The 144,179-nt window shown below is 44.3% G+C and overlaps 1 non-coding gene across 1 annotated transcript; it reads left to right on the top strand.

The window, feature by feature from the left end:
• Positions 1–33,211: 33,211 nt before the first annotated feature.
• Positions 33,212–33,284, top strand: TRNAG-UCC (transfer RNA glycine (anticodon UCC)). Its single transcript has one exon. It is a non-coding gene; the product is annotated as a tRNA-Gly (tRNA).
• The last annotated feature ends 110,895 nt before the right edge of the window (positions 33,285–144,179 follow it).

Here is a 144,179-nt window from a genome sequence, read left to right as displayed (position 1 = left end):
CCTGTATAGTAGCCCACTGTATGAATAAACCATAATTTCCTTAGCAGTTAGGTATGACTGGCCATGCCATTTCTTTTTCGTCTTTATAACAAAGAGCATTACATATTCATTCTTTGCCCATGTGCATTCATGTGTGCATGCTAAGTCACTCTGTTGAGTCCGATTCATTGTGACCCCAGGGACTGTAGCCTGCCAGTCTCCTCTGTCCATGGGATTCTCCAAGCCAGAATACTGGAGTGGGTTGCCATGCCCTCCTCTAGGGGATCTTCCCGACCCAGGGATTGAACCCAAGTCTCCTGCGGCTCCTGTTGAGTAAACCTGGAGACAAATCGCTACGTACATGGCTACTTCTATGGATGTAAAGAGGACAGAGGTCCCACCAACATTGCAAGGGCATCCCACTTCATGCTTCTCTGTCATCCCTGTGCACTATAAACTTGGGGTTCCTGCCTCTGTTCCTTTGACTTCCTACGAACCCCCAGAATGGTGTACATTAGCCCACTGGGCAGGTGTGATTCCAAGCCAGCTGCCAAAAGCCAGGTTAAAGAAGAAGCCGCACATAGGAGTTTGTGAAGGGTGGTCAAGATAAAGGAATGCCACACACACATTTACACACACAAACACACACAGAGACAGCACATCCTTTCCTGGACATTAAGTGGCTACCTGGGCAAAAGCCTCCTTTCAGACAATTTAAAAACTGTGATTTGCTTAGCCCTGCATTGATACCTGCAAACGGAATGATCCTTCTTCCCTCCTTGGAGACTAGCTCCAAGCAGCCTCATAGTAAAAGGCCCCCTAGCCGTAGCCTCCTCTCAAGTCATGTTGATTCCCCAAGACAAGCTGTGTCTTGGGATCTTTTATAGAACGTCTCCTTTCCTGAGTGTCTTATCTATTATAAACCCACAAAAAAGAATATGCTTTTTGCAAAAAAAAAAAAAAAAAAAAAGAAGGATATTTTTTCTGTCTTCTGGCACAGGTAAACTCTCTCATCTATTTCCTGTGACTTATTAGAAATAAATATCAGCGTGATCTTGGAAGTCCTAAGAACAGGTGTGAGAATGGGCCCACTGGTGATCCGTCCTGCCCAACCCCGGCTGACAAGGATAAATCTTCTGTTCTTCTTAATCACCTTAATGAACTGATCGAGGAGATTTGCAGCAGCGCTGGTCCATTTGTAAGGCTGTAGTGCTGTAAAAAAAAGTTGCATTCTGACTTTGAAGTATTTATCATCTCTCTTCCTGTTTGTTCTGAGAAAGTTAGATGCAAACTTGGGTGTGAGATCGGTGTCCTCTCTCCTCCATGGCAGAAAACTGACCAAACACCACGGATAACACAGTGGATGTGGAACAACATGAGAATGCATGCTCCCCCTCTGAAGCTGCTGCAGAATTCCCTTAAAGATGGGGAAATACAGGGGGAAATATGTTCTGTGTGTGAAAGCACACCGCACTTGCTGAGGCCGCCAAGTCTGAAGTCTGGATTATGTGACCATGTCTCCAGGGACCCGGGGGGAGAGGCCAGGAACCACTGCCCCTGCCCACTCCCTCAAAACTTTCCAGAGAAGTCTGAAATCACAGGGGGGCATGTTTCGTGCCTTCATGTCATGTCTCTTTTGAGTGCCTACTATGTGTTTCATAGTGGTGGGAGATGGGGTCCCACTAGAGTTTCAGACCCTCATTGAGGACTGGGTGACAGAGATGCTCAAATCTTGGATACAACAGTCACGGGCTTCTTGTCTGTGCCAGGTGACACCACAGATTTAGGCTTCCGTTTTTTGACTGCCATGATGATATTAATAAAATATCCCTTCCCTGGGCTGCTAAGAGGTTAGTTGTGGTGATGTAGGCCACGCATCTGACACCCAGTAAGCCAAATTCCTCTACGGGCCTCATCGCATGAGCTGAGAGGAGCTGTTCAAGGGTTCTGATCAAGGCAGTATTCCTGCTAGCCAGCTAACCAGGTAGTATTGTCAAGAAGGGATCAGCCCCTGAAAGCTACCCATGTCTACCATGGGATAATCTCCTCTCAACCTGAAAATGCCTTGCATATTGATAAATAAAAGATAGAAGCAAGCAATGATACTGCTGCACACTCAGTCCTGTCTGACTCTTCGCAACCCCATGGACTGTAGTCCACCAGGCTCCTCTGCCCATCTGATTCTTCCTGCAAGAATACTGGAGGGAGGTGCCATTTCCTCCTCCAGGGGAGCTTCCCGATGCAGGGATAAAATCTGAGTCTCTTGCATCTCTCCATATTTACCACTAATGCAACTTAGGAAGGCCCAAAGCAGGCAAACCTGCAGTCAAATGTTGTCTTTGTGCTGTGTGTCCTTGGGCAGTTATTTAACCTCTCTGAGCCTCAGTGCCTTCAGATTCTCACTGTAATGGTTATAATTACAGAACACAAATGTCGGGCTTGAATCACAAGCTGGAATCAAGATTGCCAGAAGAAATATCAACAACCTCAAATATACTCTAATGGTAGAAAGCAAAGAGGAACTAAAGAGCCTCCTGGTGAAAGTGAAAGAGGAGAGTGAAAAAGTTGGCTTAAAGCTCAACATTCAAAAAATAAATATCATGACATCCAGTCCCTCCACTCCATGGCAAACAGATGGGAAAAAAGTGGAAACAGTGGCAGATTTTCTTTTCTTGCTCTCCAAAATCACTGTGAACAGTGACTGCAGCCATGAAATTAAAAAATGGTTGCTCCTTGCAAGAAAAGTTATGACAAATCTAGACAGCTTATTAAAAGGCAGAGACATCAGTTTGTCGTTGACAAAGGTCTATATAGTCAAAGCTATGGTTTTTCCAGTAGTCATCTATGGATGTGAGAGTTGGACCATAAAGAGGGCTGAGTGTTGAAGAATTGATGATTTTGAACTGTGGTTCTGGGGAAGACTCTTGAGAGTCCCTTGGACTGCAAGGAGATCAAACCAGTCTATCCTAAAAAAAAAATCAACACTGAATATTCATTGGAAGGACTGATGCTGAAGCTGAAGCTCCAATACTTTGGCCCCCTGATGCGAAGGACAGGGAAGTCTGGCACGCTGCAATCCATGGGGCTGCAAAGAGTCAAACACAGCTTAGCGACTAAGCAACAACAGAACACATTCCATAGGTTTGTGGCAAAGACTAAATTAAATGGGGAATTACACATACACACAAAATAGAGCTTGCCATATCACAAGAACTCAATCAGCCATCACTGTGTTTGTGCCATACAGTCCCTTTTCCAGTCACATATTTGACTCTAAGATACAAAACTGACACACAAGAAAGTACAGATGCATTTGCCTCCTTGATGGGAAGCTGAGAAGAAGAGAAGAACTTGGGGCTGAGTCAGAAAAAGTGAGTTGAAGTCCTGACGCTATTGCCACCTAGCTCTGTCACCTTAAACATCAAAGTTCTCCTCTCCTGAGTTAGCTTCCTTACTGACCACTTTAGCTTCCTTACTGACCACTAGTCTTAGGGTTCTGCAAGATGAAGACGTTCGTAAGGGACACAGCGTGGTTGAAACGTAAGGTGGTATAACTGATTACAGAAGGCAGACCCTGGACTTGAAGTCAGACATTCTCAAGTTAGCGTTCATGCTTTGCTACTCAGTGGCTATGTGACCTTGGACTGGTTGCATAACCTCTCTAGGGAACTTCTGTTTCTCTCCATATCTAGAAAATGCACATAATCATAACTATTCTGCTGATCTCAAGGGGCTGCTTAGTCTCAAACCTGAAAAATGACTGTCAAACAGCTTTGTCATTTAAAAGGCCACCTGGCTGTAATTTAAGATGATGGCTCATCACAAGGAAGGCTTTTCTTTGGGCACCTGCTCAGCCCAGCAAAGTAGAGCAGAAAGGCGATGCCAGTGCACCAGAGGAAGCAGCGGAAATATCAGGAGAACAGAAGTGATTTTTCACCCTGAGGTCTGAGCACAACCGAGGACCTGTAGATCTAGGGCAAGAGGAGTGAGTAGGGGGCTCCCTGTCAGTAAAGAAAAAGACTCCAGGTTGCTGCTGCTGTCTGGGATCCTGTTGGTGGGGGGCACCCAAGGAAGGACCCTAGGTGCTGTGCCCCCAAGGCCTCCTCCAAAGGCTCCGATGTTAGCATCCCACACTGCTTACCATGGAGGGGAGTCCAGCTCTGCAACCAGAAGCCTGTTAAAGCATGTAAACCTGTTGTTGTTCAGTCTATAAGTCGAGTCCAACTCTGCGACCCTGTGGGCTGCAGCACGCCAGGCTTCCCTGTCCTTCACTGTCTCCTGGAGTTTGCTCAGACTCATGTCCATTGAGTCAGTGATGCCATTGAACTATCTCATCCTCTGTTACCCTCTCCTCCTGCCCTGAATCTTTCCCAGCATCACGGTCTTTTGCAATGAGTCGACTTTGCATCAGAGACCAAAGTATTGGAGTGACCTACATCCAGGACTGTTTCATCAAGCCTCACACATCTTCCCATCCTAAGTGGACTCCTTCTGTTCCATGAATAATGCTGTCTTTAAATTTTGCTTCCAATGCCCTATCTTGTCTAATGCACAAATATTAATTATCCTATATTCCTGAATGTTTCTGTAAAGACATTCAGCATCATCCTTATTGACAACACAGGGGAGTAAAAAGGGGAAATCTCTGAAATCATCTGTGTTGCTCTGAAATAAATGCTTTGTTATTGTCTTCAGTCGCTAAGTCATGTCCAACTCTTTGCAACCCCATGGAATGTAGCCTGTCAGGCCCCTCTGCCAGTGGGATTTCCCAGGCAAAAACACTGGAGAGGGTTGCCATTTCCTTCTCCAGGGAAATAAATGCTTAATTCGTGTTAATTGCTGTGCTTTCTTTATCTCCTGATGTTATCTGGTGTCAACCTGACCCCACTGGGACAAAAGTCTGTGCAAAATAAAAGAATGTCAGAAAGCAAAGCTATTCACTCTTCAAATGCTTTTCGCCCTTCCTCTCTCCCGTAATGCTTACAAAACAAAGAAGGTGATGGTCAGGCTAAAGGTCCCTCCCATCAGGCTGGCTGCTCTGCTATTTGCAGCTGCAGGATGCTCCAAACCACGCAAGAAGCCCTACTTTCAGGACTATTTTCAGGGCCAACGAGAAAGCAAAGGGCCTGGAGGCCAACTCTTACTATCAAAATGATGGTTATTATTTGCCTCTGTTTGCTATAGCCATTATTTTTTTAATCCCAGAAAAAAGCCTGCTACGGGAACATGTGATGTCTTCCCACTGTGGTCCTCCTTCCTGATGTCCATTCTCCCTTCCTGCTCTGGGAGGGGCACCTGCCCCTTCGCCGAACAGCACGAACCAATCAGCTGTGAGAAGAGGAAACGAAATGCTACCTCACCTACAGCCTCCAATTCCTGGGACGATGGAGGGTCACCTCCTCCCCAGCATAGGTGGCTGAGCGTAGCAGAGACCCCAGCTCCTGGATTATGCTGCCCGCCTGGGTCCCAGGTCCGCTCTGACTCCCCGCCTCCTGCCTCGCTGTTCCACAGCATCCTTTGGGGAGCAGAGCAAACCCTTCATTAAAATAAACCTGGTCCCACAGGCTCTGTCCTGATTCAGAATGCGTATTGCAGTTTTTTCCGGAAAAGGATTTTAGATCTAGGATCTGGAGAGCTCTTGTTAGATTAGAAGATCCCTTCACCACTCAACATTCAGAAAACTAAGATCATGGCATCTGGTCCCATCACTTCATGGTAAACAGATGCGGAAACAGTGGAAACAGTGACAGATTTTATTTTGGGGGGCTCCAAAAATCACTGCAGATGGTGACTGCAGCCGTGAAATTAAAAGACGCTTACTCCTTAGAAGGAAAGTTATGACCAACCTAGACAGCATATTAAAAAGCAGAGACATTACTTTGCCAGCAAAGGTCCATCTAGTCAAGGCTATGGTTTTTCCAGTGGTCATGTGTGGATGTGAGAGTTGGACTATGAAGAAAGCTGAGCACCAAAGAATTGATGCTTTTGAATTGTGGTGTTGGAGAAGACTCTTGGGAGTCCCTTGGACTGCAAGGAGATCCAACCAGTCCATCCTAAAGGAGATCAGTCTTGGGTGTTCTTTGGAAGGACTGATGCTGAAGCTGAAACTCCAATACTTTGGCCACCTGATTCGAACAGCTGATTCATTGGAAAAGACCCTGATGCTGGGAGGGACTGGGGACAGGAGGAGAAGGGGACGACAGAGGATGAGGTGGCTGGATGGCATCACCAACTCGATGGACATAAGCTTGAGTAAACTCTGGGAGCTGATGATGGACAGGGAGGCCTGGCATCCCTGCAGTCCATGGGGTCTCAAAAAGTTGGACACGACTGAGCAACTGAACTGAACAGAACTGAACTCACAACTGACACTCATTTCCTAACAAGGATTAGCACCCTGGAGACTGAATGGCTGCCTCACCTTTTCCCACGAATCCCTTGGAGATCTGGGCAGAGACGCTTTTCCCTCTCCCAAACCTGATGGCTCAGAAGCAAAGGTTGGATTTCTCTGGTGGTCCAGTGGTTAAGAATCCTGCTGCTAAGGCAAGGTGCACAGGTTCGATCCCTAGTTCGGGAAGATCTCACAGGCCACGAGGCCAGTAAGCCCACACGGCACAACCACTGAGGCTGCGCTCTGGAGCCTGTGTTCTGCAACAAGAAAAGCCACGGTCGTGAGAAGCCTGAGAGCTGCCCAACAGAGAGCAGCCCAGACTCACTGCAGTTAGAGAAAGCCCATGCGAAGCAGTGAAGACCCAGTGCAGTCAAAAATAAACTTATTAAAAACGAAGCAAAGGTGGATGGCTGCAGCCTCACGCCAGGATGGGCCACGAAATGACCACGAGCCTCCTTCAAGTCTGTTTCCCCCTGTGCCTCAAAACTGAGAAAAGGGGAGTTAACTCAGCATTTCTCCTTGGAGTCCATGATCAAGAGTACCTAAAAATTTTTAAATAGGAGGAAAGACATTTCCGGCCACCCCAACGCAAGATCCAGCAGGGAGCCACTTAAAACACCTGCGCTGATTGCAGGGGCCCTGCAACAACACTTACCAACTGTTAATCCTTCCAAGAAAACCAGAAACATGCTCATCGTGTAAATATTTGAGCCTTTAAACACAAACTCTATTTTAATTAAGTTGTACTTCTTTGAAACATTGAAATATTGTCTTGCATGTATTTTCTAGTTATAAAAATTATACGTGCTTGTGAAAAGCAATTTAAACAGTGAAGCAATAAAGCAGAAAGAGAGCATTCTCCAAAATTCTTCACCTCCAAAGACAACCAGAGTGACGTTTTGGTGTATAGCCTTCTAGAATTTCTGCTAGGTATCTACATTGTTTTTAGATAAAGCAGCAAGAATGCCTACTGTCAACTAAAAATATAGTCAGAACCTGAAAGGAGAGAGTTATTTTATGTTAAATATTATTTATTTATTTTAATAAATTTATTTAGTTAGTTAAATATTTATTTGTTTTCTTTTCTTTTATTTATGTTTAGGACTGGGAGCTGGGGTCCGATACTGACAGCATCTTAGGGGCTCTGAGAAAACTGCTCCAAGGAGGCAGGAAGGGAAGTCAGGCAGTATACAAGTTTGCAGCAAAGGGAGCAGGCAGTCTGAGGAAGTCAAAGGTCCCATGTCAAGTTAAGGAACTTAGCGTTCTCTGTGCGGGAAGATGCAAGCCTCTGGGCTCACGGAATCCGTTCCTTTCGTATGCACCTCAGCTGCCTGGGGCCAGGCCCTCTTCCTTGTTCCCCGTGCTCCCTGCGTTCCCCCAGCTCCTCAGCAATCACTGCGGGGGCGGCAGCATTTACTAGACTGCAAGGTAGAAATCACTGATGGCTGGGACATTTCTTGTTTATTGATATGGCACCTGATATTTTCATTTCACACTATCCAAGCCTTTTTGTTTTTAATTCAGTGACAACTCTGAAACAACGTGCAAGTCTGTCAGTAAGACAATAGTAAATTAAATTACAGAGCATCTCTTAGTGGAATCCCTTGCAGCTACTAAGAGAAAGAGATGTTCTAGCCCCACTGACAATGAAGGATGGCGAGAACGTATTGGTAAATTAGAAAAGCAAGGTGCAGAGCAATACATGCTGCTTGTTTTAAAACGTATTTAAGCATTTGCCTGCCTGTGGCCTTAGTTCATTGCACATTCTCCACACTGCCACTCCGAGGCAAACCAAGCACTTTACCTCGGGTTTCATTATTTATATGTGGGCGAATGTGACCTATGGGCCAGAAGGTCAATCTATAGACCTGGGTTGCTCTTGTTACCAAGTCTAAGCTTGACAGCCAAGAAATCAAGAGATTAAATTTTGGGGCCAGGAATAGTGGCTTTATTCAGAAAGTCAGCAGACCAAGAAGGTGGTGAACTAGTGTCTCAAAGAACCATCCTCCCCCAGTTAGAATACAGGCTTCTTCAACACTACCAGGGGAGGGAGTAAAGTCCTGGTTCCAGGTAGACTCCGGAGCGGATGGGTCAGTTTCCACTTTCTCGAAGCCTTTCACAGGTGGGCCTGGTCAGGAGGTTACCTGTGAGCTAAACAAAGCTTAGTGGTGAAATATTCAGCCTCTCACATGGAGGAAAGTAAGAAAAGCAGAAATTAGGAGGAAAAGAAAGAAAATATAAAGGGCTAGAATCCTGATCAGACTCTTCCTCAAAAGCCTAAAAGATTGTTGTGAATAAAAGAATTATCAAATAAATAATACATACATAAAGCTATGACCAACCTAGACAGCATATTAAAAAGCAGAGACATTACTTTGCCAACAAAGGTCCATCTGGTCAAGGCTATAGTTTTTCCAATGGTCATGTATGGATGTGAGAGTTGGACTATGAAGAAAGCTGAGCGCCGAAGAATTGATGCTTTTGAACTGTGGTGTTGGGGAAGACTCTTGAGAGTCCCTTGGACTGCAAGGAGATCCAACCAGTCCATCCTAAAGGAGATCAGTCCTGGGTGTTCATTGGAAGGACTGATGCTGAAGCTGAAACTCCAATACTTTGGCCACCTGATGCGAAGAGCTGACTCATTGGAAAAGACCCTGATGCTGGGAGGGATTGGGGGCAGGAGGAGAAGGGGACGACAGAGGATGAGATGGCTGGATGGCATCACCGACTCAATGGGCATGAGTTTGGGTAAACTCCGGGAGTTGGTGATGGACAGGGAGGCCTGGCGTGCTGCAGTCCATGGGGTCACAAAGAGTCCGACACAACTGAGCAAGTGAACTGAGCTGAACTAAACATCCATAATGGAAATAGTATGGAGCAGTTATCTCAAATGAGTTAGGATATCATATAATAACACTGTATTTCCCTCTCATGGAAAGATGTTCAAGACATAATAACTAGAAAAATCAGTATAAACAGTGTGAATCTACTGCATATATTAAAAAGAATTTTATGTATATATACAAAATTTTATTTTATTTATATATCTTTTATATAAAATATATGCATATTTTATTTATACATATCTTTAAAAAGACATATATATAAATAGATGGGTTATACACATGGAACGAACTGATGCTTATGACAATCTCTGGAGGAGAAAGTGGGATCTGGTGGGTTCATGAAAGGAAACGTCCACTTTGCTTACAGACTTGGTAACTATTTGAATATTTGCACTATTATATTTTATATCACATACATATAGCAGTAAGTTTTTAAAATCACAGCAGTGCAAAGATTAAAGACATTCCCGATGAAGCAAAGTCTCCTTCCCTTCCCCTCTGACCCTCCTTCTCTGCAGCCTTCTTAGCTAGTCCTGGGCACCCTCAGGGATGCCTCAGTGAGCAAAGGCGCGGTCCCCTCCTGCCCGGACAAGAAGGATGGGAAGAGCAGATACAGGCGCAGGCGTTCTCTCCCCAGAAGTGAGTGCAGGCTTGCTTGGTTCTCTGGCAGCAATAAACCCATGGAGCAGAAGCTCCTTGGGATGCTCCATCCCCTGGCAGGGAGACTCAGAGCAAGCAGGCACCCTGCCCGCTGTCCCACCGGCCCGCCCTGTTCGCCGAGATGGCTTCCTCCTTTCCTATCCTGCTGCTGTCAGCTGAGCTTTAATTAGCAGCCAGTACATAACAACGGGCAAGCTCTAGAAATAGGCAGACAGTTGCCACAAGCAGCCCGCTTCCCTCTTATTATGCTAATAATAAAGATCCTCCCTGTAGTACCATGAGATGGCCGTAGCTGATAAAAGCCAGCAGGACTGCATGTTCCAGACCCTCATGCTGAATAAACGGAGCAAGCAGAGATGGAAACAGCTCTGACACAACCCTTCGCACGAATGCAAATTGGTGGAAACTGCAGTGTAAAATCCCCTTGTGTCTGCTGTGTTAACTGAGCACTCCCCCAAATGTCCAAGATGAAAATGACACCTGAATGGGGCCCAGGCTAGCTTATCCCTCTGCACAGAGAAGGCCAGAGGCCACGGAATTTGCTTCTCCGTGCCTCGACCTACCTCAGGGCTCATGGCACTGTTGACTTCACTGGCCCCTCCCCAAACCCACAACCAGGAGTCTGAACTGGCAGGTACATTTATGGAGCACCAGGGGATTAGCAGGTGTCAGTCAAACAATACATCTCAGGCCTCATCCTGCTGGTAGCGATCCAAGACCCCCTCTCAAGTCTGCAGACACATTACTAGATGAGCGAGCTATCACGGGCCACGGTAGGATAAAAGATCTATTTGTGGATTTTTAAAATATAGAATGGAAAAATCAATTCAGCTATTCTTTAAAATAAATTTGCATCTTGTAATCAAAACAGCGCATACTTGGATGAAGTCTCTTCAGTCGCGTCCGACTCTTTTGTGACCATAGGCACCGTAGCCCGCCAAGCCCCTCTGTTCGTGGAATTTCCCAGGCGAGAGTACTGGAGTGGGTTGCTATTTCCTACTCCAATAATCAAAACAGTATTTACATTTGAAAACGTTTGTGTACCTATTTTTGACACACTGTTACGGACTGAATGTTCTTGTTTCATGTCAAACATTTTTTTTTTTTTTTTTTTTTAGTTGGAGGCTAATCACTTCACATCATTTCAGTGGGTTTTGTCATACATTGACATGAATCAGCCATGGATCTACACGTATTCCCCATCCCGATCCCTGCTCCCACCTCCCTCTCCACCCGATTCCTCTGGGTCCTCCCAGTGCACCAGGCCCGAGCACTTGTCTCATGCATCCCACCTGGGCTGGCGATCTGTTTCACCATAGACAGTATACATGCTGTTCTTTTGAAATATCCCACCCTCACATTCTACAGAACAGACTTTTGAACTCATGTCAAACTTTTAATGTGGCCCCCAGCCCACAGTATGTGGGTATTCAGAGGTATTTGAGAGGTAACCAAGTCATGAGGATAGAGCCCCCATGAACAGGATTAATGTTTCAAAAGAGACTCCACCAAGCTCCCAAGCCCTTCAGACATCTGCAGTCTGGAAGAAGAGCCTTATTAGAACCCAGCCATGCCGGCTCTGTAACCTTGAACTTCGAGGCTTTTGAATGGCTTCTGTTGTTTATAAGCCACCCAGTCCACGGCACTTTGGTACAGCCATCTTCACAGATTAGAACGCATTATTCATCCAGTCCACAGACTACAGAAGCAAGCATCTCCAAGGATGCTGCAAGGAGTCCTCCATCCATAACTTAGTAATTGCTAAAAGTGCAGGGTGTGCTAAAGAGAAAGTGATCTGGTTTTAGCTCTTGAAGATCCTAACATTTAAAAACAACTAGACTCAAGAGCGTCAAGTGAAGTTGGTGGGGGACACACGGGAGAGAGCCACTGGGGGCCTAGAGGAGACAATGGCAGCGGAGCTGGAGAGGTGACGGGTGACAGGTGAGGAGGGAAGGGGCCAAAGCTGCAGGAGGAGGCGGCCCCTGGAGGCAGAGAGGGCGCGGACGGGGGCCTCAAGCAGACGTCCCATGCGGGGCTGAGCCCTGGTGCCCTTCACCTGCCCCAAGCCGAGGCCCAGGGCACAGGACCGGGTCCAGAGGTCTCCCCGCACAGTTCTGGGCTTTCCCGTGCAACCCCCCCTCACTTAGGGGATGTTATCCTGAGTGCCTTTATGCCACAAAAGAGGTCCCATTTCACTAGTATCCAGAAATGAGTCCGCTTCAACTCTCATCTATTTACACCCAGGGAATCACAGCAGATCCCAGAATCCCAGAAGGAAACGTCTCCACCTGAAGCCTCCCCTTAAGGATAATTCCAGTGTCCGCATTCAGTCCAGGCTCTGACCCCCTTCTCTGATTTCTAGCAAGGTCAATGTACAAGAAGAAGAATAAAGTTGTCTTCTCTAAGCACATTGCTTTATCATTTGCTCCATTACTTGGAAGCTGCAGAAAAGAGAATAATGGGGATAATTATAACCACCTTCAGGTTGCAAATTCCAATGAATGTAACAGAAGTAAATAATTACACTTCTTTTTGTTAGTATAACAGCATGTGCGGGGTTCTCACCTACGGCAAGACAGTGGGCTACACCAGTCATATTCATTCAGTTCCTCCTTGGAGGAGTCTTCCAGGCCACCCGGTGCAAAGTAAGCCCTCTCCCCATCATTACAGCCATGAATTTTATTTTCTTCATAGTACTTCCTATTATCTTATTTCCTGTTTGCTTTATGTATCATATGCATTCAACTGCTAGTCCATCACCCCCATAATTACAGGCAGAACTTAGCACATATATTCCCAATGCCTAGAAAAGTGCCTGACTTCCAACAGACACCTTCTTTTTTTTTTTTTTTAATTTAATTCATAAATGATTCCATTTCAACCTAGTCACTGTTTATGGGGTAAGAGGGCAGCAGAAGATGAGATGGTTGGATGGCATCAGATTCAATGGACATGAATTTGGGCGAACTCCCAAGATGGAGAAAGATGGGGAGCCTGGAGTGCTTCAGCCCTTGGGGTCACAGAATCAGGTACGACTTAGTGACTGAACAACCACACTGGTAGTAACCTGACTTTTCTGAATGTGGACCAAGTTCCTGCTCCACGAAAGGCAGTGTATCCAAGGCAGGCCCCACAGAGCCGTCTCTGAGAGTTACCTAGAAAGGCCTTCGGAACAGGGACAATAGCTCACAGTACACGTCTCTCTGCCCAAGTCAAACATCGATGACCCAGTGGACTTGGGTAGGAGTTGCAAACCCAGATGTCCAAAAGAGCATCCGGAAGGCCTTGTGTGAAGAAAGTGAGAGCTTTATTGGGAAGACAGGAAAGAAAGGAGATTCACTGGTTACTCTTGATCCTTAGGACACTTTGGTGTAGCTGGTGATCCTCTCCCACTGGCTGACTATTCGATTCTCCAGCCACCAACCCCACAAGGCTGATGGGAGGAGGAAGTCAACTGACAAATGAACCCACTGTGAGCCTGGTACACAGTCGGAACGCCCTGAATGACAGATGTCGTTATTACAACTCTCGTGGAGGCAGGGTCTTCTGATGCTCTGACGGGTCTCAGGGCAACCCAGCTGACTCGGGATACTTGTCTCATTTGGTTTCTGCAAACATAAAAAACACAAATACTCTTCATCTCAGTCAAAACCATCAGTGGGTTAAGGTTGATTTCCTCTGACAGTGAAGGTGCTGGTGAGGGGAGAAAGAGAGATCAGAAAATACATACATTATAGATTTATTTTTATATGTTACTGTGTATGTGTGTTCATATGCTCACTCGATAATGGTTTAAAGTGAAGCTGATACAGATACACAAGCTGAGCTTGGGAAATAAATTGCATCTGAATTGCTCACTGCCACCTATTTCATGCTGCTTTGAGATTGCTACCTTAGGCACAGGATGAGAGCATGAAATAAGGTTCCTGTTCTTAGAAGAAAAAAAAGCAGCCACTCTTTAACGGCCATGAACGGGATATCTCGTAAATGGGACATTCCCTTTATGCGGTCTGTTCAGCAAGAGTGAAACAGTATCTTAACCAGGCTTTTTTCTTTCTCCCTCATTCATCTCACCCCCAGCCAAACAAAAAACCTTTCCAATCAGATCTGCCACCAGATGACTTAACTTTGAATGAAAGGGGAAGTGTTAATAGCTCAGTCCTGTCCAACTCTTTGCAACCCCATGGACTGTAGCCCGCCAGGTTCCTCTGTCCATGAGGGTTCTCCAGGCAAGAATACTGGAGTGGGTTGCCACGCCCTCCTCCAGGGGATCTTCCTGACCCAGAGATGGAACCCAGGTCTCCTGCATTGCAAGTGGATTCTTTACTGTCTGAGCCACAAGGGATGCTCTAATCTGCAAGCAAATGCACAGAAAAGGGGAAGAGGAAGCAGAAGAGAAAGAGGAGAATGACAAAGTCCAAATTAAAAGGCAGTCTGTAAGTGATGATGATAGCTTTAGGCTGGGAGATAGATTATCCAGGGGAATGTAAATAAATTCAGCTGGACAATTTGCCATTACTCTGCCAAAGTCTCTGATATTTATCAACAGAATGTAGTCACAACTGGAATCTCAGAATGAATCGGCAGGTTTGCAGTGAAGGGTAATGGATCGCCCTGTGGATATGACAGTCTTCACTTCTGATGTTGTGACAGACGCGCGGCTGGCCCAGAAACCCTCAGCGGCCCCCTCCCCCTGCCACTAGTGCGACATTCCCAGTTTCGCCAACGCTGCAGGGCTGTTATCCTGCAGCCCCGGGCAGACAGGACCTGGTCCATCATAGGACGGAACACTGTTTGTAGGTGATCATAGCCAGTTGACTAATAAACCTCCGGTACCGAAACATCATGGGTGTGTGCGTGCTCAGCTGCTTCATGCCTCACTCTTTGTGACCCCATGGACTATAGCCCGCCAGGCTCCCGTCCATGGGATTCTCCAGGCAAAAATACTGGAGTGGGTTGCCATGCCCTCCTCCAGGGGATCTTCCCCACCCAGAGATCGAACTTGGGCCTCCTACATAGCAGACAGATTCTTTACCACTGAGTCACTGGGGAAGCCCATTGAAACTTAATACCCAATTTAAAAGGTGCTGCCCAAGGACAGTACAGGTATAAACATCACGATCTGCAGCTCTTCAGACAGCCCCTTATATTGCTCAGGTGTCACTGGGGTCATGATGGACAGATTATAAAAGCTTCACAAAGGCTGAAGTTGAGTGCATGATCTGTGAGGAAGGTGCTGGCCACTGTAGAGCTAAGCCAGGTGTCTGGAAACGTCATGTGTTTATAAAAATCAGGAAAAGATCTGGGGGCCCACCATCAGAGAACTCGAGCAGTAAGCAGATAGACCTCACCTTAAATTGGGAAGGCAGTTTCATTCTCCCAAGTTAAATTGAATTTGAGATTGGGGAAGGCATGTTCTTTTCCAAAGACTGGTTTTCCCTGCAAAACACCAAGTTTCATTAAGAAGGAGAGAAAAATGCTCTGGGAAGCCTCAGTCCTCTATGCTCTGGGTCACGTCAGCCTTCTGGGGCTGGGAGGGGGACCTTCATGGCATGGCGAGAGAGTAGGTGAGGAGAACATGAGTTTTTTAGTCTAGGTCAAGAAAATGCCTGTTTAGTGGAATGTGAAATTCATGAGGATAATTATCTGCTGTATTCATAAGAATGGCTAAAAAGCTGTTAAGTCTGCAACCATATTTAACTATGATGTCTTGCAAACGAGAAGCATTTTAAGCCCTTTGTGGATATTTTCATGTATAGCGTTTCAGACAGTCAAGGTTTTGTGTTAGTCGCCTAACCCATCAGTTTAAAAATAGATACACAAGAATACGAACCGAATCCTAAAGTCTGTCTTATTTATATACTACTGTAGCAGCTTAAACTAACAATAAACACTTAATATCTCATACAGTTTCTAAGGGTCAGGGGTTCAGGAGCAGCTTGGCTGGCTTGGAGTCTCTTATGAGGTCATAGGCAAGCTGCCAGCCAGGGTTTCCCTCCCACAGCTAACAAGTCAATGCTGGCCGTTGGCAGGACATCGTCATGCCTTACTGTGTGGACCTCCCCATAGGATACATCGATGTCTTCACATTGTGGAGACTGGCTTACCCAGGTGGACATAATAGCACATGGGTATACTTGCTTAAATAAAGTAGAAATGTGTTCTCTCACCTATAAAGTGTCCTAAGGTAGGTGGTGCTCAATTTGGCATAGTGGCCCCACTACATCATCAGGCATCCAGGATTCTTCTTTCATTCTCCCTACTCCCCTTATTACAGGAACTGAAAGTTGCCTCCTTTTCCAATATGGCTGCTAGAGATCCAGCCATCTGTCTAAAATCCAACAGATAGCAGAAGTTAGGGAAAGGGAAAAAAATGGACCTCTACCAATTTTCTGTCTCAGAGTTGTAGTTTTCAGAGGATCTACCCAATAATTTCTGTCTCCATGTCATTATCCAGAGTGGTCACATTAATTTATAATGGAGGCTGGAAAATTCATATCTCAGGCTAGCATATTGTCACTCCAAATAAAATCAGTTTTTATAACTAAATAAAAAAAGAAGAGGGACATTTGATCAGCAACCAATGGTTTCTGTCATATCTGTTTTGTAGAGATCCCCAGAAAGTTGTGTAATGCTAGAATTCTCACATATTTTCAGAGACAGGCATATATTTCTTAAAACTGGTGATAAGAAGTCAGAGAAGAGGGGAGTGGAAAAAATGGGTGGGTGCAGAGTAGCCATAGTTGAAGAGATGTCTCATCTTTGATAGAAAGCATAAATTATCCTGGAAATTATCTCATTGTAAGGGTAAGAAGGTTGACATGCTCCCTAAAGCGTTCTAACGGTTCCAAGAAAAGAAACAGAAAGGACATGTGCTTCGTAGCACTGGCCACCATAACTGGATTATCTCTTCCTAAGATGACTAGGGATGCATTAGAACCCTAGGCTGAAATCCAAAGTTGTGTTCCCCTTCTCTCTCCTAGACACTTACAGTAACAGGCTGAGTTCTCTGCCTAGCAAACTGTGAGACATTATCCACAGCGGGTGTTGGAAAACAGTGCAGAAACAAACAGAGCATTATTTATGCCAGTGGAAACAGTAAATCACCCTTCCTTTGCATCCAAATGACACAACTAGTACAAATCAAAAGTTCTCATGTCTCAGAAGGAAAATAATCCATGAGTTTCTCAGAGGGCAGAATTACCTACCTGCCTATACAGTGCAATAAATGTCCCTTTTAAAGTGAAATAATTTCTAAGCTCCTCAGCACAAAGCTTATGGTGAAAAAGACAGAGCCAATATTAAAATTGAATATGCCCAATATTGTCATGTACCAGTAAATCAACCAGTAAAAGGCAGCAAGAATTTTTTTTTCTTCTACTTCTAAAAAGAGTTACAGTGCTTTAATTTGAATGGATGTTGGGTTACGATTATGGGTTATGATGGTGAAAAGTATGAATTTGTGTCTCTATAGCAATCTGATGGGTTTGCACAGAGCAGTTTCTATAATATGCAGTGTACTTCTCTGTCAGTGTCAAGGAGTAGTCACTTCTCTTACTAATTCAGTAGACTATAAAGATGACATGTAGAAGCTGAAATAATGATCACGTGGATGCCTTGAATAGTTCAGTCTTTTTGGCTTCATGGTGCCTTGCAAAGGTTGTCTAGTTTTACTCTTAAGGGTGTGTGTGCGTGTATAGACAGATTTGCCTTTGCATTAGTCATAGAAGAAAACTATAAGGCTCAGAGGAAAAACCCTTCTCTCTGGCATCTTTCTCGTCCCTCTGTCTGCATAGAAGACTGACCTTTTCAGACCATCTCTACACACAATGAGAGCCTGCAGCCAGACAAACTTGATTTAAATCCTGGGCTTGCCCCTGTAGTAACCATGTGCAATCTTGGATGGGCTACTAAATCTTCTCGGATCTCAGTTTTCACCTGCAAAAATGTAGGTAAGAGGTGATCTGACTTGCAAGGTTGGTGAAAGGAATATCTTGCAGGAAAGGGCTGAATTAGTTTAAGTACTGGATAATGCTAACCCCACCCCTTCCCAGGTGGCACTAGGGAGAAAAAACCCGCCTGCCAATGCAAGAGATGTAAGAGACATGAGTTTGATCCCCGGGTCAGGAAGATCCCCTGGAGGAGGGCATGGCAACCCACTCCAGTCTTCTTGCCTGGAGAATCCCATGGACAGAGGAGCTTGGCGGACTACGGTCCACAGGGTGGCAGAGAGTTGGACACAACTGAGTGCCTGAGCACACCCACAGTACACCTTCGGAATCTCCCAGTCACAATCCTGTCTCTACAGTCTGCACGCACTCCCACCAGATCGGTCTTGGACCTGCTTTCCTCGCTCATTATTCCTGGAAGAATGAGTCCACCATAGGCAAAGTGATTAACAGAGCCGAGCACCTGGGAAGGTTTCATAAATGTTCGCGCTCATCACCAACATCAAGGTGAGGAGAGTTTGCTGGGTTCTGTCTACGGCGCTGCTGGAGGTCGTCCAAGAAACCCCAGCCCTGCAGACCTCTCCTTGTGGTGTGAAGGGGCAGGGAGGGAGGGGAACCTAACAGGGTGTGACTATTTTAACTGCTACCATACATTCGAAGACCCTTTTGCAATCCTTTTGTGATTATAATTAGTCACAAAAAGGCCAAGCTGAGACCCCGGGAAGCCCTGGCTTCCCGACCCCTGAGCTGTGCTGGCTTCTGGTCTCTGAGAGTTCCAGGACACAAAGGAAGCAGCCAGCCGGGAAGGCACAATCCATCTGGGCCCAGTCCCAGGGCAGATGAAAATGCTGCCACCTCTCTGGGAGAAGTGAGCCATGGCCGTGCCTGGGGTCTTTTCAACGGAGCCCAGCTTTGTGCAAAGAGGCCCTTCCAGCGCTCTCCCGGAGGCCGTCTCCCTGCAGTGACTTGCAGAGCGGCCAGCCACACCTTCCATCTGACAAGGAACAACAGGACAGCAGCCGCGCCGCCAGCCGAGCTGATTTGTTAGCGGAAGATCAATCATCTGGCAGACAGAAATACAGTGGAGATTAGCACACGCATGGTAAATGTGAGCGCCTTCCCAGCAAGGGAGGGGTGGGAGAGACACATGATGGATAGGGCTAAACAGATAAACTTTCTTTAGTGGCTATGTTACATCACCCTTAGATAGAAAATGTGACTATTTTCCCCAAGGTTCAGGGCAGGCAAGGCAGTGCTTTGGGGACCACTTTGCTGCTAAGACTGTGTTCAGTGAAACATTTTTTCAAGCCCTTGGGAAGTGAAAAGAAAAGCAGTCCATGATGATTGGAAGAGCTCCTGTTCATTGAGCACCAATCAGGGAACTTGGATGCATGCATTCCCTCAGCTCCTAAGAACAGGCTGAGAGTAATATCATCCTGATCATATACAGGATGAGGATACATTGAGAGCCAACATGTTGGAAAGTTCATGGCTTTCTTTCTTTTCTTGGCTGTACTGCACAGAACGTGGGATCTTATTTCCTCCACCAGGGATCAAACCTGTGAAAGCATTGTAAGCACGGAGTCTTAAGCACTGGGCCACCAGGAAGATCCCCATGGATGTCTTTTGAGAGTCCATCATGGGTCAAGCACTGACATTCTATGTGCTAAAGAAACAGTGGTGAATATGAAAAGACTTAGTCCCTCCCTGCAAGGAACTAAAGTCATGTAGGAAAAAATATATATAAACAAATAAATAGGCTATTTCAAGAACAGACAAACACCAGAAAGGGAATGGAGTAGTTAGGTTTCATACAGACTGATTTGTTAGGAGAGGGGCTGCCGCTGCAGCTCGAGGCTCTGGGGAAGAGGCAGTGATCCCAATCATCACGGTTTAGCCACGAGGACGCTGTGGAGAGGGCATTCAAGCAGGATGAAGAGGAAGTGCAAAGGCCCAGAGATGAAAGCGGAAGGATGCTGCAGAAACGAAGCGAGCGGGGCCGGGGCCGTGGGCACTGGGAAGGGACGGCTGAGGCTACCTGATGGATCCAAACCCAAGCCGTTAGGGAGGGTCACCCACAACTGTCTCGGAAAATCAGGCACAGTCTGCTTTTGCGCATTGAGATCAACACACAGAGACATCCATTGGACACAGTTCATGGGTTTGGAGTCAGCCCTTCCCAGGTATGACTTGGAGCTCCTCGTTTGGGGAAGCTACTTGACTTCTCTAAGGCCTGCTTCCTTATCTGCAAAAGAAAAAGGATCACAATATGAATTCCTTCCCCAGAGAGCGGTTGTGAGAATTAAGGATAGATGTGTAAATGACTGTGTAAGCATTGAACAAGTGTTATTTTTTCATACTCTTATTTTTATTCTGAAAAGAATGAACTTTTTTTTCTGCAAGGACATTTTTTTGCCCCAAGGTTAGACAGGTCTTGGTTCAGCTGATTTTCCTGGTGTGGGAGGGCTGGGAGACGCTATGGAGAAGCCCGATTCCCAAGAATTTTGATGCCCTAAATAAGACACTCCTTGCTCTATGAAGTCCTGGGTGCATTTGTCCCATACTACTTCTTCAGTGTGTGCATTTAAGGGCAGGGGGAAAACAATGCTGATTCCCACAGGCTCCTAGAGCCTACTGATGACCTTCGTAAGTCTGGAAACTGGAGCCTGTGTCCTCTTAGACTGTAACTTCCAGATTTTTCTCCCTCATTTTGTGAGATGGTCCAAAAGCAAGGCAGTATCCTTGGGCTGCCTGGATATCTCCCCGGCCTTCTCCATGTTTTCATATGTTTCAGGTAAACACATTTGTTATAGGATTCTACCCCAGATAAGGGAGTGTGGGAGGGTCCAGTAAAGAGGAGAAATAAAGAATGGACATGGGTGCTTATGAATGGACATGTCCATTAGGATCTTTCCTTTCTGTTTTGTTATTTATATAGGTACTACAGTAACACAGAAAATATTCCAAAATATAAGACAGCTATACAATAAAACATGGTCCACTTCCAGTCTTCACCATTTCTCAATTTATTTCCCCAACAGCACGCTGGGCTGAATGAAGCACAAAGCCGGAATCAAGATTACCGGGAGAAACATCAATAACCTCAGCTATGCAGATGACACTACCCTTATGGAAGAAAATGAAGAACTAAAGAGGTCTCTTGATGAAAGTGAAAGAGGGGAGTGAAAAAGTTGGCTTAAAACTCAACATTCAGAAAACTAAGATCATGGCATCCAGTCCCATCACTTCATGACAAATAGATGGGGAAACAGTGGCTGACTTTATTTTGGGGGGCTCCAAAATCACTGCAGATGGTGATTGCAGCCATGAAATTAAAAGACACTTATTCCTTGGAAGAAAAGCTATGACCAACTTAGCATATTAAAAAGCAGAGACATTACTTTGCCAATAAGGTCCGTCTGGTCAAGGCTATGATTTTTCCAGTGGTCATGTATGGATGTGAGAGTTGGACTGAGAAGAAAGCTGAGTGCTGAAGAATTGATACTTTTGAACTGTGGTGTTGGAGAAGACTCTTGAGAGTCCCTTGGACTGTAAGGAGATCCAACCAGTCCATCGTAAAGGAGATCAGTCCTGGGTGTTCACTGGAAGGACTGATGCTGAAGCTGAAACACCAGTACTTTGGCCACCTCATGCAAAGAGTTGACTCATTGGAAAAGACCCTGATGCTGGGAGGGATTGGGGGCAGGAGGAGAAGGGGACAACAGAGGATGAGATGATTGGATGGCATCACCGACTTGATGGACATGGGTTTGGATAAATTCCGGGAGTTGGTGATGGACAGGGAGGTCTGGTGTGCTGCAGTCAGACATGACTGAGCAACTGAACTGAGCTACTGTTACCAAGTTCTCAGGTAACCTTCCAGAGATGTCTGTCTACATAAGCATAAATCAAGGATCAGAGTCTTTCTATACACTGATCCATAACGCATGACTCATAGTGACCTTGATATGACAATGGAAACCACATCACATGAATCTGCCACATTCAGATGATGGCGTGACTGGCACCCTTCAGCTCCTCTGCACATGAACACAGAGAGACTGCTCCTCTGGGCACAGATGGGATGTTTTGGCGTTGGTTTACTGGACACCTACTCCGTGGCAGGTCCTGAGCTTGGCACTCGTGAACACAAGTGGAGAGACGGAGCGGTCCTTCTGAGCCAGTCTCTGGACACAGCAGCACGGGGGAGCAGCTCATGTTAGTATGTGAGACACATGTTGAAAATGACAAACGTCTGCCTACACCAATCAGGGAGTCGCTCTTGGTTTGAAATGGGAAACCAGTACAAAACGCCTGGCTCCCTCCATGAAATGACATACGCTTCTTCCTGCAATTCAGCTTTTTCTTTTTTACACTAAAACTTCAAGTGGTGCCCCGAAGGGTGGCAAGGTTTCTGGGTAGCAGGGATGGCCTGGGCCCAGGGCAGAGACAGCAGACAGCCCTGTTGTTAGGCTGCTGGCACCCTCTTGCATTGGAGAAGGAAGTGGTAACCCACTCCTGTATTCTTGCCTGGAGAATCCCCACAGACAGAGGAGCCTGGCGGGCTACAGTCCATGGGGTCGCAGAGTCGGACAGGACTGAGCGACCATGCCACCGTCACCGCTCTCTTGCATTTTCCCTGGCTCTTTTCAGTGTCTCAGCTCTCCACAGGTAACCTGATCTCACTGTTACTAATTACTGAAGAAGTGCTTTGGAATGGATACAGCACATTTATTAAAAGAAAGAAGAGCCCTTGATCAACACTTTGACAAATGTGCAGTCAGATGTGTAGTTAGAAGGGGAAAAAGACTCTTTCCCAAGAAGAGCTAATCAGAAGCAGGCATCATTAGGCAAAACATAAAGACTTCATAGCAACAGCATCAAGCCCAGGGCATCACAATCACATTCTCACTGGCTTTCAAAGAGATGGACTCCTCCACGCATCACTCTTTATCCCTGCAAAAAAATATATTTTTTAATTCACACAGATGGACTGGATTGGACAACTATGTCCTAAGACTCCCCTTTGCCTGAAAGGGAAAGGTGCTCAGTCGTGTCCAACTGTTTGCAACCCCACGAACTATACAGTCCATGGAATTCTCCAGGCCAGAATACTAGAGTGGGGAACCTTTCCATTCCCAAGGGGACCTTCCCAACCCAGGGATCGAACCCAGGTCTCCCGCATTGCAGGCAGATTCTTTACCAGCTGAGCCACAAGGGAAGCTCCAGAATACTGGAGTGGGTAGTCTATCCATTCTCCAGTGGATCTTCCTGACCCAGGAATCGAATCAGGGTCCCCTGCATTGCAGGCGGATTCTCTGCAGGCTGAGCTATCAGGGATGCCTAGAATTTTCCAATTCTATTATTTTAAGACAGGTGTTATTTCTAGTAGGTGTTCAGTAGACAAATGCTGAAACATTTCATCTTTGCCTGGAGGAGCAGTCTCTCTGCGTTCCCTGTGACATGCAGGGGGAAGCTCTTTTTGGTGAATGGTGCCAGTAGGTGATGTGGTTTCCACTGTCATATCAAGAGTTGCTTTTCGCGATACTATGGGTCATGCATTATGGATCAATGTATAGAAAGGCTCTGATCCTTATATCTGGTCTCTATGCCAAAGCAATCTTCCAAAAGAAATCAACTTTGGGAAGTTAATAAATAAATACATTGTAAATCTTTGAAGGAAGCATTTTCCTGTTTTGTTTTGTTTTAATTTTTAATCAATCCCCCCACCCTATTCTTCTTCCATGCCCACCAGCACCATCTTCTCTGACACAGCTGCTGGTCCAATCCTGGAGCAAATCAGAGCAAAGCGAAATACCCAACTCTACTTAGACACTCAATACCCAATAAAGAGAGCCAATGCCCTTGAGAAACCTTGAAACTAGAAGCACAAGAGTAAAACACAGCTTCTCCTCCTCTTTACCCACCATTCCTGAAGGCGGCTGCATCATCCTCACTGGTTTTAGGGAGATGGAGAAGTGCCTATTTACTTGAATGTTTTAATGATATCTAATGGGCTTTCATGGTGGCCCATTGGTAAAGAATCCACCTGCCAATGCAGTCAATACGTGTATAAATCCTTGAGTCAGGGTCATCCCCTGGAGAAAGAAATGGCAATACACTCCAGTATTCTTGCCTGGGAAATCCCATGAGCAGAGGAGCCTGGCAGTCTATAGCCCACGGGGTCTCAAAACAGTCAGACACGACTTAGCGACTAAGCAACAGCAAATGAAGAGCAGAAGGCAGATTTGGTCACCACCATCCCTAGGGCCATTCAGACCACCGTCCCATAAACAGTGACCATCCGCTCTGTGCCAGGTGTGTGCCATAAAACGGGACAAAAAAGTGACAAAGACCAAGTCCTCACCTTGAAAAGTTTCTGCCTAATGTCAGAATCAGCTCAGAAACAAACACACTGCCATGTGTGGTGCCTAAAACATTCACGGGGAGTGGATAGAATTCTGGGAACACAGAGGTTTCCGTGGATACTGCTAGGCCCTGGGAATCCGAAAGGATATAAAATAGAGTCACAAAGAATCACAGTAGTTCATGAAAAATAAAGACGGGTGGAGCAACATGTATTAAAGAAAAAAATGTTTGGAAGAGGAGGAAGAGATACAATGGTAAAAAGACCACAGAGAATAAAACCTGCATAGAGAAGAGAGAGTCACGTCAGAATGGCCACTGACTGAACAAGCATCTGAGAGAGATGATGTGAGAATACTAATGGATCCAGCTGCTGTAAAAGGAAGCTCAAGCTACAAGGTCTGGAGGCCCAGGATTGGGATCCCACGGTGTGAAGATGGGCCTGACCCCTCCAGTCAAGGGAAGAGGTGGGCCTCCTGAGAAAGTGGCTCCAGAGAGACCCCTCAGGCCCTGCTGAAGACACAAGGACCCACTGCAGTACTCAGGGGATCCCAGTGCTAATAAACGCGGAGCGAGCTGGTGTTGTGTTATAACTGGAGGCTGGATCCTGAGGCTGAGAAGCCTTGGGGTCACGGAAGACGATCTTTATGGCATCTTACAGCTCTCTCTTCCTTACCAAACCTGGGCCACTTAGGGCACAGACTGAGTCTTTACTAATCTCAGAACTGTCAGGACCGAGACCCTGTAGGTATAGGGTTTCCCTGGTTGCTCAGACAGTAAAGAGTCTGCCTGCAATTCAGGAGACCCAGGTTCGATCCCTGGGTCGGTAAGATCCCCTGGAGAAAGGAAGAGCTACCCACTCTAGCATTCTTGCCTGGAGAATTCCATGAACAAAGGAATTTTGTGGGCTACAGTCCATGGGGTCACAAAGAGTCGGACATGACTGAGCAACTAATACCCACACACAGACCCTGTAAGTATAGGATAATAATATTAAATGCTGAATATATGAATAGGTCCCTTGGTATTTTCCACAGGATTTTCATGCATATGTGCACATTTGGTGCCCTCATTTCCATTCCATAAGTTGGGTTTTAGAGATTCCATTTTAGAGTTGGAGAACTGGAGGCTTGGAGAGACTGAATGCCTTTGCTGAGACTATACGGCTGGGAAATTACATTCCCTGGCCACCCATCTTCCCCTCCGGCCACCATCAGCACGTCCACCCTGTGAAAGTCTGACCGTGGACTATGAGAAGCCTTCATGCTTGCGCCATCTCATCCCTCTCCATCGCCACACTCTCTAAGCAGGAGTGTGAGAAGCTTCCACGTGCCAGAGACCTGACATCGTGATGAATCAAAGTCCTTGCTTGCATGGAGTTTGCATTCCAGGAAGGAGACTGATCATGAGCAAGAAAGGACCTAGGAGACAGGAGCTACAAAGAAAACAAAACTCAAGCCTGTGATAGAGTGGGCTAGAGGACGCCAGCGCAACTTGGCAGGGTGGCCCAGGAGGAAGGCTCTCAGAGAGACAGCTGAGCTGAGAGCTGGTGAGAGGGGGAACCAGTCCTGCAAAAGCCGAGGGAGGAGTATTCCAGGGGGAGGACGGAGCACGTGCATGGCCTCTCAGGTGGGGCGAGCTGGACGCAGAGGAGAGGCAGGGTGTTACCCCAGCTGGGTCAGATGCTTCTCCCGTTCTCACCGGTGCCCTGTGCCAATGCCCACAGTAGGTCTTTTCAGGTTGTTCAGCCCTCACTGATTTTCTCAGCTCTCCACGGGCCTCTTTAACACGGGTCTCTTTCCCCTCTTCTTTCCTGATGTCTGGCATAACCCCGGCATGTGGTTGACATCCAACTTCCCCCGCTATTGGGTCAAGGAGGCGATCTGACTTCATTGGAACATACTCATAGGTACTCTGGAGCCAGTCAGCAATGGGTCTGAGGTCTTCAGGGATACTCAGAAGAATCAAAACAAAATCTGAAAGCAAGCGGCTACAGAGTTGAAAAGGAAAAAAAAAAAAATACCCGCATCTGTAGCTACCTTCTGACAGATGTTGTAAATGAGTAATTTATAAGTGCATAATTTACAGGATGTCTACGACAAAGCCCAGAGTGCTGATTCAGAGAAAGCATGGGTGAGTAATGAGATTTTTATGGGATGTTGTGTACAGGTTTGTTCAGAATTTGTAGTCCTGGTTTCTCAGGAATCACAAATGGCTTCTCTGTCCGTTCCCAACCCCTAGGCTGAAAAATACAGATTCAGACAGTAAACCAATAATACACTTTTAATAATTATAATGCATATTATAATTATTTATCATAATACAATTATAATTGCTATATTATAATATATAATATAACAATAATATGCATTTAAATAATTATATCATGCCTGACAAGGCCTCCTCTTTGGACATGATGCCATGATCTCTTTTTTCCTGGCAGCCTCAGTAAACCCAGGTGGGCAGACAATCCCTTTAGAAGCTGTGGTATGTAGGGAAATCTATTCAGCTTCCACAGCTTGGCCTTTTATCCACTTCTGCCTCCCATTCTTTATTTATGAGGCCACATTTGCATGAAAACAAGATCCTTGTTTCAGCCAGAGCCATTGATAGGCTTAGGTTTCCTGAAGACTTTTCTAATTATAGAGACGATCTTGGGATTCATGAAATGCTCAGAACAGAAATATAGCTCATCAAGTAAAGAAGTCAATAAGCTCAGGTTCCAGGGCCAGCTCCACCACTGAACTCACAGTGCAAATCACATTTCTGAATGTTCTCTCATGGGTAACGAAAGGATTGATCAAGACTAGTAGTTCCCAGCATAGAGTTCTAAGATGGTCAAACTCCTCAAAATATGCATTTTGATTTTTTTTTAATTTCATGGAAAGCACAAATATTCCCTAAAAAGCCCTCCTACATATGTAAAACAACGTTCCAAGTGACTTCTAATAGTCTAAACATATCCCAAACAAAATTCCTAATTTTTTTTCCCTCCAAATCCATTTTATCCCAGCCCACTCACCCTCATACACTCATTCACATAGTCACTCAAACTAAGAATCTACCGCAGCCTTTGACTTCTCTCTGGCCTTCACCCCCAACACGCGTGCATGCTGAGGCACTTCAGTCGTGGTGTCTGACTCTTTGTGACCCTGGGGACTGTAGCCTGCCTGGCCCCACCTCTCTCAGTAATTCTTCAGGAAGCCCTATCAGGCTGACTTTCAAAATGCATCCCAAAGGCATCCATCTGTCTCCACCCCTGCTGTCTCTGCACCAGCCTGAGTCACGACCGTCTCTCATCTGGCCCTGGCCATTCACCTCGAGACAGGCCCCCTGCTTCCTCAGCAGTGAATTACCCTGGTGACAATCCCTTCTCCAGTCTCAGCCTGTGACTGCACCGCGTCAAAGCCTGGGGTGGCTCCTCTGGCCTTGGACATGAAAGCCTGCTCCCTGGGTGGCCGTCCAGCCCTCCCTCCCAACCCCATCTTCTTCTAGACCCCCGCCCCTCTGTAGTCTTCCACGCTCATTGGTCTTCTTTCTATTTCTAGAAAATGCTAAGCTCTTTCCCTCCTCTAGGCTGTACGTTTTGTGACATCTTCCTGAATCTGTCCTCCGTATCTTAAACGGCTAGCCTCTTACTGTTTTGGGTCTCAGCTCAGAGGCAAATTTCTCTCTCTCACTCCTTCTCTCTGTTTGATCTCGTACTTTCTATCTAAAATTGATAGAGTCACTCTATTTGACATTGGCCACCACTGCTTTCTCATAGTGCTTATCTTCATTTCATTTATTCCTATCTGAAATTAATTAGATATTTTAAATTAAATGAACCTCTCTCTCTTTTTTTTTGTTACTTTTTATTTCCTTTGACTTTATGTAAGAACAATGTCTGGTCAAAAGTTCTTACAATTCAGTTATGAACACTGATTCTCTTGGGCTGCTCTAAACTCTAGCAATAATGTATGGCTTTGATATTTTAAAACGAGAAAAATATTTGATAATTAATAAGTGTCATGATGACAACTAAAATTTATTGACCACTTACCAAGTGCCAGGCATTGTGATAAGCATTTTATGGACAAATCTCATTTAATCTTCATAACAATCCTATTACATAAATACTTTTATTATATACTCACCTTGTAGATAAAACATCTTGAACACAGATAGAACACATTCAAGTGCCTATGGACATTACGAAAGAGGGTGAGTAGATAGGGCTTGAGCCCATGTTGTCTGAATCCTAAATCCATGCTCTTCACTATCATAGTATTCTGCCGATCTTAACAGTTACAAGTTAATCTTTTCCCCCCATAAAGTTTCCAGGCAATAAAAATAATGAGTACATATTATTATCATTACAGAGCTCAGAAAAACTTTAGGATTATTTAAAACAGGAGTCAAGCTGGCGCCGTGCTGGAGTTTCTTCATCTAACAGCAGACTAGTGAGTTGTCAGCCTCCCAGTTTCAGATATCAATCCATCATGTTCAGAGCTGCTATGCTGCTAATTAGGTCATTTCCAGGAGAAAATAGCTATCAGGCAGATATGCCGGGGATGCTTGAAGATCAAGCTATTGATCCTCTGTAGACAAATCCACATGGGGGAGCAAGATGAGAAAGAAAATTTGCTTGGTGAGGATGGAACAAAGACAGGAAGATGAGTGAAAGGATGCTTATGGCGGGTGCTCCTGATTCTCTGGGACAGGGTTGGGAGATGAAGTCCGTCCTGCAGAACAGATCTGGACAGGCCCTGCCTCTCCTCGCCGTCTTTCTCATAGGTACTTTCTTTGTCTACATCAATGCCGACAGTCCATTCATCACTATGTCTCAGCCTAGAAGATATTTTATTTCCAAGATGACATCGTACTTTCTCACACTGATCTAAGGCAGTTTTATAGCTTAACTCTCAGAGAACAATCTTACCTACCTCGAATTCTTGTGAGGCATTTAGAGGTCCCTGTATTCTATCCACAGAAGGGTACTGGCGGGTCCTGAAGCAGTAGGGAGGGACAGTGGAGGGCTGCCAACTGGTGAGCTGGGCCCCTTTGAACACTCCGTTCTGAGCCTTAAACGAGCAACAACAACAAAAAAATGTCATTCTCTTTTTCCCCTTTTCTCTTCAGAGGTTTAAGTCTGACACCAGCAATAAGGCATCCTCTGCTTGTAATTCTGTCTTAATTCATCATTTACAACAGCTGATCTTATAACCTTCCCTGCTTGTATCATAATGAAGAGAAAAATTGATGGGCAGCCAGGATAAAGGTTTTGCCAACTGCTATTGCTCTTACATCGGGATTGCCTGTGAGCATGTTTTTGTTTTGGGTTTTTTTTCCCACGTCTCTCCCTAACCTATCACATGGATTACAAGCCACAGGGAACCTGGAAGAAGCATCTGGTTTTCAGGAAGCCCCAGAGCCATGTCTTGGGGGGAGCCTCAGGGTAAATGTCTCTTGTCCTATTTTGATCAGAAAATATTTTCGTGGTATTGGCAGTACATGGAGAAATAAAATTCTGGAAAAGAGGTTACCCTCTGAGAATTAAACTAGTAAAATACATGGTATCATTGTGCTTAGCCATCTGTGTGCATAAAGCAAAAGACAGCCTGTAAATGTGTCACTGAAGAATTTGCAGACACCCAAACCTCTAATAAAGATGATGGGAACAATCTCGGGGAGAGAGTCTGACACTTGACAGCAATTTAGAAAGCAGAAAGCTAATCAACTGCAAGGTACTCTGCCCAAGAAAAGCTTGGGGAGGGGGTGAGACTGCCACTCCAGAGAGCAATCAACACACGATCCCCAGGAGGATGCCCGTTCTGAACCAAGGGAAGAGAGAACCGCAGGGAGAGAACATCAATTTTACCCGAAGATCTTGGGGAAACTATATTCAAATAAACATGAATATTTCATAGAATAGACAACTAGAGGGAATATTTTGTGTGCTTTGAAGTTTACAATTGACTAGAAGAGAATATTTTCCTACTGTTTTCCCCAAGATCCTGTCATACACAGACAGGCAAACCTCACCTCAAATGTTTGCTCACTTGTTAGTTTCATGGCTTCACGCTGTCACAAATTTGCGCGTTCTCCCATACTGTCCCTCTCTCTTGCAAATACTGCACAAGAATTGTCAGATCCAGAATAAGGACTTTCACCTGTCTCAAGTCACCCAAGCCAATCTGTTGTTGTTCGATCACTAAGTCATGTCCGACTCTTTGGGACCCCATGGACAGCAGCATGCCAGGTTTCCCTGTCCTTCACTATCTCCCAGTTTGCCCAGATTCGTATCCATTGAGTCGGTGACGCTGTCTAACTATCTCATCCTCTGTTGCCCCCTTCTCCTTTTGCCTTCCATCTTTCCCAGCATCAGGGTCTTTTCCAGTGAGTCAGTATTGGAGTTTCAGCTTCAGCATCAGTCCTTCCAATGAATATTCAGGGTGATTTTCTTTAGGATTGACTGGTTTGAGCTCCTTGCATACTAAAGAACTCTTAAAAGTCTTCTCCAGTACCACAATTCAAAAGCATCAATTCTTTGGCACCTAGCCTTCATTACAGTCCAACTCTCATATCCATACAGGACTACTGGAAAAATCATGGTTTTGACTAAACAGGCCTCTGTCAGCAAAGTGATGTCTCTGCTTTTCAACACACTGCTATATTTTCATATCTTTCCTTCCAAGGAGTAAGTGTCTTTTAATTTCATGGCTACAGTCACTATCTGCAGTGATTTTGGAGGCTAAGAAAATAAAATCTGTCACTGTTTCCACTTTTTCCCCTTCTATTTGCAATGAAGTGATAGGACCAGATGCCACGATCTTAGTTTTTTTTGAATGTTGAGTTTTAAGCCAGCTTTTTCACTCTCCTCTTTCACCCTCATCAAGAGGCTCTTTGGTCCCTCTTTGCTTCCTGCCATTTGAGTGGTATCATCTGCATATCTGAGGTTCTTAATATTTCTCCTGGAAATCTTGATTCCAGCTCTGAGCTTCATCCAGTCTGGCATTTCACATGATATAATCTGCATATAAGTTAAATAAGCAGGGTGACAATATATAGCCTCGACGTACTCCTTTCCCAATTTTTCCATTGTTCCATGTCTGGTTCTAACTGTTGCTTCTTGACCTCCATACAGATTTCTCAGGAGACAAGTGAGGTGGTATTTCCATCTCTTTAAAAATTTTCCACAGTTTGTTTTGATCCACACAGTCAAAGCCTTTGACATAGTCAATGAAGCAAAAGTAGATGTTTTTCTGAAATTCTCTTGCTTTTTCTATGGTCCGATGGTTGTTGGCAATTTGATCTCTGGTTCTTTTGCCTTTTCTAAATCCAGTTTATATATCCAGAAGTTCTTGGTTCACATGCTGTTGAAGTCTAGCTTGAAGGATTTTGAGCATTACCTTGCTAGCTTGTGAAATGAGCACAATTGTGCAGTAGTTTGAGCATTCTTTGGCGTTGCTTTTCTTTGAGATTGGAATGAAAACTGACTTCCTCCAGTCCTGTGGCCACTGCTGAGTTTTCCAAATTTGCTGACATACTGCGGTGTTAGCACTTGCACAGGCCAAGCCAATGCCTTCCCTAAAATTTCAATGCTTTCTATCAAAATCCAGTCAGAAGGAGAAACCATACCAGTCATTTTAGCAGTGAAAATGTATTTGTACTGTAAGGAATTGTTAACTAGCAGCACAGGATTAATGACGTGGGACAAGGATGGGCATGTGGGCCAAGCTGCCAGGCCCATTCATTTATGGTTTGTCCACTGAGTTAGTAATTCGGAACCAACCCCATGGCCTGCAAACCCTGAGACACTTACTCTCTGGCCCTTTACAGAAAATATACGCTAACTCCTGCTCCAGAGAGTACGGGAGTAGCAAACATAGGACTGAGATAGAGCACCCAAAGAAGAATCATCTGAGAAAAAGCCACCCACTATGCCAGGCTGAGATTCAGACCTCACTTGCGAAGGTGTGGTTAGGGCCATCTGGATGGTGGGAAAATTCACTAAATGCTGGAGGCCAGTGCTGGCAAGTTGGAAACTGCCTTCTGGGGTTTAACCAGGCCCACAGGGAAGCTGCCTCCCATTAGCCCCATCCCCACTAGGAATACACAGATGGGCATCTGCAAAATTCATCAAGGGGCTTCCCTTGTGGCTCAGTCGGTAAAGAATCTGCCTGAAGTGCAGGAGACCTGGGTTCGATCCCTGGGTTGGGAAGATCCCCTGGAGAAGGAAATGGCAACCCACTCCAGTATCCTTGCCTGGAAAATCTCACGGACAGAGGAGACTGGTGGGCTGCAGTCCATGGGGTCACAAAGAGTCAGGCACAACTGAGCAACTAACACAAAATTCATTAAAGGGTTTTGTCACTGGGCAGACCACATGCCACTGGTAGCCTTGAACCACAGAAACCACAGATGAAATCTCAGTAGAACACTGACAGCTCAGTTGCTAGAGAATCCGCCTGCAAGGCAGGAGACCCCAGTTTAACTCCTGGGTCGGGAAGATCCGCTGGAGAAGGGGTAGACTACCCTCTAGTATTCTTGGGCTTCCCTGGTGGCTCAGTTGGTAAAAAATCTGCCTGAAATGTGGAGACCTGGGTTCAGTCCCTGGGTTGGGGAGATGATCTGGAGACGGGAAAGGCTACCCACTCCAGTATTCTGGCCTGGAGAATTCCATGGACACCATAGTCCATGGGGTTGCAAAGAGTCAGACACGACTGAGTGACTTTCACTTTCATTTTCAGAACCTGGAGCAGGAGTCCCTTACCCTGCAATGTCCCTCCAAAGCCCCCTGTTGACAAAGCCTGGATCTAGCCACCGGGTAAACAAAAAAATGTTTATAGGATGCAGCTCCAGCATCACAAGCCAAGGCAAACAGCATGAATTTGGATCTGAGAAGCAACAAATCAGTACCAGTGTCAAGAAATATGTTAAAAGAATTGTAACTTCATAGCTTCTGTTGAGTATTTCTATTGCTAGGGTGAAAAGACCTGATATTTAGAAACAGAGCTTAAGTTAGAAATACAAGTACTTCCCTGGTGGTCCAGTGGTTAAGACGATGTACTTCCAATGCAGGGGACATGGGTTCAATCCCTGATCAGGGAACTAATGTCCCACATGCTGTGTGGCAAGGCCACCTTTTTTTTTTTTAATAAATAAAATAAGAATAATAAAATACTTTAAAAAACAATACATGTATAACTGTTCCTTCCCCTGAAACCAACTAAAATGACAGTAAACAATTTTTTAAGTATAAAACTCCAAAGAATAAACACAGTAGGAGGAAAACAAAGAAATTTTGTTAAGTTCACCAAATTTTAAGAAGATAGAAAGCAAGCCAAGGGAAGAGCAGTAAGTGACAGGGTTGGGGCGCGTCCAACCCCAGATGCCTGCAAGGGGGTGGGAGGCAATTCACCCCACAGACCCTTTGAAATGTACAGAATGTGGGGTCATCCGGGCTCACAAAAGTTCAGAGTGGGTCAAAAGGCTGAAAACAACAGTATACTCATTTGCTCTGTCTGAGATAACCAAGCACCACAGATGGGGCGGCTTAAACAACAGAAGCTTATTTCCTCCCAGTTCTGGAAGCTGAAGTCCCAGAACAAGGTGTCAGCAGAGTTTGTTTCTTCTGAGGTCTCTCTCTCTGTCTTTTGAATGGCCCTCTTCTCCCTGTGTCTTCATATAGCTTTCCCACTCTACTCATCTGTGTCCACATTTCCTCTTCTTCTCATGAGGACATGAGTCATATTGGATTAGGGCCCACTCTGATGATTTCATTTTAACTCAAGTGAAGTCGCTCAGTCATGTCTGACTCTTTGCGACCCCATGGACTGCAGCCCACCAGGCTTCTCTATCCACGGGATTCTTCAGGCAAGAATACTGGAATGGGTTGCCATTTCCTTCTCCAGGGGATCTTCCCAACACAGAGATTGAACCCAGATCTCCGCATTGTAGGCAAATGCTTTAACCCTCTGAGCCACCAAAGAAGCCCATTTTAACTCAACTGCCTCCTTAAAGATTATCTCCTGATAATCTGAGGTTCTTTAGCAAATGAATTTGCAGAGAGGGCGGTATACAAGTCAACCCACAATACACAGGGGACAGTCAAAGGTCTTTCTGTGGAGTGGTTGGCACCTGCTTTCTTCTTCTCCACAGGAAGCCAACCAACTACCTACAAGCACGTGGATACACACACAAGGGGCCCGTGGCTTATTCTCAGGAGAAGCCAAGTGGAAAAGACACAGCACACTCTTCAAAATGCAGAGAAAAGAGAGGTTAAGAATCAAAAGCAAGAGTTTAAGTGACATTTCTGCTTCTATAAATAAGCCTTACAGGTGGGTGACCTGAGAAGTCGTTTGAGAAATCTAAGATCCCCGAATAAACAGTGCCAGATGTCAGGCTTCCCTAGTGGCTCAGATGGTAAAGAATCTGCCTGCAATGCAGGAGACCTGCATGCGATCCTGGGTTGGGAAGATCCCCTGGAGAAGGGGATGGCCACCCACTCCAGTATTCTTGCCTGGAGAATCCCATGGATGTAGGAGTCTGGCAGGCTACAGTCCATGGAGTCACAAAAAGTCAGACATGACTGAGTGAATTTTACTTTCAGATACTGATGTCAGATCTATAGGTAGACATCAGTCCTGGTGTCTTGAAAATTATTTATGAGGACGTTCAATCTATACGCTCAGTGCTTCTAGTCAGTCTTTAGTCATCACTATTAAATGTGAATGAACAACCAGACTTTTAGAAAAAAACATAAAGCATGAGACGAGCCCCAGCCCCAGCATGCTAAAAGCTTCAGTATCTAGGGAAAGCCCAAAATGTGATAACTGAGAGGAGAAGGAAGAGGAAGAAGAGCGGGAACAGGAGGGGGAGGAGAAGGAAGAAGGAGAGGAGGAGAGGGCAGAGGGTGCAGAAGGAAGCTCTCGGCTCTAGTGAATGAGCTAAAAAGAATAACATTAGAAAGATAAGAAAGGATATCATAAACATAAGGCGGGGTGCTGCGTAGACAAGGGTAGAAGAGAGACAATTAGGAGAAATGGAAAATTGGTGGTCCAAGCAAAAATGATTGGTAGACAAAAATTAAGATACACTTCATGAAGTAGTGCAGATAAAGCAAAAGGCTGAAGCTAGGAGGAAAAAAGATATGACATCTAGAGTACTGACCCAAGAAGCCCTAACACAGACTAACAAAATAAACAAAAATGGAGAGAGGAAGGTATTTTGAAATTCATACCCAAGAACATTTCCCAGAACCAAAAAATAAGAGACTCTTCAGATTGAAAGAACATCTCATTGTATCCAGCACAATGAATGATAAAAGGAAAACACATGGACTCTTCATTATGAAATTTCAGAACACCAGAGAGTAAAAGAAAAAAAAAAAAAATCCTATAAATTACCTGGAGATGGGGGCAGGAAATTTCATTAACAACCAATATGGAGTGGAATATCAGACTTTTTGACAACAAACCTGGAGATTAGAAAGCAACAGACAAAATGGTTTCTCAAGGGTGAGGTACAATGATTTGCAACCTAGCATTGTGTGCTGAGTTTAGTTGCTTCAGTCCTGTCTGACTCTTTGAGAGTCAGAACTGCCATGACCTCCCTCAGGGGGGTCTTCCCAACCCAGGGATCAAACTCAGGTCTCCCACATTGCAAACAGATTCTTTTACCATCTGAGCCACTCCAGGCAAATTATCTACCAAGTATAGAGGTAGATCAAAAACACTTTCAGAAAAACAGAATTTCAGACGTGTAATTATCACTGTGAACAGCTTCCTAGGAATCCAGGAGCATATGTTCCAGCAAAGTGAGGGAGTAAACCAAAAAAAGAGTTTCCAGGAAAAGAGTGGATCTAGCACAAAAACACAAATGAAAGCCCTCACTGAAACCGTGCAGCAGGCCCATGAAGCAATTGTCCAAATGGAAACTTAAGAGGGGAAGCAACAGAGAGACAAAAGTGTGTTAATGCTCAGTCGTGTCTGACTCTCTGTGACCCCATGTACCATAGCCCTCCAGGCTCCTTGTCCATGGGATTCTCCAGGCAAGAATATTGCAAAGGGCAGCCATTTCCTTCCCCAGGGGATCTTCCTGACCCAGGGATTGGACCCAGGTCTCCTACATTGTAGGCAGACTCTTTACCATTTTAACCACCAAGGAAGCCCTAACCCAGTGAAAATGAGTAGTTTATGGATTTTTTTTTTTTTTTTTTTTTTGGACCACTTGGAAAATAATATGGACAGCTATTTAAAAAGTACAGTAGAGCATAAAAAAAAAGTATAAGAACTCAAAACATAAGCAAATCATGAAGAAAATATTAACTCTAGGGGAAAAGTTACAAGAAAGAAAATATTTCTATTACACAGCTTTTGGCTATTAACACTTTTCTTATAGTGATAATGTCAGTCTTGATCATTGATTTGGCCAAAATTCTTTCTGTCATTTTAGTGAGAGTATAGGTAGAGAAGGTAGGTGGAGTGTGGATGGAAGGAAAGTGAGAGAACTACATCCTCATATACCACAAAATAATGTTAATACAGAATATCTAAAATTAATACCTGGCAAGGCATGCATTTCATTTAGAAATATGGAGGTAAGTACAAGAAAGCTAGAGCTAAGAACTGAAAGCAATTGTCTATGGGGAGTTGAGGTGTAGAGTTGGAAATGCTTAGTTAGGACCTCTGGTTTTCATTATACATCATTTACTATTTGAATTTCAAATTAGAGCACACATTACTTTATTTAAAAAACTGAACTTAAGAAGCAAAGAACTGGGCTAGGAGACAGGCATCTACCTGGGCACCAAAGCACCTTTGGAACCTGATAAATATTGGAGTGAGTAGTAGACTTCCTGCAGAGCTATGGAAAGGGTCTCATGTTATTTTAACTATATGCCAAAGAGGGAAAAATGAGACCAGCAGAATGAAGGACTCAAAAATATTTGCGTTAAAAGCAGAACCCAAAATTCATGAACTTTAATAAATTGTAGGGTCTCTTTTGGCTTAATCTTTGCAGACAGGCAATCAAAAGTAACTCCATTCCAAAAAAAAAAAAAAAGCATGAAAAGAAATTCAATTCATAATCCAGCACAACCGTTTTTAAAACCCCTCCTCCTGTCTTCACTTCTCTTGCTGCTCACAATGGCCTTGGACCTCAAAATCAAACCCTCCTCTCTCCACAACACACACCCACCCAGCCCTTGATTGTGAAGATTGACTTGGCTTCTCTCCTTTTTCTCCACATCTGTGGCCTGACCCTCTCCACGTTTTCTTGCAGTTTTATTTTCACTAAGTAGGTTGGCAAGAGCTTTTCTTTAGTTAGCAGAATTGGAGAAGAGAGGAAACCATAGCAAGGTAATAAATATTGTCCTTATTCTCACTCCTAGAATTCTCTGGGTTAAAATCGAAGGCATGAAAAACATTTCACACAGAATGCCCTTTCTTTAGGTTACTCCTGCAAAGGACTGCTGTGGTGAGCTTTCATTCTTGGGGTGAGTGTGCGAAGCTCTGAGCAGAGACAACGGAACTCCATACACTGGCTGTTCCCAGGCGGGAGAGACCCAGACCTCAGGGCTGGGGGCTGGAACAGACGCTCTCCTGGAGAGCAGGGATCCGCTTCTGCTTGGTTCACACCGCTGTATCCCCAGTGCCCAGATAGAGACTGCCCTGAACTCGGTACTCAATACATTGTTGAAGATTTGAATCTCCGGGAGCTAATATCCTAGCGAGCTCACACAATCTCTCCATGCAAGTCCCTTCTCCCAGCAGTGACCCAGCCACAATGCAAAGTGGTGTTTCCCTTGCAAACAGAACCTGGACTCAGGATCTTCCCCAGCCTCGCAAGCTGGTGGAAACGAGTCCATTCCCCAGCACCTTCTTGACACACTAAGAGAATCTGGTTTCTGAGCATACACCACCAGGTATCTGACCTCAAACGAGGCTGAATTCACCTAGGAAACAAATGCCCCTTAAGAGGGTCCCTTGCAGTCTGCCAGCCTCCCCTGGTGATCCCTCCGGCTTCATACATAAGTGAGTGTTTACAGAACTAGAGTGCTGGGCTGGGAACCGTGGGACCCAGAACTGAAAACCAAGTACAGAGCCCCTCACTCTGTAGAGGGTGGAATTTCATATCCAAAACTAGAGGGATGCGGCAGGGGAAATACCTAAGAACACATACAACAGAAAGGCAGAATCAGAGAGCTGCTAGACAGTCAGTGTGCGGGAGAAACCAGGGATCCAAGCCACTGGGAGGAAGTTCAAGGAGGGACGAGTCAGTCAGCATGAGTGATTCTAGAAGATATGGCAACTCAGTTAGAAATGATCGGTAAGGACATATCAAAATGACAGAGGGAAGTATTTTGAGATGTTTTTGTCTTATTTTTTAAGTCTTTATTGAATTTGTCACAGTATTATTTGTGTTTTATGTTTTGGTTTTTCGACCATGAGGCATGTGGGATCTTAACTCTGCAACCACGGCTGGAGCCTGAGTCCAGGACCGCTCCCCCACCCCAGAGAACATTTTAAAGTGCATTTCTGTATAAATGCAGATGACTCACAGATGCATTCTGAACCAAGCTACTGGACATGGACCTCCCTTGGCCATGCCCTTGTTGTTGTTCAGTCACTAAGTCGAGTCTGACTCTTTGTGACCCTGAACGGCTGCACACCAGTCTCCCCTGTCCTTTGCTATCTCCCAGGGTTTGCTCAAAGTCACGTCCATGGAGTTGGTGATGCCATCCAACCATCTCATCCTCTGTCGTCCCCTTCTCCTCCTGCCTTCAGTCTTCCCCAGTATCAGGGTCTTTTCTAATGAGTCAGCTCTTCGCATCAGGTGGCCAAAGTACTGGAGCTTCAGCTTCAGCATCAGTTCCTCCAATGAATAGTCAGGACTGATTTCCTTTAGAATGGACTGGTTGGATCTCCTTGCTGTCCAAGGGTGGACAGGGTATTGGAGCTTCAGCTTCAGTGGGCTGACCACGCCCTAGGATGACTCTAATTTGTTTCCAGAGGTAGAAAGAAATGCCACATCTCCTGGGGAGAAAAAGCCGAGGGAAATGGATTTCCCATTATAACTGGGTCTCCTGTGTTACTTCAGTGCCTACTATCATCTAAGTCATTTCAAAAATCTGAAAAGCAATCTTACTTTCAAATTCATAATGTTGACCAAAGAGACTTGCCTTTATTATGCTCATAAATCATTCATACCTCCTTCATAACAAAGAAATTATTTCTAATTTTTAGAATGCTTTTTTTCTTTCTTCCCAACACGAGAGGAAATGAGAATAATATTTTATGTTAATAGGAACAAAATGTTCAAAATGTATGCACTGTATAGAAATCTTATAAAATGTTTCACTGGCAACATTTTTTAACCAACAAAGGAAATGAAACACAAAAAGCCACATTAAAAGAACCTGATGATTTTTGCTTTAACGAGGAACCTGAGAGGAGTGGATTATGGGTGGGTGGAGGGGAGTCTGGTGAGAAAATGACAGTCCACAGGGCTCGTGTGGTTAGGGGCTGGGCTGGGTCTCAGTGGGAAGCCCAGATCGACTCTCAGGTGAACTCCCTTCCAGGGGGCAGGCAAGTCTTCTAGGGAGGGATCAAAATCCCTGAGCCCAGGATCCAGGAACTGAGGCAGATGCTGTAACATGGGAAACCCTTTCTGTCTGCCAGAAAGATGCCATGACTACTTGGACCATGCAGTTGCTCCAGTGATAACCCAGGGATCACTTTAACTCACGGAAAGGTTAATTGTATGGGGAGGGGAAATGTAAATTGTTGTTATTCCTCAGTTGCTAAGTTGTGTCTGACTCTGCAGCCCCATAGACTGCAGCATGCCAGGCTTCCCTGTCCTCTGGTATCTCCTGCAGTTTGCTCAAACTCATGTCCATTGAGTCAGTGACACTATCCAACCATCTCATCCTCTGTTGTCCCCTTCTCTTGCCCTCCATCTTTCCCAGCCTCAGGGTCTTTTCCAATGAGTCAGCTCTTCACATCAGGGGGCCAAAGGATTGGAGCTTCAGCATCAGTCCTTCCAATGAATATTCAGTGTTGATTCTCTTTAGGATGGATTGGTTTGGTTTCCTTGCAGTCTGAGGGACTTTCAAGGGTCTTTTTCAGCACACAATTTGAAAGCATCAATAGTTAAAAGTAAAAAGAAGGGAGCAGCTCATCAAAACCCAGAGCACTGGCAAGAAACAAGGTTCAGAGGGGAGGGAGTCATTTCTTTGCCACTGATTCAGTGGCATGTGGTGGTTGCAAACTGGCCAATAAATGTGAAAGGAGTCCATTGCAGTGGAATTGTTGGCATGTGGTGGGACGGGATTCTGGGGTAACTAGGCTTCCCAGTATCCAAAGAGATTTATGACCTACATTTTCAGATTTCAGCATCTTCCTGTGGGAACAGCCACCCTGAGTCCTATGGGTGAGCTGATGGGGCACTTGAATAGTTGGGGAAAGACCTTCACTCTTAAGGCAGGATAAACAAAACAAGCAGTTTCCTTTGTCAGGAACTCTGCAAATGGAGACAAACCTCTCCTACACCTCTGCCCAAACGCCACTCACCGAGTTCCTAACATCTGAAGCATTCAAAATGCATTGAATTAGTCTCATCCTTGTGAAAATCCATTTTAAAACAGTTTATGCAATAAATGAATCAGTTTCTGGAGAGTAGATTTTGATTAGTGAGAAAGGGAAAAGAGAAGAGGGAAGGAAAAAAAACATATTTGAGGAGCCATTATATGCCAATTACTTTGCTGGGTACTTGTTCTATTTATCTCATGTAAGTCTCAAAGTAGCCCTTGTCAATATGCATAAATTCTTGAACTGGTCAATTTTTTGCCCTTCTTTTTTTTTTTTTTTTTTGCACCAGTTCCCTTATTCTCTCTGCATCTGTTTCCTGACCTTTGGAATGCATTGGCCAGGCTCCCGTTTCTGGTCAGGACCAGCCAGTGGGAGACAGTGGTTTAGGATCACAAGGTTGAGGCAGAGAGAGAGACCAAGGTGTTTCTTGTTCTTGATTCTCTCCATATTTCCAAGCTACATTTCTGCCTACGGCTGTTTTTCATTATAAACCTCTTAATATTTGACTCGAACTATTGCTTGCGTTATTTTGATAAACATCAATTTTAAGAAATGAAGAACTGGTGTGGACTAAGGGGAACAAATTGGAGAGAGAAGGGACTGTTGGTTATGTGGGAAATGAGGGACTCCCCTGGGAGCCTGGAAACTCTCGGACACTAAGGTGGGTGGGGGACCGCGGTTCATCACACACAAGCTCATCCACCAGGTAACCAGGTAACCTGCTTGGGGGCACTGTCTTCCATTGTTGTTGTTGTTGTTTAGTTGCCCAGTCATGTCCGACTCTTTTGCTGCCCCCTTGGATTGGGGTTTTCCAGGTAAGAATATTGGAGTAGGTTGCCATTTCCTTTCTCCAGGGGACCTTCCCAACCCTGGGATTGAACCCACATCTCCTGCTTTGCAGGCAGATTATTTACCGCTGAGCCACTGGGGAAGCCCTTCAGCTTTCTCCTAACTAGGATGGTTTTCCTGTTTTCTTGCTTGAGGCAGTGTTCATCTTTCCCCTTGTTTCAGATGCTCCCCCTGTTCCTCTCCCCTTGTTTCCTCTGCTGGGACATACAGGCCAAAAAACCACCTTCACTGTTTGCCTCCAGAAAAAGCCACTAGGTCTCTGATAAATGGGAATTCTGTGCCCAGCTCAGGTATCTCACCTTCGTTCAGATCCCCCCTCCACCATGACTCATGCTAGACTACAGATGATCTGTTGTTGTTGTTCAGTTGCTAAGCCACACCCAACTCATTGTAACCCCATGAACTGTAGCATGCCAGGCTTCCCTGTCCTTCACTATGTCCCGCAGTTTGCTGAAAATCATGCCCATTGAGTCAGTGATGCCATCCAACCATCTCATCCTCTGTCATCCCCTTCTCACCCTGCTCTCAATCTTTCCCAGCATCAGGGTCTTTTTCAGCAAGTCAGACCTTTGTATCAGGTGGCCAAAGTTTTGGAGCTTCAGCTTCAGCAAGATCCAACAAAAGATCTAATAAAATACAAATGCTGACCAGTGCCTACTTGTTTCTTTGGGCAAGAGGATAAAATATTAGCTAAGCCATTGCTCAATTCACTGCCAAACTTAAAAAAAGTTTAAAAGAACATAAAACACTGGATTTTTAATTCCCATGTAGAAATAAATGTGTGTGCCTAGTCGCTTAGTCATTTCCGACTCTTTGTCACCCCATGACCTGCAGCCTGCAAGGCTCCTGTGTCTATGGAGAATCTCCAGGCAAGAAGACTGCAGTGGGTTGCCATTTCCTTCGCCAGGGGGTCTTCCCAACCCAGCGATCGAATGCACAACTCCTGCACTGGCAACTGAGCCGCCAGGGAAGCTCCAATGTCACCTGGGAAGCCCCATGTAGAAATGGTTCAAAGTAAATATATCACGTAAATAACATGAACATCAACTGTTTCCATACCCCTGGGGGCTTATCCCCTAATGTGTGTTACACTGAAAGAGGATATTTAATATAAAGTATGATTTTTCATTTACTATACTCCTTTGTTTTGAATTTCAGGGGCCTATGATTTGAGACATACTTTCTGATGTCTGTAAATAAAGATCTTTTCTTAACCACACAGTTCTTCTGACATTAATAGAGCAGCTGTGCATCTGAAGACATTGGCCCCTTTGAGGAAGCCATCAGAATTTCCTGTGCAAAAGTCAATCCTGTGCCCTGGCATGCAGTGAACCAGTGAGACGATATTTCAGGATCCCTCACCTGGGACAGCCCCCCGCTCCAACCCTCTGGAAGGCAAGACACGCCCCGTTAGAAAGTAAAATATTATCATCGAGAAAAGAAACAGCAAAAAAATCTCAACTTTGCTTAAAGAGTGGGACTTAAGAAGGATCACATTTCTCATCACTATACCCATAGGAAGCTTAAGAATCGAGCCTGCATATCTTGCACTTTGTAAGTATAAGGAATCTGAAGTATACATCTTCTTGAAGAACAGGTTTATTGAAGGTGCGGAATAAAATGCTATCAAATGAGCTAGCATAGGCATGATTCCCCTGACACAGAAATATCTAAGCAAGCACTAATGTAACGCTGAGAAATAATGTTCCTAATGATAACCCAATGACCCAGGGGCAACCACGTGATCTGAACAAGCTGTCTGAGCTTGCTTCCTATGGCATTACACCTGCTGGGTCTGTTACAGCCTCCTGGTTCTTGATGAAGTCATAATTCACACACAAGGGGCATAATCCTACTTTCATACCAAACAGACTGTCTTAATACTCTGTGCAATTATGTCTTGAGCTAGGTTTATAGCTCAGATGGTAAAGAATCTGCCTGCAATGCAGGGGACCCACCCACTCCAGGATTCTTGCCTGGGGAATCCCATGGACAGAGGGGCCTTGCAGGCTACAGTCCAAGAAGTTGTAAAGAGTCAGACATGACTAAGTGACTAACAGACACATGGATTTTTGACATTTTAATTTTGAAATGTTCCGAGAAATTGTAGATTAACGTAGCCAAGTTAAATCCCTTTCTGGTCAATGGACTCTCCTTTGTGTTGATTAAATCTTCCCTGTGGTGATATTTCAGCATAGTTGTGATGGGTAATTTTGTATGTCAACTTGATTGTGTCATGAGATTCCCAGAAATTTAGTTAAATATTATTTCTGACACATCTGTGAGAGTGTTTTGGATGAGATTAGTGTTTTAGTTGGTAGACTGTGTGTGTGCGCTCAGCTGCTCGGTCTGGTCTGACTTTTTGTGACCCCACGGACTGTAGCTCACCAAGCTCCTCTGTCCACTGAATTTTTCAGGCAAGAATACTGGAGTGGGTTGCCACTTCCTACTCCAGGGGATCTTCCCAACCCAGGGATTGAACCCAGATCTCTTGTATCTCCTACCTTAGCAAGTGGATTCTTTACCACCTGAGAAGCCTAAAAGTAAATTTTTTTTTTCTCCCCAGTGTGGGGAAGGGAAGCATAATCCAATCCACTGAGGGTCTGAATAGAACAAAAGGGTGGAGGAAGGGAAAACTCTCTCTCTCTCTCTCCCCCAAGCAGGGCTGGACATCATTCTGTTCCTGCCCTTGGACTGTGACTTCCATCACTGGCATTCCTTGTTGTCAGGACTTTCTGCTCAAGCAGTAATTTATGCTGTAGGTTTTCCTGGTTTTTCAGCTTGCAGACCGTGGGTTGTGGGATTTCTCAGCCTCCAAATCACACAAGCCAATTCCTCATAACAAATCTCTTTTTATATGTATGCTGTTTCTCTTGAGAACTCTGACTTACACCACCATTGTCATCATCGGTACTGTTGTAAGCAATCTAGTAACAAATAATGAAAGAATAATGCTAGCTAACAGTTACCAAATGCTTAACTCTGCCTGGTACTGTCATGTCAAGTTTACAAGGATTATCTCAGTTAAGCATCACAGGGTCCCTTAAAAGGAAGAGGACCCATCGTTATCCTAACTTTTCAAGTTCAGCATTCTATATATACGTGTGTGGGTGGGTGCATTTAACTATTTATTTTATATTGAAACCCCATGGACAGATGAGCCTGTAGGGCCACAGTCCACAGGGTCGCAGAGAGTCAGAGATGACTGAAGCGATTTAGCAGGCTGAGCTGATTAACGCTGCATCAGCCATACACACACACGTATCCATTCTCCCCTAAACTCCCCACGGAGGGTTCCCTTTTGTCAGGGACAGAGAAAACTTTCCCATAGAGAAACAAAAATCTATGCCTCCTTTTTCTGATCCAGTATCTCTTCCAGGAAGTTATTTCAACCTAAATCTTATATGACCAATTCAAACAGACATCTTCTTTTTCTCTTCTTGGAGAACAGGAATTAGTCATGAATGTTAAGAAACAGTTCTTTTGAGCACTTGTTGCATTCCAGGCACTGGCCTGAGTTTCCTGCTGTAAACAAGTCACATGGAGCCTGTTTTCTGCGGTGAGATGTGTAATATTAAGGAAGCACAACAGATGAACAGGATGATTCAGACAATAAAAATTTTCATAAAGATGATAAAATGGGGTAATATGAATGAGAGTGACCATGGGGGCCAGGAAGTAACTAGAGAAAAGTTTTTTGTCAAATGATGCTTGAGCAGAAGCTGGAGGGTAGAAAGTGGTCACCCGTGTGAAGGTTCAGGGGAGATGGCTGATCGACTTTGTCTGGTGTTAAGAGTGTTTCATTGGATGTCAATCTTGCATTTCATTCCATCCCAAACTTCAGTCTCCACCATGCTTTACGTCCAATGCATTGTTAGCTTTTACATCCTTGGAGGACTGTGTCGCTCTGAGATTTGTATACAGCAGACTGGGCATTTCCATGTCCTTCTCAAGCCCCTCCTCTCTGGTAATGCATGAGCAATTGCATCTCTAATCCCCATTGCTGCTTTTATTATAATTACCTTTTCTTTCCAGTATCTAAGCATTTTAGTTCTAAACTGTGCAGGTTATAGCTACTGTGTGTTATCAGAACCAGCTGTTTGGCTCCTTTTGACTCTTTTGAACAGACTGAGAAAGAACAGAAGCATAAAGGTACTTCTGATGAAAAAAGAAAACACGCATGATCAGAGTTAGCGCTCAAACTAAACAAATCTGGCATGGCGTTCATCGGTTTCATAAATACCAGGAATATCCATGTGCTATTCGTTGAGCATGATATATTTTTTCAAGAGAGATGCTTTAAATTTTCCATTTTGTGCCAAGGTAAGTTTTATGCCTCCGTAATGTACAACATATGGGTCTTATGACATTAGGCATTATTTGCATCCCAATAAAACAGCTCATTAATCAAATGGCCTATTATAATCTCCAGCTGCAGAAACCGCAAAACACACCCAAGAAGGAGGGTCATTTTTAACTCAGAATGTGCCTTTTAAAATAATATTTGTCTGATCATGTTAAACAGTGGTCAAATGTACAAGACATGTTAGTGTATTAGGAAGGAGATGGTAATAAGGACACAGTGAGTCCTGAAACACACACGTAGTGAATTTCTTCTCCTCCTTTGGGCCACATGTTTTGCTTTCTTCCAGTCGATTTTGAATGATGTTTTCTTATAAGGTCAAAGCAAGGTCTTCTGGTAGTAGCCAATGTTAGCTATAATAATGCACAGCAAATTAGGAGGAGGTCAATTACTGAAAAGCTCATTAGAGAAGTAAATTGGAATTTTATACCCACATCCGTGATTACAAACCCACCAAACCTAATGAAATAATGCAAACGGCTCTGTGAGTCCTAGCCTTCTGGTTCTTTCATGTCAGTTCTTGCCATGTGTCAGCCAGGGTCCCAGTGGCAAGCAATAACAGCCAACTCCAACTTATTCAAGCAAAGCAGGATTTATTTGGAAGGATATCGATGGAGAGAGTGCTGTGGCTAACACAGTCTGTGAGAATCTAGAGAATCGGACTTGGGAATAAGCAGAGAAACAATAAGCTCCAAAGGGACCACAGCTGGAAACAAAATGCACACTAATTTTACAGTAACTGAAGCCGCTTGATCAGGAAGCCTCAGCTGCCATGGAATCGTCTCTGCTTCTTCTGATTTTGCGTCACTCTCTCCAGTCCCGGGAAAGACTGAGGGCAGGAGGAGAAGGGGACGACCGAGGATGAGATGGTTGGATGGCATCACCGACTCGATGGACATGAGTTTGAGCGAGCTCTGGGAGGTGGTGACGGACAGGGAAGCCTGGCGTGCTGCAGTCCATGGGGTTGCAAAGAGTCGGGCACGACTGAGCGACTGAACAATAACTCCAGTCCCGGGAGAGTGTGGCTGACCAGATTGAGTCTAGGTCATGGGCCTGCTTGGAGTGGGAAGAGGATCATCCTCTTGGTTTCTTGGGTGGGAGAGAATTACTCTCCCACTAAGACCTTCATGATTGTGAAAGAGCTTCACTAAGGTCTAAACTGGGGAGTGATCACTCAGCGGAGCGGAACACTGAGTAGCTATTATGTGTCAGTCGCGCTGGACGGTTCTCAACAGATGAGTCCTCCTTTATTGTGTTTATACTGTATGTCTCATTTAATTAAAATCCCACAGCCATCACATGGGATTTTCTACTCCCTTCGTAGATGGGGCAACGAGCATTGGGAATATTAAGTGACCTGGACAGCTTGGCAGTGCTTAGCATGGTACAGGTCAGTTATCCCGTCTTGGTCTCCTGACTCCCGGTCACGTGTTCTCTTTGCAATCCCAGAACTGCCTCCTTAACTGAATTCAACTTGACCTCTAAATTTCCATGTTCTCAGCCTTGATTGTTTGTATGTATCCCAAGGATTAGAAATTTCAGAGTGAAATATTCTGAAATATTCTAGGCAAGAGCCTTAGGTTTTGCAAGCCAGAGGTTTCACTGAAAGTACTCCTTTGTCCTACATTATGTGACTGTCTTTGTGTCATTTGGGGGTTCAACTATGGCCCTGAGTGTGAAAAGACACATCCCCTGGACTTATCTCAAGTGTGCATACACAACTCCACCAGCACTGGCGTCTTTCCAGTGTGGCCATCAGACAGCTGATTATTACAACAAGGGTGCAGCGCAGCAGTTGTCCAGAGGCTGCCCCACCACCCTGCTACAATTTCCCAAACACTGAGACATGTAAGATGATGCTGACAGTCATTTATGCTACTTGTACCCGTGAGGGCTACTGCTCAACCCCATGTACCTGCGGCCACCTTCTGGGAATTCTGGGCTGAAAACCTGTGCTGTTTTATGAAGAGCGAAAACTATGGAGCCAAGCTGAGCTGAATTTAAGTCCTTGTACTGCCTTTCACAATTGTGTTCTTGGGTAAATTTTCCACTTTCTCTGAGACTCAATTTCATACTCTATAGATTAGCAATTATGATATTTATCTTGCAACATTTTAAAAATTATAAATAAATGTAAAGCCCTCAGTTTCCAGGCTAGCTTATATAAATAGATGTTTAATAAGTGGTTGCTCTTATAATTAATATTGCTTTGAGTGATACATGACCAGCAAATTTTTTCAATGCATTTTTCCTACACAGATGCTGTATATTCTTGAGTCTTCAGTGCTATGATTCCTCTGCATAGCATTTTGCCTAATATAATAGTATAATAGTTTTGTGTTTGGTGATATGCTTGACATTGCATATCTACTCTGCTATTTCTATTACTCAGGGTTATACCAGAGAAATAAAGTGAGTGAGATATATACATACATATATATATATATATATATATATATATATATAATTGTATATTTTATATAATATATATATAACTTTAAAGAATTGGCTTCCACAGTGTAGATACTGGCAAGTTTTAAATTTCTAGACCAAGCCAGCAGGCTGGAAACTCTCAGACAAAATCTGATGCTGCCATCCAGAGGTAAAGTTTTTTCTTCATCAGTTTTGCTCTGAAGGTCTTTCAACTGATTGACGAGGCTCACCCAGATTATTAAGACAGTCTCCTGTTTTGAAAGTCAACTCATTGTAGATATTAACCACATCCAGATACCTTCACAGTAACACCTTAATCAATGCTTTATTGAATAACTGGGTATTACAACCTAGCCAAGTGACACTTAAAACATCACCGTCAGGCTTTCTCCAATGCTTAGACTTTGCCTTCCAATGCAGGGGGTGTGGGTTTGACCCCTGGTCAGGTAATTAAGATCCTACATGCCTCACAGCCAAACTATCCCAAAACATAAAAACAGTAGCAATATTGTAACAAATTCAATAAAGACTTTAAAAATGGCCCACTTCCGAAAAAGTCAATCACTGTCCACCCCTCATCAATTTAGCACCTATACTCACCTCTTTAAACAATGCTTTTGGACTGCAAGGAGATCCAACCAGTCCATCCTAAAGGAGATCAGTCCTGAAGGACTGATGCTGAAGCTGAAGCTCCAATACTTTGGCCACCTGATGCGAAGAGCTGACTCATTGGAAAAGACCCCGATGCTGGGAAAGATTGAGGGCAGGAGGAGAAGGGGACGACAGAGGATATGGTTGGATGGCATCACTGACTTGATGGACATGGGTTTGAGTAAACTCCAGGAGTTGGTGATGGACAGGGAAGCCTGGCGTACTGCGATTCATGGGGTTGCAAAGAATCAGACATGACTGTGTGACTGAACTGAACTGAACTGAACCTCCAAGTAAAGACCAAAAAAAAGTATTACTTCTGCCTAATACAATACAACTATCTTATATGCAACCAAAAATGCACTAACCTTTTCCTTAGAAAAGGATGCAATGTGGTTATTATACTTCTCTTTGATATCCTAAGTACTTAAATACTATGATATAAACATAACTATTATGAGTGCATCTATGTTAAACAGAAAAGGAATGAGAGAGTAAAGACAACAAAAATACTATATATGCGAACACACACTTATATATATACACAAATGAAAATATTCGTTAAAATTATATTAATAAAAATTACAGTCCTTGTGTCTTCAACTGGTCACATGGTCACAGCTGGAATTTGTAACTTCTTTCTTCCACAACCCACTCCATGTTCTCTCTGCCTTTGCAAACACCTGAGCTGACCTTGATTTTTAGCTTCCTTCCTAAAGGGTCTGGGCCATTAGCCGTCTGGCTTGAATTAGTCATTGCAGTTTTCCATTGACTTTAGTCACAGGTCATGGTAGTTCTAAAACACACCCTAAGAGATCTCCTGCATTCTGGACATAATCTTCCTTACCTCCACCGTGTAGCAGCAGCCCCATTTCCCCACAGGAGTCTAGATCGATGAACCCAGCCTGCACAGGACTCTCTTCTTTGTTGACTCAGAGGCATAAGGAACCAAAAATGATGTGGTAGCAAAGTTCACTTCCAGTTCATTGAAGTCACCATGGCGTCTCTTAGTTGGAAGTATTCTTCTCCTCCGAGCTAAGACCTCTAGACCCAAAGAGAACAAGGGCCCAGGGACGGGAAGCAAAGGTATTGCTAGTGGGTCATTAGGGATAATAGTCTTAGTAAATTTTCTATTTCTACCCCTGTTTCCTGGACATGTGAATACTGGTTACTGGGGAAACCGCATCATCTATTAGCTGCTAATTCAGTGCATATACAGCCTGCTGGATAACACTGTTCCAAGTGTTCCAAATACCCACAAGGTATTACCACCTCGATGGCATTATGTTAATAATTTGGTCTTCAAAAGGCTATTTTACTGTTGGATCAAGTCACCTGCTTTAGGAAGATGGGAAACAAGGCAAGCCGTGAATGAACTCCACAAGCACAGGCCCATCGCTGCACTCCGCTTACTATGAAGTGACTTTCTTGATCAGAAGCAATTCTGCCTGGAATATCACTATGAGAGATAAGGAATTCTGTACGTCACAGAAGCGTTGTATGCAGGGAAGAAGATCTGTGTCCAGAGTAAATAGACTTTTTCCAGTTTTTTAAAAGATTTTATTTTCCATTATAGCTATCACAGGATAGTGAATATGGTTCCCCATGTTATATAGTAGGATCATGTTGTTTATCCATCCTCTATACAATAGTTTACGTATAATAAGAACCCAGCGCTGCCCCTTCCATGATGGGAGTGCTCTAACATAATCCACCTGCCACCAAGTAGCTGGCTTATCACCCTGGGAAATGGCACATACTGGGCATTCAGTTCTGCTACTGGCAGACTGGGCACTCAGTAGTGACCATAGTCAGGCTGACCTCGATGAGTGGAAGTCCATGTTGCTGAGTCCCTGCCTCCATACACCCTCTCTCCTTGGGTCCAGTGGGCAATGAAATGGATAACTAAGCAAAGAGGCTGACTATATCCACAGAACAGGTCATTCCGTTCAATCAGTTATTAATATTCTCCTCTGCAGATGTTAACTTTCAGTGAGTATTCACATAGGACACAAGTAGCTTTATGTTCTTCATCCATTCAGAGACATTCACCCACATGTCTTCCCCAGATACTGTCACTAATTTTCCAATGATTTTCCTTCCAAGTCCCTGACCAAGCCAAACCACTGGTGGCAGCCTATGAATCCATATAGACTCATTTCTCTAGCCATTTCTCTTTCCAAGCAAAATGAGTAATCACAAAGACAATTTCCCTTTACCACTGTTCCGCAAGGACGTGTCTAGAATGTGCCTAGAACTGTCCACGTGTAGTTGGTGCCTGATTATCAGGCAGAATCATCTATAAATTAGATTTTTTTTTTCTCTTTTTTGGTCAGTTGGCTCTAGGGAACTCCCTCTGGGGCCTTAGATACAGGTTTGGAGAAAGAAGGTGCTATATCAGAAATAGGGAACATGAGCATTTGGGTCACTTCTTCATGTAACTTATGCTTTCAGGGTCTGATCTTGTAGAAATAGAATGCATTCCATCTTGGTTTTGGAAGGTCAGAAAAGAGCAACTTCATAATGCACGTAAGACCAAATGGATACTTGGCAACTTATGATTAAGCATTCCATCTTTTTTTAGGCTCTGTAGGAAGCCACACGCTCTTTGTCAATAGGAGAGTAGTTATCTGCAGAGGATGGCAAGGCTCTGTTGCAAAATCCTAAGAGCATACGCTGACCAATCAGCATAGTAGCCTCAGTGTAATGGAATGGTGTGATGGGAGGCAAAGTTGGTCAAGGTACCTGCAGACTAAATTATGATGTAGGGAGAGAGAGTCGATGGACTCCCGAGGTGGGACAGTGAGGGTGCATCGCTGGCCTTGCCAACTGAAGTCAGACTGCTTCTGATGCTCTTTACTAAGGAGTCTCCAAAATAGACAGTCACCCATAACCTTGTGTTTTATACACACTCGATTAGGAGTATCCAGTGGTGGTATTTTGGGTATCTCTATTGCTAGAGTTGGACTGTGAAGAAAGCGAGCACTGAAGAATTGATGCTTTTGAACTGTGGTGTTGGAGAAGACTCTTAAGAGTCCCTTGGACTGCAGGGAGATCCAACCAGTCCATCTTAAAGGAGATCAGTCCTGGGTGTTCATTGGAAGGACTGATGTTGAAGCTGAGACTCTAATACTTTGGCCACCTGATGCGAAGGGTTGACTCATTGGAAAAGACCCTGATCCTGGGAGGGATTGGGGGCAGGAGGAGAAGGGGGCGACAGAGGATGAGATGGCTGAATGGCATCACCGACTCGATGGGCATGAGTTTGAGTAAGCTCCAAGAGTTGGTGATGGACAGGGAGGCCTGGCATGCTGTGATTCATGGGGTTGCAAAGAGTCAGAGATGACTGAGTGACTGAAATGAACTGAACTAATTGCTACATCATGCCATAGACCAGTGCCCTCTTTATCACTGGAAACAGAGTTATTCGTGCCTTTAAATCTGGTCAATCTAATCAGATTAGAGAACCAGTTCCAGAAAACCTAGACTCAATTCAGAAGCTCATATTCAAGACTCAAGGCTTCTAGAACTACTCTTGCTACCAAAATCTGCATCAGTCAGAGTTCTACCAGAGAAGGAGAACCAGTCTGAAGATGACAGATGAAAGGAAGGAAGGAAGTGAGGAAAGGAGGTAAGGAGGAAAGAAAGGAGAAAGGGAGGGAGGAAAGGAGAGAGAAATAGGGGAAAAAATCAAGGACTGGCAAGTCTGAAATCTATATGGTGGGCCAACGGATTGAAAACTAGGACAGAAGCTGAAGCTGACATTCAGTGGCATGATTTTTTTCCATCTCAGAACAAAAACTTCAGTTCTGCTCTTAATCTTTCAACTGATTGTATGACACGCCCCCACATTATGAAGGATAATCTCCTTTCCTTAAAATCCACTGATGGACCTGTCACATCTACAGAATACATTCAGATCAACACCCAGATTAGTGTTTAATTGCATAGCTCAGTACTCTTGCTTAACCAAGTAGAGACATAAAACTCACCATCATACTGTCTGCTCAGAAAAATTGGAACATGAGGACATGCGATATTTAAAGAAAATGAAGTCCATGGGACTGTCCATCATTCCAAATGCTGCTCTGGCATTGAACTCAGTCCAGGTAATTCTGAAAATAAATCAAAATCCAATAACTGAGATGAAGCCAATGTTGATCTGTCAAAGACAGCTCCAAAGACCTGCCTCTCAGAATAGTTAAGCCTCTGGGTAGAGGCCTTGGTCACTCAGTGGGTGAGAATTAAGGGGCTTGCTTGCCCCCAAAGCAGCTCTAAAGCACAATGCTTCAGGTCTCTTTTTAAAACTTTTTCTGAGAGTGTTCATATTATGTCAATAGTAAGAACTATATTCAATACTAAATGAGACTTTTGGAAAGCATCCAAGAAAATAAAGCACAAGAAAATGTGCTCGTTTGTTTGTTTATCAAAACAGGAAGGGGGTGGCCTTGGTTGAACAGCTATTTAACTTTAAGGCTACATCACATTACATTACTTCACATTCATTCATCTTACCACCAAAATAACCAGGAGCAAATATTATTATCCCCATTTTAAGTAGGAAAATCAAGGTTAATAATCAGTAGTGTTAAAACTTTCTCCATCAGTCTGACTAGGAATACACTTTCCATTACAGCTAGTTTCTGTCCAATCAGAATATATCCCTAAGAGATGCAGATATATCTCTAAGAATATATCTCTGTCCATCTCAGAGGTAGGGGATTGGGGAGAGGAGAGTTCGGGAAGAGAGCTGGAGTCTGTTTCACCTCTGCCTGACATGGACTGCTCTGCTGTAATTCCACCCTTCTCAGAGGACAGGTAAGCCATCTCTGGGGATATCCAGTCACCTCAGAAATGCAGATGACACCAGTCTAATGGCAGAAGAGGAACTAAAGAGCATTGATGAAGGAAAGAGGAGAGTGGAAAAGCTGGCTTAAAATGCAACATTCAGAAATTTAAGATCATGGCATCCAGTCCCATCACTTTATAGCAAATAGATGGGGAAAAAATGGAAACAATGACAGATATTATTTTCTTGGGTTCCAAAATCACTGTGGACACTGATTGCAACCATGAAATTAAGAGATGCTTGCTGCTTGGAAAGAAAACTATGACAAACCTAGACAGTATATTAAAAAGCAGAGACATTACTTTGCTGACAAAGGTCAAAGCTATAGTTTTCCAGTAGTCATGTACAGATGTGAGAGATGGACCATAAAGAAGGCTGAGCACTGAAGAATTGATGCTTTCTAATTGTGGTGCTAGAGAAGACTCTTAAGAGTCTCTTGGACTGCTAGGAGGTCAAATTAGTCAATCCTAAAGGAAATAAACCCTGAATATTTACTGGAAGAACTGATGCTAAAGCTGAAGCTCTAATACTTTGGCCACCTGATGTGAAGAGCCAACTCATTAGAAAAGACCGTGATGCTGGAAAAGATTGAAGGCAAAAGGAGAAGGGGATGACAGAGGATGAGATGGTTGGATGGCATCACTGACTCAAGGGACATGAGTTTGAGCAAACCCCCGGCGATCGTGAAGGACAGGGAAGCCTGGCCTGTGACAGTTTATGGGGTCGCAGAGAGCTGGACACGACTGAGTGACTGAAGAAGAACAATCATCTCCAGTTTAACAGCAGCTCGAATTCTCAAAGCCTTCCATACCCTCCCAACTACAGCCAGTTCCTTCTGGTCTCAGCCCTAATATTTACAGGGTCTGCTGCAGCACAAATAAAGGCCCGTGCCCCGTATCTCTTGACTTTTAGGCATAAGAAACGAAGCTAGCAACTGCTATGTGAAATACATTTTGTCTTTCTACCTTCGCAAGCGTGCCTTCATAATGACCTAGAAGGTCCGTTCAGCTTTGCCTGTCACAGACTCTTGGGAAGCTTCGTACTAGAGCAGAGTGGCAGCCTGGGGGAGCTGGTCTGGCCCTCAGCTCAGAGCACACCCCACTTTTTTCCTACTCCCAGCTCCCTGGTGCACAGGCTTCACGTGCATATTTGCAGATGGCCCACCCAGAATCAAGGCTTTGGCCACACCTCTCCTCACAGCTTCTCCTTGACCACATCAGGGACCTAAGGATTTCCACCTGCAGAGTGACCTCGCCTGCCCAGGAGGATGGACTCCCAGAAGAGACCCTGGAAGGGGGGGTTGGAACCTGGAAGAGGGAATTTCTCAATCAGGTTGCCTGGGCAGGATCTGGAAGGAATGAGTCTAGCAGAGTGCCTTGCCTCTGGAGCTCTGAGTCCAGCAGGGAAAGACACAGCTGGCGAAGGACCAGAGCAGGACCCTCTACAGCATGGGGGCAGGGGCCATGACCCCGGGGTAAATCACGCTAAAAAGACCCCAGATGGCCTCCCGGACAAGCTGACCGCACTTCCGGTTCCTCAGCCACTTCCCTTACCCAGCCCCCTTGCTCAGCCTGCCCCTCTCACCCACTGTCAACTCCAGACCCATTAAGACAGTGTATTGTCGCAGTGTTCACTTCACAGTAACATACGCAAGGCATAACTTCGTAGTCAGCAATTCTAAGTACACCCTCAAACCACTCACGCTAAAAGAAATGGTCTGGTGGGGTTTTGCTCTGTAATATTTATTGTGGCAATATCGCAGAGGCTCCCACCGAAACACACACACACTGCACCGGCTTGTTCTAGAATCCAATAAAAGGAAGCAGCATATAAAAAGAGAACATTTGATTAAAATCTCTAAGTACAGGTTTTCCTTTAAAAACAGAAAAGGACAATAAATAAAACAGTTGAATTTGGTTAGACTTTTATTTCTCTGGATCACAAAGCATATTTTTTTTAAATAGGATCTTGGAAGGTTTAGAAAAACTTGCAACTTTCCTAAACATTTCTGGGCTCCTAGAATCTTGGGTTGATTCACAATGCCTACCATCCTAACTAGGCATTCTAGTCTTGAACACTGTAAGAGCAGAATCTGCATCTTGAGAGGGGTGATCCTGTTGATGTATTATGGGAAGTTACTGACCAGTGCCCTACAGATGTTCACAATACTCACACACACACACACACACACTAACACATACACACACATCGGACATTTTTGCACTTTTTATCTTTCTCATCACCTTGTCTGAATTATCGGTTTCATTTTCATCCATGATTTTCTTATCATATAGGATAGTCTCTTATTTTCTATTTCTTGCAGCAGCTAAGTTATAATGATGCTCCTACTGTAGAATTTTTTGCTGTTGTTTTTAAATTGGCCATGCTGCAAGGCTTGTGGGGTCCTAATCCCCCACCTGGCAGTGAAAGCTCAGAGTTCTAACCACGGAACTGCCAGGGAATTCTCATGAAGTCATTTTCACTATTTATTCACATGGAAAGCCTACATATGGCATTTTCAAGTCATCAGCACTAGGATGTGCCCTGTACACCGGAGACAACCTGTCTCCATGTCTTACACCATAAAGATTATTTCCTTATTATAAATAAATGCTGCAAGAACTAGCAGCTTGGAAGCACTGTGCAAAGAATCAATCATTCACTGGGTTAAATGAATTGACCCCTACCACTATCCATAATTGGGGTCGCACAGAGTCAGATACGACTGAGCAACTGAACAACAGCTATCCATAAGTGTTTTATCTTTGCTAATCCTCCAGGAATTAAAACTAATTAATGCACAGGGTAATTCTTATACATGAATTTTTATTGCTTTGGGAAGTGAAATTATATAATGGGAAAAAATAGACCAGTTAAAATATCAAGTTCACACTACTTGCTCCATGACATTGGGCAAAATCCTACCTGTCCAGAGAGCCTTCTCTGTCACTGCATGCATGTTAGGTCACTCAGTCGTGTCCAGCTCTTTGCAACCCTGGGGACTGTAGCCCCACCAGGCTCCTCTGTCCCTGGGATTCTCCAGGCAAGAATCCTGGAGTGAGTTGCCATGCCCTTTTCCAGGGGCTCTTCCAGACCCAGGGATTGTGCTGGCGTCTCTTACATCTCCTGCATTGGCAGGTGGGTTCCTTACCACTAGCACCACCTGGGAAGCCCTGTAGAGATAATTTCTACCTCAGAGGGCCATTTTAGGAAAAAGTAATACATGCATTGGAATGAAAGAGACATTCAATGAATATCAGTTTCTTGCCTTCCACTAAAGTATGATTAGTTACATGTATGCTATTAGATTTGGCATAGGTGCTATTGCAATCAGGAAGACCAGAGTTCAAATTCAGCTAGTTACTGTCCAGCCTTGGGAGAGTAACCCTCCCTGAGCTTCAGCTTCTCCATCTGTAAGATGGTACCCCCCTGTGAGGGTAAAGAGGTCATAGGTATGGGATCCTTTGGTAAGTTCTGGACACAGAGTAAGGACTCAATAAATTTCAGTATAGCTGAGTACACGGAGTGACACAGATCAAGGTTGAAATCTGGCCCTATCACCAACTATGTTACCTTGGGCAAATTTACCTCTCCAAGAATCATTTTCTTGAAATAACAATTCCCAACTCTCTGGTTTTTTACAAGGTTTATCTTATTACTAAATAAGATAAGAAGGGCTTCCCTGATGGCTCAGACAGTAAAGAATCTGCCTGCAATGCAGGAGACTTGGGTTCTATCCGTGGCTTGGGAAGAGCCCCTGGAGAAGGGAGCAGCTACCCACTCCAGTATTCTTGCCTGGAGAATTCCATGGACAAAGGAGCCTGGCGGGCTACAGTCCATGGGATTGCAAAGAGTCTATGTTACCTTGGGCAAATTTACCTCTCCAAGAAACATTTTCTTGAAATAATAATTCCTACCTCATCAGTTTTTTTTTCAAAGTTTATCTTATTATTAAATAAGATAAGAAAGGTACCACATTCAGAATATGGACATGTTAAATGTTAAAAAATGATAGCAATTATTAATACCTTTTTAGAGGCGAGATTAAAAGCTACCAGGGGAAGAAAACTATTAGGTCCCTGTACTGCACACTCTTATGGTTAAATCTGCAGCCAAGAAATTAAAAGATGTCTTCTCCTTGGAAGAAAAGCTATCACAAACCTAGACAGCATATTAAAAAGCAGAGACATCACTTTGCCAACAAAGATCCATGTAGTCAAAGCTATGGTAGACTCGGACCATAAAGAAAGCTGAGCACCAAAGAATTGATGCTTTTGAACTGTGGTGTTGGAGAACTCTTGAAAGTCCCTTGGACAGCAGGGAGATCAAAGCAGCCAATCCTAAAGGAAATAAACCCTGAATATTCATTGGAAGGACTGCTGCTGAAGCGAAGCTCCAATACTTTGGCCACCTGATGCAAAGAGCCTACCCGTTGGAAAAGACCCTGATGCTGGGAAAGATTAGAGGCAAAAAGAGAAGGGAATGCCAGAGGATGAGGGAGGTGGATGGTATCACTAACCGAACGGACATGAGTTTGAGCAAACTCTAGGACACAGTGAAGGACAGAGAAGCCTGGTGTGCTGCAGTCCTTGGGGTTACAGAGTCGGACATGACTTAGTGACCGAGCAGCAACAACGTGGTTAATTCAGAGAGAAATAGACACAATCTGAATGCAAAGATAGAAATACTCTGAAAAGCTGTTTCAGGAAAATGTCTGTCTATTGATCCATTGTTATGCAGATGTTCCATGAGATAGATTTTATGTTACCCACCCAGAGCAGTAGTATCCTAGAATAAGCATTGAAGTGCATTGGCTGAGCCCTGGGAATTCCCCTCTCAGAGCCCCATCACCCTCAGCGGAACGCTGAGTATTCCTGAGGGCCCAACACCACATGCTTTCTCCCTGGATGTTTGCCATAGAGCCTGGCACACAGAACTACTCAGTCGTTTTTAAATAAATGTTTCTGCCTCTTTAGGTCTCTTTTCCAATCAGAACATAAGTGCCTAGAATGCACGCATAGTATAACTCACGTCTGTATCTCTTGCATCTAATGTAGAACCTGGCACCGAGTGAGTCTTCCACAAGCCTTGAACCATTCATTCATTCATTCGTATCAATGAATTTAACTAAATTAGTGAAACTGACAGCGCAGCGTGATATGTGTCACTGCCTTGGAAGCCTGGGAATGCAGCCACGGTACTTTCTTGTTTACAAACCTATCAGTCAAACTCAAAACTGCTCGTCTGTACAGACAGTGGTAAAGCGGTCACCTTATCGCTCTCTCGCCCTACTGTTAGAACAAGCATCTCCTAATAGACGTCCCTTTCAGCAAGCTGTCACGTGCTGTGAGCGCACCAGATAAGCCGCGGTGATAATAACAAAGCTAATCTTGCAGAGATTAAGTCATAGCAGCTCTCAAACAGAGGCTGTGGGGATGTCAGAGGCAGCGATCTTCCGTGGAAGCACTCGAAAGAGGAGTGGGAGGGAAGGAAGGGGCTGGATAAGGATCCAGGAGAGCCTGGCTCCGTGTTTCCCTGGCCCAGGAAGCCAGGGAGCCACTCTAGGGAGTAAGACGTGTGGAGCAGACGACCCAGGAACTGCGAAAGGGCACAGTTTCTCCGCTCAGACTCTTGTGTCGGCAAAAAACTAAAAAAGCAAACCTGTAACTTTTGTGAATCATCTTCATTTCTTTGGGACTCCTCCGGTGGCTCAGACAGTAAAGAATCTGCCTGCAATGTGAGAGACCTGGGTTCCTTCCCTGAGTTGGGAAGATCTCCTGGAGAAGGGAAAGGCTACCCACTCCAGTATCCTTGCCTGGAGAATCCCATGGACTGTATAGTGACTAAGTGACTGAGTGACTCAGCACACATCATTTCTGTGATGAGAAATCTGATTTATTCCATGGCCCCGCTCCTCCCTTCCCCTCCTCCCCGAGGACTGTGTCTAGGTGGTTTGCGCCAGCTGAGGCTGTTGGCAGGTTCTAGAAATGGCAGCCTGGACCTCACCTGAGACCTGCCCATCCTGGCATCAGGACACGTCCCTGTCCCCGGCGGGCGTCCTGCTTTCGGTCTACACATGTCCCCCCTGCACCGCCCAGCGCGGCGCGGGCCCTTGCTCCCAAGGTGAGGTCGCTCTGGGCCTGCTCTCTCGTTTGCCCCGACCCTCTCCGAGGTGGCGGATCCCGCAGCCCCTCCATTGCTCTGGGGTCACACAGCCTCTGAGAGCCCGGCGCCCTCTGTCTCTGAGAGCCTACTTTCCGGGGCAGGGGGCTGCCTCTGTTGACGCGTGCTCTGCAGAGGGAGGAGGCCCGGGGCAGTGAGGCTGTCCCAGGACCACCTACTGGCCGTCGGTGCAGCCGTCTGTGTCCTGGGGCCTCACGCCCCCTGGACCTCCACCCTGGATGCAGACTCTGGATTCCGGGCCTTCTCTCCCCGCTGAGATCCTCCAAACCCACCTGGGCTTCATGTCAACCCTCTTTCCCTGGTTATAATGCTCAGTCCCCAGGGTGAGCCTTTCTCCTTTTTAACCTTCTATGTCCCTTCAGCCCACAACTCTTGAACAGCCAAGCCAGTCCGCTTCTTTGTGGCTGAGTTTCCTCAAGCCTGGGGTCTTTGAGACTCAAGAGGCACCAGGCGAGCCCCTTTGTCAGGCCGGCCGTGATGCCCTCCCTGTCCAGAGGCCAGGACCGCCGGCACAGCGATCGCACGAAGTAAAGCCAGGGAAGTCTGTGCGCGGAGACTTGGAACAGCTCTGACTCACCCCGGGGAGGGCGCACAGCCATCCTAAGCAAACTTCCAACCAAATCTCCCACGGCTCACGCCTTTTGTTCCATAGAAACAAGGTACTCCAGAAAGGGTCTAGCTGAAGACTGGCTCTAAATCCAAGGCTAAGAGCAGATGTGGGTGACTAGGAGCGACTCCGGAACCCTGACGCTGAGGTTGAGGTCAGGCTGAAAGCCACAGATAAAGCCCTGAGGGACCCGGCCCCACCTGCAGACTCGGAGGAGCAAAGAACCCCCGCAGATCTGGAAGCTGGTGTGTGAGGCAGGTGGTCAGGTGGGGCAGGTTCCAAAAGCAAAGAAACTCGGGCAAGGATTGAAGCCTGAAAATGAACAGGATCTGGAGTTGTGAGCCCAAGGCTGGAAAGAAGACCTCCAGATGAGCACGTGGATGCTGACCGTGGAGAGGGCTTCCGCTTTGTCCTGCCCGGGAGCAACGTGACCTTCCCCAGTGGACAGGAAGAGCTGAGGGTCTGAGCTCGGATTCGGCCAGCAGAGAGCTGCATCACAGCTCCGCCCGGACCTAAGCAGGCTTTTCCCCTCTTGCTGTGTTGCTGTGCTTTTGTTTCCTTATTTCTAAACTAAGGGGGACTTTGCCCCCAGCATGATGTTTATAAAGTTGTCAAACACACACGCACACATACACACACACACACACACACACTTTGTACAAACAGACTCAGTCAGCTGTTCGGTTCATGTTCTCTCTTCAACGACTCAGGAGCTCAGTGGATGCTGCAGAAAATTAAAGAACTTCCTCTGGGCCTCTTTCATGGAGACATCAGCTGGTTTCTGCGAAAGGGTGACTTTGACTCCCTCCCTCCTTCCCGATACTGTCTGCAGCCCTTCAAGAAAATTAAACCCTCCCTGGCAATCACAAACCCACCTAGAGCTATCATTTTATTTAAGAAGCTTTCCTAATCATCTGGGTAGCTACGGACTCCAGCCTTGCTTATGATCAATCTTGGACATGCGCTAATCATCATAAAAGATAATGATCTCACATCTAGATGCAGAGTGGAGGCCCATGGTGGGGGAAATCGAACAAGTTATTAACTCATCTCAGAAATTCAGGACGCCTTTTGTTTACTTCCTCTGTTTTTTCCTTAAGAAGACCCAACACACAGAAGCAGCATTGGGCAATGAACAGAGCCTTGGGGTGGGAAAGGGAAAAAAAGGAGATGAGGGTGCTCGGCTTGGCTCTGCAACCTAAACCACTTACATTTATACAGGGGGAGGTCGGGCTGGGTCAGCGATTGCAGGGTCCGATCCTCAGAATCACTTGTAGAATAATAACAATGAAAAGATCCCTAGGCTATCTATCCACCACAGAGCAACTGCATCAGAATTTCTGGAACTGGTGCCCAGAAGCCTGGATCTTTCAATGTTTTCCAGGATATTCTTAAGATCTGTCATGTCTGAGAACCACTAGACTCTATAGATAAAGCCCAGACCACTTCAGCTTCAATAACCACCTTCTATTGTATTTGAACTGTGGTGTTGGAGAAGACTCTTGAGAGTCCCTTGGACTGCAAGGAGATCCAACCAGTCCATCCTAAAGGAGATCAGTTCTGGGTGTTCATTGGAAGGACTGATGCTGAAGCTCAAACTCCAATACTTCGGCCACCTGATGTGAAGAGTTGACTCATTGGAAAAGACCCTGATGCTGGGAGGGACTGGGGCAGGAGGAGAAGGGGACGACAGAGGATGAGATGGTTGGATGGCATCACCAATTCAATGGACATGAGTTTGGGTAAACTCCGGGAGTTGGTGATGGACAGGGAGGCCTGGCGTGCTGTGGTCCATGGGGTCGCGAAGAGTCAGACATGACTGAGCAACTGAAATGAACTGAACTGATTGCATTTTCATTTTAGGGACTGCTATGATGAGATCTTGTTACAAGTGGGTAGGACGCTTCAGTATTTATAGCAACTAACTCAAGTTAAGAGAGCCTGAATGGTCCACCTTCATGTCACACAGAAGATATGCTGGAGTGCTTCTCAGGAACTTGAGCATTTATTTAGGGCAAAAATGTTCTCAAGAGGGACTCTATGGGCATTTTGAGCCCCTTCACCTTTTAGGAAACTGTTCAATGAATCTTGGAACATAAAGCACATTTATTTGACTTCTAGTCCCTCAGTACTTATAACACCCTCAGATTTACTGTGACTATCAAACACTTATTTTCAGGTGAGGAAACCGATGCCCAGCTTTGGAGGTGTGGTGGGGGGAGTGGGGAAGAAGGCAGTAATAATAACTCCTACCTTACAGGAACATTGTGAGAAGTAAATGAACAAATGCATGTAAGGCACTTATTAGCACAACGGCCTGGCACTAAGAAGTGTTCCGTAAATGTTTACTATTATTATTATGCCAGAAACAATAAATTTTTTAAATTGATGAAAATGGAGCTATGAACATAAAATAGAAATTATAAACTAGTTGAAACTGATCCAATCTTCCAGGCTTACTCCAAAGCAAGACCCTACTTGTCCATTCATACAAGAATCTTCTTCCTCTCAGTCCAGACCCCCATCACTCTATCTGCCACCATCAATCAATGTAATAGAGAAGTGTGTGTGTGTATATATATGTGTGTGTACACAGAGTAAGTGTGTTTCCCAGGTAACCATCTTAGTGGTAAGGGAAAGAAACAGAATTTTCGGTGTTACCTCTGTATGTATTAATATCATATTTTAAGCTAATTTCCCCGACTATAACTTAGCCCACTTACTATTTCCTTTGCCCTCCTTTACTGTGAGGAAAATTGCCTTTCACCGTGTCCACTATATCGGCACGCATATTTATAGAGTTATTTCTCCCCTGAGTCTTCTTGACACAAGGTTGAACATGTTCAGTTCTCTTACCTCCTCCTCAAGGGTCTTATTTTTAAAACATTTCATCATTTTTGTTGCTCTCCACTGAGATTCTCTAGGTCTTTCACTATGAGGGAATTTGTCTCAAATTGCATCACTCACGAAAGAGAACTCCGGCAGGGGAGACGGGGCAGGCCAGCACTTCATGCTCACAGGGCTCTGCACGCCATCAGGGCTTTGGCTCTCATTATGGGATGGCCGTGGATGCTCTTTTACGATCTGGCCCCAAAGGACCAAGACGGGAAAATTCAATAAGCAGTAAAGCACTAAGGCTGTAAGAGGGAATCGCTACACATGTTCAAATCAGTTCAGATATTTAACAGATCACTGTAGGATGAAGACAAATTTGAGAACATTATAGGATTCCATTGAAATGGTTGTAATCTTTTTATCGAATTTGCACCAGTGAAAAATTGGCTCTGAAGTGTAAAATCAAAATGAAAACAGCAAGAATCACTTGCCCACAGCAAAAAGTATGTCTAACAATCAAAATCAAGGTAGTAACATAATGAAGTTAATGGAAATAGCTCACAACTGAGAGGTGGGGAAACTATAATATTCTGTTTAATATCCTAGAATGGATTCAGAGTGGCCTATGGCCTTGGGTCAGTTAAACTAACTGCATGTCAGTTGCTTTATCTGTAAAAGAGGAAGCGATAAGATTAGCCTGAAACTTGTGGGGTTGTTTTAAGGAATGAATAACAAATAGACACAAAGCAACAATGGCTCACAGTAGGAATTGTTATTATTGCTACCATAAGCATTTTCTAGCAACGGGAAAGTGAATAGCACAATAGGAGGTATATAGTAGGTGTGTACATACGGTCCTCAATTATGAAAGCTCCATCACATTAGCCTGTACAGGCTTCATTCGACTTCTTTACCTACAAGTGAAAAAGCTGATCGGATTTGACATATAATGTGTTAATATATGATGTTTGTTTTTCTCTTTCTAACTTACTTCACTCTATATGACAGACTCTAAGTCCATCTATGTCTCTACGAATGACTCTATTTTATTCCTTTTAGTGGCTGAGTAATACTCCATTGGGTATACCACATCTTCATTATTCATTCATCTGTCATTGGACACTTAGGTTTCCCTGTCCTGGCTATTGGAAATAGTGCTGTGATGAACACTGGGGTGAAGTAATTATATTCAAATTTTTTTAAAAAAGAGAGGAGAGTGATCAAACTTAAAAAAAAAAAAAACAGGAAAAGAAAAATCTAATAAGAAAAAAAGTAAGTTAAAAAGCAAGGTGCTTCAGAGGAGGCAGTCATGATGCCCTCTTACTGTGTTTGGAGAACGTAAGTGAATCTCTCCTGTGCTCTCATTTTATCACTCAGAGTTCAACCATCAGCGGCTAGGAAAATGCATTCTGCACTAGAAGTCGGACACGTCTTCCTTCCAGTAGAATTCATTTTGAGTTGAGGTTTTATAGGGCTATGTCCACGGTGAAGTCCCTGCAGGATCTTATTGTAAGATGACCTCATCTTTATCTGGAGACCACAGACAACTCCTCCAGTGACATTTTCTGAGGCTCCACAGTACAACCTACATATTTCCTGACTGACAAGGGATTTGGATCTTTTCCTGTCTCAAGTTGCTCACTAAACTAAATTGATTATACTACCGAGTCAGGCAACACCTCATTTTTTTTTTTTTTTTTAGTACCTGGTCTCTGATCACAAATCTTAAAAGTATTGAGAAAAGTCAATTGGCGTTTACACTGGAAACCACACTGTCTTGTCCCACACTACATCCTAAACACTTGCTGGCAAGGTTAAACAGAAAGTAATGAGAAATGGAAGACACAGGGGAAAACTCCAAACCTCAGAATCATTAGGTTATTCTGTTAAAAGCCCTTTGTTTTATTTGCAATTAAAAATATACTTTTGATTGTTATTGTTTTTGTCATATTAAAAAGCAATGCATGCTCCTTGCAGAAAAACAAATACAGATAAACAAAGAGAGTGAAAGTGAAAGTCGCTCAGTCGTGTCTGATTCTTTGTGACCCCATGGACTATACAATCCATGGAATTCTCCAGGCCAGAATACTGGAGTGGGTAGCCTTTCCCTTCTCCCGGGGATCTTCCCAACCCAGGGATTGAACCCAGGTCTCCTGCACCGTGGGCGGATTCTTTACCAGTTAAGCCACAAGGGAAGCCAGAAAAGACCCACCATCTTACACAGATTACCTTGGTTAGCCCTAAGGCGTGGAGAAGGAAATGGCAACCCACTCCAGTACTCTTGCCTGGAAAATCTCACGGATGGAGGAGCCTGGTAGGCTGCAATCCACAGGGTCCCGAAGAGTCAGACACAACTTTACTTTCACTTTTCACTTTCATGCACTGGGGAAGGAAATGGCAACCCACTCCAGTGTTCTTGCCTGGAGAATCCCAGGGATGGAGGAGCCTGGTGGGCTGCCGTCTATGGGGTCATGCAGAGTCAGACACGACTGAAGCGACTTAGCAGCAGCAGCTGCCCTAAGGTGATGCGTTATTTAAAACTGCTGTTCTTATCAAAACCAGAGAGGGCGCCAGAGAGAGTACCGGAAAACAGCCATTTTCCTGTCCGGAGAGGAGGACCTTCACCCAGGAAGATGGCTGCCAAGGACTGGGCTACCAGACTCCGCTTTGTCAGCTTTACCTCTATGATACCCATCCCAGTGTCAAGAGTCTCCTGCAGCCAGTAGCCTTGCCGTGGGTGGCATCTGGGAAGCGTGGAGGGAGTCGTGCAAGGAAAACGGCCTTGGTGCCATGACTGACTTCAAGGCACAACGCTGGTAGCAGCAACATAGCCAGCAAAGGCGCTCACCACAGCGTTCTAGAAGGTGACCAGCAAGGAGCCCCTGGCCCAGAGCATGGCGGCAGTGCTTCAGCCGCTCATTCATGTCTTGTGACCTCTATAGACCGTAGCCGGCAAGGCTCCTCTGTCCATGGGATTCTCCAGGCACGAATATTGGAGTGGGTTGTCATGTCGTTCTCCAGGGCATCTTCCCAACCCAAGGATTGAACCCGGGTCTCCTGCACTGCAGGTGGGTTCTTTACCAACTGAGCCACGGGGAAAGCTCCTGACCCGAAGCAGGAAGCAGCTGTTCAGACAGAGCAGCGGTCCTGCGGGCTGCAAGCTTGATAAGGAAAAAGATAGGAGAAAACCTCCCCATTTTCGAAGAACAAACAAAAAAAACCACTGGAAAGAAGTCATATTTTGAGGGTATAGAGACTAAATCAATTAAATTTTTCTACTGTCAGAGAATACAGCTCATGGAGGTGAACAGTGCCCGAGTTTCACATAGCTTTTTAAAGTAACACTCAACTACTTCCTGTGAAGTGTGGGTGAACAGCTACAGTGCCATGGTGGATGGCTTCCAGAGATGACCACACCATCCCTTGCAGGCACATGCTGCCCCATTCATCAGGCAAGGAAGCCTGTCTCCCCTCTCCTTGAATTTGGATGCACTTGTGACTGGACCGATAGAATGCAGTGGAAGTGATACTGAGCCAGACAGGGGTGCCAAAGACCCTTAAACAAAGACTGCAAGGAGTGCCTCTGGGGGCAAACAAGATTGGATTTGCTGACCAGCTGCAGTGAGGGAGAACGCACACCTTGGGGAGGCAAGGGATGTCTCCACAAGGTGCTGTTGTGTTGCACTTAGTCACGTCCAACCCTTTGCGACCCCATGGACTGCAGCCCTCCAGGCTCCTCTGTCCTTGAGGTTCTTCAGGCAAGAATACTGGAGTGGGTAGCCAAGCCCTTCTCCAGGGGATCTTCCTGACACAGGGATCGACCAAGGTCTCCTGCATTGCAGGCGGATTCTTCACCATCTGAGCCACCAGGGAAATGGGAAGGGGATGTAAGAGAGGATTTGTTGTAGAGACTGGGCTTACAGTGGGTGGTTTTGGAGAGCTCAGGAACTGGGCTTTTTTCTATGGAATGGATGCTGTCAGGAATTGGGATAATTCCATGATTGGGGACCTTAATAATTATTATCCAGAAGCCAGAAAGAATGGAATGAGGCATATATTACAATTGTAAAAGAAGCAGCAGTCACTGAGCAGTCACTGGTATTAGCCATAATGTTCTTAGCTTTGTCTGTGTTTAGACATGATTATATAGTATTGCTTGGGGGTTTTATTTTGAGGTGAGTTGTTTTGTTTTATTCTTGCTCTATATTAGTCACAGAATGGCCTTGTCAAATGTGCCTCTTCAGTGAAAATGTTTATATTTAATAGGAAAGACCATGGTCAAACAATGAGTATAGGACAGCTCCTAGCAACATCAAGGTTTAGCCGAGAGTGCTCGTCCAGTTCCCAAATGTAAGAGATTTTTTTCTCTCTTTCAAAGGGACATACGCTTTAAGAATCCCGACAACTTCTACTTTTGCTTGAGATAAGCCAGCCACCAGGTAAGATGTTCAAGCACAGGTACACCTCATTCTCATTTTACTGCACTTTGCTTTATTGTGCTTTGCAAATGTTGCATTTTTAACACCTTACAGGCCTGTGGCAACCCTGAGTCAACCGAGTCTATTGGCACCATTTTTCCGACAGCATTTGAAGCCACTTCATGTCTCCATGTCACATTTTGTTAGTTCTTGCAATATTTCAAACTTTTTTGTTATTATATTTGTTATTGTGACCTATGATCCATGATCATTAATGTCATTATGGCAAAAAGATTATGACTCACTGAAGGCTCAGATGATGGTTAGCATTTTTCAGCAATACATTAATTTTTAATTAAATTTATTAATTTTTAAAATTAAGGTATGTGCATTATTTATTTAGACAAAATGCTGTTGCATACTTAATAGGTTACAGTATAGTGTGGACATAACTTTTATATGTACTGGAAAACTAAAAAATTCATGTGACTTGCTTTAGTACAATGTTCACTTTATTATCTGCTATGGAAACAAATTCACAGTACCTCCAAGATATGCTTGTTCTTTGAGGCCACCGTGCTATATGGAAGCCCTTACTCATCACATGGCAAGAAAGAACTGTGAAACCAGCTGAAAATAAGAGCTGTTACCCTAATTATATGGCTGTAGCCAAGCTATCCCAGCCAGTGATTGTGAACCATCTTAGCTGATCTTGGAGCAGAGATAAAGTGTCCCTGCTATGACCTAATGGAATTCCTGGGCCACAGAATTCTGAGAAATAAAACAGCTATTGTTTTAATCCACTATGCTTTGGGCTAACTAGTGATATAGGAATCTATAATTGAAATGAGTAGCAAGCCATGTTATATGATGCTGGGAAGATGGTCCTTGCTTTACCCAATTGAAACTAAAGGGTTGGACACGGGGACAACCATCGCTTAAAATGTTTTAAACATTAATCACTGGTTGGACCATGTCCAGAGCCAAGCCTGTGCCCCAGCGCCGATCCAGAAGTGGCAGTATCGCGTGGCCCCCAGCTTCCCAGGCTTGCCTCGTCCACCCAGAGCACATCTATCACATCCCAAGAGCAATCGCATTTCATCCGAGCCTTTCCCAGCGCCTCCTGGGAGACTCTGCCCTCCACACTCATTATTATCACTCCAGGGTGCCCTGGCAGCCGCCTGAAAACCGGGGGGTTTCCGGCGCCCCTTCAGCTGACATGTCAGCTAGATTCAGGGGTGGCCGAGTTCTAATTACAGCAGAACCAGAGGAAAAGATCACAGGCGTGATTTTCAATGTCAGGCTGTGTTTGCAGCAAGGGTAGTTTGGGTGGGAGAGGTTCCCTTGTGCATGTGGACAAAATAAGTTGTACAAGTAGCAAAAATGTGAAACTGGACAGATGCCAAATACGTCTTTGCTGTCGTTCTTTTGCTTCCCGTCTCCCTCCTTGGGGTCTACCCTTGTTCCTTTCATGAGCACTAGCTCTTCTAGAGCTTGTTACCCTTCCTGCTTGGGTTCAGCATAGTCCAGTGAAACATACCACAAGCCACAAATGTGAACCATGTATATAGTTTTAAATTTTATAGTAGCCATGTTGAACCAAAGAGAAACTGATAAAATTATTTTTAATAGCATTTTATTTAGCTTAATAAATCCAAAATGTTATCATTTCAATATGCACTCAATATAAAAACATTTAATGAAATATTTCACTCTTTTTGCTTGTTCTTATAAAGATCCAGTATGTAATTTACACCTGCAGCACATCTCATTTCCAGTGAGCCACATTTCAAGTATTCAACTGTCACATGCAGAGATGGCTACCACCTTGGACAGCATAGAACATCTCTATCTAATTGAAATTTACCTGCCTAGTATTCCTTTCTCACTGACTTTCTGGTAACTCTGTCCAATAAGCTAATCCAACTATGAGACAGGTACACCTTCAGTGAAATATATTGGCATGAAAGGAGATATAGAATGCCTTGATAAACGTTGCCAGAATTATGGCAGTCTTTCAAATGTTCAACCACTGTAACCCTCAAGTCACAAAGGTGAGCTTCTATGCCTACACATGATGTCAGTATGAAGGAGAATATAAGAAGCCTAAGAAAAATTTTTACAGAACCCAGAACTGATTCTGATTTGGGTTAACTTCAAGATTATTATTTTTTTTCTAGAAGAATTTGCAGAGTTATCCCCAAGGAATCTCTAAGTTACAACAGTGTACATTCTGAAAACTTACTTTATAAAACAAACAGAAAATCCTTAAGAAATTCTCCTGAGCAATGCAGCAATATCTTTAAAAAGCTTCAGTTGGAGAAGTGAAAGTCACTCAGTCCTGTCCGACTCTTTGTGACCCCATGGACTATACAGTCCATGGAACTCTCCAGGCCAGAATACTGGAGGGGGTGGCCTTTCCCTTCTCCACAGACAAATTAGAGAAGGCCCATCAAAAAGTGTGGAAGACACCACATGATCAGAAAAGGGCACAGGCTCTGACATCAGGCAGACTTGCAGTCACCACGCAAGCACAGACAGGTGCCTCCTGGGTCCCAGTTCCTTTGGGTGGTAGAAAAATCTTATGTTCCAGGCCAAGTCACGGATAGATTGACATATGCCTAATACCACATGAGACCCTAAGTAGACAATAAATGTTTCAGTTCAGTTCAGTTCAGTCACTCAGTCATGTCCAACTCTTTGCAACCCCATGGACTGCAGCACGCCAGGCCTCCCTGTCCATCACCAACTCCTGGAGTTTACTTAAACTCATGTCCATCGAGTCGGTGATGCCATCCAACCATCTCATCCTCTGTCGTCCCCTTCTCCCACGTTCAATCTTTCCCAGCATCAGGGTCTTTTTCACCCAGTGAGTCAGCTCTTCACATCAGGTGGCCAAACTAGTAGAGTTTCAGCTTCAACATCAGTCCTTCCAATGAACACTCAGGACTGATCTCCTTTAGGATGGACTGGTTGGATCTCCTTACCTGCGTGTTATTCTGGAGTGAAGATTAATCAGCTTTCCTTCGTAAATAGCTGTTGCTTCGGTCCGTGAAGACCCCGAGAATGAGAGAGTAAACCACAGTGCGTGGTCTGCCCATTCAAGGCCAAATGCTGTCCTCCGGGCCTCTCCAAGCCAGCTGCTCCCTGGGGTGACACCATCCTGCAAGGCAAACGGGGAAGGTCGTTTCAGAATGGTCAGACCCCTTGGGAGCAAGCAAGCGCTCACAAACATTGACTGTCTTCTCAGTCATCATCGCAGTTCCAGGAGCCAGGATTTTCTGGTGGAGGGGCCGCTGCTGGGTCAGGTGGGCTCCTTCAGCCCATCAACTGCGGTGGGGCTGGGGCGGGGGTTTGAGGTCAGCTGGGAACTCATCCCAAAGATGAGAAGGCAGCAAGGCAGACAGTCTCCCGAATTCTGCACCACGTCGCACAGAGGAGGGCGCCGAGCTCAGAGAGCATAAGTCGCTTGTCCTGCTCACTCCCTGAGTTCAGGGACGGTGGCTGGCTGTTACAGAGCCCTGGTACCTGCCTCCCCACCCCACTCCCAGGGTTACTGAAGAGTGCTGTAAGTATGTGTTGAAAAGTGCAAGTGAAAGTGTGGTCACTCAGTAGTGTCTGACCCTTTGAGATCATATTGACTGTATGTAGCCGCCAGGCTCCTCTGTCCACGGGATTCTCCAGGCAAGAATACTGGAGCGGGTTCTCCAGGGGATCTTCCAGACCCAGGGATCAAACTCACGCCCCCCTCATTGCAGGCAGGCATCTGAGACAGGAGGGAATCCCATTTGTTGAATAAACAATCACAAAGCTGGTGGTTCAAATGCTAAAAAATCTGTCTTCAGTGCAGGAGGTGTGGTTCGATCCCTGGGTCAAGAATATCCTCTGGAGAAGAGAACGGCAGCCCACTCCAGTATTCTTGCCTGGGAAGTCCCATGGAAAGAGGAGCCTGGCAGACTACAGTCCTTGGGGTTGCAAAGAGACTGACACTTTCACTTTCAAGGAACTCCAAAACTCAAGCTTGGTCTCCTGTTGTTCCCGATCTTGGCTGCTCATTTAAATCACTGGGGGATTTTTTTACCTTGAATAGCCAAAGTAATCTTGAGAAAGAAGAATGGAACTGGAGGAATCAACCTGCCTGACTTCAGGCTCTACTACAAAGCTACAGCCATCAGGACAGTATGGTACCGGCACAAAGACAGAAATATAGATCCATGGAACAGAATAGAAAGCCCAGAGATAAATCCACGAACCTATGGACACCTTATCTTCAACGAAGGAGGCAAGAATATACAATGGAATAAAGACAACCTCTTTAACAAGTGGTGCTGAGAAAGCTGGTCAACCACTTGTAAAAGAGTGAAACTAGAATACTTTCTAACACCATACACAAAAATAAACTCAAAATGGATTAAAGATCTAAATGTAAGACCAGAAACTATAAAACTCCTAGAGGAGAACATAGGCAAAACACTTTCTGACATAAATCACAGCAGGATCCTCTATGACCCACCTCCCAGAATATTGGAAATAAAAGCAAAACTAAACAAATGGGACCTAATGAAACTTAAAAGCTTTTGCACAACAAAGGAAACTATAAGCAAGGTGAAAAGACAGCCCTCAGATTGGGAGAAAATAATAGCAAACGAAGCAACAGACAAAGGACTAGTCTCAAAAATATACAAGCAACTCCTGCAGCTCAATTCCAGAAAAATAAATGACCCAATCAAAAAATGGGCCAAAGATCTAAACAGACATTTCTCCAAAGAAGACATACAGATGGCTAACAAACACATGAAAAGATGCTCAACATCACTCATTATCAGAGAAATGCAAATCAAAACCTCAGTGAGGTACCATTACACGCCAGTCAGAATGGCAGCTATCCAAAAGTCTACAAGCAATAAATGCTGGAGAGGGTGTGGAGAAAAGGGAACCCTCTTACACTGTTGGTGGGAATGCAAACTAGCACAGCCACTATGGAGGACAGTGTGGAGATTCCTTAAAAAACTGGAAATAGAACTGCCATATGACCCAGCAATCCCACTCCTGGGCATACACACCGAGGAAACAAGATCTGAAAGAGACACATGTACCCCAATGTTCATCACAGCACTGTTTATAATAGCCAGGACATGGAAGCAACCTAGATGCCCATCAGCAGATGAATGGATAAGGAAGCTGTGGTATATATACACCATGGAATATTACTCAGCCATTAAAAAAGAATACATTTGAATCAGTTCTAATGAGATGGATAAAACTGGAGCCCAATATACAGAGTAAAGTAAGCCAGAAAGATAGACCCCAATATAGTGTACTAGCACATATATATGAAATTCAGAAAGATGGTAATGATAACCCTATATGCAAGACAGAAAAAGAGACACGGATGTATAGAACAGACTTTTGGACTCTATGGGAGAAGGCAAGGGTGGGATGATCTGAGAGAACAGCATCGAAATATATATATACATTTTTCTGTATATTATCAAGGGTGAAACAGATCACCAGCCCAGGTTGGATGCATGAGACAAGTGCTGGGGGCTGGAGCACTGGGATGACCTAGAGGGATGGGATGGGGAGGAGGTGGGAGGGGGGATTGGGATGGGGAATACATGTAAATCCATGGCTGATTCATGTCAATGCATGGCAAAAATCACTACAATATTGTAAAGTAATTAGTCTCCAACTAATAAAAATAATTGGGAAGAAAAAATAAATAAATCACTGGGGGATTTTAAAAACTGCCACCCCAGAGATGAATCAGGCTTTGAGAGATTATAAAAACCTTCCCACATGATGCTGACGTGCATCCCGTGTTAGGAACCACTGTACTAGTTCAGTAGTTCTCAACTTTGACTGTACCGCAGCATCATCTGGGGGCTTTATTTACTTTTCTTTTTGGCTGAGTGGCAGAGCATGAGGAATCTTAGTTCCTTGACTAGAGATCACACCCACCCCCTAGAGATCACAGCCACCCCCACAGACTGGGAAGCTGGAAGCACTCAGGAGTCTTAACCACTGGACCACCAGGGAGCTTCCCTGAAGGGCTTTTAGAATCCCATTGCTCGGGCCACACCCCCAGGCCTGTTAAATCACACTCTCCCCACCCCCACACATTCTGACACACAGCCAAAGTTGAGTACCCTGTTCCCAGCGGCTCATCTCAGATTTCAGTTTGCACTGAATCACCTGAAGATCTTATTAAAATACAGATTCTGGGTCAATGAGTCTGGGATTGACCTGAGACTCTGCATTCTGAAAAGTTCCCCATGGGTGGTACTTAAGTTACTAGTGTGAGGACCAGACTTCGAGTAGCAAAGCTACTGTTTGGCAGCCACTCTAAGATTCTGGGAAAGCTGCTTTAATGAAGTCAAGAATGATCTGGTATTAGTTGCTTATCTGTTGACTGGAGCAAATGATCACTTCTAAGGTGCAGTGATTGTTTTCAGGACCTCTCTTTCCCTTCATAGCTCTGAGGAAGACCAATCTCGTGATTTGTTCACGTAGAAGTTGATGTTGCTGAGTGGTTACTAGCACAGATATCCTGGCTTGGAAACCTGTCACAGCCACTTAATAACTGTAAACCATGGGCAATTTCCTAAACTGTTCATGGCCTCAGTTTCTTTATATGTGCATTGGATATTTTAAAACATATGTTCAATATCACTAATCGCCAGTGACGATTAAGTACTGATCACAAATCAAAACCACAATGAGATAACATCCCACCCCTGTTAGATTGACTTCTTACTGACAAAAAGAAAAGAAATAACCAATGTTGTTGAGAATGCAAAGAAAGGGAAATTTGTTCATTGTTGGTGGGAATGTAAAGTGGTGCAACCACAGTGGAAAACAGTATGGCTCTTGCTTTAACAATTTAGAAACAATCTGCATCACTAATAAGACAGAAGAAGCATGAGGCACAAGAGGAGGTTTTATGAAATAGTCTCAATTTGATCACAAAGCCACCTTAAAAAAAACTGTTTAGCACTGTAAAAAGAATTAGATTTACACAGAAAAAAATAAAAGATAAAAAAATTAGAAATAGAACTACGATATGATCTAGAGATCCCACTTCTGGGTAGATGTCTGAAGGAAGTAAAATCACTATCTGAAGAGATATCTGAGCTCCCATATTCATTATTCATAATAGCCAAGACATGGAAACAGTTCAGTTCAGTTCAGTCACTCAGTTGTGTCTGACTCTTTGCAACCCCATGAATTGCAGCATGCTAGGCCTCCCTGTCCATCGCCAACTCCCAGAGTTTACCTAAACTTATGTCCATGGAGTCGATGATGCCATCCAACCATCTCATCCTCTGTCGTCCCCTTCTCCTCCTGCCTTCAATCTTTCCCAGCATCAGGGTCTTTTCCAGTGAGTTAGTTCTTCTCATGAGGTGGCCAAAGTATTGGAGCTTCAGCTTCAGCATCAGTCCTTCCAATGAACACCCAGGACTGATTTCCTTTAGGATGGACTGGATGGATCTCCTTGCAGTCCAAGGGACTCTCAAGAGTCTTCTCCAACACCACAGTTCAAAAGCATCAATTCTAGGTGCCCAGCTTTCTATATGATCCAACTCTCACAATCATAGTGCCTACCAATGGAGGAATGGAGATACATATATACACGTTGAATATTGTTCAACTGTTAAAAAGAAGGAAATTCAACCACTTGCAATAACATCAATGAAACTTTAGGGTTTTGTGCTAGTGAGATAAGTCAGACAGTAAAAGATAAATACTTTATGATCTCAATTATATTCGATTTTTTTTTAAGCCAAACTCCTGGAAACAGATAATAGATTGGTAATTTCCAAGGCTTGGAGGATGGGGTAAATAGAGAGATTAGTCAAGGGTACAGACTTGCAGTTATAAGATGAATATATTCTGGGGATCTGATGTTCAGTACGGTGACTGTAGCTAACAACACTATATAATACACTTGAAAGTTGCTAAGAGAATAGATCTTAAATTCTCAGCACACACACACAAGTGGTAATCATGTGAAGTGGTGGATATGTTAACTGACCTTATTGTGACAATCACTTTGCAGTGTATGTGTGAATCAAATCATTACCCTGTACATCTTAGACAGTGTTATGAGTTAATTATATGTCAGTAAAGCTGGAAAAATGTATACATGAATCAGTTTTTATGGATATCAAACGAGTTAATACGTCGGACTTAGAACAGCACCACATTATAAGTGCTTCAGTAACACTGAGTTTATTGTTATTTTTCACTGAGCGTTTGCTGATCTTTCTGGAGCGTCAAAGCTCAAGCGCTCTGGAACAGGACTGCCTGGATTCAAACGCCGCCTCCTCTCAGCTGTGAGGCTTGGGCGGTGTGCTGCTCCTCTCTGCGCCCTGGTTTCCTTGTGTGTGAATGGAAATAATGATAGCACCTGCCACTTAGAGCCATTGCAAAAATAAATGATGCGCCATGCACTTCGAATAGGGCCAGACACAAGGTAAGCATGCAACAAATGTTTGTGATCTATGCGGTTGTCATTACTGATACCACATGCTGGGCACAGGAGAGACAAAGGTAAATAAGGAAATTGAAGCAGAGCCCTTGTCAGAACTAAAGAGAAATTGCAAATGTAAAACCTTTGATTTAATGAGGTTTTACAGTATCCAGTCATCCTTGAAAAGAAAGTAGGAAAAAGGAAATTCTGTCAGTTAATATCTCCTGTATCTAGAGTCGTTCTCTTGGTTTACAGCAGTTATTTTTACTCTTTGCTTTAGGCCTCTCATTTGCTTAAAACTGATGGCTTGAAAAGGGAAATTCATCTGGATTCCTTCTCCGAGCTGACAGTCCACTGCCGCTGTTATTACAATGATTTATCGGTATTCTTTCTCCACAGCTTTTGACAAGCAAAGAAAGGAGTTTGCTGTCTTAGGCCTTGACTTTGATAGACACACTCTCCCAAGAAACAGCTTATGTTTTCTGATCTCACATCCTTAGAGCTCTATTCTTGGGTCCAGCTAAACCAAAACCTCCTGAATTTGCCCTAGATAAAGCATAGACTCCTACTTATGTAATTATCAGATATGTTATACAGAAAAAAAAAAAAAAATACTCAGTCTATCAAATAGGTACCAAATAGCAATGACTACCATGGATCAACCTGTCTCCTAAGCACCAGAATATTCATGATAGAGGTTTGGGGAACACAAACTCCAATTCTTGGGAAAAAAAACCCCAATTCCTGGAAATGACCTTTCCCTGGGTTCAGCAGTGCCGAGAAAATAACCCTTATGGTTAGAGATGGATGCCAATAAGTGATTAGACATTTTTTGTGTTATTTGTATTCGTTAACACACATACACATTCACCTGCGTAAACTGGCAAAAACAATGTCTGAAAAGGGAGCTGGGAATAAGTGTAAGCTGGCATTTGGGATCTATCTGTACTCATTTCCTAGGGTTACCATAATGAATTATGTGCCATAATCACCAATCTAACTTGGTGGCTTGAAATAAGATGAATTTATTCTCTGACCCTCCCGGAGGCCAGAAGTCAAACTGTAGGCAGGGCACGCTCCCTCTGAAGCCCCGTGGGAGACCCCTTCTTCACCTCCTTCTGCTTCCAGCGAGTCCCTGGCTCCTGACTGCGTCTCCACAGTCTCTGCCTGCCCCTGGCATCCTCTCTGCATGTCTCTTCGGTGCGTCCCTCTTTCACGTGTCTCTTGTAGAGATACTTGTGATAATTCAGGATGATCCACACAGACCCCTTTCCCAAATAAGGTCACAGTCACAGATCCTTAGGATACGAATGGAGACACACCCTTTAGGAGCTGCCAGTCAACCCACTACCATATCCAAGGAACAAAATGATCTATTGTTGTGGTTCAGTTGCTATGTCCAACTCTTTGTGGCCCCTGGGACTGCAGCACGCCAGGCTGCCCTGTCCTTCACTATTTCCCAGAGTTTGCTCAAACTCAGGTCCATCAGAGCTGACTAGGTGGCTCAATATGTAAAGAATCTGCCTGCAATGCAGGAGACATAGGAGATGCAGGTTTAATCCCTGGGTCTAGAAGATCCCCTGGAGGAGGAAACGGTAACCCACTCCAGTATTCTTACCTGGAGAATCCCACGGACAGAGGAGCCTGGTGGGCTACAGCCCATGGGGTTGCAGAGTCAGACTTGACTGAGGCAACTGAGCATGCACACACACATATCCATCGAGTCTGTGATGCCATCTACCATCTCATCCTCTGTCATCCCCTTCTCCTCCTGCCCTCAGTCTTTCCCAGCATCAGGGTCTTTTCCAGTGAGTCAGCTCTTCGCATCAGGTGGCCAAAGTACTGGAGCTTCAGCTTCAGCATCAGTCCTTCCAATGAATATTCAAGGTTGATTTCCTTTAGGATTGACTGGTTTGATTTCCTTGCTGTCTAAGGAACTCTCAAGAGTCTTCTCCAAATGATCTGTAATCATAATTAATTAAAAAGTAATTAAAATATCTATCATATGAAACCACAAAGTTATGTAATCGTGGACAAGAAAGACTGGAGAGCAAAGGACCCATCAGTCTCAGCTCTCTGATGTTGCTTCATTTTCAGATTACAACCAAATAGGAAGATTTTTTAAGTTGACCCTGTCACTGCAGATCAGAGCAGCTCATGGATCGTTTCACCAGGAACACATCTACTTACTTCCCTGTGCATTACAGAGAGACCAGTAAAACTGCTTAGACACATCTTAGCATCCTCCATGAGGTCTCCAGTTCTTCCATTATGATGTACAAACCAAATTTTTAAATGCTTGCATGTCCTTCTCTCTTTCCCTCTATGTCTTCTGTCGTCTTTCTGTAAGTTTTCTGCCTAAATCAGGAAATGAATAGAAACAAGGAGTCCTCTAAGAAAGTCATGCAACTTTCTAAACTGGAAACATAACTGCCATATGACCCAGCAATCCCACTCCTGGGCATACACACTGAGGAAGCCAGATCTGAAAGAGACACGTGCACCCCAATGTTCATCACAGCACTGTTTACAATAGCCAGGACATGGAAGCAACCTAGATGTCCATTAGTAGATGAATGGATAAGAAAGCTGTGGTACATCATATACACAATGGAATATTACTCAGCCATTAAAAAGAATACATTTGAATCAGTTCTAATGAGGTAGATGAAACTGGAGCCCCTTATACAGAGTGAAGTAAGCCAGAAAGAAAAACACCAATACAGTATGCTAATGCATATATATGGAATTTAGAAAGATGGTAATGATAACCCTATATGCAAGACAGAAAAAGAGACACAGATGTACAGAACAGACTTTTGGACTCTGTGGGAGAAGGCGAGGGTGGGATGCTCTGAGAGAACAGCATCAAAACATGTATATTATCAAGTGTGAAACAGATCGCCAGCCCAGGTTGGATGCGTGAGACAAGTGCTCAGGGCTGGTGCACTGGGATGACCCAGAGGGATGGGGCAGGGAGGGAGGTGGGAGGGGGGATCGGGATGGGGAACACATGTAAATCCATGGCTGATTCATGTCAATGTATGGCAAAAACCACTACAATACTGTAAAGTAATTAGCCTCCAACTAATAAAAAGGGGGGAAAAAAAAAAAAGAAAGTCATGCAACTTCTATTCATTTGTGACTCCTAAGAATCCATGGAAGAAAATGCCACAGTCTGTTCCAGAAAGAGAAAATGTTTAGGAATTTAAATATAGGTTTTGGAAAATTAAAAATAAACCCTGGCTATCAAGAATAGATGGTGATTACTTTTCCCCTCCTAGAGATGGAGAAAGAGCCTCCTAAGAGACTTAGAAGGTTACATAACTTTCCCAGGGCACAGGGAAGCTGGGGGCTGGGAAGGGAACATAGCTCATTGGGTCCCAAACCTGTTCTTTTGGGAACTAATCTGACACGTCTTTCTGAACTCCCCTTCCAGGTGTGTGAACGCTTTCAGGCTGATTCAGGGGTGTGCAGGGGAAGAAGAGGAAGTGGACTGAAGCACATCCTCTGAGGCATCTGAACAGGGGACGAATTCCCCAGGGCATAGAACAGCGAAGAGGTTGGCTGAAGGATGCTGAGCAGGCTATGAAAATGGGAATTTTACTCGAATGGGAATCCTTCTCCTGGCTGTTGGAAAGACCCACACAGTGCAGTCCAGACGCAGTCAAGTGACTTCTGGGACCCTGGATACCACGTGCTGTTAATCTCTGACCTCAACCAACAAGCTTCGCGGCTCTTAGAAGCGAGAGGCAGCTTCCCTGGTGGTCCAGTGGTTAAGAATCTGCCTGCCAGTACAGGGGACACGGGTTCAAGAAGATCCCACGGGCCACAGAGCAACTCATCCTGAGCACCACAACTACTGAGGCTGTGCTCTAGAGCCTGGAAGCCTCAGCTGCTGAAGTCGGTGCACCCTAGAGCCCCAGCTCCCCAACCGTGAACCTGCTCACAAGTAGAGAAAAATCAGCAGAGCGAAAAATCAGTTAATTAACTCTTTAAATATAAAACCGAGAGACAGAGAGCGGCTTTGGCATTTTACTTCATGGCCACCCACTGACCAGGAGTGGAGGCTGAGATCCCGGGGGCCAGGTCAAGACCCAGCTGGGCACAAACCGTGTTGTCCCCTGGCCCCCAGCCAGCTCGGGCCCAGGGACTGATGGGACCAATTTCCAGTAGCTGTCCACCTCCCAAATCCTCCTCTCTCAGAAGCTGGGCTTCCTAGGTGGCACAGTGGTGAAGAATCTGCCTGCTGATGCAGGAGACGCAGGAGACGTGGGTTCAATCCCTGGGTCAGGAAGATCCTGTGGAGAAGGGGATGGCAACCCACTCCAATATTCTTGCCTGGGAAATTCCATGGACAGAGGAGCCTGGTGGGCTACAGTCCATGGATCACAGAGTCAGGCGCAACTGAGTCACTGAGCATGCAACAGCTGAACCCAGGTCAACTAGCCAGGAATCACCTTTGTCCGTTGGAGTACTTCTCTGCAAAAGCATAACCATCATCAAAATAACAACACTTACATTGCGGGGACCCCCGAGTGGTGGTGACCTCTCCCAAGGAGGCTATAAGCATTTGATATCCAGAATCTGTTACTTTTTTTTCTTTATGAGAACCCCCACATCAAAAAATGTAGATGCTTCAAGTTACGAAAACGTGTATCTGCCACATCTCTTATGCTACAAGCACACCTGGTTTCATCAGGCTTTGCTTTATTGAGCTTTGCAGATACTGTGTTTTTTTACAAAGTGAAAGTCTGCAGCAACCCTACAGGGACCAAACCTATCAGCACAATTTTCCCAACAGCATTTGTTCACTTTGGGTCTCTGTGTCACATTTTGGTAATTACAATCTTGTAATACTTCAACTTTTTCATTATGATTATATTTGTTATGGTGAACTGTGATCAGGGATCTTTGATGTCACTATAGTAAAAAGATTACAACTTGAAGGCTCAGATGATAGCATTTGTTAGCAATAAAGTATTTTTAAATTAATATATGTGCATTGTTTATAGACATAATTTAATTGAGCACTTAATGGACAACAGTATGGAGCAAATATAACTTTTATATGCATTGGGAAACCAAAAAGTTTATGTCATTTGCTTTATTCCAATGTTCACTTTAATACAGTGGTCTGGAACCAAACCCACAATACCTCCAAGGCCAGACTGTATATCCAAAGGCAGTAATAATTTATAGACCACATAATAGGGGCTTAATAAATATTAGTCAAAATAATAGACTATCTATTATGGAGCAAGAGGCAAAATCTTCACCTCAGTTCAGTTCAGTTCAGTCACTCAGTCATCTCCGACTCTTTGCGAGCCCATGAACCGCAGTATGCCAGGCCTCCCTGTCCATCACCAACTCCCGGAGTCCACCCAAATCCATGTCCATGGAGTTGGTGATGCCATCCTACCATCTCATCCTCTGTTGTCCTCTTCTCCTCCTGCCTTCAATTTTTCCCAGCATCAGGGTCTTTTGCAATGAGTCACTTTGCATCAGGTGGCCAAAGTATTGGTGTTTCAGCTTCAACATCAGTTCTTCCAATGAACACCCAAGACTGATTTCCTTTAGGATGGACTGGTTTCATCTCCTCACAGTCCAAGGGACTCTCAAGAGTCTTCTCCAACACCACAGTTCAAAAGCATCATTTCTTCAGTGCTCAGCTTTCTTTATAGTCCAACTCTCACATCCATACATGACCACTGGAAAAACCATAGCCTTGACTAGATGGACCTTTGTTGGCAAAGTAATGTCTCTGCTTTTTAATGTGCTGTGTAGGTTGTTCATAACTTTTCTTCCAAGGAGCAAGGGTCTTTTAATTTCATGACTGCAGTCACCATCTGCAGTGATTTTGGAGCCCTGCAAAATAGTCTGTCACTGTTTTCATTGTTTCCCCATCTATTTGCCATGAAGTGATGGGACCAGATGCCATGATCTTAGTTTTCTGAATGCTGAGTTTAAAGCCAACTTTTTCACTCTCTTCTTTCACTTTCATCAAGAGGCTCTTTAGTTCTTCTTCCCTTTCTGCCATAAGGGTGGTGTCATCTGCATATCTGAGGTTAATATTTCTCCTGGCAATCTTGATTCCAGCTTGTGCTTCATCCAGCCCAGCATTTCTCATGATGTACTCTGCAATATAAGTTAAATAAGCAGGGTGACAATATATAGCCTTGATGTAATCCTTTTCCTATTTGGAACCAGTCTGTTGTCCCATGTCCAGTTCTAACTCTTGCTTCATGACCTGCATACAGATTTCTCAAGAGGCAGGCCCGGTGGTCTGGTATTCCCATCTCTTTCAGATTTTTCCACAGTTGTTGTGATCCACACAGTCAAAGGCTTTGGCATAGTCAATAAAGCAGAAGTAGATGTTTTTCTAGAACTCTCTTGCTTTTTCGATGATCAAACGGATGCTGGCAATTGGATCTCTGATTCCTCTGCCTTTTCTAAATCCAGCTTGAACATCTGGAATTTCACAGTTCACATATTGTTGAAGCCTGGCTTGGAGAATTTTGAGCATTACTTTGCTAGCGCAAAGTAACTTTGATGAGTGCAATTGTGCGGTAGTTTGAGCATTCTTTGGCATTGTCTTTCTTCGGGATTGGAATGAAAACTGACCTTTTCCAGTCCTGTGGCCACTGCTGAGTTTTCCAAATTTGCTGGCACATTGAGTGCAGCACTTTCACAGCATCATCTTTTAGGATTTGAAATAGCTCAACTGGAATTCTATTGCCTCAAAAAAGTTCAAAGTATCATGGAAAAGAGAGATATGAACAAAATAATCCCAGCAGTTGTGATGCACGGGCTTAGTTGCCCCAGGCATGTGGGATCTTCCCAGATCAGGGGTGGAATCTGTGTCTCCAGCATTGGCAGGCAAATTCTTCACCACTGATCCCCCTGGGAAGTCCAGAAGAGGGTCTGTTTTCAGAGAGCTGTGCTTGGAGTCTACTCTCCCAAGGGTAAGAGTGTTTCCCCACCTCCAGCTGGGGAAAGGGACTTCACTAGGACTGCGTGGAAATCTTGCTTTGTGTCCCCTGCAGCTGAGGACACAGGAGTCCGGTGTCTGATTCACAGCTGAGAAGCACAAAGGACACAGACTGCCCTTTCGAGTGGTGGAGAGGAGAGGCGCCCTGGCCTGGCCTGCACCGGGAGAGCTCGCTGGGGCAAAAGGCACCAGTGTTTCCTGTTGACCAGACCGCGGCCGCCTGCTAGAAGGGGTTAAGACCCTGGTAATGAAGACCTCAGAAAAACATGCTGGGAATGCTGAATACTGGGGAAGGAGCCATAAGTGACACAGTCACCCACATAAAGCAAAAACTAGGCAAAGAATTGCTAATCATGGTTTGTTTTAAGAGGCTGGGAGGAAACAGTGTTGGAGGGCAGAGGAATTCTCTGGAGGAAGAAGCAGGAGAGCAGCTTCATGAAAAGAAAAATCAGCTGCCAAACCCAAGAAAGGCAAAGGCCAGATCAAGACAGAGTTGGTGAGGGCCTCCCCTGGGAGTCCAGTGGTTAAGAATCGGCCTTGCAATGCAGAACGTGGGTTGGATCACTGGTTGGGAAACTGAGATCCCACATGTCGAGGGGCAGCTGAAGCTGAGCACTGCCATTTACCGACTCCTGCTGAGCGACTAGACCGGAAAGATCCCACACGACATAACAAGGACCTGAAGCAGCCAAATAAATAAGTAATTTTTTAAAAAGATGGAATTAGTGAATTAACATATTAGTTTCTGGTTGCTGTTATTTTAAAAAATCATCACAAATTTAGTGGCTTAAAATAATTTCTTTTTCATTTATTATTTATCATTCTGGGAGTCAGAAGTCTTCAGTGATCTCAATGGGTTAAAATCAAGGTGTCAACTCGGCTGTATTCCTTTCTAGAAACTTTAAGGAAGACTCTAGAGCGTCTTCCTTTTTCCAGCTTCTAGCCAGCATTCCTTGGCTCCTGGTTCCCTTCCATCCTCAAAGCCAGCAATGGCCAGATAAGTTTTGCGCAAGTCACGTCCCTTTGACACACTCTCCTGTCCTCTTCTCCACTTTAAGGACTTTTGTGATAACATTGAGCCAGCTGAGCAAGCCAGGATAACCTCCCATCTCAAGGTCAGCTGACTGGCAGCGTTAATTCCATCTATCACCTGAATTCTCTTATTTTTATCAAAGTATAGTTGACTAATAATATTGTATTAGTTTCAGATGTATCACATAGCGATCAAGGATTTTTCTAGGTTATATTCTATTGTTGTTGTGCTTGTGCTCAGTCGTGTTTGACTCTTTGTGAACCTATGGACCGGAGCCCTCCAGGCTCCTTTGTCCATGGGATTTCCCAGGCAAGAATACTGGAGTGGTTTGCCATTTCTTACTCCAGAGGATCTTCCCCATCCAGGGATCGAACCCAAATCTTTTGCATCTCCTGCATTGACAGGTGGATTCTTTACTACCATGCCACATGGAAAGCCCCACGTTTCATTGTTGTCCTTCCAATCACTAAGTCATGTCCAACTCTTTGTGACCCTATGGACAGCAGCCTGCCAGCCTTCCCTGTCCTTCACTATCTTCCAGAATTTGCTCAAACTCATGTCCTTTAAGTCAGTGATGCCATTCAACCATCTCAATCTCTGTGGTCCCCTTCTCCTCCGGCCTTCAACCTATCCCAGCATCAGGGTGTCTTCACATCAGGTGGCCAAAGTATTGAAGCTTCAGCATCAGTCTTTCCAATGAAAATTCTGGGTTGATTTCCTTTAGGATTGACTGGTTTGACCTCCTTGCAGTCCAAGGGACTCTCCAAAGTCTTCTCTAGCACCATAATTCAAAAGCATAAATTCTTTGGTGCTCAACCTTCTTTATCATCAAACTCTCACATCCATACATGACCACTGGAAAAACCATAGCCTTGACTATACAGATCTTTGTCAGCAAACTGATATCTCTGCTTTTTAATATATTGTCTAGGTTTGTCATAGCTTTTCTTCCAAGGAACAAGGGTCTTTTAATTTTATGCCTGAAGTCACCATCTACAGTGATTTTAGAGCCCAAGAAAATAAAGTCTGTTACTGTTTCCATTTTCCCCCATCTATTTCCCATGAAGTGATGGGACCAGATGCCATGATCTTAGTTTTCTGAATGTTGAGCTTTAAGCCAACTTTTTCACTCTCCTCTTTCACTTTCATCAAGAGGCTCTTTAGTTCTTCGCTTTCTGCCATAAGCGTGGTATTATCTGCATATCTGGGGTTATTGATATTTCTCCCGGCAATCTTGATTCCAGCTTGTACTTCATCCAGCCTGGCATTTCGCATGATGTATTCTGCATGTAAGTTAAACAAGCAGAGTGACAATATACAGCCTTGATGTACTCCTTTCTCGATTTGGAACTAGTCCATTATTCTATGTCCGGTACTAAGTGTTGCTTCTTGACTGCATACAGGTTTCTCAGGAGGCAGGTAAGGTGGTCTTGTATTCCCATATCTTTAAGAATTTTCCACAGTTGGTTGTGATCCACACAGTTAAAGGCTTTAGTGTAGTCAATGAAGCAGAAGTAGATGTTTCTCTGGAATTTCCTTGCTTTTTCTATGATCCAATGATGCTGGTGATTTGATCTCTTGTTCCTCTGCCTTTTCTAAATCCAGCTTGTACTGATTTCATAAACTGTTGGAAGTTCTCAGTTCATGTACTGTTGAAGCCTAACTTGAAGGATTTTGAACATTGCATTGCTAGTATGTGAAATGAGCACAATTGTGTGATAGTTTGAACATTCTTTGGCACTACTCTTCTTTGGGATTGGAATGAAAACACATTCTCCAATCCTGTGGACACTGCTGAGTTTTCCAAATTTGCTGCCATTTTGAGTGTGGCACTTTAACAGCACAATCTTTCAGGATTTTATTACAGGTTATTATAAGATACTGGGTATAATTCCCTAGGCTATATATTATATCCTCATTGCTAATTTACTATAGATAGATAGCTAGATTTGCCTGCAATGCAGGAGACCCTGGGTTTAATCCCTGGGTTGGGAAGATCCCCTGGAGAAGGAATGCAACCCACTCCAGTATTTTTGTCTGGAGAATCCCATGGACAGAGGAACCTGGCAGGCTACAGTCCATGGGGTCACAAAGAGTCGGACACAAGTTAGTGACTAAAGAGAGAGAAATACATAGAGAGAGAGAGAGAGCAATTGGTATCTGTTCGTCTCCTAACTCTAATGCAGACCCTCTCCTCTGGTAACTGCAGGTTCCTTAGTTCTCCTTGACTATGGAACCTCACACATTCACAGGCTCCAGTGATTAGTATTTGGCCTTCTTTGGGATCTTCCCTGTAGCTCAGACAGTAAAGAATCTGCCTGCAGTGCAGGAGACCTGGGTTCAATCCCTGGGTCGGTAAGATCCTCTGGAGAAGAGAATGGTAACCCACTCCAGTATTCTTGCCTGGAGAAGTCCATGAACAGAGGAGCCTGGCAGACTACAGTCCATGTGGCCACAAAGAGTCAGACATGACTGAGCAACTAACACTACTTCTTTGGGAAGCTATTACTCTGCACACTACAGTCAGTGAGAATATCCTTGCCATTTTAACTGCTCTCTCTGTCTCAAATTCAACCCTGGAGCCAGAGCTTCAGCACAGTGCCTGAAATGCCATGAGTTACCAACAAGGAAAGTTATGACCAACCTAGACAGCATATTAAAAAGCAGAGACATTACTTTGCCAACAAAGGTCCGTCTAGTCAAGGCTATGGTTTTTCCAGTGGTCACGTATGGATGTGAGAGCTGGACTGTGAAGAAAGCTGAGCGCCGAAGAATTGATGCTTTTGAGCTGTGGTGTTGGAGAAGACTCTTGAGAGTCCCTTGGACTGCAAGGAGATCCAACCAGTCCATCCTAAAGGAAATCAGTCCTGGGTATTCATTGGAAGGACTGACGTTGAAGCTGAAAACTCCAATACTTTGGCCACCTGATGCAAAGAGCTGACTCATTGGAAAAGACTCTGATGCTGGGAGGGATTGGGGACAGGAGGAGAAGGGGACAACAGAGGATGAGATGTTTGGATGGCATCACCGACTCAATGGACATGAGTTTGAGTAAACTCCAGGAGTTGGTGATGAACAGGGAGGCCTGGAGTGCTGCGATTCATGGGGTCACAAAGAGTCAGACATGACTGAGCGACTGAACTGACTGACTGACCAATTAAATTAATATTCAGCAAACATATGCATCAACATCCCAGAGTAATTGGGGTAAAGTATGATAGGGAGACCTGATTCAATCCCTGGGTTGGGAGGATTCCCCTGGAGAAGGGAACGACTACCAACTCCAGTATTCTGGCCTTAAGAATTCCATGGACTGTATAGTCCAAGGGGTTGCAAAGAGTTGGACACGACTGAGTGACTTTCACTTTCATGATTCTTAGTGGAAGCAGCTCTCAGTAGATATTCCCGATCCAATATTCCATCTCCCAATCAGGAAAATGGTTTTGCCCAAACTCAAAATCTCTCTTATTCCCTTTTGAATTATAATCATTGTTTTCATGCTGAACTCCTGAATTGTATAATTATATAATTATACAATTTTATAATTACACCTCATAAAATATGGCAAACACACCTCCCTGAGAAGAGGACCCCATCAAAATTTATAAGGCAAAGAGTTTGCATCTCTGACTTTAAATCAGCTTAACCACTCAGATTAGGGTGGTTTTGCTATTCCAGAAAGAGAAGCATGCTCAGGAATTCCAAGAATGATCAGGGCAGCGATACCCTGCAGCCAATGTCAGATTCAATCTCTCCTCCACTGGAACCAAAGGTGAGGTGGAGGTGCATGGGGGCTCCTGAAAGAGCAGAGTGAATATGTCAGCTGATCAGAGCTGACTTTTTATTTTTCTCAGGAAAGGGAGAGTCAGGCAACATGAAAGGCTGAGCTCCAGATTCAGAGAAACAGTAAGGTGCCTCCCGAATGAAGAGGTGAAATGACTTTCTCAGAGTGAACCAGGAGAAAGTCAGCTCATGACCCGGTCGGCCATGCCACCCAAACACGTCATCCGGCTGCTGGCCCTCAGAAACATTCAAAAGTGATGGAGGGGACACGGGTGTTTCCTCAGGCCTGATGGTGACTAAAGAATGCTTTCATCTAGGCAGTTCCAGAAAGAAAAATAAGGCTGACTAGATGGTCTCTGTGTATCTAGAAAGTTGTTACTGTTCAATCACTAAGTCATATCCAACCCTTTGCGTCCCCACGGACTGTAGCCCACCAGGTTCCTCTGTCCATTGGATTCCCCAGGCAAGAATACTGGAATGGGTTGCCATTACCTTCTTTCTCCAGGGCATCTTCCTGGTCCAGGGATCAAAGCCACGTCTCCTGCATCGCCTGCATTGACAAGCAGGTTCTTTAACACTAGCGCCACCTGGGAAGCCTAAGAACGCCTCTGGGCTTTACAAATTCACCATCCTTTAGCCACCATTGAGGGCCATCCAGGGCAGCCAGTCACAGCTCTCTCTCTTTCTCTCTCTCTGAATTCTAGTCTTGGTTCCTTCAAGTTTGATCTCTACATCATTTAGAAATGCTAATATCCTGGTAACCACACACACCTCATAGAGAATTCCTACTTATCCTCCAAGGCCCAACTTAAATGCTACCCCACTGAGTTTTTTCTGGCTTTACCCAGTACTATTGGGGGTCAGAGGGATGCAGAAGGAAAGCAAAATAGAATTGGTGGAATCTTAGACATCCTCTAGTTTTCAAACTTGTCCAGCTGAGGAACTCTTGTTCAACCAAAAGCATATAAGGAAGCCAACATGTAAAACAAAAAAAAACAAAAAAAAAAATGGATCTGCTCTGGCTAAAGGCAGGATTGGAGGCTCAGTAAGTGATCCCTGGGATTCCTCAATGTACGCTCAGCATAGGAGAGTTTGAAAGCCACTCATTGAGTCTGTCACTTTACAAATGAGGAAACTGATACAACTCTTGAGAGTCCCTTGGACTGCAAGGAGATCCAACCAGTCCATCCTAAAGAAGATCAGTCCTGGGTGTTCATTGGAAGGACTGATGCTGAAGCTGAAACTCCAATACTTTGGCCACCTGATGGGAAGAACTGACTCATTGGGAAAGACCCTGATACTGGGAGGGATTGGGGGCAGGAGGACAAGGGGACAACAGAGGATGAGATGGCTGGATGGCATCACCAACTCGATGGGCATGGGTTTGGGTGGACTCTGGGAGTTGGTGATGGACAGGAAGGCCTGGCGTGATGCAGTTCATGGGCTCGCAAAGTGTTGGACACGACTGAGCTACTGAACTGAACTGAACTGATACAGAAACTCATGTCAGAGAACAGTTTATAGAAGCATTCCATGTGGTTCTCCCAAACCATGGATTGTCCCTTTCTAGCATTGACAGGCACAATTAATCAATCCCAAGTGTGGCTTAAGAAACTTCTCAATATGGTGCTCCAGTAAGCTGCTAACAATTGTCTAGAGTTGATATGTAGGATTAACTTATTAACCACTCCTATTGGCTCAGGGGGTAAAGGATTTGCCTGCGATGCAGGAGACATGGGTTCAATCCCTGGGTCAGGAAGATCCCTTGGAGAAGGAAATGGCAACCCACTCCAGTATTCTTGCCTGGAGAATCCCAGGGACAGAGGAGCCTGGTGGACTACACACAGTCCATAGTATGGTCACAAAAGAGCTGGACATGACTCAACAACAACAACAAAATTCTAAATATTAGTTTTTTACATCCTAAATGTTAACATATATATTTTATGTCTATTATATTATCAACCAGAATCACTAATATGTAAAAGTATGTAAAAGGCTTTAATATCACACAGAGGGTAACAGAAATCCCATTTTTACATCACCTCTCCATTGAAGTCATGGTCTTAAATGATATGCTTTGGTAGTTGACCTTCCAACTCTAGCAGTATTAAGTATACAGTCACTATCTTATTATGTTTATTTTCTAGATCTATACCTAGTTGGTATTGGGTAATACTAGCTCAAAGGTTAAAATGCTGGGAGGATGTGATTCTTTGGAACTGATTCAGGTTTGGCTGATTCGAGGTTGAAGTGAAAAAGGACAACAAAACATTCCAAATTCCGATTCTGGCTTAGCCATTCTAATTTTCTAAGTATTTGCCTCTTCCTCATTAATATTTGCCCTTGTAAGGAAAGAAACGAATGTCTTTTCCAATCAGCAGAGCCGGTTTGCACATATCAGCTACGTCCAGACCTCTCTCACTCCCTAGGTCCTTTTGCACATTAACTGAAATGAGAAATGAGGAACTTAGTTCATTAATTCTGCCTCCCATACTCTAGCTTCAATATTTCTGCCAGTCATTTTGGTTTTTAATTTTGTAGGCTATGATGATGCATTTTTAGTCTTTGAACCAGTGACTTTACACAACATCTTGACCCGTTGACTTCAGACAACGTGTGAGGATGAGGAAGTCAGTGCCCCTACATTTGCCTTAATATTCCCTCATAGCCCCCCACTTCTTGCCTCCCCCTCTGCTGCTTAGCCCAACAAGCCATTAATTTTACATGGTCAGTGTCAAGGTTTATAACACTTACATCAATGTCAAAATATAACTAAGGCTTTCATGCCTTATTTATAAGTCGATTCTACTTTGAAAACCAGTAATCAGTGTTAACAATATATGATGTATATATTATTCACTGTAGACCATAAAATACATAATTGAACCAGCAGAGAAAGTGCTATATTCCTACATCACTAAACCTGTTCTCCTTAATATCAGAACCTCAGAGGAGTGTAGAAGGAGCATATTCCAATTGGATATATAAAATACTTAGATATATAAATAATTTAATGATAGATTTTCATGGTATTATTAAGATTATCCAGTCTCTGGGTGAAAAGACAACCGTTTCTTCTTACAGATAATCTCCAGGAATTTTACTGTTCCCTATTTTTTCTTGCTCTTTTGTTTCCTTTGCTTGTTTATTTAATCTTTACCACCATTGATTAAATCACGTCACCTGTTAGCATTCCTCTACGTTCTTTTCTCTTACATGGAACACTCATGGGTTTTGGTAAAGTTGTAGTCAATTATTTCTTATTTTGCCTTAAGAATAGTTAGTATTTATGTTGGCATCGTCTGGACCCTTAAAGTGGTTTCTGTTTTGCTGCTTCAGTTCTGTAACACTATACAATGTTCCCGGGTACAGTATTATATTTCAGCATTTGTGGACACTACAGCATGCTCACCACCAGAAGTTTGGTTTCCATTTATCACCATGGAGCTGCTTCCCCCACCCACTGCTCTCTCCGCCTCCCTCACCCACTCCCCTCTGGTAATCAACACTCCGTTCTCCGTACCTGTGTGCTTGTTTTGGTGTGTTCATTAGCTTTGCTTTGCTTCATTTGTTCCACAGATGACTGACATCACACAGCATCTGTCTTCCTCTGTCTGACTTATTCCACTTAGCATAATACCTTCAGGGTCTATCCATGTACGGCAAATAGCAAGACTCCATCCTTTCTCACGGCTGAGCAGTATTCCGTTGTACGCATACCACATCTTGTGCAATGGCATCACCCGTGTTACGTATGCTCAGCTGCTCACTCCAAACCCAAGCGACCTCCTGACTGTAGCTCACCAGGCTCCTCCATCCGTGGAATTTTCCAGGCAAGATTACTGGCGTGGGTTGCCGTTTCCTCCTCCAGGGAATCTTCCCGACCCAGGGATCAAATGCGTGTCTCCTGCACCTCTCGCATTGGCAGGTGGATTCTTTACCACTGCTTCACCCGGGAAGCCCCGTAGTATCACCTTCTGGAATACAAAAGAAAGGCCCTTACGCCCTGTTTTAAACTAAACTGACTTCAGGATCGCATAACTGTCATCCAAGGATTCCTTTCTGTTTTCCTGGGTTGTATCCACTTTTTCTTGCATCCACATCTTCCATTTCCATGGATTTGTTTTATATTATTATTAAACATTTGATTTTAAGATAATTGTACCTTTATGTGCATGTAGTTTCCATGGGGCTAATTTTTATTTCTTTTATGACTTCCCCTTTGACCCATAGATTATTTATGAGTATGTCATTTAGTTTCCAAGTGCTTAGAGAGTTACCTATCAATGCACTATTGAATTCTCATTTGATTACATTATGGTCAGAGAACACACTCTGAATGATTTTAATTCTGCTAAACTTGTTGAGGGTTGTCTTATAGCTCAGACTATGATCTCCCCTGGAACATGATTCATAGGCACGTGAAGAGGACGTGTATTCTGCTGTTTGGTGCAGTGTTTTGTTCATTCCAGTCAGATTCTGTTGGTTGGTGGTGTCAAGTTCTCTATCCTTGCTGATTTTCCATTTAGCTATTTTTATCAAGCTTTTAGAAATGATGTTTCCAACTACACTTATGAATTATCTATTTCTCCTTTTAGGTCTATCAGTTTTGACTTCACATATTTTGCAATTCAGTTGTTTGGTGTATATACATTTCAGATTTTTAGGCCTTGGTGGGCTGACCCTTTCATAATGAAACGTTCCCCTCTGTCTCTCGGAGCTTTTGTTTGGTCATGTCATGAGACTCTGGACCTTGTCTAAATGTTCCATGTTAGCTGGCTTCTTTGGATGTCCCTCCGGCATGGCAAGGGGAAGCATGGTCTTATTCTTGCCAACTGGAGGTGAAAGTCTAGACTTTCCACTCAGTCTCCAGTGACACCTAAGGGAAGCGCTCCTCATCCCTGCTGGGCAGGGCAAGAGACCCAGGCCCCCGCCAGCCTCCCTCCACTGGTCCTGTCCCGGTCAGGCGGTAGGAGTGCCTTGCCACTGATCCCCACGCAGCGTTCTTAACAGAGAACAGGGGTGCCCTCATCACCATATGATGATAGTAAAAGTCCTGGTTCTCCATTTGCCCTTCTCTGACACTGCTGGTGGGCTCCTGGGGTGCCTCATTATAGCACGGCAAAGGAGGAAGTCTAGACACCCCCTGCTGATTGTTGCTGGCCTGGCTGGAGGTGGGGCCTAAGGATAGCTCTGTGCTGTTTAGCTCGGGAAGAGCAGTTACTGTCTAAAACCTTCTAATTTAAAAAATAAATAAATAAATAAAACCTTCTAATTTGCTAGGCTTCCCCTTTTGGTGTCCTTTTGCTAAAGAGAGCAGTCTTTGGTTAGGGTTTTTTTGTCTCTGTGTGTGTCTCTTCTTTATGTTACTGGCTGAATTGTCATCTCCTTCAATTCCTGGGATATATGAGGGTAAAAAAGGTCTCAAGGTTTTTTGCAGGTCTGCTTGCTCCTCTCCAGCTTTCAGAGTTTTCTTAGGTTATATATATGTGTATGTATATATATATACATATATATATATATATATATATGTATGTATATATATATATAGTTCAAGATTTTTAGTTGTCCTTAGTAAGGGAAATAGAGAAAAGTATGCCTACTTCATCTTTTGAGGAACAGATGTTTTCATTTCTTTTTAATTTTACTAGACCATATTTTTTTCCAGATAATATCTTCAGGTGGTAAAATATTTGAATGTTTGCTTGTCAAAAATGTCTCTACTTTACTCTTACTAGATACATAGTTTATCATGAGAATAAAAAGACTTCTAGATTCAAGGACTTTCAGCTTTAGCTCCAGTATATAAAGAGCTTGGAAGCTGTCACCTCTCTTTATAAGGTAAAAAGCTTGGAAAACTGAAACTCAATGACTTGTGGACCCATCAGAGAACTGAGGTCTCAAGAAAAATCATACCCTAAAATCTGGGGAGATGGGTGAATCCAGAAAGTCAGAATAGAGATCTGCTTACATAGAACAGAAGCCACTGGAGCCATGAACTGGTAGAAACACTGCAATAATATAGTTTTGATGAATTAGTGGAGGCTGGATGTACTAGCATGAAAATGAGAAATGTCTTGGGGCCACAGTCTTAGGGGTGTCCCCAAAATTTCTTGGGTTTTACCTCCTAGAGCATAGAGGTTCTCATAGTGAAGAGTCAAGAAAGACCAGCTAGCTGTTCTTACAGGAAGAGGGGAAAAGTTACCACTATTAAGGATCTCTGTAACAAAGGCCAGGAGAAAGGGCTTTATCAGTCTTACCCCAGGACATTCTCCCACTCCAGCAATCTTGTCTCATCTAAGCAGTGGAGGGATGCTAAGAAAATTTGTTAAAGTCACAGCCCTGAGACACAAACCTACTGTAACCAACTGAGATTTAATCATAAGATTATGTGATCATAATTATAAGTAGGGAAAACCACTAGACCATTAGTTCAGTTCAGTTCAGTCGCTCAGTTATGTCTGACTCTTTGCGACCCCATGAACCACAGCATGCCAGGCCTCCTGTCCATCACCAGCTCCGGGAGTTTACCCAAACTCATGTCCATTGAGTCGGTGATGCCATCCAAACATCTCATCCTCTGTCGTCCCCTTCTCCTCCTGCCCTCAACCTTTCCCAGCATCAGGGTCTTTTCTAATGAGTCAGCTCTTCACATCAATTGGCCAAACTATTGGAGTTTCAGCTTCAGCATCAGTCCTTCCAATGAATACCCAGGACTGATTTCCTTTAGGATGGACTGGTTGGATCTCCTCGCAGTGCAAGGGACTCTCAGGAGTCTTCTCCAACACCACAGTTCAAAAGCATCAATTCTTCAGTGCCCAGCTTTCTTTATAGTCCAACTCTCACATCTATACATGACCACTGGAAAAACCATAGCCTTGACTAGATGGACCTTTGTTGGCAAAGTAATGTCTCTGCTTTTTAATATGCTGTCTAGGTTGGTCATAACTTTCCTTCCAAGAAGTAAGAGTCTTTTAATTTCATGGCTGCAGTCACCATCTGCAGTGATTTTAGAGCCCAGAAAAATAAAGTCAGCCACTATTTCCACTGTTTCCCCATCTATTTGCCATGAAGTGATGGGACTGGAAGCCATGATCTTAGTTTTCTGAATGTTGAGCTTTAAGCCAACTTTTTCACTCTTCTCTTTCACTTTCATCGAGGCTCTTCAGTTCTTCTTCACTTTCTGCCATAAGGGTGGTGTCATCTGCATATCTGAGGTTATTGATATTTCTCCCAGCAATCATGATTCCAGCTTGTGCTTCCTCCAGCCCAGCGTTTCTCATGATGTACTCTGCATATAAGTTAAATAAGTAGGGTGAAAATATACAGCCTTGACATACTCCTTTTCCTATTTGGAACCAGTTTGTTGTCCCATGTCCAGTTCTAACTGTTGCTTCCTAACCTGCATACAGATTTCTCAGGAGGCAGGTCAAGTGGTCTGGTATTCCCATCTTTTTCAGAATTTTCCATAGTTTATTGTGATCCACACAGTCAAAGGCTTCGGCACAGTCAATAAAGCAGAAATAAATGTTTTTCTGGAACTCTCTTGCTTTTTAGTTGATCCCGCAGATGTTGGCAACTTGATCTCTGGTTCCTCTGCCTTTTCTAAATCCAGCTTGAACATCTGGAAGTTCACAGTTCATGTATTGCTGAAGCCTGGCTTGGAGAATTTTGAGCATTACTTTGCTAGCGTGTGAGATGAGTGCAATTGTGCAGTAGTTTGAACATTCTTTGGCATTGCCTTTCTTTGGGATTGAAATGAAAACTGACCTTTTTCAGTCCTGTGGCCACTGCTGAGTTTTCCAAATTTGCTGGCATATTGAGTGCAGCACTTTCACAGCATCATCTTTCAGGATCTGAAATAGCTCAACTGCAATTCCATCACCTCCACTAGCTTTGTTCGTAGTGATGATTCTTAAGGCCCACATGACCTTACATTCCAGGATGTCTAGCTCTAGGTGAGTGATCACACCATTGTGATTATCTGGGTCATGAAGATCTTTTTTGTACAGTTATTCTGTGTATTCTTGCCACCTCTTCTTAATATCTTCTGCTTCTGTTAGGTCCATACCATTTCTGTCCTTTATTGAGCCCATCTGCCTGAAATGTTCCCTTTGTATTTCTAATTTTCTTGAAGAGACCTCTAGTATTTCCCAGATAGCAAAATGGCTATCTGAGGCGGCCTTACAAATAGCTGTGAAAAGAAGGGAAGTGAAAAGCAAAGGGGAAAATGAAAAGATATACCCATTTGAATGCAAAGTTCCAAAGAATAGCAAGGAGAGATAAGAAAGGCATCCTCAGCATTCAATGCAAAGAAATAGAGGAAAACAATAGAATGGGAAAGACTAGAGATCTCTTCAAGAAAATTAGAGATACCAAGGGAATATTTCATGCAAAGATGGGCTAGACCATTCAGGTATGACTTAAATCAAATCCCTTAAAATTAAACAGTGGAAGTGGCAAATAGATTCAATGGGTGAATCCAATAGATAGAGTGTCAGAAGAACTATGGATGGAGGTTCGTGACATTGTACAGGAGGCAATGATCAAGACCATCCCCAAGAAAAACAAACGCAAAATGGTTGTCTGAGGAGGCCTTACAAATAAGTGAGAAAAGAGGAGAAGCTAAATGCAAAGGAGAAAAGGAAAGATATACCCATTTGAATGCAGAGTTCCAAAGAATCACAGGGAGAGATAAGAAAGCCTTCCTAAGCGATCAGTGCAAAAAAATAGAGGAAAGTAATAGAATGGGAAAGACTAGAGATCTCTTCAAGAAAATTAGAGATACCAAGAGAACATTTCACACAAAGATGGGCACAATAAAGGACAGAAACAGTATGGACCTAAGAGAAGCAGAAGATATTAAAAAGAGGTGGCAAGAATACACAGAAGAACTATACAAAAAAAAAGATCTTCATGACCCAGATAACCACGATGGTGTAATCACTTACCTAGTGCCAGACATTCTGGAATGTGAAGTAAAGTGGGCCTTAGGAAGCATCACTACCATCAGTGGAGTGGAGGTGATGGAATTCCAGCTGAACTATTTCAAATCCTAAAATATGATGCTGTGAAAGTGCTGCACTCAATATGACAGCAAATTTGGAAAACTCAGCAGTGGCCACAGGACTGGAAAAGGTCAGTTTTCATTCCAATCCCAAAGAAAGGCAATGCCAAAGAATGTTCAAACTACTGCACAATTGCACTCATCTCACACGCTAGCAAAGTAATGCTCAAAATTCTCCAAGCCAGACTTCAACAATATGTGAACCATAAAATTCCAGATGTTCAAGCTGGATTTAGAAAAGGCAGAGGAACCAGAGAACAAATTGCCAACATTTGCTGGATCATCAAAAAAGCAAGAGAGTTCTAGAAAAACATCTACTTCTGCTTTATTGACTGTGCCAAATCCTTTGACTGTATGGATCACAAAAAGCTGTGGAAAATTCTGAAAGAGATGGGAATACCGGACCACCTGACCTGCCTCCTGAGAATTCTGTATGCAGGTCAAGAAGCAACAGTTAGAACCAGACACAGAATAAAAGACTGGTTCCAAATTGGGAAAGGAGTAGGTAAAAGCTGTATAATGTCACCTTGCTTATTTAACTTATATGCAGAATACATCATGTGAAATCCTGAGCTGGATGAAGCACAAGTTGGAAGCAAGTTTGCTGGGAGAAATAGCAATAACCTCAGATATGCAGATGACACTACCCTTATGGCAGAAAACAAAGAAGAACTAAAGAGTCTCTTGATGAAAGTGAAAGAGGAGAGTGAAAAAAAGTGGCTTAAAATTCAGCATTCGGTAAACTAAGATCATAGCATCCAGTCCCATCTCTTCATGGCAAATAGATGGGAAACAATGGAAACAGTGACAGACTTTACTATTTTGGGCTCCAAAATCACTGTGGCCATGAAATTAAAAGACTCTTGCTTCTTGGAAGAAAAGTTATGACCAACCTAGACAGCATATTAAGAAGCAGAGACATTACTTTACCAACAAATTTCCATGGAGTCAAAGTTATTGTTTTTCCCAGTAGTCATGTGTGGATGTGAAAGTTGGACCATAAAGAAAGCTGAGTGGTAAAGAACTGATGCTTTTGAACTGTGGTGTTGGAGAAGACTCTTGAGATTCCCTTGGACAGCAAAGAAATCCAACCAGTCCATCCTAAGGGAAATCAACACTGAATGCTCATTGGAAGGACTGATGCTGAAGCTGAACCTCCAATACTTTGGCCACCTAATGGGAAGGACTGACTCATTGGAAAAGACCCTGATGCTGGGAAAGACTGAATGCAGAAGGAGAAGTGAATGACAGAGGATGTGATGGTTGGATGGGATCACCAACGCGATGGGCATGAGTTTAAGCAAGCTGCGGGAGTTAGTGATGGACAGGGAAGCATGGTCTGCTGCAGTCCATGGGGTCGCAAAGAGTCAGACACAACTGAACTGAACTTAAACACCAAACCTAAAGAACTCCAATATAAAGAGCAGATTATAGCAAGACAGAGACTTTCACTGAGGAGTAGTGCTTATAGAAGCCCCAAACCAACAGGAGAGACAAAAACAAGGATGCTATAGGAATCTGAAGTCTCAGACACCTGCAGCTATAGCAAAAAAACACTACTCAACTCCTCATCCAATTAGCATAAAATATCACTCTAGGCTATTCACCTCAGTTTCTATTACCCAACATTTTGGGCTTTCAACAAAAAATTACATGGCATGCGGAAAGGAAAAGGAAAACAGCCTGAAGAGACAAAGAAAGCATCAGAGCAAGACTCAAATGTGACAGAAATGTTGGAATTATCTTACAGAGAACTTAAAAGAACTATCTTTACTGTATATGAAGGGCTCTAATGGAAAAAGTAGACAACTTTCAAGAAGAGATGGGCTATGTAAACAAGAGTGACTATACATGTTCTCAGGACCTCCCTGCCTAATTATTTAGTGTCTCCTTTTGCCTTTCAAACCTTTCTGGATTAAGTAACAAAACTCATGGTCATCCTGCTTATACGTCACCCTAACAGTTGTTTATCTCTAAAAACAGTGCAGTTTTGCTTTCTGAAAGCCCCTTGGAGAATACTGCTACTTATTTTATTTATTTTTTTTTTTGTAGCAAATTTTTAAACTTTCTAGGTGTCTTGATTATCTATTGTCCTGATCATAACTATCCTAGGATGTTGATTAATTTGTAGAAATCAAATTCTTCATTGCTTCAATTCTATACTGGAAAGTCTAACAGTCCCTAACTGAAGCCATGGTTAATAAAAGGTCATTTTTATAAAGGTATTAAAAACTACTAACACAAGGTACAGAGGATAGCATTAAGACTGTTTGCTTACCTCTGTTTATCTGGCAACTTCTTCCCTCCCACGCTTGCTGTGAAAGCAGTTATTTTATACAACAAAGTCCTGCCTACTGGCTACAGTTGATTGGTCCAGAAGCAGATACTTGACCCAGTCTGGGCCAATCAGAGTCAACCAGAGTCTTCCCAGAAATGTATTCATGGGATCTATAAAGTGTGAAAGTGTGAGTCGCTCAGTCATGTTCGACTTTTTGTGACCCCATGGACTGTAGCCCACTAGGCTCCTCTGTTCACAGGATTTCCCAGGCAAGAATACTGGAGTGGGTTGCCATTTCCTTCTCCAGGGGATCTGCCTGACCCTGGGATCCAACCCAGGTCTCCTGTACTGTGGGCAGATTCTTTAGCACCTGGGCCACCTGGGAAACCCTTGGAGCTCTAAGAGAGTCTATGATTTTCTCCATGATGGACAGCCATGGCTGTGGTCTGACCTGGTGAAGAAAGAGAGAGAGAAAGGAGAAGGAAAGAGAAGAGAATGAAGCCAAAGACAGCAAAGAGCAAAACGGTGGAGACAAAGGAGAAAGCCCTGCTGACCCCCGAGTACCTGCTTCTAGTCATTCCTCGGCCTAGCTGCCTCCTGTCCTCTGGCTGTTTTGATCTTCACAAAATACTGAGATTCTGTCATTAAATTCCCCCTTTCCTTCAGTAGACTGAGTTTGCTTTCTGTCACCTTTGATCAAAGAGCCCTAACTAGTACAAGAGGTTAATGTATGTGCCCCATTTAAGAAGATTCTTACGGCAAGACATTCACAGAGAAGCTCCACAGTTAAAAGCCTTTACTTTTTGACTGAGATGCCCTTGGGCCATCGCTGCAAACTCTCTACTTACTATTTAGGAATCTAAACACAATTTTTTATATCCTCTCCTCACTTTCTGTATCTCTAGAGTCATTCAACCATGCTTATCCTTTCAACTGTTTCCATTAAGGAAAATAGAAGACACTTTTAAAGAAAAGGGTGTTTGGCCTCATAATTCCCCTGACTAAAAATCTCTTTTTTTCTTTTCTTTTTTTTCTTTTTTTCTGTGTAGGCCATTTCCAGCATTTACTTTAAAGCATGAAGTTCTGACTTGGAAGCTCCTGACTCCTTTATAGAGGGTCATTGTTTGGGGATGAATTGTGTTCCCCTCCCCAAATTCATATGTTTAAGACTTAACCCCCTGTTACTTCCTGTTAATGTGAGTATATTTGGAGGTAGAGTCTTTAAAGAGGTGATTAAGTTAAAAGGAGGTCGTAGTGTGGGCCCCTCATCCAATATGACTGGTGGCTTTATGAGAAGAGGAAACCAGGGCAGAAGTGTACAGAAGGAAGATGGTGTGAAGGCAGGGAGAAGGTAGACATCTACAAGCCAAAGAGAGAGGCCTGGTGGAAGCACCTCTGTCAGCTTCTTCATCTCAGTCCTTTAGCCTCCAGAATTGTGAGAAAATAAATTTCTGTTGCTTAAGCCACTCCATCTGGAGTACTTTGTTATGGCAGTCCTGGAAAACTAATACCATCTCTATTAGTCAGCATTCTCCAGAGAAACCAAACCAACAGGAAAGATAGAAAGGTGGAAGGGTGGATGGATAGATAGATACTTAGATGGATAGATATATAATAGATGGCTGGAAGGACGGATAGATGGACAGATGATCAATCAATGTGATTATGGAGATGGTGTAATTATGGAGGCTGACAAGTCTTGTCTTCTGATCTGTAGTCAGAAGGTGGAGATCCAGGAGACCCAATGTTGTGGATGCCCACAGGCTCAAGACCCAAGAGAAGCTGATGTTTCAGTTCAAGTGAAAGGCAGGAAAACAGTCAGTGTCCCAGCCTAAAGACAGCTAGGCAGGCTTTCTCACTTACTTGGACAAGACCACACTCTTTGGTCTTCAGGCCTTCACGTCATTGGATGAGACCATCCCTTTGGGAGAACAATTGGTTTTACTCAGTCTCCCACTTAAATGTTAATCTCATTCAGAAACACCCTTAAAGACACACCTAAAATAATGTTTGACCAAGTGTCTGAGCACCCATGGTCTAGTTAAGTTGACATATAAAACTATCACACCATCTTATAAAATGAAATACATAACTTAATCGAGCCACCTAATGTCCCAAATTATTGCAACCAAGTTCCACACACATTCTTTATAAGTACAGTTGATGCTTGTCAACACAGGGGTTGGGGCATCCACCCTCTAAGCAGTTGAAAATCCATGTATAATTATAGTTAACCCTCCATAGTTATGGTTGTGTATCCACAGAGTCAATCAACCACAGATTAAGTAGTACTGTAGTATTATTGAAAAAAAAAAAATCCATGTACAAGTGGATCCATGCTATTCAAACTCACATTGTTCAAGGCTCAACTGTATATTAGATAGGTGCTTAGATAGTAAAGTCACTGGACACCACCACAACCTGTAAATTAAGCCACCAAGTTACATAAAGTTCCAAGAGAAACTGTCCAGTCCACCAATAACTTAAACTTCTGATTCTGGACCCAGCAGGATGCATCAGAGGTCACAAACCTATGAGGAGAGCGCTCTTGTGCAAGGGGAACTTCACTCTCTAAGACATCTTTCACTCTTTTCCCTTGAATCTAGTGTGTCTTATGAGGAATAAATGGAGATTTCATATTCAAATCCTCATCAGCAGCTTGGTCTCTGCCTCATTGAGAATCAGCAAAGCAATTCTCCATTCCACTTGCCCCTGTGGTTTGTCAGCGGTCTTGTCCACTTGTTTTTGACAATCAGCTTCCTTCAGCATCGGCATGTATTAGGGTAATGGCAAATTATCAATCGCAGCTCATGAAACATGGCTAATTGGGTGTAATATGAGGGGCTGGCTAAAGAAAGCCTTGGCTAAGAACTTCGTGAATTATCAGAAAAGCATTACACCAGTGCTTTACAAACTGAAAATGCCAGAAAGTTTAGCAACATGGAAAAAGAAAGACCTGGCATCCACTCCTGGATTCATTATCTTCCATCCGTGAAGCATCCTGGACTTCTTTCCTCCCCACACAACAAACTACTTACTATTTCATCCTCAACATGCCCACTCTTTGAAAACTCTTTAGGAAATAAGACAATGATCAGTTGTTAGAAATGTCCATTTTGTTCTCATATTCAACACCACAACTCTATCCAATACAGAAATACCTGGGAAAAGGCAAGATCATTCAAAATAACTGTCAGCCAAATATAGGTAGGGATCACTATATACAGAACTCTTTGAGAAAAAGAGAAAGAGCAGTGAGGAGTCCACAGTGAGTGAGTGAAAGTCACTCAGTCGTGTCTGACTCTTTGCAACTATACAGTCCATGGAGTTCTCCAGACCAGAATACTGGAATGGGTAGCCTTGCCCTTCTCCAGGGGATCTTCCCGACGCAGGAACCGAGCCCAGGTCTCCTGCATTGCAGGCGGATTCTTTACCAGCTGAGCCACAAGGGAAGCTCTGAGGAGTCCATAAGCTCACCCAAAGGATCCTGAAAGAAATGGAGTGGTTTGGGCAAAACTTTCTCCTGGTTCTGTGAACATCTTGGTGTGTAGGTTGACCCTGCATTAGGTTTGCCTGGACGAGGCCTGGCTGACTCATGATCTCCCTTTGGAATTATTAATAGCACTTCATTTCTCTCCCAAATTGTGCCTTGATTTGGATGACAAAGTATATGGTGGTCCTATTGATTTGACCTTGTAATGGAGCCTCAAACAAAAGGGTAATTTGGGGATTCACCTCAGATGGCTGCCCTTTCCAGCCATTCATGGGCTGGATGGGTCTCGGCGAGACAGCGCTGACAGACTTGTGGCCCAGCACAGTCTCTGACCGGGATTCACGAGCGCCTCCTTCCCTGCCCTCTCAGGGTGCGCGTCCTCCCAAGGCTCTACTTGTCACTGGCCTCTGTGTCCTCCAGAGTACTCCCCATTCATACCACCCGAGATGCTTCTCTCTGCATCTTTCTGACGTGTCTCCCCTAACCCACGAGTCCAATGCGGCCCCCCAGACCCTCCACCAACAGCACTTCCCCACCCGAGTAGACTGCCTACAGCTCACTTTTCACCACATTTATGACCGAACGCATTTTCTCTCATAATACTCCTTCCCCTCTGAACTGCTGCTTTTTTTTAAATGGCGTTCACTTTCATCTACTCTCCTCAAGAGTCCCCTCTTCTTTTACCTGACACCCCATCCATTCCTCCACAACTTCTTTTTAATGAGTTCTCATACATGTATGGGGCTTCCCTGGGGGCTCAGATGGTAAAGCGTCTGCCTGCAATACGGGAGACCCGGGTTCAATCCCTGGGTCAGGAAGATTGCCTGGAGAAGGAAATCTTGCCTGGAAGATTTCATGGACAGAGGAGCCTGGTAGGCTATAGTCCATGAGCTTGCAAAGAGTCGGACACAACTGAGTGACTTCACTTTCACTTTCATACATGTATCCTGAATCACTCTCATCACAAATGGCTCCATTTCCTTGGTTGATGGGACTCCTGTTATCCTGTTATTGTGACCTCCTTCCCATTCCCTAACCTGTAGGTCTGAAACATTGTCTGACTGTGACACCTTCCTGCTCCAAAAGTTCACCCATGAGCCCCACTTGTTCATAAACAAAGTTCAGGGGCTTCATTCAGGGAGCCAAGACCCACCATAACCACACCCCAGCTCCGTTGGTTGGAATTCCTAAAACTTCCATCCCAAAGGGAGAAGGGCAATGACTTGTATTAAGGGTGCCTCAGTTTAAAAACCACTTTCACAGCCGTGACCTTGGTAGCCATGAGGATAGGAGATTCCAGCAGGACTCCCTGTTCCCTTGTCCTTCTCAGCATAGCCCCCATCAACCATGTGGGAGAATAATTAGCTCTTCATTGACATGGTACCTGACATTAAGTATATAAGATGCACTATTTAGAAACCATAACCTAAAAATAAGAGAAATTGCTACCTGCTTCCTTGCCCCCTATAGCTTCTCCAGCCTCAAAGTATATTTCCAAAATACCCACGATGGCTTCTGTTTATTTAGTCCAGGACCACACATATGGGCATATGAGCTGCAGCAAGTTTATGTAAAACTAATTAATGTCTTTAAATAGTTTTAGATTTACAGAAAACGGCAAAGATGATACAGAGTTCCCTAAACTCCACGCCCAACTTCCCGTATTATTGGCATCGCATAATTAGTTATAATTAAAGAAACAATATAAATTATTATTAAATAAACCTATACTTAGTTCAGATTTCCTTAATGTCTACCTGCTATATTTTTCTGTGCCAGGATACGATCTAGGACACCACAATGCATTCAGTCACAGTTAGGCTCCTTGTGACTGTGATGGCTTCTCAGAGCCTCCTTGTTTCTGACAACCTTGACAGCTGAGGAGGGTGAGGATTGCTAATCTGTATTTCATAAAATGTATTTCAACTGGATTTTTTCTGGTGCTTTTTTTTCATGATTACATGGGCGTCATGGGTTTTTAGGAAGAAGACCAAAGAGATAAAGTGACAGTTTTCTTGCATCCTTGCTACTGACATGACTTATCTCTGTTGGTGCTGACCTTGGTTACCTGGCGGAGATAGTGTTTGCCAAGTTTCTATAAGCAAGTCAGACAGAGAAAGACAAAGATCATATGATACTGCTGATATGTGGAATCTAAAAAAATGATACACACAAAGTTATTTACAAAACAGAAATAGAGTCACAGACGTAGAAAACAAACTTAGGGTTACCGAGGAGGGGAGGGGGAGGGAGGAGTAAACTGAGGGCTTGGGACCGACACACACACCCTATTAGATAAAGACTGGTGGTGGGGCTTTAGTCGCTAAGCCGTGTCCAACTCTTGCAACCCCATGGACTGTAGCCCGCCAGGCTCCTCTGTCCCTGGGAGTCTCCAGGCAAGAATACTGGAGTGGGTTTCCATTTCCTTCTCCAGAGGATCTTCCTGACCCAGGGACCCAGGTCTCCTGCATTGCAGGTAGATTCTTTACCAACTGAGTTACAGGGGAAGCCAGGGGGAATATATAAAATAACCAATAAGGATCTACAGTACAGCACAGGGAACTCAACTCAATGCCCCATAATGTCCTATGTGAGAAAAGAATCTAAAAAGGAGTGGATATATGTATACATATAACTGATTCACACTGCTGCAGAGCAGAAACTAACACAACATTGTAAATCAGCTATACACCAATGAAAATTAATTTTCAAAGGCAGTTTCTCGCTATAAAGTGACTCTCCCCTACTTTCTTGCCATGCTCTTTGGAAGGAAGTCACTCTGCACAGCCTACTCTTCAGGATGGAGAGTCACACCCACGATCTTGAAAACAGAACCTACATAAATTCCTTTTAATTCTTCTGGATGAGCTGTCTCTTCCTCCCAGTTATTCGATTATTTAATCATTTAGTTATGTCAGTATGGACTCATGGGTATTTACTGTATACTTTGGGTTAGAAAGCAATACTATTTTATTATCTCATTCACACTGCTCCAGCTCTGGCCATCGAGAACTCTTTATATCCCTTTAACACACACCCTTCATTTATGGCATTTGTTGTCTGTTGGTTCTATGAGCACTTCCGCATTCTCAAGTACTACAAAACGGTCCAGGCTCACCCTGCGTATTTCCTCCACAGACCTAGGATCAGCCATCCCACCAAAAAGCCCTGAATCCTTTTATTGAAGAATAATATTAGAAAAAAGATTTGGACACTAGATATGTGCCAACTGGGGCTTCCCTGGTGACTCAGATGGTAAAGAATCTCCCTGCAGTGCAAGAGGCCCTGGTTCAATCCCTGGGTTGGGAAGATGTCCTGGAGAAGAGAACGGCTACCCACCCAGAATCCTTGCCTCGAGAATCCCCTGGACAGTGGAGCTTGGCGGGCTACAGTCCACGGGGTTGCAAAGCATTGGACACGACTGGGTGCCTAACACAAGACTATATGCCAACTAAATTTGGATGAATCCAGATCCAATAGAATTTTTAAGGAACCTTTGAATATAAGCTTATTTCTTACACATAAGTGATAATCAATAGGTAAACTAACTTCCTAGTTTTATTTCCAAATATGAATCTGTTCTGGCCTTTTTATAAGAGGGCTTCAATCATAGCTCCTACTGGTTGGATAATACTGGTGGGGTAAATAAAATAAAAATGATAATGATTATAGCTATGAGGAAGCTAAATACTATATACACATTTTCTTATCATATCCTAATGGTATCTTTGAGACTTAGGCGTTATTATTACACCATTTTGTAATGATACAAGTGATCCCTGCCTTGACTGTCATTCCAAGAATGAAGTGAGAAATCATTGTAAACCCCCCAGCACAGCGCATGCAGCAGTTGCTCAATACATCATTATTTCCTCATTCCTTTGCCTCTAGATAAAAAGAAAATAGGCAAACTTCAGCAACACATTAGCTATAAAAGTACAGCTCAGTTATGTGAGATGAAAAATATAGGGGCTATATTAGCTCATTTATTTTCTTTGTTGCTATATAAATGTGATCTGATTCCCAACAGCTAAAATATCTACCTGCTCATAAAAGATCTCAAACAAAATGAAGACATATTTATCTGACAGTCAACTCTGTTGTAGTCTATCACATACCCCAAATTCTCAGATAGCAACAAAACCCATACAACAATTTTGTAGATATTTACCTGGTCTAACAGAAAAGGCAATGGCACCCCACTCCAGTACTCTTGCCTGGAAAATCCCATGGACGGAGGAGCCTGGTGGGCTGCAGTCCACAGGGTCGCAAAGAGTCAGACACAACTGAGCAACTTCACTTTCACTTTTCACTTTCATGCATTGGAGAAGGAAATGGCAACCCACTCCAGTGTTCTTGCCTGGAGACTCCCAGGGACGGGGGAGCCTGGTGGGCTGCCGTCTACGGGGTCACACAGAGTCGGACACGACTGACATGACTTAGCAGCAGCAGCAGCAGCACAAAGTCTAAGGCACTTTCCCAAAACTTTTTTATTTGAATCACGATGGGGAAAACATTAAATAAATCCACAACACCTCCTAAATGTATAAATGGTACAAAGTTCTGAAATGGTACAAAGTTACCAAATACCTGCATAATATGCAGGAAAGGTCTGGATGATTTGCCTCTCCAAGGGCATAATCTCACTATGGCTATAAATCTTGGGCAAGGAAGTTGAACCATATGCAAATTTGCAGGCTTTTGAAGAACAAAGAGAATATTCTGAAAAATGAAAGACTTCTCATTCTCCACTGTTTCTTCCAGCCATTTCCTCTTCTTAATCTTTTGGGAAAAGGAAAATTGCGAGTTGAAGGAAAAGGGAAGGACATGTATCTTGTAAGCAGTAAGAGTGGCATCGGAATTTAGATCTGCTCTGGGAACACTCTTCTCAGAGTCTCTGTGCTGCCTTCTCTTCAACAGAAACTTTGTTCACAGCAGACCCAAGTCCAGACTTCCGGAAGTGACACCAGCTTACAAGGCCACGTAAGCCCCACCTCCACCCAAAAGGCGCTCCTATGGGAACTGAACTCCCAGTCTTGGACCTCCCTACATCTCACTTCACGAACCAGCCTGCGGTACCACCCGCTACAGCAGATGTCCAGTGGCCCAGATAAGCTCCCTCAGGCATGTGACTGTCTTTCAATTCTCTCACCTGCTAACTCTAGCCCAGATGGTCTTAGTAAATATTTCTGAGTCCTTTTCATTGACTGATTATTCCCAGGGTTATCGCTGTGGTCTTCGGAGGTGAAAAAAACAGAACAAGGATAGCTCCTACCCTGATTGTTGGCTGGCAGCAGGCTCAAAAGGTACCTGTCCTCAGCAAAGTTTTTCTCTAAGCTGGCATCTGGGAAGCTCCAAAGCTCGGAGAATGTTCCTTTGATCCGATTCCTCTGCAAGGGAATAATGGAGCTTAAAACATTTTTTTTTTTAATAAAAGAGCATAAAAAGTGAATTTAAAAGCAAATGGGCTAAGAATTTTCCCTGGGAAGTCTTTCAATTTCACACATAGCAAATTCCTGCAGTATGGACCTATTAGAAATGCTTTTTTTAGTCTCTTTATGCATATTTATTATGTTCTTCTATAGCTCTGTTATTGCTTAATTTGACACCGAGCCTCCAAAGCCACATCTTCTTTCTTCTTCAGCTATTAAAAAGGGGCAAAATATTTTAATCATGAAGCTCTGTGTAATTCAGAGATTATTTTCTGTCTGCGTGAGTTACAGCAAGAATCAAAGGGAGACTGGGGATTTATAAAACGAAGGCACTAATTTTTTGACAGGTGTTCCGTTTGGTATGGAATTAACCTCTCTTCACGTCTTATACATATAAGAGCAAATCATTAAATACCCTTGGTACACACAGACAACAAAGAATCTGCTACCCAGCAAAGAGAACTACCAAGCTACAGCCTTGAACCAGACTGGGTTCTTCATGGCCGAGAGGAAAACGTGATGCACAATTCTATCAGCCAAAATGAAGATTGGGAGTGGGTCCTGGGACCTGTATGACCTTCCAGGGCCCAACCACTTTAGCTCAGTGATAAAGGGTATAGCACCTGGAGTCAGACAGAACCAGCATCGAATCCTGGAGCCACGGCCTACTAGTTCTGTATCCTTTGAAAAGTCACACAACCTCCCAGACTTCTGGTATCCTCCTGTATATGACAGTGCCATTCATCGCATCTACCTGTGGGTTGTGCAGATGAAGTAACGCACAGATAGCACTTAACATAGTATCCGGCAAATCGCAATTGCTCAGTTAATGACACTTCTCCTCTGGCAACCTCACTGGAAACTTGTTATCCATTCATTTGTTTGTTTACTCATTGAACAAATAAGGTTTCAAGCCAAATACAAAGTGCCAGGGAGTGACTATGTCTTATTAAATAAGATTTACCCCTGTGTTCATGGAACTTACCATCAGGAGAGGATGTGTGCATGAAACAGTAAGCAAACTTTAAAATGACATGTAACTATAATATACGAAGATAAAACAACATTAAGTAAAGGAAACTAATGTGGAAGGGAGATCTGTTTAGATAGCGTACTATCTCAGTCAGGGTCCTGGCAGGAAGCAGATGACAAACTCAAGCAGAGTAATTGAGGAAAGTTTAAGAAAAGACTACAGAGTAAAATTGTATTAGGAGAATGGAGAGAAGCTAGCAAGGAATGGAGAAGCTCTTTGGTGAGGAAGGAAGAGGAAAGCTGGCAGTTTACCTTTTTCAACCCTAAAGGGCACAGGAGGAAGCTGTCCACAGTTGCAGGAAGCATCTCTTTGGCAGAAGGTCTCAGCTGATGGACACAGCCCAACCACGTGACTCATCACAAAAGGAGCTCAAGGAGTAAATCCCCGACCTCTCTCCACCCTCTGATCTTCTGATCCCAACAGTAAACCAGGGGGCTTGAAAGCCTGTCAGGGCATCTCAGAACATAGGACCGGGTAGAGAAAGGGAGAAAGTGCATCTGAGGGGCAATCAGAAATAGCCAACGTAAGCAATCAAGAAATGCTTCTCTAAGAAGGGGACCCATATGTGGAGGGAAAAGATTGGAAAGGAACCAACCAAGCCAAGTCAGAGAAAGACAGTCAAGATAGAAGTGAGAGCATGTGCAAAGGGCCTGAGAAATGAAAGCTTGGTGGCTCAAGGGACAGAGAGAATGTCAGTGGAACAGGACTGCAGTGGGTGAAGGGTAGGGGGCAGAGCATAAGGAGTTTAGAGGGGCTTTCAGGGGCCATGACTTACCTGGGCCCTAGGTCAAACAGAGAGATGCTCCTTCCAACCCACTGAGTGCCAGTCCCCGGGTTTTGGCCTCTCAACTAGTAGGAGCTGACTATTTGAACTTACTATAAAGTTAAAATCTTAGAAAACCTCCTAAAATTTCTATTTCCAAATAACATTCTGTTCATCTGAATATTGATTCTTCTCCTCCAATCTATGTCCAATGCTGACTGAGCCAACTCCCAAGACCAAACCTGAAAATAACGCCTCCTTGAAATCAGCCTGGATTACCTACATTGACAAGAAGGACAGGTACCATAAGCAATGCCAGGCTGTGCTGAAATAACAGTCCAGGGAAGGCTGCTTTAAGTCTGCCCCTTCCTCCTTCTCTGCCAACCAGAGAAGTAGAGCTTCTCCAGAGTTAGTGACATCTGATTTCTAGCCTCACCATCTGAACCAGAGGCTCCCCTGATAGAGGCAGCATGAGCAGTGGCGGAGAGACCCTCAAATTCCAGGTGTCTCCCCTGGTGGCACAGACAGGCCGTGAGCATGGACCAGGGATACAGTAGCTGGAGCCACTGTAGAAAGACTCAAAAAAGCAGTCACATCTAGAGGCTGGAGTGGAAGTGGCGGAAGTAGTTGATTAAGGATACCAGTTGGATAAAGAAAACTGTATCCTAGCCAGCTGAGCAACAGATAAGCAGTGGAATGGTGGTTACAAATGTTGGAGTATGATCCGATTCTTCCTTTCCTCCTGTTAGAGAATTACGCACCTGTGGTCTTGGCCATGTAACTTAACAGGCACCCTCCAATAGTGGAGGCTGAGGACACTTCTCTGCGTCTCTGATGTTACGCTTAACCACGTGATTTGCTTTCATCAGCGGAGTATTAGCAGATACAATGGTAGTGGAGTTCAACTGTATCTGCGTGACTTGGCTTCATCTCCTGTATCCCTGTGATCTCCCCTGAGAAGAGCATGCTCCTAGATTCCACACGAGTAGACTTGAACTTGGCTGGAGTTCAGCCTGGCTCAGCCACATTCATCCTAGTTCAGGCAAACTGCAATTGACCTGCAGACTCCTGTTTATCAAAGATAGAATTTAGGCTTTTGAATTGTGGTGCTGGAGAAGACTCTTGAGAGTTCCTTGGACAGCAAAGAGATTAAACCAGTCAATCCTAAAGGAAATCAACTCTGAAAATTCATCAGAAGGACTGATGCTGAAGCTAAAACTCCAATACTTTGGCCACCTATTATGAACAGCCAGCTCATTGGATAAGACCCTGATGCTGGGAAAGATTGAGAGCAAGAGGAGAAGGGGGGTGACAGAGGATGAGATGGTTGGATGGCATCATTAGCTCATGAGTTTGAGCAAACTTCGGGAGATAGTGAAGGACAGGGAATGTTGGCGTGCTGCAGTCCATGGGGTCGCAAATAGTCAGACATGACTGAGCGACTGAACAACCTCAATATATTGACTGATACTAGATTTCCAGCAAATGTGTAGGGGCAGAGACTGGGGTTGGGGAACAAATATGAGCAGGCCGGTGTGGTTTCTAGCATGTCTGCATGTCAGGCAACACAGACTATTATCTCAAAAACTGATTGGCTACATCCTTCCTGGGACTTGATCTATTTTGAGCAAGTTGGTGCATATAAAAACACTGCACTTCAACCAAAACGACTATTCCAGAGCCAGAGGGAGTCTACTGGCATCGGTCAGAACACTGGAGTCATGTTTCTCTTTTTCTTTGATGTCCGAAGTGTTAATTCCTAGCCATATGATGTGCCAAGATCCTGTTCCGTCCTCGGGGCTCCCACGTGTTAGATAATTGCTGGTCTGTCTTCCCCCCCAGTGCCTTTACCGTCCCACCCCACCCCCAGAGCCTCTCTTACATAAACCAGACTGGCCCTCCCTTTGGCCATCCACAAGGTTTTTGTTCCCCACTCCACCCATCTGGCCACATCTGGCCCACGCTTCACCATACTCCTTCAGACATGATCTCACCAGAAAGACACCAGAAAGTCTCCACTGGATGTTTGCAATAGCACACAACTCAGAGATGAAAATGTCCCACGCTTTCCTTTGAAACACCTGTGAAAGGAACTGGGAGACTGCTTAAATTAACCAGATCCTCCATTTCCCAACTGAAGCCAAAATACAAATAGCAAAAGAAATGAGCTTCAAAAGAAGTCACAGCAATGTGCTGCCCAATGGTTATCTAAAAGTCCCACCAGTCACCAGACACTGTGAAAGGCACTAGAAGGAGATGAATGAATTAATAATTTTCTGCCCTCGAAGAGTTTATGGATTTTTAGCTTCCCTGTAGCTCAGGCAGTAAAAAAAAAAAAAATCTGCCTGTGATGCAGGACACCCAGGTTCGATCCCTGGGTTGGGAAGTTTCCCTGGAGAAAAGAATGGCAACCAGTATTCTTTCCTGGAGAACCCCATGCACAGAGGAGCCTGGTGGGCTATAGTCCACAGGATCGCAAAGAGTTGGACACCACTGAGCAACTGACACTACACTAAAAAAGGTTTAAGCCAATGCTGCTATTAAGAAAGATAGTAACTGACAGGAAACTGGCCAAGCCCATTTTTATAAAGAGTATGTTATTGAATCCTTGCAAAAAACCTGCTATGGACTGAATGTCTGTGCCCCCCCCCAAATTCATATGATGAAACTGTATTCCCCAGTGTAATGTCTGCTGCACAGAACGCCATTTAAGAAATGGGCAAGACACCCAACCCACCCCTCCTACTGGACATACCCCCTACCCTCATTTATATAAGGGACAAGCTTGCCCCCAACTCAGGGAGCAAGCAAGCAAGAGAATATGTTGTTTGTTCTCATCACCCATCACCCCCCACCACCACCCGCCCACTGCCGCAACAAGGGCCCCAATAAAGCCTTGGCTGAATTTCTTGTCTGATATCTAGTCAATCTCTATTGATTGGGGAAGGTCAAGAACCCTGGTAGGTAACAAGATGGCCATTCAGAGGAGAAAGTGGCTCTCTGGGGAGGAGAGAATCCTATGACAAAAAAGATGAACAGTGAGTAGAATATTGAAGAATGCACCCACATTTACAAATACAAATAAAAGGAAGAGGCATTTGGTCAAAGGGGACAGTATTTGCAAAATCATGGAGGTGTAAAAGACCATTGACCACTCAAGGAGACTCCTAGGGATGGGTGCTGGGAGTGCTGTTGGGGGCAGACAACAAATAGGAAAGGATAACTCTATGACTCCAGAGAGGGAGAGAGTTAGGTTGGTGCCCAACTAAAAAGGACTCTGAAGCATCTTGCAAATTAAGTTCATACTGGCCTTCTAGGAATCATTTTTTTCTTTTATTTCCCCCCCTGATCTACCGTACTTTGCATTTTTTGAAAATGAATCTCATTTTGATGTTTATTACCCATATATTGAACCTGTCTATATCTCTCGGAATAAATTCTATCCATCATTCTTATTGGATTTATTCCAGCACCACCCCAGTTTGGATAATTTGCAAATTTCATTAACATTCTCTTTACTTTCTCTTGGAAACCATTAATAACATTGTTGCATATGATCAGGCTTAACACCAATCTCTTTGGCACCCCTACTAATCAACTACCTCTGGCTGGATGTCACACTATTCATCACCACACCTTGTTTACAGACCTCCTGAAAATTATCAATCCTGATGACAGAGTTCACATCCCAGCCAGTGTCAATTCATTTCATAAGTAAAATTTTGTGACGTGGTATCAAATACATTACCAAAATCAAGATGAATTGTGGTAGGTTTGTTCCCCTCCACTGTGAATTTTAAACAACTTTCAGATGAGTCCTGAATGATTTATTTGTGGCAACACCAAGCTGCTTATTCACTCATGATTCCATTACTTCTTGGATGGTCTGGGCCATTTTTCTCCATACATTTAAACTTCCTAAAGGTAATCTCAGGGATCATTCCTCTTTGGAAAAGATAGGCGAACACATTTGTTGCTGGCTTGAGCTCCTGTGATCTCTGCAAATATATCAAGTCATTTAAAAAGCAATTCCTTTTTTCCTCATCTGGCAGTTTTATGAAGTAGCTAGGTGTCTCCACTAGCACTGAGCTATCGCCCCGTTAAGCTGGTGTTACATGTCACCGGCTAGGGCGATGAGCATGTGTTATTGCTTATGGAGAAGAATGTCACGGCTCCAGGGGCTGCTTCAGGTCCACCTGTGTCTCCATTCTGGAAGGTATTCATTCACTTAGCCCTGGGTGCAAATAATCTGCAGCATGAAATATACCCCTGGTGGCTCAAATGGTAAAGAATCTGCCTGCAACGCAGAAGACCAAGGTTTGATCCCTGGGTTGGGAAGATCCCCTGGAGGAGGAAATGGCGACCCACTCCAGTATTCTTGCCTGGAGAATCCCAGGGACAGAAGACACTGGTGGGCTACAGTCCATGGACACAAAGAGTCAGACACGACTGAGCCACTAACCCTTAGTAGACTTTGAAATAGACCCCACTGCCAAGCAGTACTCCCCAGATGCGGAGGGCCCTGGGGACATAAGTTCAAAAGGAAACAATCAGGAGTATAAATCTTGACAAATCAGAATGTTTTGCAAAGCTGAATCCGAGTGAGTTCTGGCACCAAGAACGCCATTGTACTTCTTTCTCATTTGTTCCTAAATGTAACTCCCACCTTCACATTCATTGACAAGGGTAATTGACAGACAACAAGATCTAAGACTGAACATTAACAATTTCTATCCAAACGTCCCTTTTCTCTCAAAGTGAAAAAGGAGAAAATATGAGTGCGGAAAGCTCACAAAAGAAAGGAGAAAGGGACCATTAGTCAGATACTCCTGTGAGAAGAAAGTTTACCATGAATTACATCAAAATTCAAGCAGGCTCAGGGAAGGCTTCAATAATTTTCAATTAAATGATCCAGGCTGTGTCTCCTGAGTGTTTACATGACCATTTTGCTGCTGACTCATCCTGGTAGATACAAGAGAGAAAGCTTCCAATTTGTGCAGTTTACTGCTGAGACCAGGCTCTGCAGACTCTTGGTAAAAGCAGCGCTAAGTGATTTTCTGAGGAAGGCTGGCCTCCCTCTCATACATGATTTAGAGCCATGGGCCTCAGCCCAACACCAGGAGACTGAGATGAGTCAAGTGTGTCTTTAAAAAATTAAATATACGGCCCCATGACTGTATGTGTGAGTGTGTGTGTGTGTGTGAGTGTGTGTATGTGTGTGAGTGTGTGTGTATGTGTGTGTGTGTGTGAGTGTGTGTGTATGTGTGTGTGAGTGTATGTATGTGTGAGTGTATGTATGTGTGTGTGTATGTGTGAGTGTGTGTGTATGTGTGTGTTTGTGTGTGTGAGTGTGTGAGAGTGTGTGTGTGTGAGTGTATGTGTGTGTGAGTGTGAGTGTGTGAGTGTGTGTGTGTGAGTGTGTGAGTGTGTGTGTGAGTGTGTGTATGTGTGTGAGTGTGTGTGTGTGTTTGTGTGTGTGTGTGTGAGTGTGTGTGTGAGTGTGTGTATGTGTCTGTGAGTGTGTGTGTGAGTGTGTGAGTGTGTGTGAGTGTGTATGTGAGTGTATGTGTGAGTGTGTGTGTGTGTGTGTGAGTGTGTGGTTCCTCTGCCTCTGTCTATCAGTGATGCAATGTGATTGTGTTCATGGCAGCTGACCTTCTACCAGGACAGATACACAGGAATGAGCTTCCCTCATCTCGTACCTAAAGTGTGTGGCTTTCACTCTGAAGTAAATCCTCAAAGCTGTCTCTTTCCAGGGCACAAGCCTGTGCCCTCATGGTGGCTGTCCTCATGGGACGCGTGTGGCCACCTCATGGAGCGGGAGTTACTGGACCCTTTCTAGGACACGTGAGCTGCTTCGATCCCAAACCCCACCAAGAGATTAAACCCCCTCATTTTTCTCCATGTATTCACTTGTCAGCTATGCGGCACAGGTTTCTATGTCACAGACACTTTTGAGACAGGCTAGGCCCTGAGACCCTTGGCCTAATGCTGGCACCTGGACGCATTCTCCTCTAACAACAAGATATGAGGAAACTATATGGGACCAAAAACCACCACATGTATGAGCAGTTGGGGCAATTCTGGACAAAAGGTACAGAGACCAAAAAACCCAGCTGGCACTTCTGAAGAGCCAGGAGAAAAACAGGCTATTGGAAGCAAAAGCAGGGTGTTAAGTGTACACCCAGCACTCAGCACCACCAAAGGGTTGGGCAGACCACCTAAGTCATCTCTCCCACCCGACCCGGGGACACACCCCCACCCTCACCCCATACAAGGAACAAGCTAACACCCCACAGGGAGCAAGCAAGGGAACCTGTTGTGTGTTCACATTCACCCCTGTTGCAGCTGGGGCCCCGGTAAAGCCTTGTGTGATAACAGGTGCGGAATCTAAATTCTCTTTAGATACATGATGCAAGAATATCAGCTGAAAAATGAACATCAAAACTGGCCATGGAGCAGTGGATCTCCTGGGTTACATGCAAAACTGTCCAAACCTGTTCTACGGAAGATATTCCCACAACTCAAACACTTAACATTCCCACAGGAAAAAAAGAAAGTCCCCCTGAAAATAAATTCACACTCAAAATTTTTAAATCACAGGGAGACACATACTACCCTAAGAAGAATCAGCAGTTGCAACAAACAGTAGAATTAGCATTTCAAGAACTAGAAATACCTACACTATCTAAATACTAAACTTTCATATTCTTTTTTAAAAAACATTAAAGAGGAGTGTTTTGCCTCCCCTTTAATGTTTTTTTTTAAAAAAAAAAAAAGGCAAAACACTCTCCAACATAAATCACAGCAGGATCCTCTATGACCCACCTCCCAGAATATTGGAAATAAAAGCAAAAATAAACAAATGGGACCTAATGAAACTTAAAAGCTTTTGCACAACAAAGAAAACTATATGCAAGGTGAAAAGACAGCCCTTAGATTGGGAGAAAATAATAGCAAACGAGGCAACAGACAAAGGATTAATCTCAAAAATATACAAGCAACTCCTGCAGCTCAATTCCAGAAAAATAAATGACCCAATCAAAAAATGGGCCAAAGAACTAAACAGACATTTCTCCAAAGAAGACATACAGATGGCTAACAAACACATGAAAAGATGCTCAACATCACTCATCATCAGAGAAATGCAAATCAAAACCACAATGAGGTACCATTACACGCCAGTCAGGATGGCTGCTATCCAAAAGTCTACAAGCAATAAATGCTGGAGAGGGTGTGGAGAAAAGGGAACCCTCTTACACTGCTGGTGGGAATGCAAACTAGTACAGCCGCTATGGAGAACAGTGTGGAGATTTCTTAAAAAACTGGAAATAGAACTGCCATATGACCCAGCAATCCCGCTTCTGGGCATACACACTGAGGAAACCAAATCTGAAAGAGACATGTGCACCCCAATGTTCATCACAGCACTGTTATAGCCAGGACATGGAAGCAACCTAGAAGCCCATCAGCAGATGAATGGATAAGGAAGCTGTGGTACAGATACACCATGGAATATTACTCAGCCACTAAAAAGAATTCATTTGAATCAGTTCTAATGAGATGGATGAAACTGGAGCCCTTTATACAGAGTGAAGTAAGCCAGAGAGATAAAGACAAATACAGTATACTAACGCATGGAATTTAGAAAGATGGTAATGATAACTCTATGTGCAAAACAGAAAAAGAGACACAGATGTACAGAACAGACTTTTGGACTCTGTGGGAGAAGGCAAGGGTGGGATGATCTGAGAGAACAGCATCGAAACATGTATATTATCTATAGTGAAACAGATCACCAGCCCAGGTGGGATGCATGAGACAAGTGCTCAGGGCTGGTGCACTGGGAAGACCCAGAGGGATAGGGTAGGGAGGGAGGTGGGAGGGGGGATCGGGATGGGGAACACATGTAAATCCATGGCTGATTCATGTCAATGTATGACAAAAACCACTACAATATTGTAAAGTAATTAGCCTCCAACTAATAAAAATAAATGGAAAAAAAAAAAAAAAACCAATAAAGGGAACCAGAGAAAGGACAGAAACACTGATGGTAAGATAGGATACTAGGATTTTAAAAAATGAACTTTAAAAAGAACCAAGTAAGACTGAAAAAAATGAAAAACACAGGAACTGAAATAAAAGATGCAATGGACAAATTAAATAACAGATTAATAGAACAGAAAACATTACTACAGAAACATCCAGAATGTGCACAGGCATATAGAGATGAACAATATCAATAAGATATTCAAAGGATAGTGAAAAGAATGAGACATTAGTAACATATGTCCAACAGAATTTACAGAGGAAGAAAATAAATACAGGAAAATAGTAACATTTGAATTTCCAAGAACTGAAGAAAAATTTAAGTTCCCAGGTTGAAAGATCAAACTGAGTTCTAATCTTCACAAATAAAAACAATTAGAGAAAATGATTATTTTAAAGAATATATTGATCTAATAATTTTTAAAAATCATTGTGTACAAGTCCACAAACGTTCAGTTCAGTTCAGTCGCTCAGTCGTGTCCAACCCTTTGCGACCCCATGGACTGCAGCACGCCAGGCCTCCCTGCCCATCAAAAACTCCTGGAGCTTGCTCAGGCTCATGTCCATCGAGTCGGTGATGCCATCCAACCATCTCATCCTCTGTCGTCCCCTTCTCCTCCTGCCTTCAATCTTTCCTGATCTTGACAAATTCCAAAAACCCAACATCATACAACCAAACTCTTTGTATGCTCTTTGGCAATAGTGGCAATAGTATTTAAAAATAAAGTAATGGCAAAGAGAGAGTTGAGGGATTAAGAATTTGTACAAAAAGTTTGGACAGTCATGGGCAGTATGAAACTGGAAAGTGGTATGACCAAATATCATGTTTTAGAAAGTATTCTTCATCTGTAGCATGGGAATGACTCTGAGAATACAGGTCTGATTGGAAGTGGTGGTGGTTTGGTCTCTAAGTCATGTCCAACTCTTTGTGACCCCATGGACTGTAGCCCGCCAGGCTCCTCTGTCCGTGGGGTTCTCCAGGCAAGAATACTGGAATGGGTTGCCATTTCCTTCTCCACTGGTTGGAAGTAGGAGTGATGTAATGAGAATAAATAGCTGGGACCAAGACAGGCACAGAAAACGTGGAGAGAGAGGGGTGCATAGAGGCATTTTAAGGAGTTAGAAATTGATGACTTAACGATTGGATATGTGGTCGGGGAGGGAAAGGGTCTTCAGCTCAGACTTCTGATTGATTAAATGGATCTGGAGGTCTTTCATGGAGGTGAAAAGTGAAAATAAGTAAAAGTGTTAGTCACTCAGTCATGTCTGACTCTTCGTGACACCATGAACTGCAGCCCGCCAGGCTCCTCTGTCCATAAAATTCTCCAGGCAAGAGTACTGGAGTGGGTTGACATTCCCTTCTCCAGGGGATCTTCCCAACCCAGGGATTGAACCTTGGTCTCCTGCATTGCAGGCAGATTCTTTACCATCTGAGTTTAACAACCACAAAACCAGTGAGAACCACTGTTTGACCCCAGCTCAGAACACTGCAGATACAAACTCTCATATGTCATGTAAGTGGTAAGTAAAGTCGTGAGTTCAGATGAGATCACCCGTTAGCTTTACTTCTTCTTTTTTTCTTTTTCTTCACTTCTTTTCTGGTGAGAGTACCTGGGAAAGTACACGGAGGACGGGCACAGACAAACACCAACACTCACAGCCCTAGCATTCTTGGAAGAGACTGAGAAGGAATCTCCATAGATTCCCGAGTAAAAGCAAGATTTCACAAGAGGAAAGAAGAACAGATGTGAAGGAGGACCACACAAACAGGGACTGTTGTCAAGGGAAGTCACACAATCTAAGGAGAGAGTGTGTCCATTGATTTTCCAATCGTGAGGATCTTGGTGAACTTGGCAGAACGTCAGGAGTGGTCGTGGGAAGGGTGTGAGTTGCCGAGTGAGTGGAAGGTGAGGAAATGTACCGATAATTTACATTATCGGTACCCTCCTTCATGGGAGGCTACTCTCCCATGAAGCTCAGCTCTACAGGGAAGGAGAGAGAAAAGGCTACAGCCTTTTCTTACCTGACTCCAAAGGACACCAGGCCTTTCAAATAGGTGAGACAGAATAGTAATTTGTCAGAAAGAAGGAATGGAGGGAGAGCGGGAGGGAGGGTCGCTTCACTGAGATTTGGTTCCTGGTAGAATTTTGTTTCTGCAGATAAATGTGTGTCTTTCCGAAAACTTGTATCTCATTCTTACCTTGGTTTTAAAAATGAAATGGGAATCCTCCTATTTCAATGTATTCAGGTATTTTCAGTGTGGGTGCCTGCAAGCATCTATTACTTAAGCTTCATTCATATCTTCAGATCTTTCATTGTGTTTTCAACAGCATATCTTGGAAACGCAAAGTTCACAGCAGAATTCAAGCCCGGGAAAAGACCATGGTGTTTCTCTGTTGTCACTCCAAATGAGAAACAATTCCTCAATGGGTTAAGTGAATTTTGCTAAAATTCACCCATCCTGGGGGTAATTGAATTGTAAGGATACAATCTAAAGTGATTTATCTGATGATCAGTTACAGATTCTTTAAATAGGTAAATATAAGGAACTCCCTTCCTTTTATACCTAAGTCTTTTCCATTAATTGAATAAAAGATGACACCTTAAAGTTCAGGGAACAGTTTTAATTTTGTTTTGTTTTTGCTTATTTGTGTTATTAAAGTGACAGAAAGCTTATAAAAGTGTTCACCCCATCCAAATGTGACAGTATTTGTTCATGAATACAATAGGGGCTTGGGGTAGAGGTTTTAATGGGAAAAGCAGAAAAACACAGTATAACAACCCATTTAGAGTCATGATTTATTTCACTGATTTGGATTTTCAGCCCTTTTCTGGAAAAAAATTATAAATACAGTTGAAAGCGTTTATCACCTGAGATGCACCATTTGGAAAAGAAAACCGGAGAATGTATTTTTACACCATAAATTTCTACCACGTTCACCCCTCACATAAATAAGCAGCCCCAGCCTTTGCAAGAAATATTAAAGTTCATTTAAATTGCAAATATGACCTTATTAAAATGGCTTTCTCAAAGAGCCATAAACAAATAGTGTGCGTTAGTAATACTGCCAAACAACAGAATACATTCTCAACCAGTTCAGTAATTAAAGTGGGAAATAGAATTTTCACAGTTCTGAATGACTCAGAGATGAACAGAAAACATGTTATGACAAAAACTTGAGGTGGAAAGAATTCACCCATCTGGAGGATCCCTCTAAAAAAACCTATCAGCACAATTACTCTTTGAAAACCAATGTAAGTTCCTATGAACAGCTTGGAAGTGTTATTATCCTGCTCCTAATTTAATGTGTTTTGAATACTTTTTTCCCTATAGCTACCACACTGCCTCTTAATGTTGGAAGCATAGCCATTAAGATTTACTATGTTTAGGGTAAGAATAAGAATGAACAATTAAGAATGAGCTTGTATCGGCAAATGGCTAGGAAGAGCTAATAAATTTCAGAATTAAAAGCCAAATGGGCTGGGCTGGTTACCAGGTTTATGGAAAATCCATACCTGAAGGTATATTTAAGTTAGTGCATTGTCAGCAAGCAAATGGTTTCCTTTTACTTAGAAAAAGAATCCAAGGTGCACAAGCTCACACGAATCCGATGGAGCTGAGGGGAAGCTTGACTTGGTTCTAGCTGAGTTTAGCGGCTGTGGAGCTGTGGCTAAGTGCTTCCAGGCAGGTCCAGAGCAAAGTGATGAGTCTTTTTTAAAAAAGTAACATCAAGGTGCGGATTGGACCACAAACACGTGAAGATCTGCACTGACTTGAAATTAATGACCACCAGAAACACGCTAACTTCTTTCAAAGGCATTATGTCTAGCACAGGGAGCTCGGCTGGGTGACTGTGATGACCTAGAGGGACGGGATGGCAGGGAGGGGGGTTCCAGGGGAGGGGCTGGCTGTGCATACGGCTGATTGACTTTGCGATGCAGCAGAAGCTAACACACCATTGCAAAGCAACTGTGCTCTTGTTTAGTCGCTCAGTCGTGTCTGACTCTTCGTGACCCCGTGGACTGTAGCCCGCCAGGCTCCTCTGTCCATGGGATTCTCCAGGAAGGAATACTGGAGGGGGTTGCCATTCCCTTCTTTAGCAGACCTCCCAGACCCAGGGGTCAAACCTACTTCTCCTGCATAGGCATGCAGATTGTTTACCACTGAGCCTCCAGGGCTGTCCCAAAGCAAATACACTCCAATAAAAAAAGAGGGGGGGAATTAAAGTTCATTATGTCGTATTTAATTGTACTTTTTGATGCATTCATTGACTCATTCAACAAATGTTTCTATAACATCTACTCTGCTCTAGATCCAGAGTTAGGTAGTAAGGATGCAACATGAACAAAATAGTCACAATTTCTCCCCTCACAAAGTTTAAGACTAATTTCATGTGATCTGTTTAAGGAGGCAGGATAAGTCTCACCTCATTTTGTAATTTAAGCATTTCTATCAAAAATGGCCAACATAAGTTTGGTACTTAAGTTGCTTGCTTTGTGTTCTGTCTTCAAGAAGTGAGAGGTATGTTGTGTGTGCATGTGTGTGTATTTCAAAGGCATTTCCATCTGTGGGTATTCTCTGAGATTTTGATGAATCCAAATCCCTTTCTCAGAAAGCAGTTCATCTCAAACAAGCTGGTATCCACCCAAGAACCTGTGCGCCAGGATGAAGGAGACTCACTTGAGACTTTCTGTGGATCTGTTCTGTCGGTGCCTGAACACAATTGCCTCGTGTCCCGGGTAGACAGAGACAGAGGAGACACACACATTCACACCCAGCTGGTCAGAACACTGCTTGCTGCATGTGTGGGAACTACACACACGCGCACACACACACACACACACATTGAAACAGGGTCCAGAAACCCAGAGGAGGTTGCCACCAAGCCTCTTGGCAGGTTTCTCTGTCTGACACCGACATAGTTGAAGATAAATCAACAGTCTTTCCCAGAATTTCCCGAATAGATGTTTTCATGCGTGTGGAGCGGAGGTGTCATTGTTTCAGCCCACTCAGTTCAATAATCAAATGTGAGTTGAGTGCCTCCCTTGAATCATACGAGGGAGTTAGATTTTATTACAGGTGCCACAGGGACCCGTCGGAGAGTTAATACAGACGCATATGTTCCCAGCACAGTATGTGTTCAATTACTCACCGTTCCCACATAGCAAAAGATTTGAATACAACAAAGCCACTAAAACAGAAATAGAAAATAGAAAAAGAAGCAAACCACCAGGCTAATAGAGTTACTGAACTTAAGCATTTCATTTTGTTCTATATAAGCAATTCAGAGCAAAGAATGTGCTTTAGTTCTTGCCATTTTTTCCCTCAGTGACACCAGGAGAGAAAGTTTCAAATGACTAATGACTAAAATGGCCCCAGATTTCTCATTCAGAAAGGAGCATTTTCTATGTTTGAAATGTAATGAGAAAAATATCCATCAATGCTGAGCGCTTGAGTGTGGCTATTCCCAACTCATAAATCACAAACCTTTGTCAGTCTGTTGATCCCAAAGCCTGACCTGAGAGAGGGCCATGCCTCTCCCATATCTACTCTGTTCCCACCTTTCCACACGGTCCCAGGCCTCACAGGCAATTGCCACCGCGGCCCCCAGGCCCCAAGGACTCTCCTCCATATATTGTTGCTATTCACTCACTAAGTCGTGTCTGACTTTGCCGTGTCATGGACTGTAGCTCACCAGGCTCCTCTGCCCTTGTCTCTTTCCTGGAGCTTGCTCAAATTCATGTCCACAGAGCTGGTGATGCCATCCAGCCATCTCATCCTCTGTCCCCCCCTTCTCCTTTTGCTTTCAATCTTTCCCAGCATCAGGGTCTTTTCCAGTGAATTGACTCTTCACATCAGGTGGCCTAAGTATTGCGGCTTAAGCTTCAGCCACAGACCGTCCAACGAACAGCCATGTATAAATGGACATAAATATGACTCATGACTCCTGGGAGTATGGCTACATCAAATGACTACCAAATTATAACCGTCCTTCTGATTTAACAACGCCTTTTTCCAGTGTTAATCTTATCCTGTAAATTTTTTATTGGAGTGTAATTGCTTTCCAACGCTGTGTTCATTTCTACTGTTTGGCACAGTGAGTCCGCCGCACACACGTGTCCGCTCCCCTTTGGACTTCCTTCCCGTTCAGCCAGCCCCAGGGCATCAGGTCGGGTCCCCTGGGCCGCGCAGTCTGTTCCCATCCGGCGTCTATTTCACACACGGCATCCGCAGTGTGTGTGTGGGCCCCTGTCTCCCAGTCCCACCCACCCCCCGACCCCCTCGGAACCCACACACCTGTCCTCTGTGCTGTGTCCATTTCTGCTCTGCAAATAAGACCCTCTCGCCGTTTTTCTAGACTCCACCCACATGCGTTAATAGCAAAGTCTGTTATCATCACCCCTAACTCAGACTTCTCAGGGCGACGCGGTCATGTCAAGACTCCAGGAAACCAGAAGGCGGCTCACCGCGAGAGGAGGCTGGGGAAGCTGCTCGAGCAGAATGCCAGGAGATCCGACGTTAGCGTTAAAGGTGAGGGAAACCGCTTCTGCCGCGGTTTGCCCGAAAGCTATGGACGAGTTCGCGAAACTCGGAAGAGAAACGGAGATTCTGTGGGCATCAGATATCTGGGTAAACAGCCTGTTGACTCCACTCAGCCTGAGAACGCGCCCTTCCTCCTGCAAATTCCAGCTCAGGAAATAAAATCCAGAGACTGGACTGAGGGACAACAAGAGGCAAACTTGATTTAAGCTTCGATTTTCCATATAACACAGCTTGAAAACAGCAAGCTCTCTGACTCCTTGAAGGGATAATAAAGGACATGAGGCATTTCTCTGAAGGCTTTAGAAAAGGGCTCCCAAGCACAGTGTATGGTTTGTTTTTCAAGAAATTGTGAAGAGAACACCATTCTCATCCACACCGATATTTTTCTACAACTTATTCCGCTTGCTAGAAATGCCAACTAAGCAAAAGCGTTGGAAGGACTGATGCTGAAGCTGAAGCTCTAGTCCTTTGGCCACCTGATGCAAATAACTGACTCACTGGAAAAGACCCTGATGCTGGGAAAGATTGAGGGTGGGAGTAGAAGGGGGCAGAGGATGGTTCGAGAGCTTCACGGACTCGATGGACATGAATCTGAGACACTCTGGAAGATAGTAGGAGACAGAGGAGGCTGATGCCCTGCAGTCCATGGGGTCGCAACTAGCTGGACACGAATTAGCAACTGGACAACAAAGCAAAAGCTACAGGATAGGGCTGTGATCTCATCTGAAAGCCGGCGGAGTCAGCAGGCATGTGTCGCCTACGGCACGCAGCGTCGGGTGCCAGGCAACGTGTAACTTCAGGAAGGAACTCAAACACTCTTCTCCCCGGAGAAGTTAAGTCAGGGAGGCAGAGGGCGCCTACACGTGTCAACACAGAGGCTGAAAGAGAAGCGTGCAGAAGCCGGTACTGGGGATCCCACAAGGCGTCTGCTTCAGTAAGGCCCCGATGTGCCAACCTTCAAGCTGCAAACTTTCAAAGATGCAAACGTGCGTTCGCAGGTCCAGTCACATAAGCAAGTTCACGTGTCTGGTGCGTATTGCCACACGCATGTGTCCCCCGTAAGACGTTGTGCTTTTGTGTGCTTCACAGTAGTGTACAGAATGCAGTAGTCCCGGATCTTTAGTTCAAGCCCAGGATGTCCAGAAGTAAGGATAAAAGCAGTGGTGATGAAGCTGGTGCTGCAGAGAAATGTCTCGCTGAATGGTACTACTGTGCTTTTCAAAGGACTGTAGTGTAAGATTAAAAGTGTTTTCTTTATTTTGTGTGTTTGTTATGTATTATTTGTGTGAAAAGCATTATGAACTATTACAATACAGTACTACATAGCCGATCATGTTCGTTGGGTTTCTAAGCTAACTGTGTTGGACTCAGGAACGCCGTGGACTTAAGAACGCACTCTCAGCATGGAACTTGCTCACACAGAGGGGACCCTCTGCAGTAGGAAGAAAGATGGCCAGGACAGAAGCGAGGCGACGCGAAAGCATCGTGGGTGGGGCAGGTCTGGGCAGGCTTGGACGAACGCACAGCGCTCCGCTGGTGGGAGTCCAGGCGCTGTCTGGGGGTTTCCGGACCCTGCGCTGTCTATCCGCAGTCACAGAAAGCTGGATCCAGACTTCCGGGTCCCAGACACCTTCAAAGAGCCTGTCCAGGACACAAAATTCCTATCCACTCAAAAATCCCAAGGTGAGCCAAACTGAGCACACTCCCGCTAATCAGGAAGGTGTAGAGAGGCAAAAAATTATCAAGGGAGTGAGGGAGAGTGGTGGGGTTTAGCTGGATGCTTTCCAAAACCTCAAAATATGCCAGAATGCCTTCTTCGACTCAATAATTATATTTGGAAGAACTTATGCTAAGGGAAAAAGACCATGCCTAAAGATTCAGCGATGCCTATTTTTGTATACATAATGAAAAGTTTGAAGCACCATAAAAAACCCAGAACAGGAAATCAGTTAAGAAAATTATGTTACATTGAAATGATGTATTAATACTATTTAGCTATTAAAACGGAAACAGATAAGTAAGCATTGATATGAAAAGATGCCCGTGACATATGATATTAAGCATTCTACAAAATTGTCTGTATGATATGATTCTAATTCTACTTTTTTGAAGTGAATCTAACACACACACACCCCACTATTCTGTGTCCTTGTGTGTGTGCTTATAACTTTGTGTGCTCACTCACGTCCTCTTTATCGACCCCATGGACTGTAGCCCGCCAGGCTCCTCTGTCCGTGTGATTCTCCGGGCAAGAATGCTGGAGTGGGTTGCCATGCCCTCCTCCAGGGCATCTTCCCAATCCTGGGATGGAACCCACATCTCCTGTATCTCCTGCATTGGCAGGTGGATTCTTTACCACTGAGACACCTAGGAAGCCTGAGTTATGGCTGTAGATATGATAAAATACCAACATAGTTATTTCTGGATTGTGGGATGAGGGGCATTTTATTTTCTCTTTAATTATCTTTTTACTTAAATGTACTGTTTATATTATTTTACTTCTATATTTTCTTACTGTTTCACTATCTACATTTTATAATTTTTATGCCTGCATTGCTTTGAATATTAGAAAAAAATTACTTTTTACTTTGAAAAAAAGCAAACTCTCAGGGTAAATGAATAAATGTACCAAGTCTTAAGTCAGAGTGATGAGCCCACAATATGGTCTGTGGGGGCCTCTGTACGTGCGTAATTCAACTCCAGGCAAAGTGCAGCAGTGACAAAGAAATGCATCTCACTCCTTGGTCAGTCGCCTTGACCATTTTATCCAAGGCGCCACCCCGAAGATGGGCTGGGAAATAAAGTTCACAGCTGCTGGAACTCCGCAGACAGGGATGGCTTCTAGTGATTGCTTGTGAGATAAAGACAAGGGAGGCAGCAGGGAAGGCGGGGGTCAGGCTTGAGTCTGTGGACTCGAGAGCTTGAAGCGCGTCACTTACTCCACGCGGGCAGACAGGGAGAACCCCCACTGGAAACCAGTTGGAACCTTCTCGGTGGATGAAGCACACACCCCCAGAGAGGTGGCCCTGTTGCTACATAGCGTAATAACAGTTTTTAGACAAGACAGAAAGCGCGTTGAAACCTCGTTACCTGGTGAATGGGGGGGGGGGGGGGCAGGAAATAAATAAAACGATGTTTATTAACTGATGGAGAAAATGATTAGTTCAGTTCAGTTCAGTCACTCAGTCGTGTCTGACTCTTTGTGACCCCATGGACCGCAGCATGCCAGGCCTCCGTGTCCATCACCATCTCCCGGAGCTTGCTCAGGCTCATGTCCATTGAGTCAGTGATGCCATCCAGCCATCTCATCCTCTGTCGTCCCCTTCTCCTCCTGCCTTCAATCTTTCCCAGCATCGGGGTTTTTTCCAATGAGTCAGTTCTTCACATCAGGTGGTTAAAGTATTGGAGTTTCAGCTTCAGCATCAGTCCTTCCAATGAACACCCATGACTGATCTCCTTTAGGATGGACTGGTTGGATCTCCTTGCAGTCCAAGGGACTGTCAAGAGTCTTCTCCAACACCACAGGTCAAAAGCATCAGTTCTTCAGTGCTCAACTTTCTTTTATTTTTTCTTTTTTTTTTCATTTATTTTTATTAGTTGGAGGCTAATTACTTTACAATATTGTAGTGGGTTTTGTCATACATTGACATGAATCAGCCAACTTTCTTCATAGTCCAACTCTCACATCCATACATGACCACTGGAAAGACCACAGCTTTGACTCTCCAAGGGCTGAGGTCTTGCTTTTTCTTTATGCATAATCCCATCCATCTCCAAGGCTGTTGCAGAAGAGATTCTCTAGAGATAGACGGTGTCTGTAAAAGTCCCATCAGAGACACTGACCCCAATCTGCCAAGGGCTTATTGCTGCAGACACAGTGGTCTGCAAATTCTTCCTCCACACAACTTATCTCCCTTCTGGCATTTTGTCTCAGAGCTTGTCGGTGAACAGAATAATATCATGCCCCAGTTACAGTCCTTCCAACGTTTCTCTCCCTTCACTTGGGAGACACTTTATTTTCTGTACTTTTCTGGTGCGTAGCTCATGAAAAATAATCTGTTGCCCTTAACAACCAGGCTCTTGCTTTTTTAAGATTTTTTTTTAATGTGGACCATTTTAAGTTTCTCTCTTTTTTTTTTTTTCCTATGTTTTAGTTTGCTTTTGGTTTTTTTTTTTTCCTACATTTTGGCTACGAGGCATGTGGAGTCTTAGTTTCCTGACCAGGGATCGAACTTGCAACCCTGAGACTGGAAGGTGAAGTCTTAGCCACTAGACCACCAGGGAAGCCCCTACAACCAGGCTCTTTTATAACTTTGAGCCCGTGAGGGGACACTCCCTTTTTAAAGGACCAAGTTTCACCTTATAACCTCACAGACTAAACTCCAGGGGCGTTTCCTCCCTGGAAACCTCTGGGCCAGCCCCTCCCTACTCTGGGTAGGGTTTCAAAGTGCCCCGTAGTAAGCTCTGTCCACGATGATCTGACAGCTCCTTGAACTGTCAGCCAATCCCTTAGACTATGCTTAATAGATGCTGATAAATGAGGAAGCAATTGAACACCCAAATAATTTCCTCTCGAAACACAGTCTCCCTCCGTTTGGGCTTGTTTTGGGAAGGAGACTCCAGGGAAAGACAGACAGACATATTCTTGTACTGGTGGTCTCCTACCCTTCCGGCTTCCTTGCTGTGAGCTCATCCACAGAGCGTGTACGAAGCGCTTGCTGGGGGCAAGGCCTCCCTTCAGCACCATGGATCCCAGTGGCCTGCCCTTTAGAGTCTGTGATAGACTTCTATGCTGACGGCTCACAGTGCTCACGCAGGGTTTAAATATCAGCCCGCATTTATTTAACACCTGCTGCCCAAGCCCCCTTGACTGCCCTTCAGGCCTTGCCAGCTTCCGGCGCACTTTGGTCTCCTGGTTGCTAGTGGTTAAGCCCTGCTCTGAAACCCCTGTTACTCCGGGTGGTGTTGTTGTTGAGTGGCTAAGACATGCCCGACTTTTGCAACCCTGTAAACTGTAGCCCACCAGCCTCCTCTGTCCATGGGACTTCTCAGGCAAGAATACTGGAGTGGGTTGCCATTTCCTTCTCCACCAGTACTTTCACGCTCCTTCATAAATGGGTCTTTTATATGAGATACTTCCAGCCAAGCCATGCAGCATTATAATTCCCTTTTCCAGATGAGAAAACTAAGCACATAGACATTACAAAACTCACTACAGGGTGCCTGGTTAATGAATACCTGAGCTGGAATCAGAACTACAATGCCTCTCTCTCTTCCCACTTAGATCTCTTAACTTTTTCCTTTGTGACTCCTTTTAAACATGAAAAAACCTACAAAACCCAGTACAATAGGTGTCATAAAACAGAATGTTGTTCTTGCTGTTGTTATTTAGTCTCTAAATTGAGTCTGACTCTCTTGTGACCTCCCAGACTGTAGCCCACCAGGCTCCCTTGTTCACGGGATTCTCCAGGCAAGAATACTGGGGTGGGTAGCCCTTTCCTCCTCCAGGGGACCTTCCCTGACTCGGGGATAGAACCCATGTCTCCTGCTTTGCAGGCAGATTCTTTACCACTACGCCACCTGGGATGACCCATAAAATAGGATAGTAGGTGGTAAAGCCCAAGCTAGTGGCCCAGGTAATAATAGCTCTGTGTTCTCAAGTTGGAGAAATCACTTTGGCCAAGGGATGGGGCTGATCGCTTTATAAACCAGTTTATGAACTCTGCACTTAGAGCTACACGGTCAGGGCAGGGAGGGATGGCAAACTGCTTCAGAAAGAAACTGATCAAAGTTGAGTCCCTGGAGCAGGTGTGCGACTTGTTGCGTCTTCACGAAAAGAAGTGCCCCAGTGAGGAGCTGACAGTCCAAGATATTGAGACGCTTTCTTTGGCAAAACCGACATTGCTGCAGAGAGGCTGAAATCCTTGAGTCAGCCGCCATCAGGCAAAGAGCTGAGAGGACAGAGGAGTCAGTATGGCGTCCCCTCCTATGTGACCGCTGCTCAGCCAGATAACAGGCACGTTTCACTCTGCTGCTTCACACTGGTGGGACGAACATGCGATTTGAGCCACTGGCTATTAAAGCAAGATTTGGGGAACTGCCTGCTTAGCCACATGCATAAACAAGGCCGCTATGATTGCTTCTATCACGTTCGTTTGGGTTCTCCAAGACGTTGATGTCAAAATGGGATAAGATGAGCAAGAGGTTTATTGGGAAAAATGCCAGTGAGGGAAAAAGGGAAGGGAACACGTGGAGGATGGGAGAGCCGTTGGACCACCATAAAGGTCTAACCTGTGTGAGGAAGAGAGGGCAGGAAACTGTATGGGTGAAGACTCTGCCTGCCACGCAGCCTAAGGAGGGTTCCATCAGGCCATCGGGGAGTCCCTAAGCCAATGCTGCCCCTCAGAGGAGCCCTGGGTCTTGCAGAAATGGGGCTGCATCTGTGGCCCCGTGTACTCACCTTGTAGATTCAGCCTCTGACCTAGTATCTGCTCATGGGCAGGCACTTAGTAAATGGTAGCTGAATGACTAAAGGAATGCTGTGACAGTTAAACTTGATGCATGTGAAATTAAACAAAAATTAGATGTACGTTACAGCCCCTAGTCTAGAGCCCAGCCTATTCAAGATGCTCAATCCATATTGGTTTCTTTCCCTCCTCATCCTTGGTATTTGAAAGGAGCCAAATCAACTTGCCCCTCTCCTGCGGGCTGCCGCAGCTCCACAAGCTTGTCACGCTAAACACCAAAATGCCACCTGCTAAAGTTTCATAAACCCCAGGGAAAAGAATAGAGTCAAAAGCTGTTTCCTTGATAAATTACCCTGGGTGTTTCTTTCAAAAGCTGTTTGCTGATGACATAAGCATGCATAAGAACTGACTCGCACTCTCGGCTAACGTTCTCAGATGGAATGGCTTACTTCCCAGGGAAAATTGAAGAAAGAAAAGTGTGCCTTCCTTTTCTGCAATTCCTCATGAAGAACGGACATTCTCCTTTTTTGGTGTTGTTTTTTATTTTCAACCAGAAAGATTCTGAGCACAATGATCAAAAAGTCATAACTCACTCGGTCTGGTCTCGGAGGAGCAGGGCTGAAAGAATGAGCGCAGGCACTAAAAGATATTTCACAATAGCTCCCATTCTCTGTGTGAATTTCCAGAGCCCTTGTAGATCACAGCTAACTCCTTCAAACCCCCTTTTGCTTCTCCTTTCCATGTCCTTCTCCAATTGCAGCTGCCCCTACACCTGAGCAGATAAGACCAGAGGTTCCTAAGTTTTACTTGTTCTAGAGGTTAAAGGGAGGACCTGAAAAACTAGTGGCTTATCTTCCCACTTCCCTGGTAACTCAGCTGGTAAAGAGTCCGCCTGCAATGCAAGAGACCCCGGTTCGATTCCTGGGTCAGGAAGATCCACTGGAGAAGGGAACAGCTGCCCACTCCGGTATAGTTGGGCTTCCCTGGTGGCTCAGATAGTAAAGAATCCACCTCCAATGCAGGAGACCTAGGTTCAATCCCTGGGTTGGGAAGATCTCCTGGAGAAGGGAATGGCTACCCACTCCAGTATTCTGACCTGGAGAATTCCATGGACTGTATAGAACATGGGGTAGCAAAGAGTCAGACATGACAGCGACTTTCACTTTCAACTTTCTATCCTCCCAGTTGCCAGCTGGGAGACCTTGGCATAGCTATGTAACTAATCCAGCTATGTAACTCCCATTTTCTCATCTGCAAAATGGGCATACTGGTGTCTATATCACAAAGTATCTGTCCATAATGAACAGATAGGCTAATGAGGTATGTGTGTAAAATGCTAATAAATTGCACTCGCTAACTAGGGGCTTATTACTGTTTTTAAAAATTATGTTAATGGTGTGATTTTAAGCAATCTCCTGTTATCTAATAATGAAAGTGAAAGTGAAGGCCGCTCAGTTGTGTCCGACTCTTTGCAACCCCATGGACTATACACAGTCCATGGAATTCTCCAGGCCAGAATACTGGAGTGGGTAGCCGTTCTCTTCTCCAGGAGATCTTCCCAACCCAGGGATCAAACCTAGGTCTCCCGCATTGCAGGCAGATTCTTTACCAGCTGAGCGGCAAGGGAAGCCCAAGAATACTGGAGTGGGTAGCCTATCCCTTCTCCAGCAGATCTTCCTGACCCAGGAATTGAACTGGGGTCTCCAGCATTGCAGGCGGATTCTTTACAAACCGAGCTATAAGGGAAGCCCAATAGTTTTCACCAATTGAGAGGTTACTACCGGCAGACCCCAGAGATATTATGTGTTCAGTTCCAGACAACTGCAAACAAGGGAATATCAAAATAAAGTGAGTCACATGGAGGGACTTCCCTGGTGATCCAGTGGCTAAGACTCCACTCTCCCAGTGCAGGGGCCCAGGGTTCAATCCCTGGTCAGGGAACTAGATCCCTTATGCCACAACTGAGAGTGCTCACGCTGCAGTTAAATGATCCCACATGCCACAACTAAAGAACCTCACACGTCACAACGAAGATGGAAGATCCTGAGGCCACAACTAAGGCCCCGGCATTCAAATAAACACATAAATAAACTTAAAAAAAAAAAGTGAGTCCCATGAATTTTTTATTTCCCAATGCATATAAAAATAATTCACACACTTAATATCAAGAAAACAATGTACATACCTTCTTTTAAAAATACTTTATTGCCAAACATTGCTAACCACCATCCGATGGTGGAGGATTTGAAATCCTGCAAAGAAGGACCGAACCATGACGCAGAGACATGAACTGAGCAGCTACTATGGGAAAATGGTGCTGAAAGACTTGGGCAACACGGGGTCTGACACAGACCCTCAACTGATGAAAAACGCAGTGTCCAGGAAACGCAAACAGAGCCTGGCGGTGTGTTGTAAGCATTATTCTAGGAGTTTTTCCATGTTTTTATGTTATCCTTGCAACATATAAGAGAGAGTTTTATAATCCCCACTTTACAGAGGAGGAAACTTGGCTGAGTTTATCCATAGGTGAGTGCTGGCATTTGAACAAGAACTGCACTTGAACACCGGTCTGGTCTGCTCACCTTGGAAACACCACTGTGGGTTACAGCCCAGAGAGACTCATAGAGACGTAGACTACCAACAGGACAGAGAAAAACTGTTCTGAAAGCAATAGCATGTCTTCTTTTTAAATTTTTTATAGTCATTGGCTCTGATTTTCAGAAAGGTGAGCTCCACTCCTTGGGCATTTTGGACACACTTCCAAAAGTGATGTTGTGTATTAAAATGTAATACAACCATGAAAAATCCAAACTCTAAAATAAAAATAGCATGGATAAAAAGATGGAAAGAAACACTCCAAAATGTTAACAGTGGTAATCTTCTAAAAGATGACTAATTTCTATCTTTCCATATTTTCCGAGTTGTCTATATATTCCTAAGCAGCACTTTTATGAAGAAAAAATATTATTTCATAAAAGGAATATCATGCATTTTATCAGTTGATTGCACAAAAACCAGCATTTCTCTTATTAACTGAACTATATTGTTGTCATTCAGTCAGTAAGTTGTGTCTGAATCTTTGTGACCCCATGGACTGCAGTGCACCAGGCCTCCCTGTCCATCACCAACTCCTGGAGTTTACCCAAACCCATGTCCATTGAGTCGGTGATGCCATCCAACCATCTCATCTTCTGTTGTCCCCTTCTCCTCCTGCCTTCAATCTTTCCCAGCATCAAGACCTTTTCCAATGAGTCAGTTCTTCACATCAGGTGGCCAAAGTATTGGAGTTTCAGCTTCAGCATCAGTCCTTACAATGAATATTCAGGTCTGATTTTCTTTAGGATGGACTGGTTTGATCTCCTTGAAGTCCAAGGCACTCTTAAGAGTCTCCTCCAGCACCACAGTTTGAAAACATCAATTCTTCAGCACCCAGTCTTCTTTATGGTTCAAATTTCACATCCATACATGACTACTGGAAAAAGTATAGCTTTGACTATACAAACTTTTGTCAGCAAAGTATTGTCTATTCTTTTTAATACACTGTCTAGGTTTGTCATAGCTTTTCTTCCAAGGAGCACGTGTCTTTTAATTTTGTGGCTGCAGTCACTGAACTGCATAGAGGAAGCCAATTGCACTTGTTTAAATACTTCAAAGTTCCCTTAAACACATTTAAAATTAACATTTTCTTCTATTTAAATTCAACAACCTATTCTCTTCCACTATTCACATGTGCTAGTTTAACCCTGACATTTAGAAACTGCTTGAAACCATTTCTGGAATGGAATCCTGCCAAAAAAATAAAAGTTTATTTTCTCTCTGGTTTTATGCCATTGGACTACTTTGCCTTCTTTTGTCCAGGTGTTCTACAAAACTCTTGCATGTGTTTGCCAACCATTACAGTTGTGCTAAATACTGTACAAACATCACACTGATAATAGAGGCAAGGAAACTATATTAAATGCCATTCAGCAACAGACCTAAAAGCCAGCGACGCCCCACATTCAGAAAGCTCTGAACAGTCATTTTCTTAAATGTGCCAGGAGTGGGACTAGGTACTTTCTCAGAATGCTAGTATTCTGAGAAGCCTGTTTTACTAGTCAGGGTACTCCAGAAAAACAGAGCCAAGAAGATGTATGGATAGTTGAGAGAGAAAGAAAGAGAGGGGGGGATTGAATTTAAGAAATTGGCTCAGACAAGTGTGGAGGTACAAGTCCAAAATCCGCAGAGTAGGCCGGCAGGCTGGAATTGCAGGGAGGAGCTACTGTCCAGCTCAGAAGCCTTTTGCTGGCAGAATTTCTTCTTGCTCAGGGGAGATCAGCCTTTATCCCATTTGTGTCTCCAACTGATTTGATGAGCCGCCAATGGTAATCTGCTTTACTCAGAGTCTACCATTTAATGTTAATCTCAGGAACTTCAAAATGTTTGACCAACTACCTGGGCACTGTGGCCCAGCTAAGTCAAAATCAACCATCACACCTATGATGGCAGCCAATGTTCAAGAAATGAGCGTCAAAGCATCTCTAATTCCCCTTCCTTCCAAAACTCTTCTATCATTGCCATTTATTAATATTTTCAAAACTCCTGTGTCACCTGTTTATATTTCTAGGAATGAAAATTCTTGAAAATAAAATTTAAAGGTATGAAAAGAAAGTTGTCAACCATGAAGTATAGAACAATCTCATTAAGTAGATTGGTTCTGCATAAGATCCATCAGAGAAAATAATCCTGAATATTGGATATTCAAAGATATGCAGGTTTATTAAGTATGACTATATATTTTAGCCTAAACAAGATTGCTACAAATTAGCAAGTCAATTTTCTTTCAGGATCTGCTTTAATAATCAGATTTAAATGATCAGTAAATAGGACATCAATTATTGATATGGAAATAGGTGCTGAATGGACTTTCAAATAAAGTATTCTTAGCAGAGGTGAACCACATGCCCTGAAGCTTAGTTTTGGTCATTAATAAATGTAATTTTTCAAGCTTATGTCTAACTTGAAGTAAGTTCTGTATCAATGAAGTCCAAATTGTTCATGTTTCTTTTAAGTAGAGAACAAGGAGGGTTTGTCTAACAATTTCACTGGGTATCTGAACATTTTTTAAAGACATAGTCCTCTCTCTTAGTGCAAATGCAGAGAAAAAGCCAGAAAATGTCCCTTATCTTCTACTAAGAGGGATGCTTCTGTTGGTGTGGTCAGTGGCTGCTGCTGCTAAGTCGCTTCAGTCGGGTCCGACCCTGTGCGACCCCACAGACAGCAGCCCACCAGGCTCCCCCGTCCCTGGGATTCTCCAGGCAAGAACACTGGAGTGGGTTGCCATGTCCTTCTTCAATGCATGAAAGTGAAAAGTGAAAGTGAATCACTCAGTCGTGTCCGACTCTTAGCGACCCCATGGACTGCAGCCCACCAGGCTCCTCCATCCATGGGATTTTCCAGGCAAGAGCACTGGAGTGGGTTGCCATTGCCTTCTCCATGGTCAGTGGAGTTCCCATTTATTTATTTACGTTTAGTTGCTCTGGGTCTTCACTGCTGTGAGCTGGCTTTCTCTAGCTGCAGTGCTCGTCTTCCCATTGTGGTGGCATCTCTGATTGCAGAGCCCAGGCTTTAGGGTGCCTGGGCTCAGTAGCTGAGGTGCTTGAACCTAGTTGCCCCTCAGAATGTGAGGTGTTAGTTCCCATACCAGGGATTGAACCCATGTCTGTCGGCAGGCAGATTCTTAACCATCAGGGAAGTCCTGAAATTCTTGGGGGAAGGAATCCCTCAGAAGGACCCAGGAGCAAATGTTTCATGCCGGACCTGAATAAGTGCCTGCTGGATCAGAACCCGCATCTCCGATAAGGCTGAGGAATCGTTTGCAGATTGATTCAAGTGGAAAACAGTTTCATGATGGGTTCAAGGGAGACAGAGTAAATTAAGACAGTTTATCAAATCAGGAGTGAAGAGTTATTCTAACAATAAAACTAGATTGACGGAGTCTCCTTCCAAAGAAGTTTTCTTTCTAGAATTCCCAAGCTCTTTCACAAATGTGACTTTGTTCACACGGAGTCTGTGGTCCTCCCCGCCCATTTTAATAGCAAAGAGGTAGTCGAATGAGGAACGCTTTGAAATCTCTCAGCACACTGGATGTATAGGACTTGTCCAGTCCCGTGCCTTCGCATCACGACAAGTCACGCTTTTCCTTTTCAGCCAATCACTGTCTATCCAAGACTCGATTATTTTAAAGCTGCAAACAAATAACATAGTCACTAGGGCTGTCCACACGCTTCTTGATTCCAGTTTATCCCATTCTTCATCCTTTTTGCCTTAAACCACACTGACTGATGAGGATCAACCTCACATTTTCCCCATAACATGTTGGCAAAGAGACTGAGATTCCATTTTCTATGAAAAATTGCCGAGTAAGCATGAGCACGGTTTGAGGCCGCGGTTTGAGGCCCTCTGCAATGAGTCTGCCTCTGGACACAGTTCAGAGCTGAACAGCTTTGAATATATTTTTTCAGGAACTCCCCCCACCAATTCAGAAGTACAGGTTTCCTGTGCATCCCCCAGAAATCGGACTGGGGGGGCCAGGAAAACCTTGGTCCAAACACTTGCTCGGGCACTGAGAGGTTAAGTGAAGTTGGTAAATCAGAGCCTGTTTTGTCCCTCCTAAAATGATGACAATTCCTCAGGTCTTGCAGGCTTAACTCGAGCTGATATAAATGTAAAAAGGGGGGTACAGTGCCTCTCACGTAGTAGGTACTCTGTAAACGTAGAGTCCTCAATCATAGAAAAGGAAAAATTTGTCTATAGAATTCAGATAGTTTGAGAGAATGACTGTGGGAGGAGACACCAAAAAGAAAATAAATAATTTATTCTTTATATTGATGCAAGCATTTTTATAAGAAGTCTGACAAATTCACTTCCGGTCCTAATAAAGAGAAGAAAGACACTTTTTTTCCCCATTTATTTTTATTAGTTGGAGACTTTTGGACTCTGTGGGAGAAGGCAAGGGTGGGATGTTTTGAGAGAACAGCATTGAAGAAAGACATTTAAACTGGCTCCTGAGGTTCAGCTCAGCTCAGCTCTGTCCCTGAAGACCATCTGATTCAGGAAGACCCGGCACCTCAGGGGTCTTTCTGTGCAATGAGCAGAGAGAAAGATGCCCGTCTCCTCCTAGACGGCTAAGCCACCGTGGTCTCGGAGGAGCCCTTGCTGACACTGGCGCCAACACCATGCTCAGCCCACTTTTCTTCATGGCATCACCTTCCTCACTTGACCCTGCAAGTGATGGCTCAAGCCACCTGGGTAGCTTAATTCCATGGAACATTTAAAAGTTTCTGCCATAAGGGCTTGGAACGTCAAAGGCGATCCTAACTTGGGCCTTCCTCACTGATGACCAGGACTTGTCTGCCCACCTACTTTCAGCAACAGAGCTACAAGAATCATCCAGCAAAGGCAACTCCCGAGAGGGAAGAGCCCTGCATGCTCCCTAATGCTGGACAACTGACTACAGGAGTAGATGATGTAATGGGCTTTCCTGGCGGCTCAGCGGTAAGGAGACACAGGAGACACGGGTTGGTTCCCTGGGTCAGGAAGATCCCCTGGAGGATGCCCACTCCAGAATTCTTTCCCTGGAAAAACCCATGGACAGACGAGCCTGGCGGGGACAGTCTATGGGGTTGCAAAAGAATCAGACAGGACTTAGCAACTAAAGAACAAGATGCTGAAATTTGTTTGATATATTCATGGCACCTATTCTGTTTGTCGCCTTCACAGAATGAGATGGCCAAACATGAGGCTTCCTCAGAAATGCACTGCGGCCCCTACTAATGCACACATAATTTGACATTTCTTTGACATTTACTGGCTTCCCAGAGGCTCATGGGATATGAAAGACAGGCCCCTTGAATTTTAAACAGTATCCTACTGACATCGTTTGGATTATTGTTGAAAAATGGTTTATCTACGGACTTCCCCCCACCCCCACCCAGTACAAGTGAAATAAACGAGTATTGAGGAGCAACACACACAGGTATTGGCAGCTGCTTAAAGGCTGATGGGGACAGACGCCCGTTTCTTCCCCGAGAGATGGAGAGGCAGCCCTGTAGACGGTGATCCCTCCTCCGGGAGTCTGACCTCCACCCTGTAAGAAGGAGCCCATTGCACTCAAGGTTTAATACACTTCATTTGGGGTGAATTTAATGAACTCATTAGCCAGTACATAAAGGCCCTCCCTTCCTAGAGGTGACAACTGCACCAAGAATAACTAACATTACTTCAGGGCCGAGGGTCAAGGTTTTCCACTGGAACCCCCTGCACCAATAGCTAACGTAACATTCCCCCCAGGAGAAGGACCAGGCTGAGCCGCTAACATGCTTCCCTTTGACATCTTGCAGCAACATGTTCCAGCCCATCTCAGAAGCCACAGCTCATCTTCAAATGGCTGAGCTTTCTACTGCAGCTCCTAAAAAATGCTATTTGTAATTGTAACCAGATAGTCCCCCGCAAACACGCCGTAGAATCTGGTAATAAAGGTAATGTTCTTCTATAAAACAACAGTTTCATAAAATGATCAGAGCCTGGCCCAGTGTCCGAAACACTTACCTACCCTTTTAAAGTGTTGGATTAGATTAAAGTGCCAGGGGAACGTAACTGATGTAATGTTTCAAAATCATAAATGCAGAGGGAGGGATTTTTAAAGCTGGATAATGGAGAGGATGGAATAATGCAATAAAAGCTGGCTCAAACGCTGAGCCTGTGATACTTGATTTATTGTTTTAATATAATGCTGTAAAGGCCATGCTTGAATATACAGCAGTATTTTATTTATCCGATAGCCGTGATCCTAACAATGGCTGTTCAACAATGGCTTTGTACCGGGAATGGTGGCACACACAAGCTGGTTTCAGGCTGCTCCCTGAGGAAGGTAACAGAGGCAGAGAGGGGTCCTTGAGAGCCCCTTTGAAAAGCATAATTCCTCATGTCTCCAGCATAAGGCTCTGTGACTTTAGAGCTGCCCCCAGCCCCTCAAAGCTCAGCAAACCGCACACAAGATGAAGACCCAAGTGAACAGTCACAGCCCCGGCCCGGCACTTACAGTTCTGGGTCCTCCCTAAGCTACCAGTGGGGAGCACACACAGCAGGGGATGAGGGCCCAGGGATGGAGGAGAAGGCAGCACCCCTTCTTCCCATCTCCCCAAAGACCCAGCTCTGCCCTCATGGAGTGAGCAAGAGAAAACGCCACCCACGGCGACAAAGTCCCACTTCATTCCAGGGAGCCTTTCAGGCTGTCCTCAACCGAGAGGTGGTGGATCGGGCTTGGTACATTGGCTGACGCCCTTCTTAAACAATCCAAAACCCACCACCCATGAGCTATTTCTAGCAGTTTTCTGCCCAGCTGGTGGGCTCCTTGCTTCCTCAGCAGCATGGCGCAGTGTGGTTACTGAAGCTCGGGCTTCAAACCCGTGAGACTCCCAACCAGTTTTGTGAGCTCATGCCGTTTAGCAGAAACTCTCTAAGCCTCAGCTTCATCTTCCAGCACAGATAAGAAGATTACCCACCACAGAGAAGGTTAAATGAAATGCCATTTAGAACCAGTATTGTTGGAACAACAGTAGTTCAAGGGTTATAATCCAAACTCAACATTTCTCTTTAGAATGTATTTGGTCAGGGAGGCTTTCTCTTTATAGTCAGTGGAAGTCTGTCTGAGCCCTGGCCCACAACTAATGAAACTTAGATGATAAAAAAAAAAAAAAAAAAAAACCCTCTAGTCACTTTCAAACACAGTCTTAATTCAGATGGGGAAGTCCAGCTCAAGGCAATAGTCACACATGACTTGTCTTCAAATCTTCTCCTCTCCCCAAGTGTCTATTCTGCAGGGAACTCAGACCTCTAGAGGGGCCTCTTGGGCTGTCTCCTTCCAAATAATCTTGGCCCAGTATTCCCACCATCTGCGCCTGCGGCCAACCTTTCACGTGCCTTTGACCTGCTTCCTTATTTCTTCCTCCATCCCCTCTCCCTGCCCTTCGTCTACCTCCTCTCATATGAGACCCACCCAATCTCAGTGAAAGTCCCTCAGTCATGTCCAACTCTTTGCCACCCCATGGTCCATGGAATTCTCCAAGCCAGAATACTGGAGTGGGTAGCCGTTCTCTTCTCCAGGAGATCTTCCCAACCCAGGGATCAAACCCAGGTCTCCCACACTGCAGGCAGATTCTTTACCAGCTGAGCCACAAGGGAAGCCCAAGAATACTGGAGTGGGTAGCCTATCCCTTCTCCAGCAGATCTTCCCAACCCAGGAATGGAACCAGATTGTCCCCAAACTGTCAGCACTGACAATCCATTTTCCAAGTAACCCCACTGAAGCCCCCAGTTATCAGGGAGGAGGGGACAGACTTTGGCATCAGATGTCTCCAAAGAAATCCTCTTTACAAATCCACTCTTCCTGCCTTTTACATCCTACAGGCAGGTGTTCACACCATGCAGCCCCTGCTGCCTTGAAAATCTGCATCTGGCCTGGCATCTCACTTTGGAATTACACATCTATAATGTAATTACACATCTACAGTGCCCTGAGTCCTCTGTTGGATTTTCCAGTCTACTTCCTACCACATGTGTGCAGAGCTGTTAGCAGATGCCTAGCATACAGTAAGTACTTAATAAATGCATCTATCGATAGTAATAGTGGAAATCATACATCACAGCACATGGTAAGAAACAGGCGTGAAACAATCGGGACACACTGGCCCATCTCCACTTGGCTAAAACCTGCAGTGGACTCTCGTGGCACTCAGGGTGAAACCCACTCACTCCCCCTCCAGCCCCCGCCTCTCACCCAAAGACCCTCTCCTTCCCCTCCCCTCTCTCCCCTCCCCTTCTCTGTGCATTTCCTGGGGTCACGCGGGGCTCCTCATCTGTTGCTGCTCCGATGCCCCAGGCTCTTCCCCACCTCAGGGTCTCCATGCTCCCACTCCCACAGCCTGAATCCTCCCCAGTTCCCTGCTCCAACTCAGATCCCAGTCCGGAGAGCCCACCCCTGCTCACCCAGCTGGAGTGGGTCTCTGTCCCACCCAATCCCAGGCACAGACAAGCCCACTCTTATGAACCATTCTCTTCCTGACATTGACCACACTCTGAGACCATCTCTTAAATTTTCTGTTTGTTGCTAGTGTGGACTGAATGTCAGAGGGCTCCCAAATGTTTATGTGGAAGCCCTAAACTCTCAGGGTGATAGTATTAATATTCGGAGGTAGGACTTTGGGAGAGAATTATTGCAACTCCCTGCTGACCAGCCATCAACAGAAGAATGTTGGTTCCCACCAAAAAGAGATACCCCACGTCCAAGGGCAAAGAAGAAGCCCCAACAAGACGGAGGGAGGGGCGAAATCGCATTAAGAATCAAACCCCATACTCGCCAGAGACCCTCGGAGGACTCAAACAAACCTTATACACACCAGGACCCAGAGATTGAGACAGAACTGTGTCTGAGCGTCTCCTGTGGAGGTCCGGGCCAGCAGTGGCCTGCCACAGGGGCAGCGGCTCTGGGTGCAGCAGACCTGGGGACGGCATAAGCTCTCTTATAGGAGGTCATCATTAACCCCACCAGAGAGCCATCAGAACTTACACAGGACTGGGAAACAGACTCTTGGAGGGCACAGACAGAAGCTCGTGTGCACCAGGACCCAGGAGAAAGGAGCAGTGACCCCATGAGAGGCTGCCCCAGACTTGCCCGGGAGTGTCCAGTGTTGTGCCCGATGTCCGAATCCCTGAGCGGGAAGAGAGAAGGCTTCCAAGACAATGCAACTCGCAAAAAAGGGAAGTTTATTGCTGACTCGAGTCAGGGCTCCTGCAGCGCATCCAACGCAGTGGTTCGGGGTCAGAGAGTGCTGAGCTCAAGCTGTTACCCAATTTATAAGGTGTACATAAGCAGTTGGTAGCTGGCTTAAGCGGATTGGTTACATGTTTGCAAAGTAATCTTACTGGCCCAAACCTTCATGGGCTTTTTTCAAACTTGGGCGTTCGTGGGCTTTTCAGCTTTCCCCTGATAGGTTCCCTTTTTCTTGCTAGGCGCATGTTGATTGGCTGGCTCCAGGTGGCCTGATAATCATGTTACCCTGGAAAACCAGGCCTACTCCTAATCTAGGCTGCCTGTCATGGCGCAGCCTCACATCCAGGAGTCTCCGGCAGAGGCGTGGGTCGGCGGTGGCTGCAGGGCTGGGGGCACTGAGCGCAGCAGAGTGTGCAGGGGACCTTCTGCAGGAGGTGACATTATCTTCATCACCTCCACCATAGTTTGGTCTCAGGTCAAACAACAGGGCGGGAACCCAGCCCCGCCCATCAACAGCAGTTGGATTAAAGATTTACTGAGCATGGCCCCACCCATCAGAACAAGAACCAGTTTCTGCCTCAGTCAGTCTCTCCCATCAGGAAGCTTCCATAAGCTTCTTATCCATCAGAGGGCAGACAGACTGAAAACCACAGTCACAGAAAACTAATCAAACTGATCACATGGACCACAGCTTTGTCTAACTCAATGAAACTATAAGCCATGCCATGTAGGGACCCCCAAGACAGACAGGTCATGGTGGAGAGTTCTGACAAAATATGGTCCACTGAAGAAGGGAATGGCAAACCATTTCAGTATTCTTGCCTTGAGAACTCCATGAACTCCTCAGGTCAGTAGGTGCCCAGTATGCTACTGGAGATCAGTGGAGAAATAGCTCCAGAACGAATGAAGAGACAGAGCCAAAGAAAAAACAACACCCAGTTGTGGATGTGACTGGTGATGGAAGTAAAGTCCAATGCTGTAAAGAGCAATATCACATAGGAACCT

This window comes from Dama dama, chromosome 12 (assembly GCF_033118175.1).
Source record: "Dama dama isolate Ldn47 chromosome 12, ASM3311817v1, whole genome shotgun sequence".
Classification (NCBI taxonomy): Eukaryota; Metazoa; Chordata; class Mammalia; order Artiodactyla; family Cervidae; genus Dama; species Dama dama.
Note: the sequence above shows the minus strand (reverse complement) of the source record. Positions and strands in the feature narration are given on the sequence as shown.